General features: G+C 33.6%; 1 pseudogene; it reads left to right on the top strand.

The window, feature by feature from the left end:
* The first annotated feature begins 91,255 nt into the window (after nucleotides 1-91,255).
* LOC143402738 (U6 spliceosomal RNA) lies at nucleotides 91,256-91,355 on the top strand (annotated as a pseudogene).
* The last annotated feature ends 52,824 nt before the right edge of the window (nucleotides 91,356-144,179 follow it).

The raw sequence follows: 144,179 nt of genomic DNA, 5'->3' as shown, positions 1-144,179 counted from the left end.
ATTTTTAAAATTTTTTGCCTTTTCTTTTATTTCCCTTTTTTTGTTATTGTCTGACACAGCTATAACTCAGCAGATTCTAGTTCATAGGGGGTTAAATAAGTAATAAAATACGTGAACAATGATGAGCAAAATTCTAGAGACAGTTTTGAGGCCCAATGGACATATCTTGAGGGGTGAGAGGGGAAGGGAGGGGGCAGGGGGTTAGCAATGATGGTGGAATGTGATGGACATCATTATCCAAAGTACATGTATGAAGACATGAATTGGTGTGAACATGCTTTATATACAAACAGAGATATGAAAAATTGTGTTCTATACGTGTAATAAGAATTGTGGGGCTGGGGATGTGGCTCAAACGGTAATGCGCTCGCCTGGCATGTGCGGGGCGCTGGGTTCGATCCTCAGCACCACATAAAAATAAAATAAAAGATTTTGTGTCCACCGAAAACTGAAAAATAAATATTAAAAAATTCTTTCTTAATCTCTCTCCTCTCTCTCTCTCTCTCTCTCTCTCTCTCTTAAAAAAAAAGAATTGTGAGGCATTCTGCTGTTATGTATTTAAAAATAAAAGCAATTTTTAAAAAAGAAAGAAAGAAGAAATAGCTAGCTAAAATTTCAAGTTTCCAATTTATATAAATCAGAATGGATGGTACCATTATAAACTAAAATAAATGTACAGGAGGTCAAGTTGAGAGAGACTTTTTTTCAGTTATCTCCAACAAGCTATGGGTAAATTTTCAGTTAGCACTAAAGACTCTGCAGCTAAAGGGATCAATTGAATCTCAAGTTATGGTTTTAAAAAGTATCAGCATGTAAATAAGACAGGACATGAAGGTTGTGATCATTTAAGGGAAACATGAAATGGGAAAAAAATAAGATAGATAATTGAATCTTTAGGTGATGATAGGGAGAAGTAGCCATGCTAAAAGATTAAAATAATTCAGTATTAAAGTAGCAGGAAGAGTTTTCTAGAAGGAAAGTAAGGATAGAGTTATTAGAATATGGGTCCTCTCTATACATTAGATGGAGAGGACAAATTGAGTATTAAGAGTTTTTATGGTCACTCAAATGACACAATATGGTTATTATTTTACTTGTGTGGATCACTTTTAACTTATCTTTCTCCTGTTGTTCCACAGAAGATTAATCAGAAGGAATTCTGAAGTAAAGACAAGGAACTTAAGTATTAACATGAACAAAGGGAGAAAAAGGAATTTCAAATTTTTTTCCCTAAATTCAGAAGCCTGAAATGTTGAATAGGTTGCTACAGGCGACCTGAAATACCAGTTCAATTTCAGCAATTTTAAGATGTTATGGGGAGCCATTTCAGAAAACACTTGAAGTCAGAATTCAAATCAAAGAGAGCTTTATTTACCTAGACAGGGACTGTCACCTACCTATAAAGCCTAAAACTCTATGGGAGAACAGCCACTTCCTGGCCTGTGTCTTGGAATTTAAGGACAAAAACCACAGTTCAGGGACTTTCTTTAGCTAGGATCATGCAAGCAAGCCAATCATAGAAGCTAGGACAGCAATTAGCACAGCAACTCAAGACAATCATATCTTGGGTTTGAGCAGGTGTTAGACAACTGTATCCTGAGCTCCAGCAGGTGGTTAGCAGAGGAAAGAATCTACTTCAATGTCTTGGGTCATCAAGACCACCATATCCTGGATTGAGTATATTTTGTGGGGTACAAAGTACAGAAAAAAATATAAGAAAATAGCTTTCTTTTCGGTTTCTCAGAAACAGCACTTGTGATAGGTTTTTTTTTTTGTTGTTGTTGTTGTTGTTGTTGTTTTAATAGAAGGTAGTAAAATGGAGTCTTAGACCTGTCTATGATAGTTCTTACTTTATAATTATCTCACTTACCAAAATCTTATATCTATAATCTATATTTTTTACTAATCTATAACCTATAATTTACACTCTTATTGATTGTATTTATCAGTTCACACCACAACAAAGTAAACTCACTACCTTCATAATAGGGGTGGGGCAGTTCAATTCATTCCCTAGAATAACATCCTAATATACACCACCAAGCCAGGGAGTCTTAGCATATCTTAGATAGTACACGTTAAAAAAGAAACTTAGGAGTTAAATTTGTTATTCACTGAAAAACATATTTCAATTGCAATTTTATTTTTTTCTCTAGTCACTTGTAAATATAAAGGAATTGTCTCTATGATATTATGTATATGCAGGAACATAAACACACAAAAGGACAACTTTTACTCCTAGCTTTCAATGCTTAAAAACAAAACAAAGAAAAAGAAAAAAGAAAGAAAGAAAGAAAAAGAAAAAAAAAACTAACCTCAAAGGATTAATTTTGAAGTATGCAGAATATTCTAGACTAAGAAATCTTATAAACATGGCTAAAAGAAAATTATTATCAGGAAATTACATCCTATACAAAATGTGTCCTTCAGGTCATCTGAGAGTACCAAAGATTCTCTCCAATGAAATCACATCAAATTGGCATAATCAAGCTCACAAGCCTTGGAATCATTGTCCTAGCAAGTCCCACAATTGGGACTGGTTGTTCTGGAAAAATTGCTAGCATTACTTATTTGCTATTTTGAAATAGATTTCTTGTAAATCACCCAAATCATTACTGAATATGAAATATTTCTGATACAGTATAATGAAAGCAATAGGTATCCTTTGTAAATAATAATTTTGAAAAAAGACCCACTATTCGATAGCACATATGTGTTGATCACCCAAAGTTGTGTCCTTCATAATATAGGGTGACTGCCAAAATTGAACTTTTCTCATTTTTCCCCCTTAATTCTTATTATTACCTTTATTTTCACTACTAGGAACTTAAAAATCCACTTTGCAGCTTTGATCGTTGTTAGACAGCAAATTCTCCACAGTTAGCTTTAATACCTGCAGTTTATTTCCTCTGTATTAGAAATTGCAAAATGAAGAGATAAATGAGGAATATGGAGAGAAGTTGAGACTATAAATGTAGGCAAAGTCTTTTCTATAAGACTGAATATGTCTTCCAAAAGCCCAAAAGCATTCATTTAAAATTTTATTCTTAACAATGTCTGGAAGCATCAGATGGTTGAATGGCAGTAAGCCCTGGTAAAGTGGCTTATATACAAGTCTACAAAACAAGATATTCAAGGTAGGGAGAACTCAGTTTAAAATATCTGAAAATTTTGTGTGGAAATTTTTTTTTTTTTTTTGGCAAATCCACATCCTGAAAGTCTTTGAAAGATGTAATACGGCCAATAAATAGCTTTTCTCATAAATAAATTTCTGTGTTTATCTCAAAAATGTATGAGAATAAGTTCATGTACCAAATGAATTCCTATTTTGTATTTACTTCTGTTTAACTTTAATGTTTAACAATATTCTGAAACAAACTATTATCTTAAAGTTGTTGGTGAAATCCCTAAAAGTCATGAGAATTTATGCATAATTACTGGAATTAATCATTGAAGGAATACAAATAGGAGTTAACAATAGAAATGACAACCTCATGCTACAAGTCAAAATAATCAGCTCATCTTATTTTTAAAAGATCCCTCTTATTTTAAAATATTGATTAATCAAAAATATATCTATCATTTTATAAATAAATAATTTATGTCACTGATGAACCAAGGAAAATGCACTCAATTAGGTATATTCAGTTTGTACCCTGGATCATGTATCTATATGACCTTCAGTACACCATTTAACATACATAATATTCTGTCTTTCCTCATAAACTATCAGCAATGATGCTTTTAAATTATTACCTGGGTCTATTTATTTGAAAATATTATATTCTGTAAGTTTGGGGCTTTCAGTTTTAATTCCTCAGCTGATTATCATTTTAGTCATATTGGGTAGATCAAGAATGATGGACTTGTATAGGCAAAGGCAAGAAAAAACATTATTTCAAGCACTAATTAGAATATTATGAAGTGAGTTAGTCACTGAACTTCAGAAAGGGACATGCAAGGGTTTCTTATAAGCAAAGTGAATTTTAACATAAAAGGTGAATGTTAGAAAATCCTGAGATCTCATTTAATATTTTAGTGTTTTTCTTACTTTAAGGATATGTCCACTGTACTAAAGTTTTCTGCAAAGATGGATTTATTGCAAGCCTGACTTCCATGATATTCTGTATCATAATAGAACTATGATTGACAAATTTTCAGTTATTTCTATATTATAGAAAGAATACCTTCACTAGGGGGCTTTTATCATTTTCAGAATAGGCATATTTGCTGCATGAAAAATTACAAGTTGATAGAGTAATTTTAATTATTAATAACTTAATTATTAATCATTTTAATTCTCAGAAAATAATACAGTAAAAACTTCTTTCTCCCAGTAAATCCCTTCTTTAGAAGAAAACTCAACCTAAAAAGTTATCAGTTTTAAAAGTTTTCTCTTTCCTTTGTATTAATAAATTCCTTTGCTGTTTTTCTATTAAATAATATAAAACTTAGACTGAAGTTTAGCCATGACATCAATTTTTTATTGTATTGATTTTAGTCTTTGAAGTATTAATCCAGATTTTGTAAACTCAGAAAAATATACTAGTGTTTGAAATGTATAAGTATACTGGGAGGAATTATTTCTATACTTTGAGTGACATAAATGCTTTTTATTCTTCAAAAATTTCATATGAACAAAGGAGAAAAGTATAATGTTCAGGAATAAAACTCATGGTTTGAAACTTGGTAGTTTTAATTCTCACATAGTGGTTTTTCTTTTCTTTCTTTTTTTTAAGAGTAGATTCCATGGTATATTAGGGCAAAGGGTATACCCATGTTTTAGAGAAAAACTTGCCTAAAATGTGTATATTGTTTATATGTATTATCTAATTTTTTTCCTATGAACCTTAGGGTTTAAGGACATACTGTATTTATTAAGGCGCATACACCTTTGCTAGAACTCTGTTCTGACTTTCTTTTCTATACTCCATCTCCATACATAAAGAGAAGCTGAGACATATATATGGAACAGATTCATCTTAGTCAACACAAACTGCTGCTAGAGCAACCAGAAAAATCCAGTGACACCTGTAACTCTGAGAATTGACTACCTTAAATTAGAGAAGTTAAAAACAAACAAACATCGAAACCAAAAAGTAAAAAAGTCATTTTTTAAAAGATATGCCTCATGTTTAAGGTTATAAAAAGACCTACTATAATGTCTGAGCACCCAATGTAGGCTCAGGCTGTGATCCCATAATTACAAAACTTTTTTCAAGTACAGAGGCATTTGTTCATTTGCAATGCATTTGTCATACAGAAATCACTCTCTATTTTTTATTTCCTGGAGCTACTTCTGACTATTTATTTAAATTACTCTCCTGAGAGTCTTTTTTACCCCATGCCCCATGAGTGGCTAAAAAGAAGGTATTATAAGAACAGTGAACATTACCATATGATGGATACAGGTTGATTTGGAACAAAATTCTTTATGTTCTTGTATGCTGGAATTTCAAATTGTTCCAGACTTTCAATGACTTGGATGTGTCCCTACTGATAATATCTTCTCTGTAGTGAAAATGGATTTGAGTAAATAATGTTCAGCACTACTCCCTCAGCCTCATCAAATTATACATCTAAAGGATCCTCCTAAAATTCTAGCACTTCTCAAGTATGAAATTTATTTACCACTAAGCTACATTTCCAGCCTTTCTTTTTTTAAAATACAGGGTTTCCCTATAGTACCCAGGCTGTCTTTGAACTTAAGATCCTTCTGCCTTAGCCCCCTGATTCATTGGGATTATAGGTGGTCCTATCATGCCCAGATTTTTTTGGCCCAGATCTAATACAGTGTGAAATTGAATTACCCATGGCAGAATAGGTTTGTGATGTGCCGTGTTATATCATGGTCGTAAACACTGTAATTCCCAAGGTTGTTTTAATTACTTAGTGTGATAGGTGTGGTTATAAAAAGTATGGAACAGATAAATATGTTTGTATGTGTATTTTTATCATCTCCAACTCTGCAGAACAATAGACTTTAAAAGTCCATTATGCTCCATGAACAATTACTGAGAAAATTTGTTTATATTTAAGTGTTATGCTTCAAAAACAACAGAGAAGTTTAGAAAGGGAAGGAAAGTGTAAGTTCATTGAATAGTTAAATTTACTTTAAACTGAGAAGGGGAAACCATTTTTAAAACATTAGATTTGTTTCTAAGTATCAAATTACTTTATATATGAAATTGTTGATATTTTCTACATGGAATTTTTTCTATATGAAACCTTCAATACACATATTCTTCAAGTCTCTCCAAATGAGGATCTAATATTCTGGGCGAATCACTATTTGTTAATCAGTGACAAAACCCCCTGCTCTACCTCCACTGCACTGTGGAAGATGGAAAGGAGCGTCACATCTCATTTGGAGCTGTTCTCTAAGGGAGACACAGCCAATATGGGCTATAATCAAAGATGTTAATAGTACAAGAAATTAAGTCTTCATTTTCTGAGCATCTGTTTGGGTAAGTGAACATATTTAACTTAGAGGAGAAAGAGGAGCAAAACACTACTTTTAAATATGCTTACTGGGGAACAGATAGCTAACTTCAACATTTTACAGATGTTCTCCTGGGATAAAATGAACACCTCATCTCATTGGCCTCATTGGGCTAGAAGCAGGATAAACTTATAGACCTTGTTGTTAGACATATTTTGGCTTCACACTAAAGAACTTATTAAAGAATTTTGAAAATTCATAATAAACTGCTTGGGTAAGAACTGACATTTGCTCCTTAGCATAAATAAGTTTAAAAAATATTTTGGTTGGTATCCTATAGAGGAGGTTTGAGCATAGGAACTTGCATAAGTCTTTCAGGTCATCTGTGACCAAATACATACATACTGAATCCAAATATTGGAGTCTTTGCTATATTTGTGTAAAAAGACTAATAAAAATGATACATCAAGTGATATCTTCACATTTATTGTGAAGGTTTCATTCAGGTGAACACAGACATTTTAATCAGGTCAACCTATAAAGAAGTGTCTTGATTTTCTGGAATCAGTGGTAAATCACAATATGTTCCAGTGGAATTGTATGGAGCATTCCTTCCTCTTCCTGGGCTTGTTAATTTTCTGAGGCTGCTGTCACAAAGTACCACAAGCTTGGTGTAACAAATTACCACAAACCACAGAGATTTATCCTCACAGTTCTGGAAAATTCATGTCTAAAATCAACGTGTCACAGGGCCTTCTTCTCCATGGGCTCCAGAGAACAACCTGAGATCCTTAGCCAATTACATCACTAAAAATCTTATTTCTAAGCTAAGGTTGCAGTGAGACTACAGACGTACAGGAATTTTTGGAGGACCCCGAGTCTTGAGATTCCAGTCAAATTCTGAGAGAGGAGTGGGTCTATGGCTTCATTGTACTTCGACAATCAAGCATCCACAGCTAAACTTTTGAGAGAGTTCCAAGGCCTCACAGCCATCAAAGAACATCAAGGCAAGAAGTTGAATTAGGTCAACTGTTTGTTTGTGCACAGTGTTTTAGAATAACCTTTGATAACAAATGGTGGGAAAATTGTTTTGAGCTTCACAGATACATCATAAATCTGCCATACATAGACCTGAGAGGGCATGACCCATAATCTGATGCTATGAGGTGCTGTTTTATCTTTTGCACCACTTTAAGATCATGACAGACAGAAACAAATTTAAAAGTCAGCATGGACAGGCATCTCTAGGATGAATAGAACTTTCCAGCACTGTCACCTCAGAAATATCAATCTGAGCAACTATATGCTCATGAATAGACCTTCACAGAAACTAAGAAAACAAGGTGAGGGACTAAAATATGTGGATATAGAACAAACATAAGAAAAGATGCATTAAGGAAAGTAGGAAGAACACTTCTACATCACCTTCCTCTATTCCCAAATACAGGCAGCAGAGTATAGAGAAAGACACCCTTCCCATCTAAATTTTCACTGTGTGATGATGCAGCAAGATCAACTTTCTGAGATACCAGAACCTTGATCTTGGACTTCCAAGTCTCTTAAAAATGTGTGACAATATAGTTGTTTATTTGTAAATTTTCCAGTCTCATGTGTGCTGTTAAAGCAGCACAAAACAGACTAACACATATAATGATAAAGGGATAAATCAAGAAAATACTAATTGTAAATGCATATGCACCTTGAAATCAGAGTGCCTCAATATATAAAGCAATTATTAGCAGGTCTGAAGGGAAAGGTGGAATCTCATGAATAATAGTAAGGTGGTCCAATTCCCCACTTTCAGCAATGGAAAGATCATCTAGATAGAAAATTATTTAAAAAAAAAACAGTAGAGTTAAATTATACCTGGGATGAAATGTACCTAAGAGTTCTATAGAACATTCTATCTAGCAGCTGCAGAATATACATTCCTCTCATCAGCACATGGAACATTCTCTAGAATGGACCATATGATAGGCCTAAAATAAGTCTCAACAAATTTTTAAAATTTGAACTCATCTTGAGTGTCTTTTCTGTCAGAATACAATAAAAGTAGGAGTCAATAACAAAAATCTTTGGATATTTAAGTTAAACAACTAACTGTTGAACAAGCAATGGATCAGGAATAAAGAGTGAAATTAAAATATTTTGAAACAAATGAAAATGAGAATACAATACACCAAAACATATAGGATACAGAAAAGAAAAAAAACAGTACCAAGTGGAAAGTTCACAGAAATCAATGCCTACAGAAACAAATAAACCACAGTTGCTCACTGACTTCAACTGAATTTATCTATAGAACATCCACACTTTTTAAGAAGTGACTTTATTGACTTTCATGGGGAAAACCTGTCTTATCTTTCTCTGAACCTCCAGGTCATTCAAGAACATTCTTGATATTCCTGATTACTTAGATAGGGTTTGTACATAAATTGTTGAAGTTGCTTTGCAAAATGTTCATCTGTCTTCATTATCTTTCTCAGGTGGAGAGAAGAAAAATTCACGAAGACCCCCCCACAGAGGAATAGAATCTTATTATTAGGTGGACAAGATTTATCTAGCACCTCCCAGGGGAAAGACAATTAGTGTGTGTGTGTGTGTGTGTGTGTGCGTGCGCGCGCGCACCCGCGCGCGCATGCACGCACACCTCTATCTACCTGTCTGTCCAAAGGATGGTGGGGAATGGTACCTCATAATTTTAATGGATCTAATAATATGCACCAGACTTGAGATTTTGTCAGGGGCAAAGGCCTTAAGAAAATTTTGCTTGGTCATTTCTGCTCTACATTTTGGTGTTGGCTTCTATTTCCACAAACAATATTTATAACTTTTACTCATTTTTTACTTACTTCTTGTACCTAATAGATTCCAGAAGTATAAGATCCATGTCCACTCTTTGGGAGTTTAAAAAAAAGGGAAATGAATAATAATTATTTAAATATTCATATAAATACAAGGTTGGGGTTTTGTCTGATAAGTGATATGCTGAAAAATAGGTATTAGATAGTAGTTCTGAGAATTGGACACATTGTCTAGCTACAAATTACATACTCATTTTTATTTATTGTCTAAGGGAAATTAAGTTCAAGGTCATAAACATCATTTAGAGAATAATAACACATTATCAAATTTTTGTGCTTTTCAAATTTGATAAAACTCTCACAAACCTTTAGAAAAATTTATTTCCTCATGAAAATTGACCATAAGTGGGTTCCTTATATTCTTTTGAAATTGATTATAAAATAATATCAATAAAATGATTGTTGGGAACCTTTTTATTTTCCTCTTGGAATTCAAGTAAGGACTTGTGACTATATTTATTTGGACTATGTTTATTTTGACTATTTGACTTTGTTATTTTAAGTTGTCAGATATTTCATTAGTGGAATCATAAACATAGTAGATGGAAACAATTCTTTATCAGACAGTGATCTCTGCTGATAAAACCTAGAAAAGCAATAAAATCACAAAAATTTAGTTGCAAATCCCCATAAAAGATGTAAGCTATAAAACATCCATGCTATAATGTTACAAATGTGACATCTGGCCCATAATAAATGCTAAATGCTGAGATTGTGGATTCTTAAACTTAAGAGACACAACTGAAAAGACTATCAGCTGTACAAAGCGCTAAATTACAGAAAGTTTACGGTCTTCAGTCCAAACCTCATTTAAAATATGAACCCTAAACTGGGTGCTGTGAGGTATGGCTGTGGTCCCACTACTTAGGAGTTGGGGGCAGGAGGATCACTTTGGCCCAGGGAGTTTATCACCAGCCTGAGCAACATAGTGAGAGACTCTGTCTCAAAAAAACACGTTTGTGTGTGTGTGTGTGTGTGTTTTATATTTATAAACCCACCACCTTTCTATAAACCAGAAAAGCACACTCATTCTCAGCTAAACAGAGACCATTGCTGGTTGTCCTGTAGTGTCTGCACCCCTTACTCCAAATGACATGTTTTCCATGTCACTTCATTTCTATCATTACACAGCTCTTTGTTGGCTGTATTTTATTGGTTTGGCAACATATAAATGTAGCAGGAAATCTTTAAGGTGTGGGATGATTATAACAGAAAATGTCACAGGTTATTGTGACCAATGGCTTCTAGAGAAGATAATAAATTAGCATCGAAGCCGGATCCCCACCTGAACTCAATTTAGTTTTCTGATGGACAGATAACTTAATATAATTGTGTGATAAATTCCAGTACGAACAGGAGGTATTTGGGAACCCTGTGTGTAGTGGAGGGTCAATAAAAATTTAGAGATGCAGAAAAAGTTGGTGATGATGACTTGTCTCTCTCTACATTGTTTGTAGACTTCAGCCTGACTTCTGGGATGTAGGACTGTCAGCCAGTAAGAGGTGACAAATTCACCTGGAATCACTCAGCTGGAGCTGAAAGGAGGAGCAATCAACACAGTGCTGCCAGATAGGTGATGGGCCCTGAATGTCACTCCTCCAGGCCCACCCTTGATACAGACTTTTTAAAGAAGTACTTCCCTTCTGTAATCAGGTTGGCTTGCCACACCAATTCCCAACCTCAACCACCTATTTTCTCTCTTCCTTTCTCTAAGAAACAATAGTACTCATCTGTTTCATTTCCCAGATTTTTTTTTTACCTTGAATGTGGAGCTCAGATATTTCACATTCTGAAGTAAATTTTGTTCCTCTGATTCATGCTCAGTGTTCAGGTGGCAGAACATTAATTCATTCATATGCAAGAGAAATAGGGTATCACCAATGAGACTTTACCCGCCTAACGGAAACCACTCTTCTGGCGTGAGCAATCCATCTTTATGAAAACTCACTGAGCCATACCATATGGGATAAAATTGCATTCTAAAATCTCCAACATTAGGAAAACTTAACAGTTTAGCAGTACATCGTTAATGGGTCATCCTGTCCTAACTCTGTAATATTAAATTTGACCAAATTGTTTTTTAAAATTAAACAACAAAAAAAAAAATAATGTCTATCTGGTCTTGAGTATCTTGAATCTGAAAAGAATGGCACATTAACCAATTTTCATGTTAGCAAAACGTTGTTTCCAGGACACAATGTTTACCACCCTCTGTGTGAGGAAGCAAACCTCAAACAATTTAAGTCCTGTTATGGAAAAATACTCGAGAACTCATGTTGGTGACAGAATTGAAAACAAAGGAAAGTCATTTCCAACCTAACAACCATTAAAAAGCTAAACAACATATAAACTCATAAATTTTCTGAAGGCATTAAGAGAGTTAAAATCACAAAACTCAGAATAATTCTAGAGTAATACTACCAAGGAAGGATGAGGCACAGGAGCTGTTTTCCTTTGTCAGTGCACCAGAGAAGAGAGAGATGGCTTCAGATGAGCAGGCAAGAAGAAGCCAGCTAAAATTTTAGCAGCCATGTGCAGCTAATAAGTCAGCTGAAATAAAATGCAGGGCTAGATGCGGTGAAGCATGTCTGTAATCCCAGCAACTTGGGAGGCTGAGGCAGGAAGATTTCAAGTTCAAAGCCAACCTCAGCCAAAGTGTGGCACTAAGCAATTCAGTGAGACCCTGTCTCTAAATAAAATACAAAATAGGACTGCAGATGTGGCTCAGTGGTCAAGTGCCTCTGAATTCAATCTCCAGAGCCCACCCACCCCCCCAAAAAAAGAAAGAATAAATAAAATTTAGGATGCAGACATAAGGAGAGTAGGGCTTTCTTTTAAACACCTTCCCATGGGTCTTCATCCCAGAGCACAAGTAGTACAGGAGGCAGAAGAACTCTCAGTGACACCTGCAAGTAGGAGGTGAGTGATGCTGCTGGGGGCAGGCATAGAACCCCACCAATGCCCACCATCCTCCTCTTCCAGGAAGAAAGTACCTTAACTATGAGGAATGTGGCATCTGTTCAAGTTCAAGCCATGGGAAGAATTAAAGAAAACAAAACAGCAAACAGACAAAATCACTGAAAAAGAGTTAAGAAATTCTGCCACCCTTGGTCACTGGCAGAAAAAAAAAAAAAATCCATTGGTGTTGGTGAAATGTAGAAGCCTCAATTGCTAACTCATGAAAGATGGGTAGGAAAAGTCACCAAGATGGAATACCACATCAATTATAGGCCTGTTACAAGAGAAGAGAGGAGAGAAACTATTTCTCACTACCAATCAGCTAAACCCCTGAATTGATTTACACCAAAAGTAGTTGAGGGAGGTCCTGTGAAGGAATGATTCAAATTGTCCTGAAATGGGATCAGTTGGGATTCCAAAGAAAGAAACATCAGATGCTAGGGGGCTCAGTCTAAAGCATTTATGAGGGGAACTTTCACATAGCATGCTGCAGTGGTCCTCCAGATCAACAGCAAGAAGAGACATTCTGGTATGTCTTCAACGAGGGGATTGAGTTACAGAGTGTATCGTGTTATGGACCAGGCAATATGGGCAATGACCAAACAGACTTCATTTTACCCTGAGACTCCATATCATGTAAGAAATGCTTCTTCCGTGGGAAAGCCCCACCACTGTATACATTAATATTTACCTAGCATAACATACTTGGCAACACAAAATAGTAATTCTTATACAATTGAAAAATTGTTCTCTTGCTTTCCATTTTTCTTGGGCAATGTACCTTGTCAGAGATTGATTATCTAGATGTTAGTAACCATTCTCTAACTTGTACTGAATTAGAATCATTTTGACCCACTTCCCTTCTCCTTGCTTGCTGCTATGCCAACCTGGAAAGTTCTGTGGGAAATACCAATGTACCCAATTGAATTATCTCACTAACTGCCCAGTACAGCTTCTGTATCTGCTTGCTTACAGCTACATCAACCCAGGTGTAGTTTTTGCCTTAAATATCCTAAAATGCTCAGGCTTGGGGCTGTTTCTTGCAGACAGTTATGGGTCCTGCAGGGACCAGTCACTGGCTGGCCAGCTAAAGAAAGACTCCTCAATTTGGGCAAAATGGGACTTGGTGTGTTTTCTGAGTGACCTACCCCACAACAATAGGAAGGGTTAAGGAGCTAAACCTCAGGGCCAGGACTTTGTACTTACTTAGCAATAACACTTATCTCTCAATGTTTTAAGCAAGAATCTATACATGTGTTTTTCAGTGCCTGGGAATGTTTAAGAACCTGGCTTTGGATCAAACCTATAGGAAAAACAGACAGTTGGCTGGGTACAGTAGGGTCAAGCACTTGGTGTTTCTTGGTCAGGACAAAGAAAGAAGGAGGAAGCTGAGCATGGTGGCACACGCCTGTAATTCCAGTGGTTGGGAGGATGAGACAGGAGGATTGTGACTTCAAAGCCAGCATCAGCAAAGCAACTCAGGGCTGGGGGAGTGGCTCAGTGGTTGCCCTGAATTGAATCCCTGGGAGAAAGAAAGAAAGAAAGAAAGAAAGAAAGAAAGAAAGAAAGAGAGAGAGAGAGAGAGGGAGGGAGGGAGGGAGGGAGGGAGGGAGGGAGGGAGGGAGGGAAGGAAGGAAGGAAGGAGGGAGGAACTGGGGGACTCTACAATAGTCTAGTTACCATGGGTAATTGGGGCAGGAATGCTCAGAAATTCCAACCTCCAAAGCCCAGGGCCAGAACCTAAGAGTGAGCCAAGACCACCAGGACAAAGAACACCACTCCTTGGCTTATTATGAGCTTGGTACAGAGTAACAAGCAAATGCAGTGGACTGATGAGTGAGACAGTGGGAAGGAACTAAGCTCCTTATAAGTAGGCAGACACCATCAAGACCTGAAGAAGACAGAAGCACTGAAAACAGCCCTCCAACCCACAGCTGGACTCAAACCTCAAGGAAAGGGAAGCCAGCTGGAATTTTAACCTGGGTGTCACTGAAGATGATGACAAATGCAACCAAACAGCAATGGAGCTTAACTTCCAACTGAATTGATTCAAGGCTCACTATGGGAGACTAATAGAAATGGAGGCATGCCCATTTCCAAGTGTACATTTTACATCATGTCTATTATTTGCTAACATTTGTTTGAAAAAAAACAAAAACAGAGATACATAAAGTAGGTCACGGAATTAACTGAATCACACCCAACAATAGCGCCAAAGTTGGAACCATCATACAGGGGCTTTGCATACCAAGATTAGTATGTCAAAACGTGGTGAAAAAATGTGGACAATGTGTATGAGAAATTTCAGATGAGAAATTTCAGCAGTTTTTTATACTAACTTTGATTTTTTTTAGTAACTTCACAATTAAATAAAGTGTAAAACACACCACCAAGCCTGGTACTTCCTTTATCTTTATAATAGAAAATATTAATTAGTGGATTATCAGCCTCCCCCAACTCCTTTCCATTGATGAATACTCAATCTCTCATCCTCTGATCCTTCTGCTTTCTCTCTGATGAGCTTATTATGCAAAAAGACTAAGAGATTTGAACTTTATTTTATTTTTTTAAGTATATTCTTTTTTATTTTTACAAGGCATTTCTTTTTTTGCTATTAGACTTATTTATATAAAAGCTTCAAATAGATGTATACATGATGGATTTACATCATCTAAGAGTTTCTTTTTTTAAATTGATTTTATTTTTTAAAAATACATGACAGTGGAATGCATTACAATTCTTATTACACATATAGAGCACAATTTTTCATATCTTTGTATATAAAGTATGTTCATGCCAATTCATGGCTTTTTACATGTACTTTGTTTATTTTTCTGCATTACAACTCTTATTACACATACATACCACAATTTTTCCTATCTCTGTTTGTATATAAAGTATGTTGACACCCAATTTAAGTCTTCATACCTGTACTTTGAATAATGATGTCCATCACATTCCACCATTCTTGCTAATCTCCTGCCCCCTCCCTTTCCCTCCCACCCGTCTTCCCTATCTAGAATTCATCTATTCCTCTCATGCTCCCCCTCCCTACCCCACTAGGAGTCAGCCTCCTTATATCAGAGAAAACATTCAGCATTTGGTTTTGGGGGATTGGCTAACTTCACTTAGCATTATCTTCTCCAATGCCATCCATTTGCCTGCAAATGCCATGATTTTATTCTCTTTTATTGATAAGTAAAATTCCATTGTGAAGCCATTAAGTCATAAATTATTGATTTTCACCACTTCCATTCTAAGGTAATTTTATATTACATCAAAAATTTAGTTGTTACTTCAAGATTTAGAATATAGTTCATTAAAAACAAATATTTACAAGTAAATAAAAAAGTTAATTAACTATTATTTATAAATAGTCTACATAAATACCTAAATACCTATTTTATGGGTTTTTAAAAAATCTTTTTTATTATGGGTCTAGGGCTGGATCTCAGTGATCTAGTGCTTGCCTGGCATGTGTGGGGCACTGAATTCGATCCTCAATGCCACATGAATAGGTAAAGTAAGGGTATTGTGTACATCTACAACTAATATATATATATATATATAATATTTATATAATATAATAAAATATAAATATATAATTTATATAATATATAAATTATATGTAATTTATATAATATAATAATATAATGTATACTATAATAAAAATTTTATAATATTTATATATAAGCATTATATTATATAAATATTATATATATATATATATATATATATATATATATATATATATATATATATATATATATAAAAAATATTTTCTGTTGTGCTGGGAATCAAATCCAGGATCTTGTACATGCTAGGTAACCACTCTATCACTGAGCTGTGTCTCTAGCTTCAAAAACCTATTTTTTAGAACATTAAAAATGTAGATTAGTGAATTTGAAAAGCAGACATCTGCATGCTAGTATTTGCAAGTTCCTCTGATAGTGGATATTGTAGGTTGGTCAAGATAATGTGGACAATAATAAAGTAGAGCATAGTGGACTAGATAGGTAGCTCAGTGGGAGAACATTTGCCTAGTGTGCATGAGGCCTTGAGTTCTATGCTCAGCACTGGAAAAAAAAATTAAAGGAGAAAATAATACTGTTTGGAGAACTAGCTTCTGTTTAATTTTATTGTTAACCATGTATAATGGATACAGCTAATAAATGGGACATAAGCAGAGAATGAGTATATAGGAGAAAGTGACAGTAAAACAGGAAGAGCAATGGGTGGCAAAACATTACTTAACAGTTTGACATGGCTGTGTGACCTTTATTGAGTTTAAAGTCCCTGGGTAATGAGTTTAATGTCTCTGGCAATTTATGAAGATTTCTTTCAGTTTTACAAGTTTGGCACCATGATCTTGAGTATAATCAATATTAATACATTAATTGTTTAAATTCTGAATAGTGTAACATTATTTATAGCAAGGAACCAGCACTTAGCAAATTTACTATCATTTCTGTTTATAATTTAGTCCTCAAAGTTTAGGTGTCTATTTTTTAATCAGGTATTATACTATGATCAAAATAATCTCCATATCAAAATATTGACTCTGGTATAAAATGTAGAATTAAACACATTCCTGGGTTCAATCCCTAGTATCAAAAAAAGGCATAGATTATTTAATAAGCAATGAAACAACTACTCCCCTTATTTGATGTATAAATTGAAGATAGCTCATGAGTTTGCAAATTCATTATAATAAGATTTCAATGTATACTGATTAATAAAATTTTAAAGAAAACTTCCTTATCAAGATAAGAGTAAACCCTGAAGGATGTCTAATTCTGTAAATTTCTATCTGGTGAAACTTTCCTTTTCCAGTATTCAAAAGCTATTGCTCTATATAGGACCCAAGAAACCCCTAAGATTTTTGTTACAATGATGATACAAGAATAAAGTCAGTGGGTCGGGAGGGCTGAATATATTGAATATAATACATGTTGTGGCTATAATTAGAAACATTGTTTTTTTAAAAAAATTTTAGTACTAGGGATTGAATTCAAAATCACTTAATCACTGAACCACATCCCCAGACCTTTTTTAATTTATATTTTATTTTGAGACAGCCTTTCACTGAGTTGGTTAGGGCCTCACTGAGTTGCTCAGGCTGCCTTTGAATTCATTATCCTCCTACTTCAGCCTCCCGAGCTGCTGGGATAACAGGAGTGTATCACCATGTGCAGTTTTAATTATAACTTTTGAGTGGCTGAAATATTGCAATATAAATGAAAAAGATGAGATGCCTTAATAGCCATTAATCAAAATATTAAAAATAAGCTATTATATTCCATTGCTGATGACCATGGATCTAACATTTGATGTTTTGAACCAATTTTACATAAAATTTCTAAGGAAGAAGAGGCTTCATTAAAATAGAGGCTCTAACAGAATATTTTTAAATATCTGAAGCATGAAAATGAGAAATACACTTTTGACCAATTCTGTCTGGAAAAATATATCCAAGTAAGAATGTGCCATGATAAACCTAGCATTTGAAATTTGATTTTACAGATATTAACAATTTTCATCCTGGCAACTATTAGTATCTACATGTCATGAAAGAGATGATTGAAGCTCATGTAATTTATAGGATGGGTCAAAGTCCCCAGAAGTCATGAAAATGGAATTCCAGCCAGTAATTAAAGTGCAAATCCAATGGACCGCACTGACTTTCTATTTCTCAGTCATCTGCTGCTGACTTAACATCAAGCTGCTATGAAAGATACTGCAGCAGCCAGAGTTCCTGTTGTATATGTCTTACCAAATTATCACATCTCCTCTAAACATAATAGCTTATTCTATAGGCATGCTAGTGACTCCTGCAATCACTTAATTTTCAGGGCAACTAGAAGATCCTAAAATTACCTATATTGTGTTCCACTTGAAATACAATTGATTTTCTATTTTATTTTTAATATATCTTTTTATTTTAATACATAAAATCATACATGTTAATGTGGTGCTGTGATATGTTTTGAAACATGTATACACTGCAAAAGGTTTAAATCAGGTTAAACATTTTTATCTCAAACATTTGTCATTTCTTTATTGTGAAGGCTTTCAAAAGCCCAGCTTTTTGAAGTGTACAGTACATTAGTGTTGTCTACAGTCACCTTACTATGCAATAACACACCATATGGAATCCCTATTTTAAAATAGTATTGCTTATTATTTATAATATGTATCACCATTAGAGACTGACATTTGGGGTTCAGTTATATATTTATTCCATGTTAAGTTAGAACATTGAGAGATACAGTATGAGGAAGAATTGCTAGCCAAAGAAGGAGGCTGACCAAGCAGTATCCTCTAAGGAAAAGGACAGAATGTGGAACACAGATGTTCAGGTTTCTGAGGATAAATATCATGCACTGGAAAATCTGACCAAGAATTATATTTTATTTTGGTTCTCAGGCTAGGAAAAAATGGTACAAAAGGCAGTATTTAAAAAAATATGTAAGGATTTCACTGTTGCAACATTTTACAAATTTCATTTTCTTGGGAAATACTATTCTTTAACAGGAGGCCCCATGGATCCAGTCTGACTTAAAGTAGTAGCAGGAATCTGGTTAATTTATTAGACACATATTTTAGTGCCATATTCCTGAGCTAAAATATCACAGTTGATCATACTGAGCTAAGGGATTCAATGAACTGGTTTTATGGGTGAGGAAATTATAACACATATAATTGAAGTTATTAGTTTGGAGTTCCTAAACTGATAGATGATAAAGCCACTATTTGACCCCAAGCTTTATGTTCCAGGAGCTTTTTTTTTTTAATGACTCTATTAAGAACATCCTGTGATAAAAAGTAAAGGTCAAGGCATGAGGTTAGAAAATAATAATAACATTAACATTAAAACAGCACTAATATTAATCAATATAGCTAAAAATTGAGGTCTTTCCATTGTGTTTTCACGTTCTAACCCAGGCATATGTGGGCAAAACTGTTATTATATTTATTATATTTCACTGATAAATAAAATAAGACACAAAGTAATTAATAGATTTTCCAAAGTCTAAAAACTAAAGCTGGTACAGACTGGATTCAAACTAACAAAGTTTGACTCAGGAAGTTACACAACCAAGTCTGATCTATTAAGATTCCTAACACGTCAAAGTTCAGCAGGTATTGTGAGCAGATAACTGAGAATTTAAGATATGGCTGAGAAAAAAAGAAAACACATAAAATTGTCAAGGACCTCATTTCATGACTTATTAGGTGTTTATATCTATAGCTAGTAAAGTACTAAAAATTATAACCACCTTTCCTATAAGTCACTGCTGAAAGTATTGAGCAATATCAAAGAGAATTCTTGATGGCTATGCAAATCCATCAATATATCTCCCTCTTCCTCTTCACTCATTAAGGCTGAGTTCACTTTTATTTTATAAAATAGAAATTTGAGGTTATGAATTATGGTTATAATTTCTCAGATATAAGTCCCTTAAGCCTTTTGAAAATGCCACCTAGCTTTCATTTCAGAGTTGAAACTCAGGAGCACATTGCAGTGCTTCTTGGCTGAGGTTTTCCTAAAATTGGATTCTCTTCAAACCCTTCCCTACTGCTCTCCTCTTTGTGCCAGGTCACTTCCTTCTCTGTTATATATCCAGATGACAAAGACTTGTGTTCTCTGCCAAACTCTGCCAGGCTTCCCCTTCCATGAATCACCCTGACACTAGGGCTTCCCTCTCTTCTCTTTACTGTTTTGTTTCATTTTGCTACAATTTTCCAAGGGGAGAAATGTTCCTGTAATGTTGCTATTCAGTGAACAATTCTGTTATGTGTCCTGAATAAGAAGAATCCATCTGCAGGACAAAAATCAGTCCAAATACACAGCATAGCTCTCTTTGCAAACTGGAACTTATATGCTTAAAAAGAGAAGGAAGAGAATTACCCAAATGGGACTAGTCCCAGGACTCATGCCAGCAAGATGCTAATCAAGCTTATGTTTATGTGGATCATCTTATGTGGATCTTATGTTTATGTGGATCATCAGTTTTCTCTCACATTTACATATTTTCAAATGTAATATCTTATAAATTACTTTTACAGTAAAGACTGCATTTTAATTATTTTTGCTATAATACAGTGACTTTAAATATTATGATGTTGCTAAATGAGAATTGAACTTTTATTATGTAAGATATAACCTCAATATTAAGTGTACAAGAAATCAAAGGTGGGATTCTGAAGAAGTTATTCCTATGAGTCAATTTAGTCATCTTTACCTCCTTCATTTGCCAAAGACCTAATTGCCTTATAATGAGCCAACAAGAGAAACAACAATTCCAAGTGAACTGCTAACAAGTTGAATGTATCAATTTAATTGGCATTTTGAGAGGCACTTTCTGCATCTCTGCTAAAGGGGATGCTCAAGTATAAAATGAAATTTTTCACATTTGAGTGGGAATAAATAGCTATTATCTGAAAATGGAGAGTACATGAACTTTGGAGTTAGATAGACATACATACAGCAAGTTACTTCAACAATAAAAATAATCATTTGTAAACCAAAATCTAAAACTTAGCTTCAAGTATTGGTTTTAGTATCAGTTATAAGATATATGATTTATGCCTTACATTGATTGACACATTGTAGATAATCAACAAATGTTATTATTAAAAGTTAGAGCTAGGAAAAATGAGTTATACATAATACCAACTTTGAGTTTTTATGCATCTACACACAAATTAAAAAGGCCAAGAGAGATTTTGCTTTCTTAATATTTACTGTGCCTCTAATACTCTGTAACAGTTCACTGCAATGGTTGCAAAGTTAAGTGGTGGATAGAACCCAATAAAGTTAATAATATTAGAAATAAAACACTGACTTTAAATATTATACAACTATTTTGCATTTTATTCTCTAACTCTAAATTCTTAGCTTTATTTTGTTGGAGAATTGGATTATCTAGTTTAAATTGAATCAATACATAGTTCTTAGCCCACACAGAAACATCTGGACTTCTTATTTGTTTATAAGTCATTCTTCCTCCCAAAGATCCTTGGACTCTTACAAGAATTCAGTCATTGTATTTTCATTCACAGGTAACCAGGGGAAAAGAATATTTAAAGAATAACATTAAATGACAATATCAGTGACCTAGAAGAAACCACTGATTTTAATGAGAAATGGGCATTAAAGGTCAACAAATAGGAAATTAAAATGAGGATAACATTTGATGAGGTATCATTTGTAGTTCTTCATGGGCAAGCCATGAAGTCTAAATTATTTTGAAAAGCCAAAAAGAGAGATTTAGGTAAACAACTAAAATGAGCTCTTTTTTTTTTTTAATTACATGAAGGAGAAATGTTTTATTCTTTTATTTAATTTAAATTAAGTTTTGAAAACACCCATAAATTTCATTTATGGACATGAAAAAATCATCTTTATTTATACTGATTTATATGAAGACCTCATATGCAAACACCTAGAAAAGCAAATTAACACTTAAAAAACTGAACTATGAGAGTCAGGAAAGCTTTAAGCAACATTGAATCCTAGGTGTATCAGATTAAGTTTTCAGATATCAAGGACATTTTGCTCTTTCCACCTAAATTTTAGATACAGAAAATAATTCTTCACTCAGATTTATATACACATAAATGTATACAATATTGATATTATAATAATTAAGTAGTATTTTCATAACAATTTTATATAAAATTATATACAGAGTAATAAAAAAGGTATTTTATTACCTTCCAAGTAAAAAAAAAAAAATCCTAGGATCACATGGATTCTAGTTGATTTCTAGTAGATCTGTAAAGAAGAACAAATGCCATTGCTACTTAAAATATTCCATTAAATAAAAACGGAACAATTTCAAGTTGATTTTATGAGGCCAAAATTAGATAAAGACATACCAAGGAAAGAAAACTAAAGCCCAATATCCTTGATGAACATAGATGCAGAAATCCTTTTAAAATATTGCATATTGAGCTGAGTGGAAGAGTTCTTGCCTAGCAAGTGTGAGGCAATGGAGTTAATTCTCAGCACCATATAAAAATAAATAAGAATAAAAGTCCATCAACAACTAAAACATATTTTTAAAGATTAAAATCAACATATCACTCAAAATATGTTAAGAAAACTGTATATTATAATCAAGTTGTTTTAATTCCAGAGATGAAAGATGGTTCAATATAAACATATCTATAAAAGTAATTCATCCTATAAATGGAATTAAGGACAAAAATACATAATCATCTGAATAGATGCAGAAAAATCTTTCAACAAAATTCAGCAACCATTCATAATAAAAATCTTGAATAAACCAGAGTAGAAGGACTTACCTAAATAATATAAAGGGTATCTAAGAGAATCCAAAGCCAATATCATACTGATTAAAGAAAAAGAAAAACTGAAAGCATTTCCTCTAAATTAGGAGCAACATAATTGATCCTGTTCAATATAGTACTTAAAATTTCAGCCAGATGACTAGTTAAGCAAAAAAAAAAAATTAAACAGATACAGGAAGGAGTCAAATTATCACTGTTAACAAATGATATGATCTTGTTCTAAGAAGTTAAAAAAAAACTCACCAGAAAACTTCTAGAGCTGATAAACAAATTCAGCAAAGTATCAGGGTATGAAACCAATGTTAAAAAATAGCTTTTCTATATATGAATAATAAATCAACTGAAAAAGAGATTAGGAAAACAATTCCATTCACAATAGCCTAAATAAAATAAAATTTCTACAAGTAAAGCTAATAAAGGAGGTGAAAGACCTCTAAAATGAAAATTATAGAATGTGGAAGAGATTGAAGAGGACACTAGAAGATGGAAAGACCCCCCACACACATTCTTAGATTGCCAGAATGAACATTGTTAAAGTAGCTATATTACCAAAAGCAATCTACAAATGCTATCTTCATCAAAATACCAATGTCACTCTTCACAGAACTAGAGAAACAGTTCCAGAATTCGTTGTTAAAGTAGCTATATTACCAAAAGCAATCTACAAATGCTATCATCATCAAAATACCAATGTCACTCTTCACAGAACTAGAGAAACAGTTCCAGAATTCGTATGAAAGAATAAAAGATCCAGCCTAGCAAAAGCAATTCTAAATAAGAGCAATGCTGGAAGATTCACAATACCCAATTTCAAATAATACTCAAGAGATAAAGTAAAAAAACTGCATGGTATTAGCATAAAAACAGACAAGTAGACTAACAGAATAGAATAGAAGACCCATAGAAAAAACCACAGAGATATAGTCAGCTCATTCTTGACAGATGCACAAAACCATACAGTTTTATAACAAAAGTGCTGGGAAAACTGGATATCTATATGTAAAAGCATTAAATTTGATGTTTTTATTTTATTTTTTTACCTTTTATAAAAATTAATTCAAAGTAGATCAATAACCTAGGATGTTATCATGTGGATGGGATATGAGGTGCCCCCAAAAGCTCATATAAGAGACAGTGCAAGAATGTTAATCTACTAATTAGTAGATTGATTTACTGATAACAATTAAATGGGTGATAAATAATGTGGTAACTGTAGGCAGGTAGGGTGTGGCCAAAGGAAAAACATCAGCAGGGATGAGACTTTGGGGTTTATATTTTGTCCCTGGTCAGTGGAGATCTCCTCACTCTGAAACTGTAAGATAAAATCAACTTTTTTCTATGCTGTCCTTATCCAATTTTCTTTTCACAGTAACATAAAAGATGACTAAAACTTAAGAATTTGACCAGAAACTTTGTAACTTCTAGAAGAAAATAGAAGGTCAACATTTCTACATATAGACATAGGCAATGTCTTCCTCAATAGGACTTATAAATTTCAGGAAATAAATATCAAGAATTAATAAATGGGATGTCATTAAGTTAAAAACTTCTGCAAAGAAATAAACAGAGTGAACAGAGTTTTTCCAATGGGATAGAGTCTTTGCCAACTTCTCTTCTGATGGGATTAATATAGAGAATATATAAAGAACTCAAAAAACTTAACACTAAAAATCAAAAACCCAATTAAAAACATATGAAAATGGATTAAACAAATATTTCTCAAAAGAAGAAGGACAAGTGGCCTATGAATATACAAAAACAAATCTTCAACATCTTTAGAAATTAGGGGAATGCAAATCAAAACTACACTGAATTTACATCTCACTCCGGTTATAAGGACAGTCATCATGTAACAATAAATGCTGATGAGTGTTCAGGGAAAAGAAACATTAATACTCTGTTGGTGAGATTAGAAAGTAGTATAGCCATTATGGAAGTCAGTATGGAGTTTCCTCAAAAGACTAGAAATGTATCCAACACATGACACAGATACATCATTCTTCAATATTTATCTAAAAGAACTAAAGATAGTAATACTATGTTTATAGCAGTGCAATTCTCAATCCTCAATTTAGGGAACCAGTCCCTATGTCTGTCAACAGGTGAAAAGATGAAGAAAATGTGGTATGTATATACAGTTCACTCAGCCACAAAGAAGAATGAAATTATGTTATTGGTAAATGCATGGAATAAGAGAGCATCATGTTAAATAATGTAGCTAGATTCAGACAGCAAAGGTCAAAGATGATATTTTTTTGTCTTATGTATGAAAGGTATAGATAAAAAGGTAGAAAGGGGATATCCCAGGTAAAATAGATGGGAGACCAGTAAAGAAGAGGAAGAGGATGGTTCAGAGAGGAGGAGAGAAAAGGTATTGGGGAATGAAATTGGCCCAATTATTTTATATCTACATGTAAATTTACCACAGTGAGCACTATTATTTCATGTAAATATATTTCTCAAATTAAATTTTCAAAAAAAAATATAACATTAAATCACTCCAAGTGTTGTTTAAAATTCTTATTTTATTTTTTTCTTGACTTGTTGCCCAATTAATTTTTAAAATGAATAAGCACTACTGCTTTATACAGTGGTAATTTATCTTGACTGCTGCTGTCTTTCCCTCTTTAAAATCTGTTCTTCATTTTCTTCTAGTTCAGGTGTTATTACTGACAAATACACTTCTAATTTCTGCAATGGTTCATTTATTTGCTAGTGTAGCTACTTCTTTATCAAGAACTAAAAAATTGGGACTGGGATTGTAGCTCAGAGGTAGAGCACTCACCTAGCATGTGCGAGGCGCTGAGATTGATCCTCAGCATCACATAAAAAAATAAATTAAAAGGCATGTGTCCAACAACAACTAAAAAATATTTTTAAAAAAGAATTAAAATAATTATTTTCAGACTTCTGTTGACATTCCCTGTGGCTCCAGAGATACTTACTCCTGCCGTAGCATTATATACCAGATACTCTGTTTTTGGAATATTTCAATTAGCACTTACTGTTTCCTTCACCAGCTGAACTTGACTTAATTCATACATTTTCTGCTTATACAAAGAATTTTGTGAAAAAGAAAAGTATTCAAAATGGCTCTTGTATACACAGTATTTGCAGAACAAATGAAGAACAATATGGCATTAAACTAGAGACTGATGAAAAAAAAAGTCTCATTTTTTGAGGAAGCAATACAACAAAATGTCTAATTTGTCAAAGAAAAAACTAATTTTGTAGCTAAATTTATCTTCAAAGGAAACAAAAAAAAAAAAGAATAATGAAGGAACTGACATAGGTGTTGAGAGCCACAGCCCAAGGGGCCCCAGCAAACTTTCAGACTGCCACCCATGCGACCCAGCCAATCGGCCTCAAGAGGAAGAGGATTGTGGGAGGTGTGGAGGCTGGTGGTTGGGGAGTGTGGGTGGAGCCAAAAAGTCCCCCAATGAGCAGCTCCGTGGCCTGAAAGGGCAGGGAAACAGCCCAATGAGCTTCACCGCAGAGGAGCCAATCAGCTAGATGTTGCTGGGGCCGCTCACTCATCAGCTGGCAGTCTGAAAGTTTGCTGGGGTCTCTTCGGCTGTGGCTCTCAATAAAAACCTAAGTTTTTATTTAACAGGTGAAAACATGCAGATATTATAAAGGATATTTGAGAGTTATAAACTATAGAACAGTTTCATAAAGCAAATAAGTTTTACTCTCAATAATTATGTTCTCTATACAGAAGAAGATTTGCAATTAAGAAAGACAATACTTCATTGGACTTTGCAAAAGAATTCTATGTAAAGATTTCTTCAGCCGTTTGTGTGTGTGTGAATCTATCTTTGTGTTTCAAGGAATAGTCAGAAATGCCACGGCAGAAGTTCATGAAGATAGCAGGTAAAGAGATATCAGGGGTTTTTCCCCAGTTTCAACTACTCTGAAAGATCAAGAGGAGGATGCTGCCTCACAGGGCATAAAGATTTCACTTTAAGGATGATATGGGTTTAGTACAATAATTTTAGATTATTAAGTTTTATCTAAAACATTGTGTAATAGTCATTGTCCAAAAGATAAAAATAATTTTGTAAAAGTACCAAAGAAAGAAAATATCATACTAAACTAATATAAGAAAGGTTTCTTAGTCATTAAAGGGAAAGGTGATGTCAGGGGTTTGGCTAGGAAGATGCTTTTTAATCTGAAGGGTACTTTGAAGACCAGGAATAATGGCCCTAGCAACCAAAATAAAGATTTCCAGTTCAGAAGGTCTGGAATAGGTCTTAAAGTTTCCAAAGGCAATTTTCTACCTAAATCTCTAAAACCCTAAACATCAAGTCCAAGTGTTGGACATTTCAATGTGTTGTTTTGGATAACTAGCTTTAGCATCATCTGGAAACTTATTGGAAGTGAAAATTCTGAGGCTCTACCATACGTCTAATAAATCAGAAACTCTGGGGGGGGGGGTGCCCAACAATTTCTGTTTTAACAAGCTATCCATGGATTCTGATGCCATATGTTGAAATTTGACACCAACTCTTCCAAATGAGGAGTTATCCATTCTGGCTGAATGTTATCAACACTGGGTAAGTCTCCTAAAAATAATAAGGCTGGGCTTCACCCCACTTTGGTTAAACCAAGGTTCTGAGGATGTGTCTGATAATGAAAAGCTTCCTGTGTAATTCTAGTGTGATTCTAATGGCAGCCAGAGAAGAAAACCACAGCTGTATGCTAATCTTCTACCTATATATAACTGATATACCATCTCTCATACTGGTTCTTTTCCAGGGTAATTCCTCCATACTCCAAGTTTACACATTATCCACCCTCTATCTCCTTATGGTATTTTACTTCTTTTTAATAAGACCTTCTCATTCCATCAAAACACTTTTTCTCCTTTTCTCAAAGTCATTTTTTAATTTGTATCTCATGTCTCCTGAACTAATTTTATAAAGGAAAAAAAAAGGTGCTTAGTCTATACTGAAATACCACACATTTGTGCACACAAATATGATTTTGAGGATGTTTCCTGTTTTTCAAGAACGTGTTTCACCCCTCATCAGATTCTTAATGTCTTTGGAGCATATATTATGTATTTTTACTACTTGCAGCTTCAGTGTTTTCAGCACAGGGCCAAGGACACTGGTTCTGCAGTAAGTGCTTTTTAAATTTAAATGAAGAATGCACACTTGGTTAGTCAGTAACAGACTTTTTGTATGTTTATTTAGAGAAAAAAAAATCGTCCAGCTGGAGGATTTTTTCACCTTGAAGAGATTTAATAATTAATATTGCAGTGTTGATTAGCTTGATCAAAAACATTATGATTTCTTTACTATTTGGGGAAGCAATAATTATGCCAATTGCCACTGAGCTAATTCAAAAGTACAGATAAAATTTTCTAAGGGCTTATTATGCCAAATCAAAAACAAACACCAGGATAAGAGAAATAAATCATTCCAGAAGGTATTCCATTGAAACATCGATCAGGGCCTTACCAGGCAAGTCTGTCTCACATCAATGCTACAGGGTAGTAACAAATTTATTCTCTCTCAAAAAAATTTGCATTGTTTAATACAACTTACGATATAATAGTTGAAGGTATAAACATGTTTGTGGTAGAAGAGATTATAGCTATAAATATACTGCAGGCAAAATTACTGAGGTTTTACTTTATTTTTTCAGTTTAAAGTAGCCTTACCTCTCTCATCTTCAAAATTAAACACATTCTTATTTACATTTATTGCCTGCATAAACTCATTACATACATGTAGCTCTTTAAAAATAACCTTTGTACTCTTTTATTGCTGAGTAAAATTCCATTGTGTATATATGCCACAATTTTTTTTATCCATTCATCCACTGCAGGACATCTAGGTTGCCTCCACAGTTCAGCTATTGTGAATTGTGTTGCTATAAATATTGAAGTGGCTGTGTCCCTATCGTATGCTGTTTTTAAGTCTTTTGGGTATAGACTGAGGAGAGGGATAGCTGGGTCAAATGGTGATTCCATTCCCAGATTTCCAAGGAATCTCCATACTGCTTTCCTTATTGGCTGCACCAATTTGCAGTCCCACCAGCAATGTATGAGTTTAACTTTTTTCCCACATCCTCGCCAACACTTATTGTTGTTTGTCTTCATAATATCTGCCTTTCTGACTGGAGTGAGATGATATCTTAGAGTGGTTTTGATTTGTATTTCTCCAACTGCTAGAGATGATGAACATTTTTTCAAATATTTGTTGATTGATCATGGCATTTGCAGGTAAATGGATGGCATTGGAGAAGATAATGCTAAGTGAAGTTAGCCAATCCCCCCAAAACAAATGACAAATGTTTTCTCTGATAAAAGGAGGCTGACGCACAGTGGGGTAGGGAGGGGGAGCATGGGAGGAATAAATGAATTCTAGATAGGACAGAGGGGTGGGAGGGAAAGGGAGTGGGCAGGGGATTAGTAAGGATGATGGAATGTGACATCATTATCCAAAGTACATGTATGAAGACACGAATTGGTGTCAACATACTTTATATACAACCAGAGACATGAAAAATAGTGCTGTATATGTGTAATAAGAACTGTAATGAATTCAACTGTCATTCATTTTTTTTTAAAAAAAATTCAATTAAAAAATAACCTTTGTATTTTAGAATAACTTTAGGCTTACAGAAAAATTGTGAAGATGGTACAGAGAATTTTTATAGGCCCCATAGTTTCCCTTACTGCTGACAGTATACATGGGCATGTTTATATAACTAATGATATCATGATGATACATTATTATTACTAAACTATATTCTTAGTTTCCCCACAATGTCATTTTCTCCTTGAAGATCCCATCCAAGATACCATATTGGATTTAGTTGTCATGTCTCCTTAGGCTCCTCTTGGCTGTCCGTTTCATAGACATTGTTTCTAATGACTTTGCCTGTTTTGAATAATATTGGTCAGATATTTTTTATGTTTAAAAATGGAATTTTATGCTGTTTTCTCCATGATTAGACTGGAATTATATTCTGCTGTGAGGATTCTACATAGGTAACTTGCAATTCTTATCATGACATATCCAAAATACAGAATCAACATGAATGAACATCGTTGTTGTTGACATTGATCATGAGTCTGAGGTAGTGTTTCTCTGGTTTCTCCATTATAGAGTCACTCATTCTTCACTTTCTATATTTCTTTTTGGAAAAAAGGTACCACATATACCCCATATTGAGGAGTGAGAAATTAGCAGTGCCATCTTGGAAACAGTATCTACCTAAGTTATTTGGAATTCTACACATGAGTTTTGTCTATGCTCCCTCCTTTATGGATTTATTCAGTCATTTTTGTATAACAGTATAGACTCATAGGCATTTATTTTATTCTTAGGTATGTATTCCAAAACTACATATTTAGTTTGTTGTTCAGATTATTCCAGCTTTGGCCTTTGGGAACTCTTTCAGTTGGGCTTCAATGTTCTCTTGATATAATCCCATAGTTTATTCTCATGGCACTTTCTTATTTTCTAGCACTACCAGATGGAGTTGTATATTCATATAATACTTGCCCCAGTTCTACCACAAGAGATTTCTCCAAGGAATTCCAGCTCTTTTCTTCAAATTATGATAAGTGTCAAGAATAGCTAGAAAATGTTTTTGATCCCTCTGCTCAAAAATAATAACACAATCAGTAAAGCCAGGCAATACCTACACCATGCCAAGCTGTTTTATTAAGCAATTTAATCCTATCTGAAATTCTAACAGTAGATGTATTAATTCTCCTTATTTTATGAATGAGAAAATGAGAGCAAAGAGACTTAACCTACATACTAATATCAACTAGCAGAAAATAAATTTGAATCTGTTATTTTTATGTCAATTCTTTTGAATTAAATTTTGCCCAACTCTCAGCTTTATATCTAGTATGCTTCACCAACAAGTACCAACACTAATATTCACTGTATATCTTAATTATTCCTCAGTACTTGCATTCCTGCTAGAGTTCTTTGTTCATCTATTTTAATATTAACTCTACCAGAAATGTTTTTTCTATCTTTATTTTTCTAAGCTCTTCTTTTTTATTCTACTTTCTCTATGAAACCTTCTCTGGTCACATAGCCCTTCTTCTGAAATTTTATAAACTTACACTTCATTCTAATTACTTTGTAGATGTCATATGCTGTTTCTCCAATTAATACATATGTTCCTAAGCAGAATTTAATTATTAAATTTCTCTGCATTTTCCACTAGTAAAATAGTGCTTTGCAGTAAATATTTGCAGTTAATATACTGACAGTAATGAGAGTGATTTTAATGACTTATATAAATCTCAAATGATCAAGGCTGACAAGCCTGCCTTATATAGAATAATGAGTAAATAATGAGTAAATAGATGAAAACATGTAGAATATTTTTCTACAGGGATACTGAAAGTGGGAAAATGAGAAAAGCTTGCTTTAGATTTAATGCTAATCAGAGAATTCATTAAGCATCATTAGGAGATCTAGACTCCATAAGTAATGGCAATGGCAGGTTGGAGGGAAAATAATTCAGAAAGGGCTCAAAGGAATGTCATAAAAATGGTTAAAATTGAAAAGTATGAAATTATAAACTATTCACCTTAGAAAAAATGGAGGAAAACATAAAAAAATTAAGAAAATTTATTATAAATAAATGAAAGAAAGCACAATTAAAGGAAAAAATAGGTATATTTAATGATTAGAACTTTGTAAGATTTTTCTCTTAAAGCATCAAATATGGCAAAAATTTCTAAGAAGTTGCCTTTCAAAGACTAAAATAGAAGACTTGAAATTAAGAAATGAGCAAAAGTTGTATCCAGAAAACTTTTTTTTTCCTTACTTTAAAATATAATGGACAATGACCTATTAAAAATTGGGCTAGCTAGGCACCATGACTCACACATTTAGACCAGCTGTTTGAGAGCTGTTTGTGGGATCATTTCAGCCAGTGAGTTCAAGACCACTGTGGTAACAGGAAGACCCCATCTCAAATATGTAATTGAACAAAATAAAATAAGGGTTGTGTGGGTAGGAATGATAGTAGAATGAATAGGACATTATTATCTTATGGTTACATGACCTGTGTAACTCTACATCATGTACAACCAGAAGAATGAGAAGTTGTACTCCATTTATGTATGATGTGTCCAAATGCATTTTACTATTTTGTGTAACTAATTAGAAAAAATAAAAAATAAATTTAAAAAAATATTATGTCATATGGCATACTCCTGAGTTAAAAATTTTGCAGGGCTCCCACATGAGATGACTCAATCATTCCCTATGGAAAAAGAAAAACCATGAAATTAGTATAACCACTTTAGAAAGCAATGTGAAGATTCCTCAAAAGTGTAAGAGTGAAATGACCATATGACCCAGCTATCCCACTCCTTGGTATTTATAAAAAAAAAATCAGCATACTATAATGATACAGATATACTAATATTTATAGCAGCACAATTCATAATAGCCACATTATGGAATCAGCCTAGGTATTCATCAACAGATGAATGGACAAAATAAATGTTATATATATATATATATATATATATATATATATATATATATATATCACAATAGAGATTTTTACTCCACTCTCAAGAAGAGAAAAATTATGTCATTCGCTGGAAAAGGATGGACCAGGAGAATACTATGATAAGTGAAATAAGCCAGACTCAGAAAGTTGAGTCACATGTTTTCTTACATGCAAAATCTACAGAGAAATAAAGAATAGAAAAGGGAGAGGAACTTATCAAACTAGAAGGAAAAGTTGGGCACAGTGGAACAAACCTGTAATTAGTTCCCAAGACTGAGTCAAAAGGACCACCAAGTTCAAATCCAGCCTCAGCAATTTAGATAGGCTGTAAGCAACTTAGTGAAAACTTGTCTCAAATTTTCAAATCTATCTATGTATCTATCTAAGATAGATAGATAGATATAAAGGCTGGGGATGTGACTGAGCTGTTAAGTGTCCCTGAGTTCAATTTCCAGTACCCCAAAATAAAAAAATAAAATAAAAAGAGAAAAGGGAGAAGAATGGAATGGAGGAACAAGATTAAGAGGGAGAGGGATAGAGGAAGAGAGGAAGAAAGGAACTGTGGAATGAAATGTGACCAAATTCTATTATGTACATGTATGAATATATAAGGAAATTGACCTTTTGTATTACTATAATTCATCAATTTAATAAAGAAATTAATAAATAGAAGGAAGACAAATTGAAGGGGATCTGAGGAAGAAAGAAAGAAAAGGGAAGTACTCAGGATAGAAATGGAGCAAGTTATGTTATACACATTTATGAATACATCACAATGAACCCTACTATTTGGTATGACTAAAATGTACTAATAAACACATTAATAAAGAAATATGAAACTGTGATTACAATCTTTGACACTGCTTACTCCTAAGGTGTTCGTTAGACTCTGGTTCATCTTTGACACACTTGGCATCTCATATTGTTAGGTTCTTCCTGCAAAGGCAGAAAAGACTCCTTTAATTTAGCTCAGATGTTGAGGCAAATGACCAGAAGCTATGAGAAGGTTCATTACTTGCATAAGGGAAGTCTGTGTAATAGGAGGATCAATCTCTCAAGAAGGTAAAAAATGGCTTGACAGAGCAAAGAATGAGATAGCCAATGGGAAGGGCAACTGATTTGAGAGTTCCTGCATGTAGGTAGTGTCCCGTGTCATTTGAATCCCATTCAGGTACCAAATGAGACAGCTTCTTATCAGCTGATGCAGATGTGAGGTGTAAGGGGAAGGGTATGATTAAATGTTGTCAGCAGTCACACATCAAAAACCAGAGTTCAGCTTGTCATACATAAACCTTATACTCATGTGAAATGAAAATTAATAATTATTACCAAAAATATGGAAAGTATTATAAAAATACTTGATCCCATCTATAAAGCACCTCTATTTTTATACCATATCCCAAAGGTCTTATTATCTTCCTAGTAATTAAAATGATCCATGCTTGAAAAAAATTTATCTAAGAAATTTTATTATTGTCATGTTATATTCAGTTTACTCATCACTTAACTATTTATTGGTCTATTTTCCTATTTCTTAAAATAAACTAGACATTATGAAGTAGTAGAGAACAGAAATTAAAGTTATACAGATAGACAACACAACCTGTAATGCTGATAGGCTGATATTTTATGGTTTTTAGCACAGAAAAATATGATCTTATATACAAATTTGAAAGTTTACTATCAATATGAATAAGTATTTGAAGGGGCTAATTAAGGAAATTGAGACTAGAATATGTAGTTGAAAAATAATGAACAAAAATTATATTTGAGAGGTAAAAATATTAAAATTATGATAAGGAAAAAATATATGTCTCTGGCTTAGATTCCTCAGTTTCATCTATCAAATGTTCTTCCCAATGCTGTTTTTTCCCAGTTTTGAGGTCCTAGTGGAGGACAATCAGTTTGCCTTTTTGAGCATGTGGTTAAGTTCATATCCCAACCTCTTCCTCATTAAGCTGTCACACACTAGACCATTATGCACCAGCTCCACTCTCCCCAGGGCCAAGTACAAACAAATAATGACAGACCCTTTGCCCTAGAACTTCTAAAATTATTCAATCTAATCAAGTGACAAGGGGCCCTCAAATCATATTTAATCCCACCACCATAACCTTCTCTACAGTTCCAACTTGCTATTGCTGTGTCCCTACATATAACTCTGTGTGACCCTGTTGGGCAACATTTTTCATTTCTGACTACAAGCAATGAGAGTTCAGCCTTTTGTCTGTGAGTCATATTCTGAAATCAAAAGAATCTTAAAATCTTATAAAACAGCTATTTATCTTAACAGAACTAAAAAAGAAAAAACACTCTGAGAAAAAGAATAGCAGTTTAGTCTTGGTCATATTGGAAGTTAACTGCCTGCAGGCCATCCAGATGGAGATGTCCAACATGAAGTTATATATCCAGTTCTATATGTTAAAGAATATCTGGACTACAGAAAGAAAATTTGGAATTATTGGCCCTCTAATGGCAGTTAAAAAACACGAATGTAGGTACAATTTGTTTTGAAAAAGATTTTAAGGAAAAAAATATTTGGATAAATGATAAATAAATATTTTTATCCAAAAATATTTGGATAAATGATTTTGAAGAAGTTAGGTTTGATCCTAGATGAGAAGATGAAAAACTGGTTGCATGCTAGGTAAATGCCATGCTGACAGCAATTTATAGAAAACCAACAACAACAACAACAAACAAACAAACAAAGAAAAGCAAAAGACTGGGGATACTGCATAAGATAAACTTGTACCCTTGTGTCACAATGAAGGATTTAGAAGAGAGGAGGAAGTCTTGTGTCTCTCCTCCACATCTAGAAAGTCAACTAATATGTACATTTAACATAATGTTTTATAGATGAGGGGAAAATGTTCTCATCTTGCAAACACTTGAAGAAATCTTTTAGAAATCTTCATTGGGAAACTTACAGATTGAGCAGTGACCAGAGAGTTATGAAATAGACCTGTCACACACTAAGCCATCATATAGGAAGCTATAAGATGATTTTTCCTGAATTTAAGCAACGTAGTTATGTGACATGAGATACCAGATTATTGACTTCATCCATAATTGGACTTTTATAGCACTGATATTATGGAGAGATGAGGTAGAATGAGGCCATGAGCTATCAGAGAGTGGTTGGAAAGTGGCATTTTAGAGCCTATACTGGATAGATAAATGGGAGAAGTCATGACACTGGAGGTTATATTTGCATTTAAAGAAAAGTTGTTGTTCATATATGCTCCTGTAGGAAGGGAAATGTGATGTGGAATGAAAGCAATGGTGGAGAAAAACAGAAAAACAACAATACACTAACTTCAAGCCTTGGTGGCTGGTATTTCTTGGTGGTTGTCCATTGACCTCCAAAGAGTTGTTTCTTCAATGTAAAATAAAGTTTTAGTTAATGTACAGTAAAATATAAAATAGAAGATTTCTATAAGAAGGTTGAGAGTAAGAAAAGTTGTTGCTGAATAAATGAGATAGTATGAATGTCTAGATGGAATTTAGCATTTGGAAATAAGCTGAAGATAAGAAGTAGACACTCTTAAATCTAGTGCCGAAGTGAGAGATAATAAACAAATAGTAAAACTCACATTTTTTTAAAGTGTGGCTATGAGAACAGGGATAAATTATTTTGAAGAAGTTAGTTTCAAAATTCTAAGCAAATTTTTGTGTAAAGTTTTCCTGACTCTGAAACTATTCTAATTCTCTAGGTACTGGAGATCTGCTCTATATAATCTGCAGCTTTGTAGGGATTGGGAAAGTGGAAACTGAAGCAAGGGTCATTGGTTGATTTTCACAATCTATTAAAGTATGTGTGTTCTTAAGGTCCCTGAAATGGAACACATGACTTATAAACTTTTGTGTCATTGCTAGGATTTTCAGCTTTATAATGAAATGAACATCCAAATTAAAGCCTATTTAAGCCTTTTATAAAGAGAATGCAAGAGTTTAATGATGGTGAACTTTGTGTCATAGAAACAAACAATAAAGAGAATGATCATCAGTAAACTGATTAAGGCAAGCCTAGAACTTAGCAATACAATTTGAATAACATTAAAAAAAAGTTGGATGACAAAAATATGCCAACTAACAAATAAGTCCCCATGCTATATTTGGGACATTAATCTAAAAAAAGATAATTTAGTCTTTTAAAACATTGTTAAGTTTATTAACAATTCCTAAATAGATGAATTAGTGACTAAAAAACCTTAAATACTTAAATCATAAAGAAATGATAAGCACTATGTACTATTTATAAAATGTGAACTATTTGATTAAAAACTATCAAATTTTAGAATAACTTTTATTATGTACTTAGATCATTAAATTTAAAGCATTAACTTAAGTATACTTATAAAAATACTTGTTATAAAATATAAAAATGAAATGCTGCTATATTTACAACATAACTAAATATCTATTGCATTGATAGGATCCTATCTACTTAAAGAAATTCTCAAAAAAAAGTTTTGGGAGCTTTTGATGAGTGTCAAACATAGATTAAAATTCTTTTTTTTTTTTTTTATGTTTCATGTTTTAGTAGGAAATAACTGGATCACAGGACTCCAGAGACCTGACTTCTAATACTATGTTCTTTCCTAAAAAAATTAGATGTGTGCAATAAAAAAATCAGTTGGCCTAACAGTTCTTCAATATGTTCGTCTTTAACTTCCTCTCTCCATCAATGTTTTCATTCAACCATAATTTATTAGGCAAAAGCTACATACCAGGCATTATGCTCACTTTTTGAAGATGAGTCATGGGATTCTTGTCCTCACTCTGCTGGCAGTCTGGAAAATTGAGGACACAGATATAAACTAATCAGTGTTATGTTAGAACCAGGAAATTGATCATACAGACAGATGCCAGGGGGTAGCAGTCAACTCCACTGAAAAAAGTCTTCATAGAGAAGGTATAACTCTGAGTGGGTCTTGTTAGAGCATCTGATCAGCATAAGCAAAACAGATCAGCTGTGGTGACAGTGCGTATATTGGTGATCACAAAGAGCTTGAAGGTAAAGAGGTCTGTTAAGTTGTCTTTGTAATTATCTAAGAAAGCACTTTTTTAAAAATTCAGGGAAAACATCACATGATGAATGAGATGGAGACTGGCAAGCTGAGGAACCAGGAAGATTGCCAGCAACACCAGGAACAGATTTCCCCTGGAGTCTTGGAGAAAGTATTGCCCTGCTGAGATTTTAATTTCAGACCTCTCTACTCCAAAGACTGTGAGAGAAGACGTTTCTGTTGTTTAAGCTACCTAGTTTGTGGTACTTTGTTCCAGAAACCCCAGGTAGTTAAAACACTACCCCTTTATGATCTTTAATGATCTAGCTTTCTGTATTTCTTTCAAGCATGGATTAACATATAGAACACATACCCTGGCTCAATGAGGAAATCCATACCAAATTTGAGGCCGACTACTGTGTGTCACACCCTGGTGTCTTGATTATACTAACAGTAATGTCTTCATCAAATAAAACTCTCTGCTCATATAAGGACACTGAAAAGAAAATGAACAGAGAAGCCACCAACTAGGAGAAAATACTAGCAACATCATATCTGGAAAAAAAAAGAATTGTACTTAAAATATATAAAGAGCTTCTACAACTAAATAATATTCTCATAATTACAAGTAAAAAAAATTGAAAGACAAAACCTCTTGATACAAGCACATATACAAATGGTTAATAAGCACATTTTAAAAAGCTCAACATCACTGGTATTAGGAAAACACAAATTCAACTTCAAAGACATCACTAGATGCCGAAATAAATGGCTGAATTTTTTTCAAAAAAAGTATTTAAAGTACCAAACAGTGGAGAGGATATAAAAAATCTAGAACTTTCATATATATCAGGGTAAAATGTGACAGCTTCCTTGGTTAACTAATTTTTTTTTTAATGGTTAAGTACCAGTTTAAGTCATAATAGACAAAAACTGGAAACAATGCAGATATCCATCAACAAGAAAATTGATGAATTCTGTCATATTCACAACATGTAATACACTCAACAATTGATTATAATTAGCTACTGATACATGCAACAATATGTATTAATCTCAAGAATGGTAGGCTGAGTTTTAAAAAGCTGAACACAAAAAGAGCATATGAATTATTCTATGCAAATGAAACTGTAGAATCAGAAAGCTAATCTATGCTGATAATTTTAATATCAGCCATTACTGTTGGAGTGGGGAAATAGGTTAATGTAATGGAAAGTAGGAATGACTAGGCTTTCTAGGGTGATGAAATATCCCAATCTTAGCATGCATTTGTCAAAGCTAATAGAAAAAAATATATTTAAGATATACAAAGTATGTATGCTATAATACATGATATATAAATTGCATATAAGATTATTTATTATCAAATCAATTAAGTAATCAATAACTTAATGAAATAAAACAGGAAAAAAATCTATTAAAAACGTCCAGTTGGAGGCTGGGGCTGGGGCTCAGTGGTAGAGAGCTTGCCTTGCATGTGTGAGGCACTGGGTAAGATCCTTAGCACCACATAAAAATAAATAAACAAAATAGAGGTATTATGTCCATCTACAACTAAAAATATATATTAAAAAGTCCAGCTAAAACATAAATATAAAACATAAATTTGGGTAATTTGAGAATGATTGCTCTAAAGCATTCTTTCAGGACATGAAATTAATTCACTGTGCAAATGTGAAATTATTCTGTATTAGGCACTACTCTCTTAATTCTGGAAATATAAATGACAGATAGGTTTTGGACTTGACCAAATAGTACCTAATATTGTATAAAAAAATTGATGTTTCTTAGTCAAAGATGGATTGTTTTTATATTAGTACATCTTTTTAATTCACTAGTATGGAATGAATACTTTCATAGGTCAACTTGACTAGATTAGGGATAGCTCAATGTCTGGGTCAACAAGCATCATATCTGGATGTGTCTATTTCCACAAGACATGGCATTTGAATCAGTAAATGCGGTAAGGAAAATTCACCCTTATTCACCAGGCATTATCTACCAAGGGCTCACAGAAAGGCAGATGAAAGGAGAATCTGTTCTCCCTTTCTCTTCTGGACCTTGGGCACCCTCCTTCTCTTTCCAATGAGCACTGGAAATTCAACTTCTCTGACCTTTGGAGACTAGATCTTTTATCATTGCTTCACTGCCCCCTACCCAGGTCATCAGGCCTTTGACCTTGGACTGGTTAGACTATCAGCTTCCTTGGTTCTCAGACCTTTCCACATGGAGTGGGCCATGCTGCAGGTTCCCTGCTCCTGTAGCTTGCATATCATGGATTTCTCGGTTTCCACAATTGCATGAGCCAATTTTCCTGAAAAGTCCCATCTCATAAATCTATTCACGGATATATCCAATTGATTCTGTCTTTCTGAAAAACACTAATACTAATTAATTCTCAAATCTATATTTAGCACTTCATCAGATAAGGTCAGATAAGAAAAAGAAAAAATGTACTTTAATCCACATATTTTTCCTTTTTCTCCTTGTTAACATCCTTTCAATCATGTTAACTGCAAGTTTTTAGTGATCAAGGGAAACTTCTCACCACTGACCCTCAATCAGTGTATATATGTGTCCAGCCATGTTGATGATACTGCAACTCAAGAGGCAGTGGATGCTGGGAGATAAGGGTACACACTTCCATTACACTGACCACCAGCCTGTCGAGCCTGCTGTTTTCATGTTGTTTGTTGAAAAAGGAAGCAGCAGTGAAATGAGTATTTTCAAGGAAGTGTATAGTTTTTATTTTTTAAGTATGTAAGATAAAAGGTGCATAAAAGGGCTTAACTAGTCTTTTTATTTTGCAATTTATCTTAATATAAATAAAAACTGGTTTTGTAGGCAAGGTGTCAGTGGTGACAATGTGGGGTCTTTTTTGCCCTTTTTAATGTTTATAAACAGGAGTAAAAAATATAACCGATGTCAGTCAGTGTATAAAAATCAGATGTTTATGCTGTTAGTTTGATAAACCCTTATCAGGAATGGTAGATTTCATGGTACATAATGAAACATTGTGAGATTTCTTATTTATAACTGAACACAGGAGATTAATATGAGGATAGATTAAAAATATACATCTCAGAGAAAAAGGCTATATTTCTAAAGGAGTGGCATGAATTGAAAGTAATGGATGATGGGGTTAGGAAGCATAAAAATTCTTTGATTTTAAATCATGAAAGTATAGACAGTATAAAGATAATATATTTAATGTTGTATATTACATTTTAAATTCTATTTAATTCTTTTTTTCTGGAACTTTTCTAATTTGTTTCTAGTCTTATTTTTCTAATAATTATATAATAAGCATTCATTTGAAAGCTGATCAAGGTCACATACCATGGCGTGATAAATCTTTACAAAGATAGTTTCTAGCATTTTAAAGGCCTCTGAAGCACATACAGTATCATTTTCATTATCCAGTTGAGGAAACTAGGTTCAGAGGTGTTGAATCTTCTCTCCAAGGTCAGAGTGCAAGAATTGGTATGGTGCTGGATGTGATGCTAGAGTTGTGGGATTCTAGCCCCTGATTCTTCTACATACTGCAGATTCTGAGAGCAGGTTTTGGTTTATTCATTCATCTTCAGAGCTCTTGGCAGAAACTCTATGTAGGTGGCCAATGAACATTCATCTGACATGACTTTGCTGAGTCATTACACCTGTGTGAAACCAGGGCTAATCAGTTCTAATCTTATCAGTTCTTATCAGTTCTAATCATCAGTTACTTAGAAGAAAATATCACCATATCAATAATTTCTTCAACTTCCTCAATTATAAATATTCAGAATTTGTAAGGATTAAGAGACAGCATGTAGTGTACACTATTCTACAAGTGTTTAACAACCACTGTATACTCACATTGTTGCCACTTGAACTAGGCTCCATATAGCCAAAAGCCCTCTTAGCGACTTTCTTAAATTTTTTCTGTGTAGTGCACATTTTTATACACTCTTTTATATCTGATCACAAAATGGCACCTACAGGGAATTCTCTATAACGATCACAGGATGAAATATGAGGTTCAGATCTAATCTGTTACATAAACTACAACCTAACACATTTTTACTTACTTAATTTGTGCTTTTGTTAAATCCCATAGGCAGCAGTCTAACAATAAGTTTAAAACCATCTTCTGTTGTTGTTTTTTTCTTGTTGTTAATGCTTTCTAGTTCAAACCCAAGAGTTATTTTCTTAGGTTTATAAAAATATTAGCTTGCACAGAAATTCTGTGGGTTGATAGAAATGTGTTTTCTCTCTTTTTGACTCTATAAAAGAAGTAAGTCGCTTGTTTGTCCTGTATATCCCAGGATGCATGGAGGTGTCCAGGGTCCTACAGACATAATTTTTGGAACTGATCTATATGGTCATTCCCCTGGGGCTAGAATGAAATACAGGACTTAGAAGGGCAAAGTAACCTGGAAATTTGGATTTCAGAATGCCTGTCAAAATGTCCTCAAAAGACTGTGAATCTATTAAGGTAAACTGCGAATGTACTGAAAGAAATTTGACCATTTGTTTCTTTAAAAATAAGAAAAATCAAGCTTCCTGAAGTAATATTATAGGTAACTTTAAAATCCTGTTGAGAAAAAATGGCTAGAGGATTCAATGTTTCTTGAAAGTACCTTACTTTTACATGTTTCCATATTTTCCCTTAACTCTGTACACTTCATTCTTAACTGTGATAGCATATATATGGTTAAAATAATTTTATCTAACAAGTTAATGTTTGAGGATTAAAACTTTTGGTAATTACTGTACATGTGCTGGCAACCTCAGTGTAAAACAAAACAAATAAACAAAACCCCTAAATTTGAAAGATTATGCACATGATAATAGGAACATGGAGAATAATTTCATATTTTCTCAGCAATGACAAGTCCATGTTGTAGTTCTCTAGACCCTTGGCTTCTTGCATTTTTATACAATGTTATACTTATTTATCAAACATTTCACGGGATTGGTAGTTCTTCAGAAACTGTTTGTTTAATTATTCACGAGGTAGGTTTCCTTTGGTTACTGATTTGATAACTTGTTAAACATATTAATTTTCTTTCTTTATTTCTAAAACTTTTAGCTTCAGATCCTTATGACCATGCAGATTTTGTGTGCCTAATGCTTAGATTACTTTATTTCAATACCATAGATTTTGCTGTAGAAGAAAATATGTTAGCAAGCCAGTTAAGATAAATGCTGAACAAAAAGTGAACCACATTAACTATGATCTATTTATGCATTTGCAGCAGAGGTCAAAAAGAAAATGTGATTATGGATGTGTCATACATGAATATTTTAGGCTCTGGAATTGCAAAAAGCAGTTGTGAGACTGTTAAGTTGGAGAATGCAGGACCTGTCCAGGAGTTAAAAATATGTGTGTGAGAACCAGGCATTGTGGTGCATTCCTGTAATCCCAGTGGCTCAAGAGGCTGAAGCAAGAGGATTGCAAGTTCAAAGCCAGCCTCAGCAAAAGTGAGGCACTAAGCAACTCAGTGAGACCCTGTTTCTAAATAAAATACAAAATAGGGCTGAGGATGTGGCTCAGTGGTTGAGGGAGTCCAATCTCTGGTACCAAAAAAAAAGTGTGTGTGAGTAAAACATTTCAATAGGGGTATGGGTGGAGCTCAGTGATAGAGCTCTTGCCTAGAATGTGTAAGGCCACGGACTCAATTCAAAACAAACAACAACAACAACAACAACAACAACAAAAAAAAAAACTTTCAATAGCCAAACAAAACTCATGCATAAATATAAGTAGAGAAGCCATAAGACCACAATAAAGGGATTCCAGTTCTCTTTTGAAGGAAATGCTGACATGAGGATAATGAGTTACAATTCACCCTGGCCATAGCTTCACTTAGAACTTTAGGCAGTGGGGAAAGAATGAAGCTCAGGTCTAATTAAATAAATCATGGGGATTCCCAACAAAGAAATACAGAATTAATGGTTGGCTAAAATTGGTTTGCATAGTAACATCAATACAAGTTAACACTTTTCTGTTTCCATCGTAGGCAAGATGTGGTATGGTCCTTAGTTGACAGGACCACAAGCTCTAAAGCCATGTTGTTTGGGATGAAAGATCCTCTCAGCTCTGTGTGAGTTATGACAATACAGACTGTTTGTTACCAGAGCTCTCTGCTCTTCAGTTCACTTTTATGTAAAACACAGATAATAATTACAAATATCTCCGTGGTTGCTTGAAAGATTAAATGACTCTATACATTCAAAAGGCCACATAATAAGTATTGCATAAACGTTTTTTCTTATAAAATCATTGCCAGACAGCATATGTGAGTTCATTCTACTCTAATTATGATGAGTTTTAGTGTTCGTGTAAAATACAATAGAATTCCGATTCCTAGATCTCAATAGAGAAGAGGATAAATACAAATTTTATTGCACATAACATCATAGATCATTAGAGTCATTAGGAAACTTAGGAAATTCCTACTCCCACCTTTAATTTTATCATTGAAAGTTTTTAGGTCTAGTTAGACACAAATATATTGTTTCTAATCATAGTGCTTATAACAATAAATAAATGGCTACAGTGCATTTCTTCTCTGAACATCAAGATTGATGGTTTTCTTGAGATACTCTCTGCTGTATATATAAAACTAAACATGTACCAGCTGCAGTTGTGCATGGCTATAATCCCAGTGGTTCCGGAGGCTGAGGCAAGAGGATCAGAAGTTCAAAGCCAACCTTACCAAAGGTGAGGCACTAAGCAACTCAGTGAGACCCTGTCTCTAAATAAAATACAAAATAGGGCTGGGGATATGGCTCAGTGGCCAAGTGCCCCTGAGTTCAATACCCAACACTCAAATAAACAAAAAAATTAAACATGTTAATTTATCCCTGACATTGATAATTTGTGAGCTTGAAATGGCCCCTGTATTTTAATGGAACTAGTCCATATACAGTGACCTACCATAGGTGAGGGATACAAGAGAAATATTTTGTGTTTTGTTTAGTGCAAGACAGCAATTTTCTATACTAAACAGTTGACAAATTTTATCTGTTGTTGCAGCAGGTGCCTTTAAAAGTGGTCCTTTTAAATGCAGGGGTTTTCCATTCAGAGCAAAGGGAAATTAACAAAGGAAATACAGTAAAATAATAAGATCATGATGACAAAGCATTATACTTCCTCCAGAATGGCTATAAATTGATAATGATGATGATGATGGATTAAATCAAAATGCTGGAGAGACTGAGGAGCATTAGGAACTTTAGCACAATACTGCTAAGGTGTTGCTATTTAGATATGAGATTTGCCCACAAAGCTCCTGTGTTAATGCAAGAAGCAAAATGATTGGACTATGAGAGTTATAACATAATCAGTAGATTAATACATTTGAAGTATTAATAATTTGAATATATTGCTGGATAGTAACCATATGTGGACTCACTAGGTCCAGCAAGCAGCTGAGGAGGGTGTAGAGACAGAGTCAAAAAGAGACCTCCAGAGACCAGTTTCAGAGAAATTAATCCACTTTATTATTGCATAGGCAAGCCTTTTATGTATAGTCTGATACTGGGCAAATTTAGCTGAGAGCCATAATAATCCAATGAGCTAGCAACAATCTTATGAACAGCAACCAGTGGGCAAAAAGAGAAGGAAGGGAACACACTGTGCCCCTGAGGGTGGCCAGGTTACCATAGTGATGGGGTTTGGTGTATTCCAATCACAAATATCCTGACCTGCAGTGCAGAGCCCTAAGAGCCCCTCACAAAAGCAAGTAGGCTGCTTGCCAGCTCATGGGCCCAATAACCAGAGACAGGTGGAGGGATATGGTTGGAGGAAGTGGGTGTCTGAGAATATACATTAGGGATTATATATTTCCCCCTCCGTTCTCTTTCTACTTTCTGGTTCTAATAAGGTGAATAGCTTCATGCCTTCTGCCATGATGTTCTGCCTCATCTCAGTCAGGCCGAGAGCAACAAACTTGGTCATCCAAGGACTGAAACTCTGAAACTGTGAGCCCCAAATTAACTTTTCCTCCTTCAAATTGTTTTTGTTAGGTACTTTGGTCACAGTGACAAAAATCTGACTAACACAAAATTCATATGATATTATTCTTTCAAGAATGCTTTAAAGAGGCTGGCTGTGGATCAGCAGTAGAGCACTCACCTAGCATGTTCAAGGCTCTGGGATAGATCCTCAGCACCACATAAAAATAAATAAACAAACAAACAAATAAATAAATGGTATTGTGTCCAACTACAACTAAAAATATTTTTTTTTAAATGTTTGACAGTATCAAATTGAGAAGAACATATCTCAATGGATAGATAAAATATAGTGTATTCACACAATGAAATACTATAAAACAATGAAAGTAAACAAAATATTCTTATTAACGAAGTTGGGGCCTAATCCCACATGATGAAGTTTAGGGCCTACTTTTTCTTCTATTAGACATAGGGTCTCTGATTTTATTCCTAAATCCTTGATTCATTTTGTGTGGAGTTTTGTGCATGGTGAGAGATAGGGGTTTAATTTCATTTTGTTGCATATGGATGTCCAGCACCATTTTGTTGCATATGATGCTAGCACCATTTGTTGAAGAGGCTATCTTTTCTCCAATACATGTTTTTGGCACCTTTGTCTAAGTTAATTATAATTTTGTGGGTTAGTTCTCTCTGTGCCCTCTATTCTGTAATATTCTGGTGTGAATATTCTTGAAGCCAATAGTATGCTGTTTTTGTTAATATTTCTCTGTAGTATAGTTTAAGGTCTGGTATAGTGATGACACATGCTTCACTCTTCCTGCTAAGGATTGCTTAAGATATTCTAGGTCTCTTATTTTTCCAGATAAATTTCATGACTGATTTTTCTATTTCTATGAGGAATGTCATTGGGATTTTGATTAGAATTGCATTATAGTGCTTTAAGACTTCTTTGGCACAAGAATTAAAATCAAGAATCAATAAATAGGATGGACTCAAACTAAAAAGTTTCTTCTCAGCAAAAGGAACAATCTGTGAGGTGAATAGAGAGCCTACATCTTGGGAGCAAATCTTTATCCCTCACACATTAGATACAGCACTAATCTCTAGGATATATAAAGAACTCAAAAAGTTAAACACCAAAATTTTTTTTAAAAAAACAAATAACCCAATCGATAAGTGGACCAAGAACCTGAACAGATACTTCTCAGAAAATGGTCTACAACCAGTCAAAAAATATATGAAAAAATGTTCATTATCTCTAGCAATTAGAGAAATGCAAATCAAAACCACTCTAAGATTTCATCTCACTCCAGTCAGAAAGGCAGCTATTATGAATACAAACAACAATAAGTGTTGGCGAGGATGTGGGGAAAAGGTACAGTCATACACGGCTGGTGGGACTGCAAACTAGTGCAGCCAATATAGAAAGCCATATGGCGTTTTCTTAGAAAATTGTGAATTGAACCACCATTTGACCTAGCTATCTCTCTTCTAGGTCTATACCCAAAGGACTTAAAAGCAGCATACTACAGGGACACAGCCACATCAATGTTTATAGCAGCACAATTCACAATAGCTAAACTATGGAACCAACCTAGATTCCCTTCAATAGATGAATGAATTAAAAAATATGGCATATATACACAATAGAATATTACTCAGCAATAAAAGAGAATAAAATCGTGGCATTTGAAGGTAAATGGATGGAGTTAGAGAAGATAATGCTAAGTGAAGTTAGTCAATTCCAAAAAAACAAATACCAAACATTTTCTCTGATATAAGGAGGCTGATTCATAATGGGATAGGAAGAGGGAGCATGGGAGGAACAAATGAATAGGGCAGAGGGGTGGGAGGGGAAGAGAAGGGGAATGGGGTTAGAAATGATGGTGGAATGTGATGGGCATTATTATTCAAAGTACATGAATGAAAACACGAATTGGTGTGAATATTCTTGAAGCCCAGCTCAAGGCTAGAGGCCTTGTTTGCATTTTTCTACAAACTACTATACTGGATACTTTTGTGAAAAACTAGTAAGGGGGTGTCCAGCACCTGGAGTGCTGTTATCTTCCTGGCTAATGGCCATGTAAAACAGGGAAACACAAAAATAGGAAGTTTATCTACATTGAACTCTTTTGCAGAGACTCTATTGCTGACAGTCCCAAAATCAGCCATGGTGAAGATTTCTGTAGAAGCCAAGTTAACATATTTTGGGGGAGAAAGGGGATACCACTATAATACACTTCTCTTTTAGACGATATAAAATAAATTAAATAATAAAAATAACTTTTGTCTTTCTCTCAGATTAAGCTGGTGTTGATCTTTTTACTTGCACATATTTATAGGGCCTTTTTTTTCTGTGTGTGTTAGCACTTTATTTATTCACATATAGAAATAATGAACACATTGTTTTCATAATGCATTTTTGACTAGCAATTAGTATGTACTGAATATTTTCCATTTCGATAATTGCTCCATCATATTATTTTATATGGTAATAACCGTAGCATACTTCACATGAGGACAAACAGATATCCCCTTAGTATTTTACACTTGGATGAGCACTAACATAAAGCAAAAATAAAAACCAAAAACTTCATCTAAAAATTTAAAAGTAAGTACTCTAACAAGTTTACTTTCAGCATACACACAAAGTGCATCATTAATAACTCATTTATATTTTGGCATTTCAGCTTGGTTTGAATTTTTTAAAGAAAATATGAGGTAGTTGGCAAATTATCCATTCAACTAAGAATTTTAAATGGGCATTACTATTGTGTTTGATTTAGGCCTTATAGTAGTAAGGTTAGGGAGTTAAGTTGAGGTGTATTGGTAGAGATTACATTCCACAGTTTCCAGTAGAACTTAATCCTGGAGAAGAGACTTTCCTTCCATGTTGTCCTACTGGGAACTTCTCAAATTTAAGTTCTCTCAAGAAAGTCTTCTGGGGCTGAAGCTAGGGCTCAGTGGCAGAGTGCTTGCCTAGCATGTGTGAAGCATTTGGTTCGATTCTCAGCACCACATATAAATGAATAAAACAAAGGTCTATCGATAATTTTTAAAAAGAGAAGAAGAAGAAAGAAATTTAGGGAAAAAAAAGTCTTCTGCTGGGATTTCTGAGATTATTTGCACAAATCATAGGAATAGTTCAGATACTGTCTTACATTGTAAAGGTGAATCAGTATTAAATTAAATGGGAGGTGCATATGTGAGTTTTTTTTTTCTTTTTGCTTCAGTGAAATTTCAATTTTTTTACTCAAATAGCTAAATATATACCACTCTACTTTCCTGAGCATAGATTGGGCTTTCAGCAATAGAACATCTATCAATGCATGATTTGCCTGGAGCTATGTAACTTAATTCAACTGTCTCCTGCTACAGCATGCAGGAGTAGTTGAGCATTGAGAAAAATTGGGTCACGGTAATCTTTATTGCCCTTGAACATGAGCACTAACAGAATATCCTCTATTTGAGAAAGTTGAATTAAGGACATGGGGAATATTTCACTGCATAAATCTTTTATTTTTCCTTGCAAGCTGTAACTTTCAGGTTGCATCTTGTCAGTTCCCAGAGCTTATTTGAGTTACTAATACTCATTAATATAAATGAAAAATCCTGAATCATCACTATGCAAAGTATCAGATGATTATCAGTTTGCATTTTCCATGAATCAAATAGAACTAATTTTATGGCATTATATATATATACCACCATACTCAACCACAGACCAGCACATACAGGAAGTATCACCATCAACTCAACTCCAATTGGTAATAAATTATATAAATCATAATCCATTTATCACAGTCTGCTTTTCATGGGGTCAATAATTTTTTTTTTTTTAGAGCAGAATCAGTTTCTTTTGTCTAAAAAATAGTAATACAGAATTTTCTTTTCTTCAGTGACTCCCTCAATAGGCCCTATTTCATATTATAGTAAATCTGAAATTTAACATCAAGTTTTTAGATGCACTGAGTTGGTTATGAAGGGTTCATGGGCCCCATAAAATGTTCAGAATTGGCCCATATTGTTGCAGGCATATTTATGTAACTTTAACCTCCACAAAGTTCTCATTTCCTCCCATCACTCTGTAAAATTCACAAACACAAATGCATTCTTAGACTGTCCCCACTGTAATATGCAAAGTGTGGTATTGCAAAAAAGTTTCCAACTTTAACTCCATTTCCCTCTTCATGCACCTGTTTTACCCATCCCCATTGTTTTTTCTTACCAGCAAATGCTGAAAGAGCTCTTGTTTTGTAACAGTTGTTGGGTCCTGGATCTCATGGCTCTCTTACTAGAAATTAAGGAATCATTTTATTAATGCTTATAAAATTCACAAAAATTTATTGAATATATATGTAATATACCAGTATGCTAGGTCCCATGGGCATAGATGGCAAAGTAGAAATAGAGAGAAATAACAGTAATGTTAATTTGCAAACACCTATGTGTGATATTCAATATACCAAAACGATCTTCAACCAAAAATAATCTGCAATCACACCTAATTTTGCAAAGGAGCACTCAGGATGTGCATCTTTTTAAGAGTCAAATATTCCAATAGAGGGAACAAATGAAACCAGTAACAATTTTGTTTCAATTTATTTCATCTAAGAAGATTTCTTCAGTTTACATAGCTAACTAAGAACCAGTTTCTCTCTAAATAAATTGAGAAGGTAATAATTTATGTGAAGCATGTGATAAGAATAAGAGTGGACAAATTTGAGTAGGATAACCCATTAAGAGCAGAAAAGAGCTGATCTTGTCACTCACAAGCATAGGAAATTTCTAATTATTCAAAAATGTGATCAGAAGAGATGTATCCAGAAAAGGAAGAAAGTGAGGTTTTGACCTTCATAATTATGCAAAGCGCAAATCAGAATATGTGAGGAAGAAATTCATACTAAATAATGGGTTTTAATATCACAGAAACATCTGTGCAATAATTAAAAATATTTTTCAGAAAAGGATTAGGTTCCCAGCAAAATTGAGAGTAATGTTCAAAGATTTTTCATATGTCTCTGTTACCATACATGAATAATCTTTCACATTAACCAGTGGCATATATTCTTAAAATTGATAACCTATATTAACACATCATAATCATCCAAAGTTCATGGTTTACATAGGGATCTACTCTTGATGTTGTAAATTCTGCAGGTTTGGATAAATGCATAATGATATATGTCTATCATTATAGTATCATACAAAGCACTCTTGATGCCCTAAACATTCTCTGTGATCTACATATAAATCATTGCCTCTACCAACTTCTGGCAACTACTGATTTTTTATTATCTCCAAAGAATTTCCTTTTCAGGAATACCAAATAGTTGGAATCATACAATATGTAGTCAATTTGGGTGTTCACTTAGCAATTTGCATTCAATTGATAGCTCCATATTATGGCAATCTGAATAAAGTTGTTAATAAATGTTGTGTGTGTGTGTGTGTGTGTGTGTGTGTGTGTAACATAACTTTTTAACACTTTTAGATAAAAACCAAGGATTGCAATTGCTTGATTACATGGTGAGAGTAGGTACAGTTTGTAAGAAGCTTCCATGGTATGTCTCAAAGTGATTGTACCATTTTGTATTCCCACCACCAATGAATGAGAGTTCCTGTTTCTGCCAATTCTCCTTAGCACTTAGTTATCACTGTTCTTGATTTTGGCCATTTCGAAGGTATACAGTGATATCTCATTGCTGTTTTAACTCACATTTTACATATGATGTAGAGATTCTTTTTGTATGTTTATTTGCCTTATGTCTATTTTCTTTGGTGAAATGTATGTTAGAGTCTGTTTTTTTATATTAGGTTGTTTTTCTTTTATTGAATATCAAGAAGACTTCACATATTTTAGAAAACGTATGTAACAAATATGTCTTTAACAAGTATTTTCTCCTAATATCTGGTGTGTATTCTTATTCTCTTGACATTGTATTTTGCAGACTAACAGTTTTTAATTTTAACCAACTCCATCTAGTCAATTGTTTCTTCGATGGAACATGTCTTTAGTGTTGTAGCTAAACAGTCGCTGCCATATCCAAAGTTGCCTACGTCATCTCCTATGCTATCTTCTAGGTGTTTCATAGTTATGTATTATATATTTACATCTATGGCACATCTTGAGCTAATTTTTATAAAAGCCATAAGATCTGTGTCTAGATTTACCTTTTTGCATATTGATAATCAGTTGTTCAGCATCTTTTGTTGGCTGTCTTTGCTGCATTATATGACCTTGGTTTCTGTCAAAGATCAGTTTACTATATTTATGTAGTGTATTTCTATTGTTTTCCAATACCACCCTATCTAAAATATTGCAGCTTTATAGCAAGTTTTGAAATCAGGTAGTGTCATTTCTTCAACATTTTTCTTTGGCCTCAATATTATGTCAACTGTTCTGAGTCTTTGCCTCTCTATATAAAAGTTATAATCAGTCAATTTCCACAAAATTATGCTGGAACTTTAATTAGGATTGTATTGAATATGTAGATCAATTTGGGAAAAACTGACATCTTGACAATGTTTAAAAATCTTCTTATCTATGAACACAGAATCTCTTCATTTATTTAGTTTATGGAGTCTCTTTCCTTTTATTTTGTTCTTCATAGTTTTGTGCTTTCCCTAATATATATTTTGTTCATATTTTATTAGATTTATCCCTGTGTATTTCATTTTGGATGGTGCTGATGTAAGTGGCATTGTGTTTTTAGTTTCAAATTCTACTTGTTCATTACTCAGTAAACCATAATTTCTCATGTCCCCCAGTTTGTCTCTCCATTCTTGGGCCAATGGTTTGTCCTGTGTTCTCATCTCTTTTATAGGCACAGCATCTATTGATTTTTCAGTCTTTCGATTTTTTACTAGTAAGGATGGAGTAATGACTTACAAGCTCCTTATATACGGAAACAGAAAAGGGAAGTCTGGGCAGTAACACTACATATTTTTCTGTGGTCTTTCTGAAAAGAAAGGATGTTAGAATATCATGGAATAAAAATGAGGCTAAAATGCAGAGGTCCTTTATTCTTCTTTGATCTATTTTTACCATTGTCCTTTTTCACCGTAGCTCCTTTTAAATAACTTAGTCCATGATTTAGATAAGAAAAAGGGAGAGAACAAAAAAACATTGATAGACAGATAATGAATGGATGCATGGGGGATATAAGGATAGATGATGTACAAGTGAAAAAATATGACTAATTGTTGCAGATAAAGAAGGCACATGGTGACCAACACTTGTACTCTAAGTCTGTCTTGATTTGTTTCTACCTTTCCTCAGATAAGGATCTACAGTCTTTGATTTGAGTAGCAAAGTATCATGTAAGAGTAATTTGTGAGCACTTCCTGAGTAAGTACAATAGACAGAGAATCTAGCTTACTTTTCTGTCTTGTTTCTGATATTACTTTCCTCTCTATTCACCCTCACAAATCGAGCCATACAATTCTCTTCCAATTTCTTTTACAAAATCAACAGCTGTACTTGAGAAGAGAAAAAAAAAAATCTTAAAAGTTACTAAGTTATAATAAAAGTGATATCCCCATATTTATTTTTTTAAGGTATGGAACTAATGATAAATCAATACTGAGAAAAAAATAAGAGCAAAGCATAACTTAATGGCCAAAATTTTTCATCAATAAAACTTTTATTTTGTGCTAGAGTCTTTGAGGTATCCACTAAGCTGCAGGATGCAACAGTGAACAAAAACTAATGTTGTAGTACCTGTGCACTTGTGCTTTTCTTCACTAAAATTGCACATGGTGTCATAAACCAAGGGTAAATTTCATACCTACCCTGTGGAAGTCTGTCAACTGACCTCAATGTTAGTGAATCTTCTAGATTTTCTAGTTGTCTTAGCTGATAAGGAAATTCCTGGAATGAGAAATAAAAATAGATGTTCAGAAACCAGAGTGGTTATTTCATTCATCACCTTGTCAGGAGAGGAAAATTCACATAATTTAATTCCTTACACTCCTGTCTCTGTATTTTCTCAGCTGTCTGTCACAGGAGGGCAATGCAGATGCATATTAATGAGATTAGGCTAGGCAGCCACCCAAGGCATTTTTTTTTAACCTGGAAAAAGTGTCTCAACAATATTTACAAAAGTCTCTGAAAGGACAGTTGCATAAGCACTTGTCAACCTCAAAAGAATTTAGGAGACAAAAAAAGAGGCAAGGTTAGATCTAGAAGGTGGTACCAAAACTCATAAAAAATAGTATTTATCTTTTTTCTTGGTCTAGAGTCATATGATGTGATGTAGGCTTTTTACAAATGTCCTTGACTTAAATAGCATTTTTTTCTAACAATCTTGAGTCCTGACAATTAAAAAAAATCACATATTTATTTAGAATTAGGTGAAAAATACATTTTTGAATCACTTTCTGCCAAATTGTATGTTGTTAATAGAGACTTAATAAATGAGGTAGATTAGTTGATATGTTAGATTTCATAGTATCAAAAAGAACTTTCTTTCCACAGAAAAGATATTGCAAATTGTCTATAAACAGAAAATTTCACATTAGAATTTACTATAATGCATTGTTTTAAAATATAATTTCCTATTTTTAGAAAATGCATAAAATGTAATGATGAATGTGTTTAATAAATTACTATTTAATATGCTTTTATTCACCCCCTTTAATAATACTGTAATTTCTTGGGTAAAAATATAGAAGCAATAATTATCAAATTTTTGTGTATCTTAGGAAAGAAATGATTCAGAATGATGGTATGAACACTGTACTAAAATAGAGTTGAAATTATTTTTAAAATTGTCCTGAGGATTGAGGTGGCTGCTCAGAGTGAAAAGATCTAGAAATTTAATGTGAGAGAAAGATTTTTGCCATCTAAAGTGAACTCTAGTTTTCTCTAAGGAAGGTGTTCTAGTAAGAACAATGGATAGCATTTGCCCCAGTTATACACACATGGAACATTTAATTATGTTATGAAAGAATATTTATTCTAGAGAAAACCATTAATAGAATAATTTTGTGTCTGGAATTCACATCATATGAAGAATTGAAGATGTGGTTGATGTTCATCTTTAAAGAGAAAAAAAGCAAGAACTCTGTATCCAATGCATTTTGACATAGCTAGGAAGTTTCAACTATTCAATATAAATACAATTGCATTTTCAGAGACAGTGTGTAAGAGAAGAAGAGAAGTAACTTGGGCTTTCTAGAATAAAGAACATTAAAAAAATAGAGGAATCCAACCATGACAGATAGCACCTTGTGAGGTCTCTGCTACTACACATATCAATATGCAAGATTATTATGGTTGGGTTGTGGACAAGTTTTTCTTACTAGATCATGCTTAAATAAATAATTATTGAGAGAAATCTGCCCATGACCTCTTAATGATATATTGTTATTCCCTCCTGAAATTGTACCAGATCCTTTTTAAAAATAGAATTTGATGTAAATATCATTGAGCAGGCATAGTGTGTCTTTCAAAGCCTCTTTCCACCACTGGCCTTGGATTAACTATTTGAGTCTGCCTTAGTTTCTTCCATATATAATTTTTATTCCCTTCTCACCTTGGTTATAACCAAATCTTTGGAAAGCATCTGATAAATACAGTGAACCTAAGTTGAAAATAAGTAGTTTTTGGCTAAAGTAGGTATTTCCTATGAATATTATGTTTACAGATGGTGTCTATTCTGGAATGACCTATCTCCAGCATAAGAGAACCAGCCACATGGTGCACTGAAACCAAAAAGGGGAAGACAGATCCAGGAACACATAGTGTGCAATTTGGTAAAAACAAGTGTGATCCTCAGCAGCAACATGGCCAAGTGGGTCCTGCAATTTGGATGAGAAGATTGTGCCTTATAAAGTGATCAGATCCAAAGTGACTTCATCGAAGTCACAATGTACTTGGTTTATCTCTAGCTGACGTTGGAGTCAAGTATGTGCCTGGCACCAAAACCTGGTCATTAAGCTCCACATACCACTTTAATAGTTTTGTCCCTTTGTGATATGTTGGGGAACTATGTCAAGAAAAACAAACTGGATCAAATAGGAACAATTGGGTAAGTCATGTGTTAAGGTGGTTGCAGCCATATTAAAGTGAACCTGCAAAGTGTCTAAGTACCTAAGAATCTGATGTGTAATTTAAAATCCAGATCAACAGCAATCTTTACTTTTACATATGGAGATGCATTCCCAAAGACCCAGTAATGTTTCATAAAAGGCTGGATAACTAAGCTATCAGTGGATAAAACAAGGTTATTGGGCTTCTGGATTGAAGATGGATGGACCCTATACAAAAAACCCCCAAAATGGCATTCAACTATTGAAGGTCACCCAGGTTGCCTCCATAGCTTAGCTATTGTATATTGAGCAGCTATAAACTTCAATGTGGATGCATCAATGTAGTATGCTGATTTTAATCCTTTGAATATATACTGAGGAATGGGATAGTTGGATCAAATGGTGGTTCCATGTGGTATATATACACCATGTAGTATTACTCAGCTACTAAGAATAATGACTTTATGACATTTGTCAGTAGATGGATGGATCTGGAGACCATCATGCTAAGTGAAATAAGCCAACCCAAAAAACCAAAGGCTGAGTGTTCTTTCTGATAGGTGGAAATTAATCCACAATAAGGAGAAGGGGAGAATAGAGGTTCAGTGGATTCAACAAAGGGGAATAAAAGGAAGGGAGGAGGGATAGAAAAGAAAGACAATGGAATGAATCTGACATAATTTTCCTACATACATATATGAATACACCACAGTGAATCTCACCATTGTGTATATGTACAAGAATGGAGTTGTAATTATCATAAGAAATATTCCATGCTTCTATAATTATATCAAAATGGATTCAACTGTCATGTATAACTAAAAAGAACCAATACAAATTTAAAAAAAATAAAAAGATCACACAATATCTCCTAATATGTGAAATTACTATGTTGATTAAAAAAAAATATATTTAAAATTTTTTTAAAAAGGAAAAAGGGGAGTATCCAAAGACTCATCAATTCATTTAACAGTATTAAGTATGTCAATTTTGAATGAATAAGATTTCTGTGTTCTTGTGGCATTTTCCATAGTCTTTCTTTCAAGTTCATTATCCTGTACCTGACCTTTAGATTTTAAGCCCCTCAAACATTTCTCTAAATCTCTTTTTCATCTGGTTTAGAATCTTCTATATATTTTCTTCACTTTGCTCTTAAACACATTTTCTTCAAGATAAAATTTATGATTTTTTTCTTTCCTCAAATTTATATTTCTTTTTTCTGTATAAACACTCAAATCCAACTACTTTCTTAACATATGTTGTTACAGGTATCTTAAATACTCCTCAGCTCAGCATGTCTGAAATTAAATTCATTGTCTTTCCCTTAATGACTGAAATGGTTAGTTCATAATTGTGCAGCCAGAAGAAATCTAGCATGGATTCCCATTCCCTCCTAATTCCTCACTCTCATACTCAAGACTTTTTTCATTTATTCTGAATACTGCTTCTAAATAAATACCTGTAAAACCTGGTTAATTTACTCCACCCACAGTTTTACTAATCTTTACTTGAACCATTATAATAGTTAATGGCTTTCACCTCTGATTTCTGCCTGCCATTGATCTAATCTATAGATCTATTCTCAACATATAAACACCATGATCTTAAAAATGAAGATCTCATTAAGAGGTCAAAGTCCTTACTAAATTTAACAGGCCCTGCTTCTTCTCATTCTGTCCTCACCTCTTGACACTCCCTCTCCCCAGTTCACCTTCTGCTTGGACTCTGAATTTCTTTTCACCTTTTAGAATACTATATTCCCTCACAAAAGAAAGTCTCTGCACTTGTGCTTTCTTCCATTTTCCTGAAATATTTTGTTCAACTCTTTACGTATTAAATTACTTTTCAGCTGTCAGTTCCCAATGCACATGGTGTTTACTTAAAATAGACATGATACTTCATACTTAATTCTTTGATGGGATTTCATAAGACCTTATATTTTTAAAAAATAATGTGTTTGAGACTGTGTAAAAACTTTGTGTCATCAACTTAATGTCTGCTACCCCCTTTACCCTGTAGGTTTTAGAAGGGCTGGTCTCATGTGTGCTTTCATTATTTTATGTGTACCAAATAGTTATAGTATATATGTGCTATGCATAAATTTTAAAAAAATGCAAAGATGAAATAATATTTAAAAATTAAAAGCTATCAGAAGAAACTTCTGGAGTACTGAGGATTAATCTTACTTTGTTTTGTGCTATTGGTATTTAATTGTGTTAACCATCAGGTTAAATTGAGGAGTAATACATTTTTTGAAGGTTTATTTAAGTGAATTTACTATGAAATTAATGTTATGAAGGTTAAGTGGATACAAAAATTGAGCAAGATTTTTCTTTGAACATCCTTAAAATTTTTATTAATTTTAATTTACAATAATTGCTAAAATATGATATGAATTGGGTAAATATGAAAATATGATATGAATGTAAAAATATGATTTGAATTGGGTAAATATGCTGGAGTCTAAAGAGACATTTTTAAATGATTTTTTATTCAAAATAATTATTTATTTACACATTTGTTTTTTGTGTTTTTATACAAAAAAAGAACCTCATGCCTACTTATTGTATTTCTAAAATTTAAAGACTTACCTTCTTCTGAATCCTTCATCTATTATGTATACATAAATTTTAAATATATTTAAAATAAAATATATTTAAATTTAATAAAATATATTTAAATTTAAAACATATTTAAAATATACTTGAACATGTACAAAATTTCAATTAATTCAGGCTAAAAAGTTTTCAGTGTGAAACTTGAACCAGTTGATGTATTCTATATAGTCTTACCATAATCAAATTTTTAGTTTCTTTCTTAACTTAAAAAGAAATTTTGAAATATTATAAACTATATAATGACATGTTTAAAAGTGTATTCAGTTAATTCAGATTAATATTTATTCAAAATACTGTAAAATTTAACTATGTTATTTTGAACTTCCTTCCTGAGATATTTCTTAAAGAACTTGGTAATGATTAATCTGCACCAACTGCTCAACAGCTCAACTAAGAAGACTCAGAACAGTTTTTATACTAATGCCAAAGCTAGTGAGAAGAGATGATAGGGACTTAAATTCTGAACATGTCAACATTTGGGGTCACTGGGTGTGATGATTAATTTGATCTGTCAACTTGGAGGGTGATTGTGAATGCAATTGCCATTTAAATAGGTGAGCACTGAGTCAACAGATTGCCCTTAATAATGCAGGTGGCCTCATTCAGTCAGTTGAAGTCCTGAACAGAACAAAATGACCAGCTGCCTCAAATAAGAAGAGGCCAATAGATTGCCTTTGAACTGAACATAGACCTTCACTTGATCAGCTGTCCTGGATCTCCAGTCTGACAGCCTACACTAAAAATTTTGATCTTGTCTAAATTTTATGCATACATAACATACATACATACATACACATACAAAGAGTTTGTATATATTGTTTGCATATATAGAGTTTGTGTGTGTGTGTGTGTGTGTGTGTGTGTATATATATATATATATATATATATATATATATATATATATATATATATAGAGAGAGAGAGAGAGAGAGAGAGAGAGGTCAAGAATATTAGAATATTTCCCTAGAGAATTCAGACTATACCCTGAGCAGTAATGACCAGAACTACTTATACTTCAAAATTTATTTGAACACAAAAAGATGGGAAAAGATGCACATACAAACAGTAATCATGTTATACCATAGTGATCTTATTAATATAAGTCAGAATGTAATTGAATAAAGGAAAGTTAATGGAAAAAAAGAGAATTTTTTAATAATGAAAACAATAGTCAATTCATTGGGAGTATAAATCAATTGTAAGCATATGCATAACTAAAGACAAAGAACACAACAACTATTTGAAACAAAAATTGACAAAATTTAAGGTAGAAGGAGACAGTACAGTAAAGCTAGTTGGAAACTTTAATATTCCACAATCAATAATTGATTTAACTGCAACACAGAAAATCAATAAGGATAAGAAAGTCCTGAGCAACACTATCAACCAACAGGGTCTAACACCCTAACACCAGAAACAAATTCATTACAAGTGCACATGGAACAGTGTAGGTTAGTCCAAAGAACAGTTTCAATAAATTCATAACATCTAGAATTATATAAAGTGTATTCTTGAAATTTTAAATGGAATGTGTTGAGAAACAAAAATCAAAATAAAATTTTAAAATACACAAATGTTTGGTAACCTCATCACTAATTTTTAAATAGTTCTTTGGTCAAAAAATAAATCACAATGAATTTTGAAAACATTTTTAAATTAGTGGAAAAGAAAATAAAACATATCTAAATTTTTAATATATTTCTAAAGCCTTATTATAAGGACAGAGTTGTAAATGTCTATACTTCAAAGGAAGAAAGATAAACAATCAGCAACTTATCATGCCCATTAGGACCCTAGAAAAAAAGAGAAAACCAAGGTCAAAGCAAAGAGAGAGAGGAAGGAATAAAGATTAAGGGAAATCAGTGAATAGAAAACATACAAAGAATAGAGAAAACCAATAGACACCAAAAGCTTTATCTTTAAATAGACAAAAAAGGGTTGATGAAACTTTATCTAGACTGCCAAGAAAGAAAGAGGTGAGGCTCACATTCCTAGAAAGACAGTGACTATTGAAATTGACTGAAGAGGAAATGGAAAATCTGGGTAAAACTCAAAACAACGGGAGAAGTTGAATTAGTATTAAATTAAAAGTTAAAAAGCCCAGGTTTGGATGGATTAATTGTCAAAATCAAAGTCACTTACATAACAAATAAAACCAATACTATAAAATCTCTTTCAAATTTTATAAAAGAAGATAATTTCCAACTCATTTTATGAAGCCAGCATTATCCTAACACCAAAACATCAGATGAAGTTATCAACAGAAAAGGCCAATATTTCTCACGATTATAGACATGAAGTCTTCAACAAAATATTGGTAAAACCAATCTCAGCAACATCAAAGCATCATGAAAAATTAAAATTTAAGGGATCAAAACCATATGATCATCCCAATAAAAACAAAGAAAAAATTGACAAATCCAAGCCTACTTATCATTACAACAAAAAATAAAATTTCAACAAACTAGGAATTTAACTTGATAATAGTATTTAAAAGTGGATGGCCATAATCCACTTGAATCAAATGTATGAAATATGATATGTCAAGAGCTTTTTAATGTTTTGAACAACTAATAAAAAAATAAAAAAATTAAAAAGTGGATGGCAAGCATCATATTAATTATAAAAACCTAAATGGTTTCTTAAACCTCAAAATGGAAAGAAAAATCAATTAAAACATGAAATATGTTTGTCATTATACTCTCCAAAGATGGATGTGCTTGGGTGTGTATGCATGGATAACATACACATGAAAAGTAGCTCAACATTATTAATCTTTAAAGAAATTTGGAATAAAATCACATGATATGCTATTTCATAGACATTAGAATGACAAATAAAAAGACCAATGACTGCTATTGAAATGGGTGAGTTTCAAAAATATGTTCTAAGAGAACAAAAGTAAACAACAACAACAACAAAAAGAACAAAAGAACCCATGTATTATGTGATTAATTTATATAGGATATCCAGGAGAGGCATTTCTATGCAGAAAGCAGAGTAAAAATTGCCTGGGATCTGATCAGAGCAGAGGTTGAATACATGGGGAATATTTTAGGAGAATGGAAAAGACCTAAAACTAGATTGTGGGAATATTTTTCCAAAAATGTAAAATTCACTAAATGCTATTGAATGACATACTAAAAATGATAGACTATTATGATATGTAAGTTGAACATTTGCAAAGCCACTAAAAGGAAAACAAAATATAAAAAAGATAAGCTCAATATTTTAAGAAGAGCTGAGAAGGGTATCTAAATTTTCAACACTGAAAAATATTTATTCATAGACATCACAGTAAAAATAAGCACATATAAAATATGTGAACAATTTTATAAACTCATGTTACTATTATAATACATATTTTAAAGAATATTTTTTTCTTTTCTATGGATGCATATCTATTGCATTTTATGTTTATCTTCCCAAGATTTAGAAGTGAATTACATATAGTAAGTCCTTGTTGCTTAAGGCATTTTCTAAAATACCATTATAACAATGGCAGAACACTTTAAAAGTGAGAAAGACCTTCAAGTTTCTAAAGTATTGCTTTATAGATGAGAGAATGAACCAGAAAACTATTTTCCCCCCTAAGGAATTGGGAAAAAGGAAGTCTCCTCTAGCTTTTACAATAATAAACAGAACTGGACTCAGGTTTGGTTTCTCTTGTTCCTCTCCTGTTTTGTTTAGTTTAATTTTGCTTCCCCATATGTGTAAAATATTTATTGAAGAAGCAGAACATTCCAGATATGTTAAGAAAAAGACTTGTACAAAACTGATAAGCCAAACCTGCATCTGTGAGAGAAAAGGAAGCAAGCAAAGTGAACACCAAGTTCTCCTGCCAAATCCACTAGCAGCTGAGTGCCCCCAGAGTCCTTTCCCATTTCAAGAAGAGATAACTACTCTCATCCTCTAACTCCAAGTATTTCCAGGACCAGATGCATATGTTTTAGGACCCAGTGTGAAGTGAAGTTGTGAGTACCGTGCTTAAAAACTACTTAGAAGTTTCAAGACAATAAGGGCAGAACTTTAGATCAAGTGTTATGCTCTTCTGAGCATGGGTCCCTGTGCGCCCACACAGATCACATGTCCTGTAAGCTTGCATGGGTTCCAAACTGTCACTCCTTACTTGATAGCAGATGCTCCTTTAAGTGCTGGAATGATTAAGTCTGGCACTCATCCCAAGATCAGGCAGTTTGAAGAACCCTCTCAGGTGAACATTAGCTTCTGCATTGGATATGAATCAGCAAAAGCTATCCAATTTCTGCCAGGAAGAAAACTGCCTCTCAAATAAATAGGAACACAAATAAGCCTTTTGTTGCCCAGTTAAATACAAATAACTGAAAACACTATTTGATGTGAGACTATTTTCTAAAAGAGTGTACTTTAGATTTTTAAGAACGGAGGACAAATAAAAGTATCTGTTAAGTAACTTCTGTGCCTTCTTATTTTATGATACAGTACTTAAATGAACTCTTTAGAAAACTTTTAACTGATCCTATTTCTTATTTTCAAATTTGTCAGCTATTTGAAAGGAATGAGAAAAAAACCTAGAATTTAATAAGGAATTTAATAAACATAGGGCCTGTATTTTTGTTAAGATCATTAACTTTCAGCAAGTTCTGAGTGACACAGAAAATATACCTACTGGTACATTTTGGATAGGGTGACCTTAATTTCACAATTGAGAAATACTCATTCCCCTCTCTAGCCATTAAGGAAGCACCCATTTCTCTTGCTTAAGCCTTCTCTGTTTGCTCTTTGGAACTCCTTACAATATTATTTTTTTGCAGTTTCTCTCTCTTTTTTTGTATGAATCTATCCTTATTAATGTGTTTGTTAGGTTCTGAGATATTTCTGATGGTCATGATGTTAGAGAGATAGGTTTAGGTTTGCAAAATATCTGGTATGATTGGACTGGGAGAGTTACCATAGAGATACAAATTTTATACCCAATGTTATATCTGCCTGCTCTAATCTATTTGATGATGTTCATGGTATCAACTTTCAACTGTTTTTTAAATTGTTGTTGTTGTTGTTGTTCTTCTTCTTCTTCTTGTTAACCTGCTTTCTTCTCTAGAACATTTTTCTTTTTTCAGAAACTTACTTGAAAGGACACTATTGCCCTTTTCTAGCTCAGGACATTATTTCCTGGCTCAGGACATTACTCACTTACATGAAAGATTTCTAGAAATGTGAATTGTCTGCATTTTCTAATACCAAGATTTACTGTCTTGCTTTATGACCTGTTAAACATATCTTCCTCCTTGAAACTGACATTTTATCTTTTCCTCTATTCAATTTTAAGTAAACTTCTTATTTGAATATAACTGTAGTTCATGTGAAGTTGTGAGATATAGCATATAGAAATTCCATATGTCTTTTATACTTGTTTTCTCTAATGATTACACCTTGCACAACTATTGTACATTATCACAACCAAGACTGATATTGGTCAACTCCATTGTTGCGCATGTGTGTGTTTAGGCCTATATAATTTTATCATATATATAAGTTTGTATATCCACCACAATAGTTAAGATACAGAGTTATCTACCATGTTGGCCTTTTCTAAGACACTGACGGTCACTGATCTGTTCTTCATTACCAAAAGATAATTACAAAAATGTTATAGAAGTGGAATCTTACAGTATGTATGTAATCTTTTGGGAATGGTTTGATTCACTACAACAATTCCCTAGAAACTAATCTGGGCAATTGCATGCAATAATAATTTGTTCTTTTTTACTGCCATGGTGTGTGTGTGTGTGTGTGTGTGTGTGTGTGCGTGTGTGTGTATTTCATAATTTGTTTAACCATTCACTCTTTGAAGGACATCTGGACTTTCCAAAGATTTTCTCTAGTATATATAAAGCTTCCATAACCATTTGGGTACAAGTTGCTGTATGAACATAAAATTTTATTTCTCTAGGATGAATGCCAAAGACTGTAATTTCTAGTGTAATTTTTAATTTTATAAGAAATCATCAAATGTCTTTTCAGAGTAAATAATTTTACATTCCCACTAGCAATGTATAAGTGATTTAGTTCCTCCATATCCTTGCCAATAGTTGGTGATTTCTTTATTATTTTATCCAATCTGTTATGTATATAGTAATATTTCATTCTGAGGTTAATATGCATTTTCCTAAATATCAAACATGATATGGATCACTTATCTATCCTTTGCAGGAATGATTGCTTCCTGCCTTTGGGCCATTTTTAAATTAGACATTTATTTGTTTTTTTCTTAAATTTTTGATATACATAAAACAAATCATATAGACAGCAAGCATTGGTTCTCTGTCACATATTTTTATTTTATTTGCAAATATTCTCTACTAATCTGTAGTTAATCTTTTTTTCCTCCCTGTACCATCTTTTTCAAAGTAAAAGTTTAGCTATATTAATTTTGAAGATGTTAAATGTTCTTTTTTGTAATTTTTTTCCTTTTGATGTCAACTATAAAAAATTTTCTTTGTACTAAATACATTTATTTAAAAAAATAGTTTTGTAGTTATATTTTTACATTTAAGTCCATAATTCATTTCATTTACATATTTGTTCATTTATCGGTTGATATATAGTTAGTCCAGCATTTGTACACACCTTTTAGTCCAGCCTTTATACAACACTAATAGAAATGTAAACATTTAATCAACAGGGTATTTTGTTTTAGTTTTAACATTTTCATTGATTTATATATTTTATGCTCAAATGTATGTAATATATTCTAGCAATAAAATTGCTATCATTTCAAAGACTGTTGGATATTCATCATCCAATGTTGTATCAAACACATATCCATAATGTTCATTTTCAAAATCCTATCATTTTCCTACCTTTTCTCTATTTTCTAAGGAAAAGAAGCTTTCTAGTACATTCTTCTAAATTTTCATGTACTTTTATATCACTGTGATTTTGCTCAGGTTTCTTCTGTCTGAAAAAAAAATATTTCCACTTTCTGTGCCCCATGAATTCCTATTTCTCCTTAAGAACTAGAGATGAGGGTAAGGGGGTCATGGCTCAGTGGTAGAGCGCTTGCCTAGCATGTGTGAGGCACTGGGTTCATTCTCAACATAATGTATTAATTAATTAATTAAAAAAAAACTAGAGATAGGGGCTGGGATTGTGGCTCAGTGGCAGAGCCCTTGCCACACATGTATGAGGCACTGGGTTCGATAATCAGCACCACATAAAAATAAACTTTTTCCTTGGGTGACTGTCTAAAGTTAAAATCCTGAGTAAGGATTTCAGGAGCAGCAATAGTTTGTGTTGCTACAATGCTGAGTTAATATTTGAACATCTTATCTTTTTGATTTCTAAGTGGCAATACCCATTAGACATTTGAAATGCAGTTCCACAAATAAGTAAGATGTTTACAGGAAGAAATGTCAGTTTGAGACTATTTAAATTTTTTTGACAACTGCCAAGTTCTTTAACCTCTGGCCTAAGTGTTTTTATCTACACTTGGTGACCTTTTGTGGCTTCCACGCTCAGCTCTCCTGCTGCAGAAGCTTAGCTGACTTACTCTATCGATGCTACCTCTTAGAATCCACTATTTCGTTCACATAGAGAGTACAGTTTCCTTGGGCTACTCTTTACCTATGATTGAGCATGATGGAGTACTAGCACTAATTCTATTGCCTTGATTATGAGAATATAATCATGTGTAAGTCACAGGGGAGAAATCCTCCAAGGCCATTGGTATTCACTAGCTATTGCAAAATTGCACTGACAACCTGCAAAGGAATAATGAAAATCTGAGGTGTTAACAAGCAATCAAAAGCTCAAAGTGAAAGAGAGTAGACAATTAGATAATTTAAAAGAGGCCCTTATCTCCTGCAGGACAACAGACGTAGGTGTGGAACACACTTAGAACTTAATATTTGGAGTTGCAAAACTCCAGAAACGTTTAAATAATCATTTAAAACTAGTATACTGAAGTAAAAGGTTTTCTAAGTCCTGGGATCCTGAAATAAAGGATGACAACTTTTGGACGGATGCTCTGAGGATATTGACTTTATAGGACCTCTGAACTTTCAGAGCTGCAGAGAAAACTCATCTCTCTCTAGTTAGACTTGGTACATCCCCCACTAACCCCCAGCTCCAGAAGATACAGAAGTAGGAGCTGCCACACTTCTTGCTATCAGTCGATATCTAAGTTAAATCCAGCATAACCTAGCTGGGGATGTGAGACAGGAGGGTGGGGTGGGGGATCATATCTTAAAGCAGCTACAAGAATTTGCTAGCATGTATCAGTAGAAGCCAAAAGAGTAGAGTATCTTTGTGATTGAACTGACTGATCAAGAGGGTCAGAACAAAACGCAGAACAAAAAAGAATTCATTGTTCTGGTATTTTGCCAAGATTAGTATACACGATCAAACACCCTAGCAGGACCCCAGAGGGGGAGGCAAACAGTGATAGCAGGGCCTTAGAAGCAGGAAGAAATCAATGGGTTACTCTGAGTTAAGGGTAAATATCTGAATTTCCCTGAAAAGTGAGAGATCAAGAATGAGAAAGATGAAGGAAGTAGGGATGCTGAAATGAATATAAATATGACACTGTAAGAACCTCTAAAAATATAATCCATGCATAGCCTGTGTGTGTGTGTGTGTGTGTGTGTATGAGAGAGAGAGAGAGAGAGAGAGAGAGAGAAATATCATTTATCGAGGTATAAAGAGTACACTGCTGAGAGGAACACCAGTTTTACTAAATTCAGTGGTGGCTCACCTCTCTGCAGGTCAGAGTTGATGGTAGGAAGATGGTTCCATCCATGATTCATTAATATTCATGGAGATAATGCAGGTCTGAAGTAATAGAGGCCAGATTGTGGTTTTACACTGCCATAAACCAGGAGGACACAATTATTATAATGACCATCAAGGTCAGAAGGGCAGCCAAAAAGTCTTGGCCCACAGGGTGAGATGGAGCTGGTTAATAATGCATAGCATCAGCACCCCTAGGGGGGACGTAGACAAAAAGGCAGAGCGAATATAGCTTTATGTGCACAGACATATAAAGACAAGAGTAGAAAAGACAAGAGAGTATGAGGCTTATCACTCCTACAATAATTCATGATCCTTTGTTTCCATGCCTGATGCAATTTTTAGATTCAGAACTTGTTATATAATGTCATATAAGTAGGTGACAGTTAACTGAGAGCATGAGTACACAACATTGTGGCAGGAATTATCCCCATTCCTTCCATTAAGGAAACATATAGACACTTGCACAGGTGACTATATAGTGGGGAAAGGAAAATATTCAGACATTGAGGGCCATAAGACACAAGATCTGAGTTGATGCTGATATCCAGAGACTAATTGAAGCTATCATTACGGCTTCCCTTTTAGAGGCAGTTTGAGAGTCATGTAGTAAAAAGAGTCCTGGCTAAAACAAAATCCCCAAGAGTCCATTGGTCCAGTGGCATTTAATGTATTTCCTTTAAATTTGTCCGTTTTCCGTTTTGCCCATCATAGATATTGCCTTTAGATAACTATAAACAAAACCAAGTAGTAGCCCTGGCCACAGCAGTTGTGTTGGCAAAGATGCTGTTGTTAGAGCAGATTAATAATGTCTCAGGCACATGGATGAGACTGATCAGCTCAATGTGTTCTATTCTACTTCAATTAGAAAAGAAGATCAATAAGAAACAGTGTGAATGATATAATGTAGAATGGACAAATATCAATTTAAATTTTGCCTGAGAGCTACATTACTATTCATTGATGCAGTCATAATATAGCCTGAAGAGACCTAAACTGGACTGGGTGGAGATTCCAAAACAATAAACACCAATCAGTTACATTAATTTTATCATGTTGATTATAGAGGATGGATGGGCAAGAGATGGTTTATGTGGTAAAGGAAATACATTTCAGAGGATGAGACATAAACCCTAAGAAGTCATGAAGATGATTGGTGTCAGAGTAATTCAACATAACTTATACAAGCATTAAATTGTACCAAGAACAAAGGGCACAAATAATCTGCATAAGTAGGTAACTGAAAACCCCATGTTATTCCTCATAACGGTACCAAAAAACTTTTTCCAGCTTATTTCTATATTAGGAGGGAGAGGATCCTGTAAAACCACTGAATTTAGAAAGAAATGATCAGTTTGGTTTAACAATGGGTTTGCTAACATGTGAGATATAAGATAGTCAATGATGGCTATGTTATGATCACATTTAAATGTTATCTGGCAAAAGTATAAAAGAAAATCCTCCCATGGGAAAAGCTGTAAGCATTATAGTATACCTGACTATTTACCTTTTGTGGAAGACATAGCCTAAAAGGAGAAGATATGGGGGGAAGCAGGGAGGAAGGGAGGGAGTGGAGAGAGAGAGAGAGAAAGAGAGAGAGAGAGAGAGAGAGAGAGAGAGAGAGAGAGAGGGAAGGATGGATGCATAGATAACAGCATATGAACTGGATTTCTGGTTAGATGCCTTAAAGGAAAAAGACTATAACATCAGATACTAGAAAGTCTGGTGGAGTGCATATGAATGTATGTGTGGAAGTGTGAACATACACTGTGAAAATATTGGAATTGTACTTTAATTTAAATTGTAATTTTACAATCTTCTCACCAGAAGCATGTACCCCAAAAGGGGTAATGACCAGTCATGTAGGTAAAACAACTCCACCAGTTGAAACTAGCCAGTCTTTATTATCAGCCACTCTGGACTTGGTACAATGTGCATGTTAACAAGGTGTCCATGGTGGAAGAGGAGAGAGGTATATATGAACCCAGCAGTGTGAAGTTTTACCAAGGTTGATCTAGCTGCTGCTTTCTCTGTATGTCAGAATTATGAGATTAAAAGAGGCATCTAAAAATTCTTATAACTTATATTAAAAAAACTCTCTTCACTATACTTAACTGCCTGATCAATAATTATTTGTTATTGGGTATGATTTTAATATCATCTCTGGGTATTTGAATATTAATAGGTTTTAGTGGTCTTAGTAAAACTCAGGAAAATGTCATTTATTGATTATTTAACAGTTAACAATGACTACTTATCTGGTATCTTTTGTTTGCTTTGCACTGTTCCAAGTTCTACTTATAGTGTTTGTAATTATAACAGCAATCTTTCAAAGCAATTATTTTTTGAATGAGGAAATTCAAGTTTAGTAAGGTTATACTGTCAGTTAATTAACAAACCATTTTTATTTTCTTGATGTTACTCAAAGTTCAGTATTTTTTTGGTCATCCTAGCAAGAAAAAGTTAGAAGTAAGAAAAAAATTAATACATAAAAGGGCTAGTCAATTGAGAACTACAAAACTGTCATTTTTTTTTCATGCACAAGACAAAGTATTCATTAATACAGAGTTAATGGCAACATGACTGAGAGTGTGCATAATTAGTTGCAGTCAATCTCTATATTCAATATACAAAGATACTTGTAATATTTATTACTTCCTCAATTTTCTTCTGAAGTTCATTCTATTATATTTTTAAAAAGCAATCTCCTGCAACATATGATATGACTTGTTTTACATAGATTAAATTTACACATTTATTGCAAGCAGAAAGTTTCTAGCAGTAGCTAATTTTCTATTAACAATTTCCTTTGAAATCTCCAAATAAGCAATTTGCATAGGGGTAACCTTCTGATAAAAACAGCCTGCTGAGCTGATGATCTCTGCAGAGCAGTGTAACTCATCACTTCTTCTCCCAGATCTGCAGCACAATTTGGGGCAATCTTGTTTTTTTTTTTTTGTTTGTTTGTTTGTTTGTTTTTTGACATTCTCTCTCTCTCTTTTTTTTTATTGGTTGTTCAAAACATTACAAAGCTCATGATATATCATCTTTCATACATTTGACTCAATTGGGTTATGAACTCCCATTTTTACCCCAAATACAAATTGCAGAATCACATCGGTTACACACTCACATTTTTACATAATGGCACCTTTCTTCCCTGGTCTGCCAGGCTGAGGCAGACTTGAGGATGCTTTTAAAAGTTGCTACTCCCAAACAAAACAAGTGTCCCTTTGACTTTATTTAATGGGAAAAAAATAAACACTTGGCAACAATATAAACCTTTCATCCTTGTGTTGAAAGATTCAAAATTTTAAGCAAATGAGGACTATCTAAATTGTAACATTATAACAAAAACATTTTTTGTAGGTTTTCTTGGATATCCTGAGTTTATTCAACAAATACCAAATGTTCATAATGAGCAAAGGACTCACCTGGTGTTGTGGCAGTGACATGACCAAGGCACAGCCCCGACCTTCTCTAAATAAAATGTTGAACTCAAGTGTTAAACACTGGTTTTTATTTTGACAATTAATTTCGTGTGCTTATAGTGGAACCATTATGGTAAATTTAAAACAACAACAACAACAACAACAACAAAAAAAAACCTTTATTTGCTCTTCTTCCTGAATAAATGTCTCAATTTCTTCTCCCAAACTGTTTTGAATAATGTGGGACCTGTTATACAGTCTCCCTTTAATGCAGTGTGACTGGTAGTGGGTGTGGCACATCTGAGCTTGTTTCCTAAAATCCTTTACACTTTCTTAGACCTAGGAAAATTTTATTCTCAATCATCTCCATACAACTCAGAAGCAATTTTAAACTTTCTCTGCAAGGAAATATCATTTGACAAGAGATGACACTAGGAGAAATATTCTTGAAATATACTTTGAAAACACCATCTGCTCATCATTTTTTAATGAGAAATACAGGCCACAGATCCACATTCTATCTAAATGCTTGAGGGTCAGGTAATGATAGGAAACCTAGATAAAAACACCTCTAATCTTTGTTCATGCCTAAAATCTCATTGCATGAAAATTTTTCATAATCTTCAAATGGTGGGCAAAGTGGCCTGAGTCTTTATGTTAGGGTGCGTATATCTTACTCATAATGACATAAGTTGCCATAAACAATGGGAATTATCTGTGAAAATAGAGAAAATGGAATGACCCAATGTCTTGGATAAGAGGTAAAGACATGAGGGTCAGAGAGGTGGAAGGAAAGATCAGAAGTTAGTGGGGTTCTTCCACTGTGCTTCACAACTACACTAGAAACTCAGGTGTGACCTCCAGACTTACATGTAACTAAACAGACTCAACAGGCTTGCATAATGTTTCCATTAATTGTGGTATGAATTTTTAATCTCTGATTCCAGTTTTTTTTGTTGTTGTTGTTTTAGTTCAACACATAGCTCACAGTACTTTTTATTAGTTCCTAATTTTATTGTTGTCACTGTTATTTTCAGAATAATAGCTATACTCCTTGTGATTTTTCACCCAGATGAAGAATGTGCTCACTATTCATTCTCTTACTTGGCAGTCTAAAGGAGATTTGAAGCTGCCTATTGACAAGAAACTACAGCAAATTTCAAGCTATCAAAATAATGTCACTAAATACAAACTGAGAAGAGATGTGAAATGGCATATCATTATATAACAAATACATTATATTCATAAAAAGTCATAAAACTCTGAAAGAATATTTAACAAGAAAATGGAGAAAAATTATTGAAGAATGATGAATTTTGATTATGTATAGTGTTGGCAATATAAATTATTTAATTGCAATTTTAAAAATTTATCTTAGGGAAGTGTTGAGCAGTTGCTGTTGAGCAGTTGCAATGTTAAAGTGCTATGTATGTGCACATCTGCTGAATTTGGCAGGTCAGATTAAATAGACAACAAAGACACTCCTATTATATGAGATAGCATTTATTTTAGTAAACATACAGAAGCAAGAGTAAAAGCAAAAGTGATAGGTGAGAGAGCAATAGAAGAAAATACATTGCCAGATTGGGGAAAACACCAACACCTGAAGTAATGTAGCTGGGGGGTCTCAGAGCAGCTTTTGAGGGTCCCTACTGGGAAATCTGGGGCAGAGCATACTCTCCACATGTGAGACTCAAAAGTATTATTCCCAGTTATTCCCATTGGGGTTCCTTAAATACAAGTTAGAACAACAACAACAACAACAAAACTCCATTATAACAACTGGGTAAACTAGTAATCTCATCAAGGACACTTCACCCCCTAAAAACTGGCCAAATCCCTGAAGGAAGGAAATGATAATCCATGAGATAAGTGAATGGCTGAGTTCTCATGAGTAGCCCAAACACATGAGAAGTCAGCATTCCTTAGATGTTCCATCAAAGGTGTGTGAAGGTCACAGCAGGCACATGGACAGAGAAGATCTTTAATATTTTTCTTAGCCCTTTAGCAATCAAGCTAATTTTGTCCTAATTTAAATAACTCTTGTTTACAGTCCTAGAAAAAGCAATTATGATGTCATTATACATGAAAAGATTATTCATGAGCACATATTGACAAGGCAGAATATAGATGAAAGCAGGTACCAGAAAGCCTGCTTTCAAGTTCCAGCCAAGTTACAGGAATACAAGTAAATTCCTCATGAAATCATCTTGTATTATCAGATCATAAGATAGTGATCCAGAAAGTGCTTTGAAAATGTACACATTTCATAATTAGTGGAATGTGTAAAAAAATGAGTGGAATTTCTTTTTAATTTGTGAAGTGAAGTTATACAACTTGAATGCCTTTTAGCACAAACTTAAGAATATTATCTTTGTGGTATTAAAAGGTAGAAGAATTTGTTACTACAAACAGGTAGTATCTTTTTATTGTTAGTTCAAGTCAGAACTACACATTCTTCCTATACTTCTGAAGTTTCAACTCACTGTTAAACTTATGTATGTTCATCTGTGAGTGGTAGGTAAGTTATAGCTGAGTTAACCCACACACACACTCGATCTAAGTTGTCTCTAAGACATTCCCTTGTCAGTCCTATGTCTGTATTAAATCATTGAATGCTCACTCAAGGATCTGCATCATTTTCCTACTCATAAAACACCTTCAGAACAGTACTTCTGGAGCTGCGATCAGCAAATTACAACTTCCAATCCAGATATGGTATAATGCCTTTTCTTACAAATAAAGTTTTATTTGTACACATCCATATCCATTCACTTAGAAATTGTTCATGGATGCTTTTGTGCTAAAATGGTGAAATTAAGTAGTTACAACTGAGACTGCTTGGTCTGAAAAGCCATTTTTCCCTCTGATTCTTTACAAAACTCAGCCCTGATCTAGACAGTGTGATTCCAATACTGACTGCCACTGTTAGGATGGTGTTGGGCAAGTTTTCAAGTTTTACATCATTCCAGGAGCATTAATGGGAGTATTATTTATAATATACAACTTCAAAGATATCCAGGCCCCACTGAATTACTTTGGGACTGCCCTAAACAAAACACTGAAGGCCAGACAGTCTGGCCTCCATAGCCAACCAAAGCAGTATAATTTTTATATTTGGCTTTCATTTAAGATTTCTTTGAAAATAAAGTATGGATTACTGCTAAAAATGTATATATCCATTTAGAACACCAGAAATAACAAATAAATACCATCCAAACTAAATTTGAAAACTTGTTGGGCTGGGAAATAACTCGTTATAAGGAGACTCATAAGCCAACTTGAAAGCAATCATCGAAGCAGAAATTGTGGCTAAAAATATATTGTGACATGAGTGAAGGAGGTTAATAATTAACTTCCTCATTTAACACATTTTTCTACATTTTCTTCACATTTCTCAGATTTATCGACCACTATAGTGCATGAAATTAAATGTTAAGTTCAATGTCAGAAAATTAATGACTTATAATAGCAATAAAAATATAATTATATTTAACATTTAATTGGGATTTTGCGTGTGTGAGACTTTTACTTATTAATTCATTATAATAACATTTTGTGTCATACATAATACTTTTTTTCAGTCCAGGGACTGGTAGTTCCAGGTTTGTTTAATCTTTACTATGATAATAATCTGCTCATAGATAGGAGGATGAAAGTTAAATTGCTTAAATTCCCAGGATGCTCTTAGAAAATCCTACCCCTGAGAATAAGAAATATAGCTATTGGCTTTGGTCTAGTTCTGACTTCATTTAGAAGAAATTAGACACTAGAGATTGACACCAATAGTGTCCCTGGAAGATGGGTGGCATGAGATGAAGAATAGTCAACAAATAAGTGCTGTTTATATAAAGGAATGGATTGGAACAAAATATATTGTGTAGCATTTTCCATCTGGAAATCATACCCATTTGTTTCTTCTTATAATCCCTTTTGGAGATTTAAAAACTTATGTGTTTTTAAGTTGACCCAGGAGAGAAGTGAACAGCTATGTGGGATGCCATTTGGTCCCTTCATATTATTACAAAGGAGAAAGCTGGTTGATCCTTTACTCCTGACCAAAAAGCTGGACAGCTCTTTACTCAGATTTTCTTAAGAAAAATCTCTCTTCTGCTTAGAAAGCAGAAACACCTAATAGAACGCCCAATGGCGGGCTAACTGGGAAATCACAGAACATGTTATATATTCATTAATTAACTGTAGTCCTCATTCTTCAATTAGTCATTTAACTAACACTTCAATATATTCCCACTGTTTCTACACCCAGCCCTTGGTTTGAGTAGATCCCACATCTAAGATCATGCAGCATTTGTCTCTCTCTGTGTCTGGCTTATTTCATTTAGCCATGTTGCCTGAAATGACAGAATTTCCTTCTTTTTTTAAGGTTGAGTAGTATTCTACTGTGAATGCGTGATTCTTATATTAATAATAATGTATTCCATAGTAGAAAATTGCCAATAGAATAGATGTTAAATCTTCTCACCACATGTATACAAAAATTCTTTATGATTCGATTAATCCACTCTATCAATTTTAAAACTAACTTGCTTTCAAATCTCAAAGGAAAAATGAATTCCTTTATCGTTTAAGCAGTATCTTGCTATTTGCTGGCAAATGCATTTTAACAAATATTCTACTATTTGCTTCACCTGCCACAGAAAAGATGTTGAACATTTCTGCCGGTTGTTTTAAAATCACACGACGCTTTGTGTTATGTGTGTGTTTCCTGGCAAGGTAGACGATATTCTTATTCATTTTTTGAGGCAGAACAAGAAAATCTCAGAGCACCGAAGAAACATTATCCAGGGTGTATGACAATATGCATAACTAAATTCCACAGGCCTGAAACCTGAAATAAACAAGATTAAAATAGAAAGAAGACAGGTTTTAAGCAAGAAAAGAAAATTCTGACATGCTAACTCTAGAGCATAATTTTACAATGTTTATTGGGCAGACTGGAAAATAGTTTCCTAGCTTTATAACTAACAGTTCTCTACTCCCTTGATCATAGTTACTACTAAGATTTTCTCTAATCCTGTTTGTCACACCCTGACATCTTTTTTTTTTTTCCTACTTGAAAAGTCAACACTTAACAAGTGTAAGGAAATTCTGGCCCATGGTGAATTTAATTCACAAATATTGACCAGAAATGTTCTAACACGGAGGTAATATTTTCTAGGAGATGGATCCTTAGATAATCTCAATTCTATTACTATAATCTGAGTCACCTAAATCAGTTCAACATTAGCATTTCAGAAATTCTTTTTCTGGCTTTGATCATAATATAACTGCAACAAATAAACTTTACCAGGTGAGCAATCAAGAGTGTTGAAGAATTACTTTCCAGTTCTATTATAGCCCACAATTTAGCTCTCAGCAAGAAGAAACAATATTTTTTGAATAACTAATGAATTCTCTTCTGAAAAGACTGGAGGGTGTTGGATGCATTACTGGCTGGAAAGCAGTGCATGAAAAGGTTTTGTGATTTGTCAAATTGATGAAAACCGTAACAGTTGTCCACAGTTGCTGACCAAGGCTCTATTTGCAGTTTCAGCGGGAGCTGCTGGAAGCCAAGTTCTAGTTGTCAAGGCAGAGAAAGCTTCTTTGAAGAGCACCATTTGAAGTGACAAGTGGAATTACAGACAGCCAAGGCACTTGCCATGTTGATTTCTTCTCCTCATCTTACCTCTCCCTAATTCAAAGGTATCATCACTTAGGCTTACAGTTGTAGTTACTCAAGATCTACTTGAAATATTATTGTATTCCAAAGGCTATGTAAGCTTAGAATATAGCTCAGTGGTAGAGCACTTACTTGCCTAGCGTGTGCAAGGCCATGCATGGTTCAATCCTCAGTACCTTAAAAAAAAAAGGTCAAATAATACACTGTATCTCTTGAATACAGTTCTCAATTTTATTAGTGCATAAAAATAACTCATGGTACTTATTCAAATGGAGATTTCTGGATTCAGCCTTTTGAGATTTCATCTCAGAATTCACACAATTCAAGGTACACTTTTCAACCATCACTACTCCAACAGTCTGTTCTTTATACATATTCTGACCTTCTTTAAAAGGTATATCTGACTGATGAAAAAATTACATTTTATAGAAATATCAGTACAATTTTAAAAGGCTGTGATTGCCAACCTGGGGATATGGGTTTTAAAGATATAATACAAATTATACCAAAAGTACTAGGTAGAAAGTTACTAGATTTAACAAATAAAATTAGAGGACATATAGTTAAATTTGAATTTCTGAAACACAAGGAATTTTTGAAGTATAAGAATATGCCATGCAATATTTAGAGAACAATTATGTTAAAAATACTAATCAAAAATGTTAATCATTTTTTATCTAATTCAGATTTAACCAGGAAACTTATATTTTATCTGGTAACTCTGTCTAGGCAGGAGAACCTCACCATGGTTTAGAATAAATTTAGAGAATAGTTTAAGAATAAAGTTACATAGGTTATTAGCAGAATTCCTTAAAAATTATGACATAGGGATCTATCTTCCACTAATATTTTCTCAGTCTGAAATCAGATCTCAAGCTTACATAATCTTCAGAGAGTTAGATTTCCTAATCCATTGTTGCTAACTAAATGTTTAAATTTAAGTACTTAGAATATGTTTATCAAATATTGACAGTTTATATCCCAAGAGGTTAGTGCAAAGTTAATGTCCTTGTGGCAATTTCCTGCTTAATTTTCACCACCCTGCAACTGCATCAGTAAAAATAAGTACATCAGAATACTATAGTGATACAGCCACATCAATGTTTATAGCAGCCCAATTCACAATAGCTAAGCTATGTGCAATTCAACAGATAAGTGGATAAAGAAAATGTGGTATACATATACACAATGGAATATTACTCAGCCATAAAGAAGAATGAGATTATGGCATCTGCTGGTAAATGGATGGAACTAGAAACTACCATGCTGAGTCAAATAAGTCAATCCCAAAACACCAAAACCCAAATGTTTTCTCTATATGTGGATGCTAACACACCATGGTGGTGGGTGGGGATGTCGATAAAAGTTCATATGATTAGACAAAGGGAAACGAAGGGAAAGGGGATGGTGGGAATAGGAAAGTCAGCAAATGAATCATTCCTATGTTAATATATGAATACATAACCAGTGTAACTCCAAATTATGTACAACCACAAGAATGGGAAGTTATACTCCATGTTTATAAATGTGTCAAAATACACTCATGTGTATCTGTCATGTATATCTAAAACAAACGAATAAAAAATGTAAAAAATTAATGCAAGGTATTTTATGCATGTTTTTACTCTAACACTTTGATACTTCATTCATATTAATAGAACAATGTAATTTATTGGTGTTCAATGACACAATCAGTTTTATCCTATGTTTTAGACTCTCTCCTTTGAACTCTTGTCTAAAATGTACCTGCAGCCTGCCTTTGAATCTTATTTAGGTTGCCTTCTTTATTCTCAGTATCACAGAAGTCAGTGCTGTGCTAGGCTGTAAACTCTTGAAGGGAGGGAACAGAACAGTATCTTCTCCTTAAGCTTCTAGAGCAGTAATACTGTGAGTCCAGAACTACAGCTAGAAGAGGGGAAGAAACACAGAGAAGGCCACATCTTCAGGCCTTGAAGCATGATGCCTAAGATTTAGGACTATTAAGACTAGGGCCTATTCTCCTCTCCTGAGCTCACTATACAGCAAACGAGTATCAGTTCCTAATAAGGCAGTTCTACTTGGAGAGTTGCAATAGTATATAACTAGACCATCTCTCAGGGAAAATGCAAAGAGAAGACCTAAAGCTGAATGTGAAGCAGATGTCGAAAAAAACAACAAAAGAAAGCCATGAACAAATTAGCTCCTATTCTAAACACAACATATTGATGATACACAGTGAGTATTCACAGTGCTTAAACTCAGCCCAGTTCCTGCCCAAATTAATTCAAACACCAAACTAGTTTTAGAAGGGGAAAATAAAAGTTGTTTTCATGTTCAGAAATGACATGAGTTATATTTAACTCAATTTACTGTCTTATACGAAATATCTAAATTTCAACCAAAAAAAATTAGAGGCATCCAAAAAACAATAAGAAAAAAATCATGCCATATGGAAAGAAATCAAGAAAACCAGATTCAGACATGACTTAGATATTATAATTATAGGACAGAATTTAAAATAATTGTGAGACAATGAGATAACAAATAACCAGAAATAACAATAACTATTAAAATACACCCGTTTTATTAAAGAGATAAAAACTAGAAGAAAAGATGTATTGGCAATGCCAGATATTTTTAAAAGTTGACAGATGTGTGCCTTTAGTGAGCTCATCAATTGAGTTGACACAACAAACCCACTGCTAGGTATATCCCCAGAGAAATGTCCATGAAAGAATATGTACAATTAAATGAATGGTGTGACATGTGAATGGCATTTCAATAAGTGCTTTGTTAAAAAAAAATTACTGACTTAATAGGATGACCTAAGCAAGATGTTACTACAGGAATTCCCTTGCTTATATCCCTCCACAGCAGTAAGAGTTTGGCAGCCATCTACAGACAAACATGCTCTTGTGAGAATTTGACAAAAAGAACTGTTCTAAAAGGGCAGATATGAACCTAAGTGGCAGGCTTGCTGACCATGGTGCAGGCTACAGACCCTGAGATGTGTTTGCCCTTTTATCCCCATTTGGCTTTGGAACTACCACCAGAATCCTCCACTGAGACACTTGAGTCACACCCTCTTGTGCCTTGGATAACAGGCTTACTCATATAGTTCCCAACAGTGGACCACGAAGCAGTCATAAAACTCAGCTGTACACTTTCTCAGCTGTGGTATGACAGTAGTCATGCTTTCCCAGGGATCACCAAAGGACATGTCCATCTTCCCCAGGATGTAGTTTTGCTGATCTTAACTGCATGTGGATTCTGAAATGTTTACTAAAGTAGGCTCTGGTCCATCTCGGCTATCACCTGAGAAGAGATTTGTCTGTTCAGAGACCCAGTGGATACCAAATCTATCCATGCTTATAAAACAAATTTGCTGATCTTGGTCCTACAGCAGATCCTGAAATGGCCTCAGCCCTGGTCCAGTATGATCAAGGGTTAATCCTGCCTATTGATCAATCCAGAAGAAGTTACACTTATTCATGCCCTGTAGGTAGACCTGGTGGCCTCAATCTCAGGTGTGAACCTTGTAGCAACCTGTAATTCAGTTCCAGCCCTTCTTAGCTTTGGTCTAAAGACAGTCCTCATTGCTCAGGGCTCACTAAGTGACATAGTTGGGTCCCTACCATGGAGCTGGAGAGAACCGAATTTGTTCATACACTTGATCACAGACCTACAGTCTAATAGTGGACCCTTGTCTCATCACTGAGCCTATTGATCAAGCCGCTAGAGGTAGCTCAATTAACCTAGTCACTGAACAGAATCCATGCCTGCTCAAGAACCTTATAAAGGATCTGCCAACCATGGACTCTATTATTGAAGCAACAGCAGAATGTGACCTAGTTTTGATCTCAATCAACTGAGTTCCCAGAGGCAATATAATCAGTCTGGGATGCAGCAGTAAAAAAAAAAAATCCATAAAGAATACAAGAGCTGTTTACTCCTTCTAATGCACAGACATCAACATAAGGCTATGTAAATAGCATAAAAACAATCAAACATGACAGACACTACCAATGAAAACCAACCAGGACCTAGCAACTGGCTCAAGGTATGGAGTTCTACAAATTACCTGACAAAGAATGCAAAATAGTCATTCAAAAGAATCCCAATGATAGGCAAGAAAAAATAGATAACTAAATGGATCTAGAAAAACAATGAGCAAGAGTGAGAAGTTAAGAGGGAAAAAAAAGAACCAAACAGAAATCCTAGTGCAGAATACAAGAATATAAATCAAATATAGGATATAGAACTTAACTGCAGACACAAACAGAAGAAAGAAGTAGCAAACTGGAAAACAGGTCATTTTGATTTAGCCAATGAGAGGAATTATAACAACAACAACAACAACAACAAAGATTCACCTGGTGAACACATATACATTATGGGAACCTAAGAAGGAGAAAGAATAGAAAAAGAGACAGAAAGTTTACTTAAGTAAATAATGGCTGAAAACTTTCCAAATCTTAGGAGAGAAAGCGATATACAGATACATGAAGGTAAATGAACTTGTAGCAGTAACTGCCCAAAGAAGAAAACCCTGAGACACATGACCAAATTGGTAAAAGTCAAGGATAAAGAGACTCTCAAAAGTAGCAACAGAAAGGAGTCTCTGTCTTTTCAACATGTAAGTGATCTCAAAACTCAGCAGACTTTTTTTCTAAGTAGAATCTCTGCAGGTCAGAAGAGAGTGAGGTGGTATTTTCAAAATGCTGGGGCTGTGGGGCATGGGGTGAATTCCCAATGAAGAATTATTATACCTGGAAAAACTTTCCTTCAAAAATGAAGAAGAAATAAAAACATTTCCAGTTGAAAAAACGTTGAAGGAGTTCATCACCAATAGACAAAAGCTACAGGAAGTTCATTAATATAAAAGCGTGCTAAGTACCAACATGAAAATATATTAAACTATAAAACTCACTGGTAATTCAGAGTGCTCTCAATGATGGTGGGTCTCATGTAAAGGTTAAAGGCAAAGTATTAAACTATCTATATCCACACTAATTTATAAATGTATACACAGTACAAAAAGTTTAAAGTGTGACACCAACAACACAAAATGCCAGGAGTGAAGACAGCAAAAATGTACTTTTGAAAAAAAATTCTAGGGGGTGTGCATGTGTGTATGTGTGAGAGATGTGGTCTCCCTATGCTTCCCTGCCTCATCTTGAAATAGTGGTTCTTCTGCCTCTGCCTCAGGTAGCTAGGTTTGCAGGTGTGTATCACTGCACCCACTTAAAAGTATATTTTCTATGGAATTAAAATTAAGTTGTTATCGACTTCTAAAACACTGTTATGGCTATTCAATATTGTAAATAAGTCCTTCATCCTCCTAAAAAAACAAAAAGGAAAACACTTCTAGGAGATACATAAAACATAAATGAAAACATACTGCTATTTTAAACATCAAATCACAATAAAAAAAAGATAGCAAGGAGGAAAGAAATGAACTGAGAAACTATAAAAACAAATAGAAACAGTTAATAAAATGGCCATAGTTAAATCCTATCAGCAATTACTTAGATGCACATGGATTAAATTCTACAATCAAAATTCTCAAAGTAGCAGAATAAATAAAAAATATAGCAATTTACTGCCTACCCAAGATTTACTTTAATCTTAAAGACATGGATAAACTGAAACAAAAGGATGGAAAAGATATTCATGAAAAAGTTAATCAAAGAGAGTTTCCTATCCTTACATCAGAAATAAAAAAAAGACTTTCTGTGATAGGACACAAGCAATGTCATTATGTAATAATTAAAGAGTAAATCCATCAAGAGGCTATGATGATTATAAATACATATGCATCCTATATTGGAGCTCATGAACATATAAACAAATATCAATAAGATTGAATGAGTAATATGCAACAAAACAATAACAACCCAGGACTTTAATAACCTAATTTAAACAATACATAGATCCTCCAGACAGAAATTCATATATACAAAACATTCCAAGTCTATTTTGGTGCCAATGACTTTATACTACAAAGCTATTTTCTTGAAAAGGTAATATTAACAAATGTTTAGCTACACTAACCAAGAAAACAAGAGGACTCAAATTTCATATGATATCACAGAAATACAAATGACCATAAAAAACTAATCTCAGCAATTTTATGCTAACAAATTGGATCACCTAGAAGAAACAGATAAATTTCTAGAAACATATAATCTTTCAAGACTGAATTATGAAGAAATAAAAATCTGAAGAGACCAATAATGATCACAGAAATTGAAATAGTGATGAAAAATCCAGCATAAAGGCCCAGGATTAGGTGACTTCACTGATTAATTCTACCGAATCTTTATAGAAGATTTCTGATCATTCTCAAACTTTTCCAAACAAATTGAAGAGAAGGGAATGCTTCCAAATTTATTTTGTGAGTCTAACATTACCTTTATACCAAAGCTATCTAAGGATTAAGAAAAAGGGGGGAAAACCTATATGGCAATATCCTTGATAAACATACGTGGAAAAATAACAGCAAATTGAATCAAATACAACACTAAAAAGATCCAAATCATAATAGAGTGGGGTTAGTTCCTGGCTATAAATGTGGTTAAATATACACATATCAATCAATGTGATACACCATATTAAAATAATGAAGAATGGAAACCATCTGACCATCTCGGTAAATACAAAAACAAATTTGGCAAAGTCCAGCATAATTTCATAATAATGGCTCTCAGCAAACTGGGCGTAGAATAAAGGTCCCTTATAAAAACCACCATCTGTGATAAACCCACAGCTAACCTTACACTCCATGGCTGAAAGCTGAAAGTTAGACTGTAAATGTAGGTCACTGGAAGAACATGTGTGAAGCCCTGAGTTCAATTCCTACTACTGAAAAAAGAAAAAGCTGAAATATTTTCCTCTAAGGTAAGGGGGAAAAAAAAAGGTACCTTTCTCAGCACTTTCATTAAACATATTATAGAAAGTCCCAGCCAGGGCAGTGAGTCAAGAGAAAAAGTAAACGCCATCCAAACCGTAAATAAAGAAGGCAAATAATCTGATTGCAGATATTAGCTTAAATATAGAAATCTTATGGCCATTTATGTACATTTGCCCTCTCCATCTTAAATATATACTTAGATTTCCAATCACACAAAGCAGTGTACAAATTTTTGCTTCAGGTATCAAACTTATTTTAGAAATCTCAAGAGGCAAAGCAAAATATATTTACCTGTATTTTTGTTCCTTCCATTGCTTTGTCTTCACCCTTCATGTTCCAAGAATTTTATTTTTAGCATATCATTTAATTTTTTTTTCTTGAGGAAATTTTATTTTATTTTATTTTTTTATTGGTTGTTAAAAATACCTTTATTTTATTATTTATTTTTATGTGGTACTGAGGATCGAACCCATGGCCTTGCACGTGCTAGGTGAGCACTCTACCGCTGAGCCACAACTCCAGCCCATATCATTTAATTTTTAAAAACTTTCCCTAAGTCATTCTTTTTAAGTTAGTCTATTGGTGTCAAATGCTCAGAAGAAGCTTTAAGTCATTCTTTTTAAGATAGTCTATTGGTGTCAAATGCTCAGAAGAAGCTTTCCTTCTTTTAGAAAGTCTTGCTTTTTTCCTTTATTCTGGAAGGATATTTTAACTGAGTATAGTAGTTTAGGGTGAAAAATCCTTTTTTTATCAAAAATTGAAAAATATTGTGTCACTTTTTTCTTGAATCTCTTTTATGTATGTGGTTAAACTTAGTAAGTTTTTAACTATTATTTCTTTGAATATATTTTCAGTCCCAATCTTGTTTCAGTCCCAATCCTCTGGGACTCTGCAGTAGAACTCTTAGATCAGGGCATATGTCTTTTATATCATATAACTCTTTAGAAACTTAATAATATAAAATATATCATATACATCATTGCCGCAGTCTGGCTGGGCACAAAATCACGAGCCACTCAAGCAGGAACAAACTTTATTTTTGAAACTGCCGCCAATGCCCCGTATGCTCCTGGGCAGATTGCTGACTGACCCACGCGGCTTTCTCCCGAACCCCAACAGGAACTCCCTCCTCCGGAATTCCTTCCTACCACACTTCCCCAACCAATGGGAACTCTCCAGGAGTCCCAGCAGGCCGAGGTGGACAGCAGGAGTCCAATATCCATATGAATGCAGATCTTAACATAATTATATCATCTCAATGGCTTGCTGGCGTCACCTTTCAACCAAAAATGCCATGCATCATATTACTTGGCTGTGGCTCTTAGCACATCATAGATGGTATTTATGAAGAAACTTAAAAGCAACTGATTATCCATATAAAGAAAATAGAAATTATAATTATTATAGTTCCAATTCATGCCACATATACTATGATTAACTTTTTCATCTTTATCTATTTTTTGGTAATAAATTTCTTTCTCTTTGAGAATAAATATGCCCCAAAGTTCACACATATGAATAAATAAAATGAACTCTCATAGCAAACATTGTATTCTATGATCTGCTTTTCACACTTATTAATAATCTTTTAACTACTTTCCTAGTAAATATCTGAGTTATGTTAAACTCATTTTCTTTGTAATTCACAAGATAACAAACTGGATCCATTTGGGATGGATCCACCACATAATTGTCCTGCAACAATCCTATTTTCTGCTTGCAGACTGTTTGGAAGAATTCACTGCAGATTTCTAAACCTTGATTTTATCAAACTTTAAGCTTTGCCATAACTCCCCACGGTTAGCAGCTGACTAACAAATATTCTTCCCAAAATGCTGAATATGGCTCTTGACATCTGTTCTGCTGCTGTGTCCCTGCCAGAAGCGTAAAATGAAGGGCAAAGCTGTTTTACTTTCTTATTTTTCCCTATTGTCCTACAGCACCTAAACAGGCAATATCAATGACAAAGAGTATATTATCTCTCTTGCCAAAGAAAAATTCTATTAATTTTTTGCCATCATATCTGAAATAATTCATATCAGCTTTTGCCTGAATTGTTTTTTTTAGCTCTTAAAGTCTATGAAAAAAGGAGGAGTTTTCAGAGCAAGTTATCAATGAAACATGACTATGTCAGTTTAATTAAATAGTTTTAGGCAGTTAAGAGATGGCATTTATGTAAAATTTATATTTTAATCATGCTTACTCATGTATTTTTATGAAATCAGGTACCTCAGTACTTTCTACCTGACAGCACTTCTTAATATAAACACAAGTCTGAGCATCTGTGTTCAAATTCCTCTTCTTTTATTACTGCAAATAACACATACAACCATACACATCCTGGGACAAATTATTTGATTTATTTGAGCCTTAACTTCTTCATTTAAAAAAATAGTTTTAACTTGAATGCAATAGTCACAAACCCCAGCACACTTATTAGTTCTTTAAAATGTGTGTATCTTTAACATGGAAGCTCTTCCTAATATTTTTGATTGGTTCCAGTTATTCTACACATGCAAACTAAATAAACTATATTTGCTTAGATCTTTATCAATCAGAATCAATAATGATAAATTCATTTTTGATAGTTGTATATATTTCTCTAGTATTTCTTCCTAATAAATATTTTCCTCAACAACAACAAAAAAGCACACAAAATACCCTTATTTCCTGAGTAGATCACACACAAATTAAGTCAGAAACAAATCCAGAAGAAATCAAGGAAGAGGAAGAATGAAGAACAAACTTCACCATGTCTCTCTATATGCATTTTCTTTCACTAGGTTCTTATAAAGAAGGGGCTCATGACATGTGTTATTGTCTAAATCTTCAGGGTCCTTGCAGAGTAAAATTTTTCTATGTCTCTTGTCCCAGATATCTCAAATGCAATATTGCTTCCCTTGTAAATGCATGCATCTTAAAAACAATTTTACTTTCCCAGGGCATATCTGTAAATATTTAGAGACAATTTGCTAGTAGCTGTCTAAGAGGTTTCTACTGGCATCTAGTGGGTGGATGCTATGGATATGGCTAACATTCTGCTATGCACTAGAGAACACCCAATAATAAAGAATAATCCTGGGCTGGAAAGTAGTTCAGTGGTATCATGATTGCCTAGCATAGGTGAGGTTTTTGGTTCAAGTCTCAGCATTACAAATAGGGAAGGATGGAAGGGAGGGAGGAAGGGAGGGACAATCGGTCCACCCCAAAATGTCAATAGTGCTGAGGATGAAAAACCTTGGGCTAGAGAATCTTACAGATTTATAGTTGGTTCTGATTAGTTCTTTCTACTAAAGTCCCAATGAAAATAAACCAGTGGGAACCTCACCTCTTTTGCCAGAGTTGTCACCTCTCCATCATCCTGGCTGTTATTTCCAATAATCAATCAAGGATCAGCACTTTCTTAGCATCTTGTCTTCTGGGTTTGATTTAATTAGTCATTTGGCATGTCATGTACAATTAATTGGCCTTCTGTATTCAAAGGTTCTGTATCTATAGAATCAACCAACTACAGAACAAAAATATTTGTTAAAACAATTGCAACTGTACTAAGCATTTACAGATTTTTTCCTCATTGTTATTCCCTAAACAATGAAACAACTATTTACATATCATCTACATTATACTAGATATTATAAATAATACAGGAGGATGTGCATAGGTTATATGTAAACACAACACCATTTTAACAGTGACTGAACTTGAGCATCAGCAACCTGGTATCTATAGGAATCTGAAGACAATCCCCTGTGAATGCTAAGGGACAATTGTATTTGATTATTTTTAGAGAGAAACTGGGTAGGCTGGTACAACTTAGTCAACAGTCTCACTAATATTAAATCATAAGTACTGACCTATAAAAGTTATATTGAAGACATATTTTGTTGGTCCCTTTTACATTCTTTTTATTTCTACATGATATCATAAAGCTCCCTATAAAATATTTTTCTTTACCACAATCATAGTCTCATTTTATTATTTGTATTGCCAAATTCAATTTATTTTTTAAGTGATGCTACTGGTAATGCATAATGAATGATCCTCCTTCTACCAGTAACATTAGGAGTTTTAGAATTCTCTTCCTATTTGCAATCATCTGGCTTATGAAGGCTTTTTCCAGGTTCTTGGTCTTTGCATTATGAAGCATATTTGAGTCTTGATATGTGATATGGCCACTTGTTTGTTTGTTATGTCCTTTAATGATGAAGAAATATGTTGATAGGCTGACTTATTGACCCAAACTGACAACTTAAGGAAATAGTCCACATCAGTAAAATTCTGAGAAAAAATTGGAGTCAGGAATTTTTACAAATATAAATTTCAGGAAAGTTTTGTTGTTTTGTTTTGTTTGACTTCTGTTTTGAATCCTAAGACTCTGAAGTTAAATCAACTTTTACAACACTTGCGGCACTTTGCTAGAGTCACTGCCTCTATAATGGGCTACAGAGTGAATCTAGTCCAGGATTAATGTCTTTTCCTGTTAAAGAAAGAAATACCTTTACTTCAGATTTTCCAATTTGGTGATATAACATTCAACACTCAAAAACAATGCCCTTAATTAGCATATGTTCTGTATATAAGTCACTCAGTGATTTGAGCATTAGGTTTAAAGAAAGCCCTTAGAAGTGAAAACACTTTTATTCTTTTATTTTAAAAAAGGACTTTAAGGTAGAAAATGCTGAACATCGAATTACAAAATTATTGAATATTTTTTAAAAAACCTTTAAATTTTTAAAAAAGTTTAAAATTTAGCTATAATTTTATAAATTTTGAAAAATACTACATTTTTAGTTTTACTAAAATCTCACCATCAGAACTTAAAAACAACTTTTTTTTTTTTTTTTTTTTTTTTTTTTTGCAGTTAAATGTTGTTTAAAGCCAGATTTCTCTCATATAAAGAGGGGTTGTAAAAGTTTATACCAAATTTGTGTTAAGACATCTTCAAGTACCTTTCCTTTTAGTTTCTAGTTTATTTGACACATATGATCTTATAAAGCCCTTTGTCAATCCTTATACTAAATTATTTTATTAATATGTTATGGTTTGTATACGAGGAGTCCCCAAAAATTTCATGTGCAAGGCAATGCAGGAAGATTTAGAGGCAATATGATTAGATTATGAGAGCTTTAACCTAAATAGTGGATTAATACACTGATATGGATTAACTGAGTGATCACTGAAGGCAGGCTGGGTGTGGCTGGAGGAGGTAGGTCACTGGGAGTTATATTCCAATATATTTTATTCCTGGTATGTGGGGTTCTCTCTGCTCCCTAGTTGCCATATAGAGGGGATTCTTTCTTTTGCCTTGCCCTTTTGCCTGATCTTTTGCCTCACCTTGCACCCAGAGCTACTGTGTCAGCCAGCCATGGACTGAACCTCTGAAACTATAAGCCAAAAATAAACTTTTGCTTCTCGATGTTGTTCTTGTCAGGCCTGCTGGTCACAGCGGTACAAAGCTGACTAAAACCACATCGTTCAACACTAATTTTTAAAGATTCTTTTTCCTTAGCTTGTGTTCTGACAGTTCACCTTCCACTTCACTAAGTTTTATTTTTTTCATTTTTTACATTCTTCTTTTTCTCATTTATTGTAAGTTTTTCAAGGTTGAATCCCTAGGTCCTCCTCTCTTTCCAAAATATTCTCCCTGGGTATTCTCATCAATACCCATAATTCCAAATGCTTTCTGTATATATATATATATGACTTCCAAAATAGAAATCACTAACTTTGAGCTCCCATTTCACTCAAGATCTATGTTGATGCTTTCCCCCATAGACCTTGAAAGTAATTCTACCACCCACTCAAATAGGATCCATAATTGGTTTTTTACAAGTTCACCATTCTCTCTTTCATTATCTCAGTAAAGGGAATACCCTTCATCTAGTTTCACAAGCCTCAAAAATAGAATAGTCAAGTGATTTTTCTTGCATTTGAAACTCATCAAAACTGTCTTGTAACTCATCGTAAATGTCACTGAATGTGTTCTTTATCTCCATCACTAATTCCAAATACCAACCAACCATAATTTTTTATCCAAATAATTGAAATAACCCTAGGAAGGGAGGAATGAGTTGCAGACCTTCAACAACACTTTTTCTCCCATCATCTTATACGACAATATTTTTTGCATTACTTTCTCTCATCTCTAGCTCTTTCAAGACTACCCCCGCCCCCTCCTTAGCAGCTACAGCTATTAAAGCTCACAGTCCTTTTTTTTTTTTTTTTTTTTCTTTTCAGGCATGGGAGGGCTTGTGCATGCAAAGCAAGCCCTCTAACCAATGGAGCTATATCCCAGCCCCCCCTCACAGTCTTTATGTAAGTCCTCACACTGGTGCTTTTGCACATGCTGTTCTATTGGCCTGAAATGCTCTTTCCTCTCCATCATTACCTGATTAATTTCCACTCCTCCAAAATATCTCAGCTAATATAACACCTCCTGGAACCTTCTCTGACCTCTCTGTCTCTGTGTTAAACTCCATTATTATATTTCTTACAGAGGCAACATCATCCCTTTCAGTCTTATTATAATAATTAATTTGTATAGTTGTTTGATGGAATTTGTTTCTTTTACATTAGTAGGATTACATAGAATAAGAAGAAATAAGCTTAAAACTTTCCTGACCCACAATATGTGCTCAATAAATATTTGTTGGATGAATAAATAAAGCCATGAGCCACTATTAACATTTAATTGTCATGTTATACTATTTTTTATTTCACAAAATTTTGCTTTTAAGATATATTAACTTTATGGGGCAGGGATTGTGGCTCAGTGGTGGAGCGCTTGCCTAGCATATATGAGACAGTGGGTGTGATCCTCAGCACCCACATAAAAATAAAATAAAATAAATATATTGCATCCATCTACAACTTAAAATAGTATTTAAAAAAGATATATTAACTTTATGATATACCTTAATTGTAGTTTATAATAACTACACTTATAACAAAAAGCTATAATTTATATACTTAATCTATGAAAGTTGAAACCTATGAAACAATTGCCCAGAAATAATATCACCTATCCCTTTCAATTATTGTTAATATTTGTACTGCTTTTTTGTTTGTTTGTTTTGCAGTACTGGGAACTGAACCCAGAGCTCATGTATGCCAGCAAGTGCTCTACCACTGAGTCACAACCCCAGCCCTTTGCATTTTTTTGTTTTGTTTTGTTTTAAGATGAAGTCTTAATACATTGCTCAGGTTGGGCTCAAATCTGTAATTTTTCTACCTGAGCCTACCCTGTCATTGGGATTAGAAGCTTGTGCCACCATACCTGGCAATATATTCATTTTATACATAGTTAACAAAGGACAATGCATAACTACCCAATAGAAAACAAAATATACTGAATATATACTTTTAGATACTTCTCATTTGTTTTGGGTTATACTTGTACAATATTTCTAGAAACCTAGAAATCACCATTACATCTGATAAATATTTCTCTTCTTTTTACTTTTACTAATAAATAATTTATGGGCACATTAATAAAATTACAAATATAATGTAGTTCAATATGCCATACAACAAAAATGCTGTCTATACATGCTGTTAAATTAACATACTGTAATGACTAATTCTAATGTGTATGTTTGATTTAAAGTTGCAAAACATTATTTTTTCTTATTATTAATGTTGCAGCATTTTTAATCTTTCTATTTCCTAATGCCCATTCTATGAAGATACTTATGCCAATTATGTCAACTGTGACATATGATAAATCAATTTTCCATCTCTCCATTTTTTTTAATTCACAAAGTAAGAAATATGGTGATTTTGTATGGTCAGTCTAGCTCCTGCACTTAATTTCATAATTATTGCTATGTAAGATTGATCTGACATGGAGCAAAATAATAATAATTATTATTATTCTCTTTATTAATCCAAATTAATTTTTCCAAATGACTATTTCTGAGAGATCAGTTAAGGGAATGAAAGTTTACTGAGATTACTCATTACTGAGGATTACTGGCATGTTTCCTCTTATGGAAGAAGCACAGAACTGATTGTTAATGCAAATGTTCTGAGAAGACCTACAATAAGAGCAGTCTATTTGACTTTGCTTAAACCACTGTTTCCTAAAAGTATTTGTTCTTATGACCCCATTTTATGTACCATAACATATTATGTAATGTGATGTATTACTCAAAAACACATTTTACATAACATATCACTAGCTGGGAAATGACAGCTTGTCTTGGGACTGCAGCTCTTTGAACCTCAAACAGTTTAATTATGTAACTTTCCTTTTGCTTTTATAAACTTGGTTGTTTCAACAAGTATAACCTGTGTCTGTGGGGCCCAGTGTAAGCAGTTTCACAGCATGGCCATCTGTTCCAAATTCTTGATATAAAATTTTCCATCAATTCAACTCAGAAGCATTTTTCTTACAGCAAATTAACAGACTGGAAATTTAGAGTCAGTAAATTCAGGGTCATTTTGTTCAGCAACTCAGGTTTCTTTCCAGGGACACTGGCAGGGCTTGGGGTAGTTCTTTTGTCCTGCGGTCATCTCAATCTTAACTCCTTCAATGAGATATCTGGAGCCCAAAGACTAATATCTTTAGTACAACCAATATCTTTAGCTTGCAGTTATAAATTCTCCTGATACTGCAATAGGGATAAACAGCATTGATCTCAAAATATTGCTTCAGTGCAGGGGCTAGCACTGAATTAAAAGCTCAAGAAAAAAAAATCTATCCTTTTACATTTCATAAAAGTTATAATTTCTTAACTTTTACTGGGCATTTTCTGTTATGTGAGCCATATTTTAATAGTGCTCACTTTGGCAGCATACAGTAAAATTGGAATGATACAGAAAAGATTAGCATGATCCTTGCACAAAGACACACAAATCTGTGAAGCATTCCATATTGAATAAAAAAACTGAAATATATTACATAGCATTTTTTTAATTTAAAGTAGATTGGAATGTCTCTATATCTGCAAGTATATATTAACATGTGACTTTATAAGTGCAATGTGGAAAATAAAAGCTGCCAATCTATTCTAATGGATTTTATGTTCTAGTAATGTAATTGCAGATTTCATTTCTCAAAGGAAGAAAAAAAGAGTAGTACCAACCACCAGAATCTTGTGGCAGATACTATTTACTTTTCCTCAGTATGCTACAGTGTGCTACTTGCCCTCAGTGTGTGCAGGCATCCCTGTCAAGGACACACCCACCTTTCTATAGTCTCAATGTCTTATTTTCCTTTCTTACAAAGTCAGGTAACCTTATTTTGGGTTTTATTTAATATTCATTCACTAATCTGGCTAATAGTTGCTGGAAACATTGAGATAAGTAGACTGGCAGCAAGTTTTGCCAACATGCTCTATACAATGAAGGGTACTAGTTTTTAATGTAGGAGAGAATGTCAAAAAGAATAATGAAAATATTTGATATTTCAATAAGCTTGGAAGCCAGAATCAAAAATGTTAAGTATAATAGATTGGAAAATTTTCAAAATGACTATGAGATGCTCAAAGACCTTATTATATACCCATATTCTGTGAATGTCTGACATTTTCTAAGCATTCAATAAATGAGTGCTGATAGAATAAATGATTAATTACTAACTGTATATTATAGAAAAGCTTCATCACCCTTTAAAATTTATGAAATACTTTCAAAGTAATTGAACATAGAAATAAACCAAGAAACCCAGGACTGAGTCTTCAGAATGTCTCAAGTCTAAGCCTAAAGTCTAAGGCTTCAAGTTTAAAACTCAAAACCATTATGAAACACCAAGAAAGTACAGATAAAGAATGCAGCCCATATATTTGTAGATATCTTTTTCTTTCTGTAGAGTTCTATTTCTTATTTTGTTTGAACTTAACATTTTACCATGCAAATTTAACACATTTAAATCCCTACCTTAACCTCATCCAAAATATTTAACTTAGATTTAATTGATAATCATTATATTATATAAACAAGATTTAGTAGATTGATCCCAAATATTTAGCAATTGAAGTCCATTTAAAAGGAAGTTAAAAAGTGTGTCTTACTATTCAATATTACAGAAAAGTATATATAGAGAGTTGTACTGATGAAATGTTATAGTGACTCCAAATATTGACCAAGATTTTAATTTTATTTAACCCAAGAAGTATTGAGGTTAAATTATTGAAAATGTTCACAATAACAAAATCATGAAATTTTCTATTTCATGTTGTTAACAAAATGGATTTCCAGGGCTTAAAAAATGAGATAAGTTTTGTTTTTCTCACCAGTCTAGAAGTAAATAATCAGGAGAATAACTCAGTGTAGTTGTCAAGGACCCATGCTCCCTTCTACACTTGGGAATACTTAGCATGGTCTCTTCAGGCTCCTGACCTTCTGTTGCAGAATGACTTCTGTATCTTCCAACTAGAAAAAAAAAATACACAAAAGGCAAAACATGGTTAGAAAGACAATAGGAAGGAGTAGGACCCAAATTGGAAAACTTTCTGAGTAACTATCAACCCATATCTCATTTGCGAATGGCATGATTCTCTAGATATAAGGCCATCAGAAGGAAAGAATTCTCTAGCTGAATACATTATTATAAAATAAGGAATCTAGGAAATTCCTTGGAATGAAGTATGTGGACAGGAGATAGAAGAGGCAACTGGCAATGCATGTTAAAATTAAAAAGTAAGCTTATGCCAGGTGTGGTGTACACTCCTGTAATCCCAGTGATTCAGGAGGCTGAGGCAGGAGGAACTCAAGTTCAAGGCCAGCCTCAGCAACTTAGCAAATTTCTAAGCAACTTAATGAGACCCTGTCTCAATATAAGAAATAAAAAGGGCTGTCATGTGGTTCAGTAGTTAAACACCTCTTAGTAAAATCCCTGGTACCAAAAAAAAAAAAAAAAAAAGAAAAAAAGAAAAGTAAAGAATACAACAAGTATCACTCCAAAGACCCAAGAGACTGACTGTCTCTTAAATATTCCTGAAAGCATTCATTGTTTTCATCCACTGCTTACTTCAGAGCAGTATAATCTGAAATTGCATAATTGTTTGTATTATTACCCAGTATATAGAAAATTTTATATGACCCTATTCAGATCTCACAATTTTGGTAAGTTTTCATCAATGGTTCAAATTAAACTTCCTTTGTCTAAATGTTTAGTTTTTAGTTTAATTGTTAGAACATAGATTTTATTGCCAAACTCACCACCATTTAGACAAGCATATTCAAGTAACATCAAGGAAAAATAAAGAAGTTGTACAACTCATCTTCACCTGTCTGATATATGAAACCTAAGAAAACCCACTGGAGTACCTGGTCTATCTGGCATCTTGCCCTTACCTGCCATTGCCTTTGGCCAATATTTGTTGAACATGACTAGTCAAGTCTTACATTCCTAATGACACAACAGATACTCAGAGCACTGAGATCCAGATGGTGGCCAGGTGTGCATTAAGGTAGACCAAAGAATTAGCTGAAGATGCTGTTTCAAGTGGGAAAAAGGATGGAAAATAATCCAGCCTTGAATCACTAAGAGACCTCATCAAGATGACCCTCATTTCTTGGTTTCTGTCATAAATACATATCAACCATCTTTCTGTAGGTAGCACTATACAACAAATTATTCACTTAATAAAAATTATGTCACTCCCTGCCTACATAAATGGAAATAGTAGGCAATTTCATTTTCTAGGCTGATACTAGACAGATTGAGAGGGTTTTGTCAACTATTTTATAAGAAATCAGATTTTCTGCAATGGGAGTTGGTACTATGCTGGATGGATCTATTATTTCTGTAAAAACAAAACATTTAGGCAAATACTGTCGTACTTCTAATGCATTTTTCAAAAACTAATATTTTAGTTAATATCAACATTTATCATTTTAATTAGTTTAAATATACACATACATATATAGAGAGAGAACTTTTAGATTCTTATTGTATATTTATGTTTATTTCTGTAAAATAATGCATAGAATGGCACTGTGTTTCAATACAAATAAAATAGTCATTTATTTATAACCAGCCACTCTACAAGAATGTAGTCAGGAGAAAGTAAGAAGAAATGAGCCATTGTCCACCATCAAAAAACTTACATTGATATAAAATTTTTGTACTTTATGATTGTATCAGATGGTACTGGTGATCTGCTGCTTTAATTAAAATCTAATTACAAAACTTGTCCAAAGAAGGATTTTTTTTCTGATAAGACGAAATCCAAAAATAGAGCAGTGCTGATCAGCAGCTCCACAATACTCTCAATATCATAAGTCCCTTCCATTTTACTGATCCACCATCTTTTGCACAAAACTTACACCCATGATTCTCATGGCCACAAGATGACTGCTCAACCACTAGCTCCTGCCTGTTTCATTCAAAGCAGAAGAACATGTCAAGAAGGTTCTGATAGTCCTTTCTCAGGCAAGGAATACCAGTGCTTAAAATTTTATCTTGTTTGTAATGGATAACTAGGTTATTGGTCACAAACTGAGTGAAAGCAGATATTTTCATAAACAAAAATTAGGAGAGTGAGTATTGTGAAATCAACTAATAGAATCTCATAATTATTTTCTGTTTTCATTATATTAATGTTTCTCCACCAAAGAATGAAATTTCAGCAGTTAAGTTTAATGATCTAATTAGGTTTTATTAACAATTCATGAATGGGGCAGCATCCCATCTATCAAATAGAAAGGCATTCCAATGAATCAGGCAGAGGAGGTGGGCTTATAGAGAAAAGCCCTGAAGAAAGGAGAAACAAGGTAAAGGAAATGAATTAGTCATTTCTAAGTTACTTTGCCAACAGGGGTTAGAAAGTGGAGTCTTATAAGGTCAGTACTGGTTGACTGAATCCCTTCTAATTTGGTGTTGTGATTCTCTTGTTTTTAGAAAACTGGCCAAGTGGCACTTAGCATGCATGACTCCAATCTGATTTTCTTTGATGTGTTGGGATCCAATATAGAAGCTTACTTCAAAACAATGGTCTCTCATGAACTTTATTTAATATTGGGGGAATTAGGGCTGACTCCCTCACTGGAAGTGAAGTTGCCCCTTTTATTTTCCAGATTAAAGATTTTCCTGTATATTTGTGCTCACTTAACCTGGAATTCATTTTTGTCATCACCAAATCAAAAGTACTCTCTGGTATGGTTTGATAACTCTACTAGGACATGTGCAACAAACTCAGGTGAAACCTTTTGGGTGGAGTCTCAGATATGATCCTTACCAGTGATTATGTAGCTAACTGGATCCTTTTTCCTCCAGCATTTCTGTGTTGGATAATCTTCCCATATCCCCAGCTCACCAATGTTTTTTCTCCCTTCTTTCCCTTTAGTCAAAGCTCCCTCTCTTTCCCCTATTTTATTCCTTCTACTTTCTTTCCTCTCTGACATATTTCTCTCTCCCACCTCATACAAACTGAAAAAACAACGGGCTTAAGCTTATTTCACACAATTTGCCACAACTCTCCTCTTGGATGCTAGGGAACAACCTGAACTGTGTGGATACAAATGGTGATGGTTGACAGAGTCCTTGGGATCTGGTAGAGTCTTTGAACTGTAAAGGAGTCCACTGGTCTTTTGCCACCTTTTCCTCCTCCTCCTCCTCCTCCTCCTTGTCCTCCTCCTCCTCCTCTTCCTTTTCCTTCTCCTTCTCTTTTGTGGTGGTGATACTGGGGATTAAACCAAGGGTTCTTTACCACTGAGATACATCCCCAGCCATTTTATTCTTTATTTTGAGACAAGGTCTCATTCACTAAGTTGCTCAGACTAACCTCAAACCTCTAGTTCTACTGCCCCAGCCTTCTACATTGTTGGGATTGCAGGTATACACTAGACTATGTAGCTGTCATCTTCTTAAAGTTTTTTTTTTTTTTTTCATTTCTTTTCTTTTGTTATCAGAATCCTAGGCAAGAGGCCTGACTCTGAAATCCAACAAATCATGTTTAGCCACTTGCCCCAAAAGCATTAAAGGAACTTTAGTTAGTGTAGCTTCACTGGAAAGTAAAGGAGACCCATGTTCTTAGCCCCATCTTTGACAACTAATAATGACTTCGAGATTTTACAGAAAGGGAAGTGAGTGCAAGGATTAGAGGGCTTACATAGCCAGAAGGTTTTCACAATTGCCAAAGCAGATGATCTCCATCTGGTGTGGTCTGTCTATCATCATTTCAGGATTAGTCAGTTGGGTCTTGTCCCTGATAATATTAGGCAGATTGATTAGGCATGATTAAGTGGGTAGGAGAAAGGATGATAAAAGGCAGACATTAGGTATATACATTAGGAAAAATCCATGAGTCTTAAAACTGAAACCACTGGGGACCTTACTGGAAGAGGCAAGTATTTGGAATATAAGAGTTGGAATGTCCAACCTTCCCCAAAATGTAAATAAGTCTAATCCTTTGAGGAAGTTATTACTTAAGACCATGGAGAAACTTATAGAAGCAGTTAAGCTTCAGGAAAGTTGGACCTGGTATGCAGGAATCTCCAAAATATAGTTAATTATAATTCCTTAAGGAAATTGCCATTTCCAACTTATGTCTTGTCATCAGGTTATCAGTACCCTCCCTTATTACCCTCCCTATTACCAAAATTATGTTAAAATCACCCAACTACTCCTTGTAACCGGTACAGCAAGGTCCTTATAAAGAAAGTTTGCTGAGAGTAATCCAAAAGGCAGCAAACCAATTAAATAGTGTGAGAAATTGAGGTAAGGACAAGAGGACACAAAAATCGTTAAAATCTCCAATGTTGCCAGATGCATTTGTCCATGCCTATAATCCCAACGTCTTCAAAGGCTGAGGCAGGAGGATCACAAAGTCAAACCCAGCCTCAGGAGATGTCCTAGGTAATTTAGCAAGACCTTGTCTCAAAATTTAAAAAAAAAAAAATTAAAGATTAGGAATGTGGCTCAGTGTTTTAGTGACTCTGGGTTCAATCTTAAATATTAAAAAATTCTTTAATTTCATGAAGGACATATATGTCAACCTCCTTAAGGTGATCCATTCAGCCTCTCTTAAATATCTGTACCCTCTTTCTTTCTAATAAATTTCTCCCTACTGTTTTGAGCTACTTCTTTGAAATCCTTCTGGAATATTCATAAAAACAAACAAAATAACCAAGAACCACTCTGATTAATTTGCCTCTACAAATGATCTTGATCTGCAATGATAACAAGGTTGTTGATGGAGGCAGCTTCAACTCATTATAAAATGTTTATCAGATCAAACCTAATTCCTGGAATCCAAAGTAACTTGGAGCAAAGGCAACAGATGTAAAATTAAGGGAGATATGGCAAGTGTTTAATCCTATATTATCCACCCACTGTATATTTTCAAACAATAGCAAAGAGGGTTAGTCTTTGCTGCCATCTGTACATTACTATCTCAGGATTGGTCCGGCAGGCCTTGTCCCTGATGAGAACATTGATTTTGCCTGGGGGTAGCTTAGACTCACCAGGAGATATTTATTAGATTAAACTTTATTCCTGGAATACAAGGTGACTCTGAAACAAAGATAATGGATATGGAAGCAGAGATGTCAAGTCTTTAATCTGACATTTAGCCACTCAGTGTTGTGACCTCCATGGCCAAACCCTAGAAACTGGCGGGGAGCCATGGGGGATTAAGGAAGACACACACACATTTAAAAAGAAAATGGGACCAGGCAGGACACTGATCTCTGATAGAGAAAACATGGCTCTGCATGTTTATTATATATGGTCTCACAATCAGGAAATTAAAGACTATAGAAGCATTGTTCTTTGTGCACTAGAAAGTTACAGGACTAGAAACACCTTTGTAGTTATTCCACTATTGCAATGCTAGGAGCTTCCTGTGGCACCCAGGAAGCCATTGTCCAAAGTTTCTACTAAGTGGGTAGGCTCGGAGGTCACAGCACTGATGAAACGCTGTGGTTATCTTGCTATAAGATCAAGTATGCAATACTAGATATAACAAGGTGTAATTTAAACACTGTTTATATATATATTGTAATCCACATAAAATAATTTTTTTTCTTGGACCAGAAAAATCAGCTTTCCTATGAATGAGTATCTTAAGGTTATAAAATGTATTTCATTTTGTATTCCATTAAACTTCAGTGAAGAAAAAATAACAACCCCAATTCATCTATAGTTCAATTATAAAAATGTAGCTGCACTATGATTATTTTTTCTAACTCAATTACTTTTGGAATTACACTGGACCATCTCTTCCAATAGTAGAAGGCTGTAAAAGACTATCTCTGGACTTGTTAAAGTTTGCTTGACTTTTCTTGTTGAGTCAGATTAACTAATTTCAACATTCTTTTATTTTCATAATTAACATCTCCTTTGCTGGAATCAACATGTGAAAGGTGATTTTTTAGTGGAAAAATAGAGCAGTCAGTCTCAAAAATGAACTGTTGACTTTTTTATGCAAAACAAAGGAGATAAAATAGTCATAAGGTCCCTAGGAGAGATACATTTCCATAGACCACTTCAGTTGCAACCTTGTAAGATGACAAGATAAAAGAAAAAATAAGTGCAGAAAGATGATACTGGGAAAATCAAAGTATTACAGAGAATAGTGACCAAGAGTTTATCTACAGAGTAACTAAATGGAAAATCTTATGTATGTCTAAGATAAAATTAATAATTTATATAAATCAGTAACTTTCCAATTTTCTATTAATCCCTTTTTCTCATTTGACTATTTCCCTATTCCTTGTTTTTAGGTCTACAGGGTACAAATAGTTTGATTTTGAGTATGTGGAGGAACCTGGCCATCAATTGACAATGTGGAGTGTGCACTGTATGCATTAAAATGAGTTTTTGGACCTTATCTTCACTGAGAGGGAATGAATGCATTCATACGTAGCAGTGGCTTTTAAGGAAAGTGTATGTGTGTGTGTGTGTGTGTGTGTGTGTGTATGCACATACACACACCCACACATTTAAACTTAGAAGACCACTATCTGAACCTCACCATAATTCAGTAGAAAATATTTAAGTAAGAGAAATCTAAATTGAGCAAGAAGGAAGACCTTTTATATGAAGTAAAAGGGAAATTGCATAGCATTTAGTTGAAAAGAGGTGAAAACCACTCTAAAATAAGAATATGTTAAGTTCTAAGGAGCTGGAATTTTTGGTCCTTCCAAGAACTAAGAGAAAATAAGTAGCTCAGAAAACATAGATAGAATATTACACTTAGATATCGAAAGACCAAGAATTGTTAATTTTATCCAAAGAGAACTGGAAAGCCATGGATGTATTTAAGTAATGTTTTAGTATAGGATTTAGAATACTACAACAACGCACTGACTAAATCTAGCCTACCAAAAACTCATTTGTATAAATACCATCTTATTGAAACACACCCACACTCGTTCACTTATGTGTTGTCTATGACTGCATTTGTTTTACCAGAGTAGTGTTGAGTAGTTGTGACAGAGACCATATGGTCAGCAAAGCCCAACATATTCACAAGCTGAGTCCTTAGAGAATTTTGCTGATGCTTGGATTAATATATGTTCATTTTGAAAAAGTCCATCTGGTTGAAATATAAAAAATCATTTGCTGATGGAAGAATTTAAGTATAAGTACCAATCAGGAGACTTTGGTGGGTAAGGGATGATAGAGAACTGGATTAGGTTGGTAGAAATAGATATGGAACAATACAAAAAAATGAAATGAAATCCATTGAACCTGGTAAAGAAAAATCAAATGAAGAATAATTGAAAAAAAAAGGGGAGTAGATAATAAGTTCTAGGTTTATCTTTTGAAAAGTTTGATAGATGATAGTGATGAGATGACATCAGTTTAGAGATGTCAGTTTGGAAGAACCCATGAAATCTGCCAATAGAGATGTTGAGACAACAGTGGAATGTGTGACTCTGGGTCTCCCGTGACAGATCTAGTCCGGGAGATAAACAACCACTAAAGACATAAGAGCCATTGAAGTATCCAGGAAGTATTTAGAGTGATAAGGCAATTGACAGGATAACTCTGCCCCTCTGTATAATTATATTTATTAATCTCCATGTGTTTCAATGAAACTTACACCTATTTAGGGGGGTTCAATTTCTTCATCAGATGCTACTCTAGGAATTTGAAAGGCCTTGTTGGTAAGTTCCTTACAATCCACATTTCCTTTTCTATGCCATTGTAATACAGCACAACTATTCACTGAAATAAACTCAAATTGAACTGTAGTAAGATAATATTTCATGAAGCTGAAATATTACTCCAAAATTAGTGAAATAAATTATAGGAGTAAAGCATTGAGTCAACTGAGTCAATGCTTTACTCCTATAATTTATCTTACTAATTTTGAGAATTTTACATTCTGGTTATCATAACTAATGTTTATTTAATGCTACCCCTAATTGACATTTGTAGAGGGAAAAGTACAAAGAACTTGTCAAGGTGAAACATTTCATAAATGGTAGGTCTTGGGTATCTCACTTCTGGAGTTTTTACTCTTAACCTGTGAGGTGTGCAATCTTACTTTATTCATGTCCTCTAAACCCCGAGTTTCCTATTCAATTTCACCTGTGAATTGGGTCTTCCAGACTTTTTGGAAAAAAATATATATTTAATGTTGTGTGACAGAAATCATACAGGGTTAAGAATAAAATTCCACACAGTCTTAAACATATTTTGTACAATGATTTAATAACCCTAAATTTGGATCCTAATGCATTAGAATATATTTTAAAATATTATTTAATATCATCTTTGACCTATCTATAGTTGAGAGTAATCAAAAGGTGATGTGATTGAAACACAATTAAGTATATATGTAAAAGGAATCTGAAAATATCTACTATTGTTAAAATACTTATGGAATTTAATTATAATTTTTTGTGGATCTGTTTTTGACCCAGAATTGAGTTGTTCCAAAATAAGGATGAAACAGCTGTTCTACAATTCATTTATTTCGTCTTTCCAAAGGAAAACTTAGAGAAAAGACAGACAAGTTACTAGATTTAATCTCCTTTTAAACATACTTAAAGCAGATCTCCTGAAGAAAATTAATGATATTTTCAGGCATGAGAATGATTCTAGCAAGATGGCCCTGATCTAAAAGTGCTTAAAATAATCAAAGAAGGAAACTATGAATTTATAGTACATGTTCCTTAACAAAATTTCATGAAGTCGTGAAACTGTCTTAATATAAAATGGATATGCTTTGTAATATAGATCATGAGTGGACAAAAAAAAATATTCTGTAAAGTACCAGGTAGTAAATATCTTCGGTTTTACAGGTCATTACGTTCTGTCGCTATTACCAACTCTGCCATTGTAGTGTCAAATATATCACAGAACACAGGGAAGCAAACTACTATGGCTGTATCCAATAAAATCAATTTACAAAATAATAACAACAAAAAGAAATTTATTTATTTATTTGTTTATTATTAGTTGTTCAAAACATTACAAAGCTCTTGATATATAACAAAAAGAAATTTTTTTAAAAAAAAATTAACAGGTTTGGCCCATGAACCACAGTTAGCCTGTAAGCAATGTGAATGTTTCTGGTCACCCAAAGAACTCATTTATTTCTGGGCCAAAGAACATAAACAATGTGGAAAGAAATGACCTGGGTCACTACATTGGAAATACTGGACCACTTTCTGTATCACCTGTATTTCAGGGTTATTTAAATCATTCAATTTCTTAGTTTAAGACCAATGTAGTCTAAAAATCTCTGTCTAATTTGACAATCTAACCCTCTTTCTGTTTTGTGGTGGTGAGTAGGGTACTGGGAATTGGACGCAGGGCTTTTCTAGCACTAAGCTACATCCCCAGTCCTTTTACCTTTTAATTTTGAGAGAAGATCTTGCTAAGTTACTGAGACTGGACTCACACTTGCAATCCTCCTCCCTCAGTCTCTCAAATTGCTAGAATAACAAGTGTGTGCCACCATGTTGCCCTAATTCTTTTTCTTAATTCAGGTTTTCTCTCCACAAGGAAAAATGAAAAACTGATTAAAGGACCCAATTCAGTAAACCCATGCTGAAGAGACAGATGAATATTTTTACATCTATCTCATCATGTTATAACTAGAGCAAGGTTTTCAAATTTTTGCAGTTTAAGATGTAGACTTTGGATTGCTGCCCTAATTTAATATATACATTCTCTAATTATACAATTGAATCATACTAAATTAAATATGACATTCATTTAAAAATCTCTGATTCCAAGAAGACTCTGGGAATATTTCAGTGTTGTCTAATTAGTCTTTTAACAATGACCCTTCAGCCATCATGAGCATGTGGATGCTTTGATCTCAACGTTAGCTCTGGCCCTATCAGAACTTTTCATACTTACATGGTAGATAATAATAGTTACCAGGCACAGGGCCAACATTATATAACTCGTGAAGCTATTTTCCCAATGAGTATAATTTGAACATATTTATAATTTAATAATATAGAATTGATAAATATCTTATTTTTGAGAGTATTTTAGTATTGGTAGAAGATTTTGTTTTTTTATAAAATTTGCATTTTCAGGAGCTAGAATCAATATTATTCTCGGATTGTAGAAAATCAAATAACATTTCATAATGTTACATGACATAGGGTTAACCTATATCCATGGCATTTCTGTTTGAAGAAATGAATTAAAATATTCAGACAAAGAAACATCAAGGAAAGAAAACTTCAGACCAATATCCCTGATAAACATAGATGAAAAAATTCTCAATGAAATTCTGACAAATTGTATACAAAAACATATTGAAAAGATAGTGTGTCACGATCAAGTGGGGTTCATCCCAGGGATGCAGGGTTGGTTCCACATATAGAAATCAATAAACATAATTCATCATATTAAAATAAACTTAAAAACAAGAATCATGATAGTCTCAATAAATGCAGAAAAAGCATTTGACAAAATACATCAGACCTTCATGTTCAAAACACTAGAAAAATTACCGATAGTTGGAACATACCTCAATTTTGTAAAAGCTATATATGCTAAACACAAGGCCAGCATCATTCTAAATGGAGAAAAATTGAAAGCATTCCCTCTAAAAACTGTAATGAGACAAGGATGTCCTCTTTCACCACTTCTATTCAACATCATTCTTGAAACTTTAGCCAGAGCAATTAGGCAAAAGAAAGAAATTAAAGGGATACAAATTAAAGGGATACAAATAGGTAAATAGGTAAGAGGAATTCAAACTATCATTATTTGGTGATGACATGATATTATATCTAGAAGATCCAGACAAAATGGTGCCTCCATACATCCAAACTATGCTATTAAACTAAACTATTAAGCTGTTCTGCGATAGTTTGTGTGAGAAATTGACATCAGCTGGATGGGCTGAGGAGATGAGCTCTATTTAAAGGAGCTGGCTGCAGCAATAAATAAGAAAATGGTGAAGAAACCAGGCAACACAGGAACATGAGTTTCAAGGGTGGGACTTCTATGTGTCCCCAAGGGTCAGCTCTACACTGGGCAGTGCTGGAAAAAGTGAAAGAGCACACCCCAAACCCCCCAATTTATTGGGGAAAAGACATTTGATAGAATATTTCACCAAATAAGGCAAGGAGTAGGGTTTCTCAAAGGGTAGAGTCTTTCTTGGTGATGTGTTGTGGTCAGCAGATTGATTGACATCTTGGCAAGTCACACCCATCTCAGGTGCTATGTAGGACCATAGGCAAAGCAAGAGGAAAAGCACAATTACATCGCACAGCCCAATCATTGCACAACACCAGATCAGTCCCTTCATATGCTCAAATGTGCATAGATCTCACACACAGTCTATGGATGGCTCAGGACAAGAAAAGATTCTATTTTCCCAGTGGTAATCAGCAGAAGGGAGAATGAATACAGAGTGCTCAAGTCTGAGCATCAGCTTGATCTGCCCTCATTATAGTTTCATTGAACTTAATGATCTGTAAATGAAGAAAAGAAACTTAAAAAAAAAAAAAAAATCAAGGGAGATAAATGCATTTAGTCTAAAGAAATTATTAACTGCAGCAATTTTTGTAATAAGGAAAACATCTGGTAATGCTTTTCCCACTCAGGAGACTATCCCAGCATTGCATGTTTTAAAGGCAACATGAGCTAAGTCTATTGTTAAGACCCTTTATGAAGCAACCACATATTCTTACCCTAACTGCAGGGTTTAGATGGAAAGCAAATTTCTGTTAAAATGCTATACAATTAAATAAAGCTTCTACTTCTATTCACAGCTTAAAAAAAAACTTTATATATGAATTAGAAAATCGTAGATATTAAATGTTCCCTGCCAAAGTCCTGGTACAAGTCCCTCATTTCTCATATGCAAACACGTGCCATAAAATATGTTAAGCTTTGTTATTTTGATTCATGCACATAAATTTATCTGGAAATTGCTGAACAAATCAACACTGAGTCAATTGTCAAATTGTTGTTAATAATTATTATCCACTATGATTTAAGAATATGGTAACAGGAAATATGAAATACCACATCTGAGGAAAAAAAGTTTACTGGCAGAGTTCATAACTCCCCTCAAAATGTTCTGAATGAATTGGAGAATCCATCAGTCATTTACATTCTTGTTCAGTTAGTCTTCCAGTTGTGCAACACAAATATGAAGCTGCTCCTATTAGTAGGGGATAAATTGAGTATTTTTAGAAGACTTTAACATGTTTATTTTTTTCGAGAACACACATCTCCCATTAACTTGTAGGGGAAAATTGTCAAAGTATCTTCTCCATTTCTCAAAACTAATGCTTTAAAGAAAACTGCTAGGTGTTTAATTTAACAAAAGTTAAATTATGATTAGAATGGACAGGGTAGATGCAGAAATAGAAGAGTAGCTATGAATAACCACTTCATTTCTTTTAACCAAGTAATTTTCTGAAAGAAAAGTACTAGTAGCCAGATATTAACAATACAGTTATAATGTTTTCCTTAATGATTTCAGATGTCTGGACTGGACATTACCTCTTTTTCTGGTATATTAGCACAAGTTCAGAGGAATAAAAAATTTTGAAGGAATTTTTTAAAATATCCCTTTCTAAAAAAGAAACATTCCTTCTTGTTCAGGAAAATAGCAACTTAATGCACAGAACTCTGAGCAGAGAACTATTGTAGATGTTGTCTCCTTTCTAACCAGAGGTTGCACACTTAAGTAGCAGCATGAGCTTGGCATATCTTCAATTGCATTTAAGAGGAATGAAGGCACAAATAAAGGGCTCTGCATATAATGGTACGGAGTCTCATAAGTTAAAAAGTATTGGTTTTTACTTTTGACAGCATTTTACATTAAATTGTGTGCTTTATGCAATTTACTTTTTATTATAATTATTAAAGCACATTAATTGTACAAATTAATGGAATTCACTATGATATTCCTATAAATTCTTGCATAAATTTGCTTTATTTTTATTTTTGGTTAAGGCCTGTAGGGGTGTTGCAAACTGACAAAGGTCAATGGTTTGATACATTCATAATTTCTTTTCAGTATATTTATAACATTCAGAAATAAGAGGTATATAGATGTTCTAACTGGACATTTAACAGTGACTAGGAAAGCAAGTCACAAAGTCAATAGTGTAAAAAAGATTTTCATGTAAATTGGGGCAAAATATCTTCCTATAACCTGTTCTTCACATTCAGTAAACTACCAATAATCTGTCTTTCTAAGCACTAAGAGAATAATTCTTCATGAATGGTGGAGTAAATGCACATAGCTATGTGCCAGAATTCAGTCAAGGGACAGAATTCTATGTAAGCCAAGTCATTCCCACAGCAAACCATTCCAAACTGTACTGGCTACAAGGACCTCTAGATTTTGTCACCTTATTTACACAAAATTAAATATATGTGCGCAATATTTGAGCCAATGAAATGATTTCTCTATCCATTATGCTAACTAATAAACCCACTTGCACTAATTACAGATAAATACAGATGAAAATTTTGGTCTGAATTTTTCAACTTTGAAGGGCACTAATATTCCATCCTAGATTTTGTATTGTAAATTAGGAAACATCAAGGGTTAACTAGCCATTGATAAAGCATAAATTTAGATTGACACATTTAGATGCTTAATAATTATAGGCAAGTTAGCAAGAATACATATGAGTAAATTCTCAATATTATGAAAATTAATGCTTTGTTTCAAAAATACTTATTCAAAACCCATACTTTTGGACTAATGATTTTATTAAATAAAAAGATAAGTTCCATGTATATGACTGATAATTTATTTCCTTCCATCCTCAGAATTCCCATAATCTTAATTAAAAAAAAAATAAAGAAAAGCTGAAGAGGTGTTGTTAAATGGTTGTTGTGAACCTGATTGGAAGAGGGAAAAAAAAATCAGAGACTATAAAAAAGGACAACTTGAAAAATATATATTATCTAGCTGAAAAAGGATGTGTCATACAAAATGCATACAAATTAAGTCTGCAATCAAGCTGTTCCTAATCCAAACACTATCTTCATGTAGTTGGCATTATGAAAATTAAGGGCATAAATATGTAAGTGTCTTGAAGACAAAATGAACTGAAATGAAACACATGATAAAGTTTGGTGGAATCTAAATAATATATAGACAATGTCTCCTCAGCTTGTGTAACAGGATTTAAAAGACTATATAGTTTTAAAAGTTATTTTTTAATGGAAACCATGACTGCAACATTGATGATGAAGAAAGATGAACAACTATTTTAAACCCCTATAGTAAAAGGTGATTAATATTGTTCCAATCTAGTAAGTCATATATAATAAAGGAAAGTTGACAGGTTAAGCTTGTGTGTCTCCTAGCTCATCTGGTGAGCACATTTTAGCAATGGCTTGTTACCCTATAGTTATATTTTGTTGCACAATTATAGAATCATATGTAGGCAGAAGAAATATAAATACTTTATGCACATTCTGTAAAATAACCATTTTCCCCTCTTATATGAAGAACTCTTAATAAATTCATTAAAGTAGCTCATAGGTCCCTCCACTAAAGGTATGGCAAAACAATACTGGCCAATGATTATAAACTTCCAGTTTTGCACAATGAATTGTTTCTAGAAATCAGCTGCACAATGTCGTGCTTATAGCCAATAATACAGTATTGAACACCTTAAATTGATACATAAAATTTGTTAAGAGCATAAATCCCATGTTAAAAATTCTTACCACAATTAATAATAATAAAAGAACATGGACTAAATGAAGATCATGGCATTGGAGACTGGGATCTAGTAACTCTCAGAGTTCCTTTGTATTTGAAATGGTTAAGATCAGACTTGTGTTAAGACTGTTTCTGATAATATGAAAGATTTCAATTTTTTTAACTATAGTCTCAATAAGAGGTTCTTATAGACATTTTTATGTATCTTCACTTTCATTTTATTTTATGTCGTTTATGCTAATGTAAATAATAGTTGCTTGATTCTGTGATGATTGGTAATTTTGTTTTAATTATAATTAGATTTTAAGCCAGATAAATAGTATATTTGAAGGTGGATGGCTTTGATTTTACTCAGTGAAAGAATTTAGTGTAAAATGACTGTCCTCTCCCATTTTATTTAAAAGAACCTTCTCTCCTTCCTTCCTTCCTTCCTTTCTTTCTTTTTTTCCTGTACTGAAGATTGAACCCCGGGCCTTAGGAATTCTAGGCAAATACTCTTGTGCTGCACCATAGGCCCAGCCCACTTTCTATTTTGTTCTGAGATAGTCTAAATTGCCCAGGCTGGCCTGGAACTTGTGATCCTCCTGCCTCAGTCTCCTAAGTAGCTGAGATTACAGATGTGTGCCACCATGGCCAACTGAACCATGAGGTTTTATTTTAGAACTAAGCAGAAATTGATTTTTAAGTCAATAACATAGATGCAGAGAAATTATATATAATGTAAACATTACATTTGATAAATGTTCCTAGGGCTTTACTTATTATGACCCCAAACCTGACATTTAAGTTCTCTTAGTCAAAGCTGTTCTGTTTATAAGGTGAAAAAATGGTTAAATAAATCAATAAAAGCAACAGCTTGTCTTCCCTTTTTTGCTCCTACTTAACACCTACATTAAGCATGAACATTTCCTATGTTTATCTGTTTTATATAAAAGGAGTCCTCCAAAAATTCCCTTTATCAAACAAGTATTGCTTTTGATTCAGTACTATGTTGCTAGGTCTTGTCCCTTGATCTTATTTGAATGTTGCTACGTCATATTATTCTTGGATGATTTACCTTCTAATAAGTTATTTTAATAGTTCTTTTTACCATTCATTGATTCATTTATTTAATGCTTATTGAGCTCCAGCTATGACAGAAGTTATCTATTCTGTGTTCAGTGAGTTTTGACTCTTAAATAATTGCTTTCTCTCTTCTCTAATAGAGAGTTTAGAATTTTTTCCTCTATTTTGCAATCAGTTTCTTGGGTACTACCAGTTAGGACCACACACCACATTCTGCATGGATATGAATTTATTTTTTCCTAAAAATTTATTTTTTAGGAAATTTATTTGTATTTAATTTATTTATTTTTATTTAATTTATCCTAATTTATTTTTTCCTTTATTTTTTAGGTATAAGAAAATATTTGCAAAATATAATACAGATAATTGTCACATACTTTTAGTCTATGTTCATGTTATCTTATATAGTGATACCACAATTATCAGAATGAGGAAATTATCATGTAGAACAACACTATTAAGTAATTTGCAGACTTTGCTTGAACTTTACACAATGCTCTTTTTCTGATTTAGAACCAAATCAGGATCATACATGGCATTTGGTTGTCATGTCTTCCAGTCTATTTTATGCTGTGACAACTTACTAGCTTTTCCATATCTTTCATTACCTTGACACATCTGAAGATCATTGCTCAGTTACTTTGTAAATTGTTCTCCTATGGTAAAATTTTCTCATGGTAAAAATTGAGGTGATTTGTTGCTATTTTTATAGCAATAATAGTACATATATGATGTACTCTTCTCCATAGATTGTATCTGAGAGACAAAACATCTATATTTTATTATTGCTGATGTTAACCTCTATCACTTTATCAAAGTGGCCTCTCCAATGCAAGTTAGTATTTTTGCCTTTTTAAATAGTAAACATCTTGGGGATATACTTTAAGACTGTGTTGGTTCCTTTCAGCTTTTAGCAATTAATTTAATAGTCATTAGTTGATCTTGTCTGCAACAATTACTATTGTGGTATTTGCTTAACGGTGATCGATTTATTTTCCTCTTTTCTGTTATATTTATTAATTGAAACTCTCCTATAAAGAGAAGCTCTCTTTTCTTCTCCATTTATTAACTCCATTACTTATTTAATCAGTTTTGATTCATGGATATTTAATTTATTCTGTGAGATATAATACCATAATATCATTGCTTTGCTACTTATATAGCAATCTTCCTTGTTAGGTTCTTTTGATGTATCCCCATCGCTTTTGAATACGTCTTATATTCATTCCAGCACCATATTTGTAGGAAGTTAGCTAGACATAACTGTAAGACACCTTGATGGCACCTAAACAACATAGGTTAGTTGTATCCACATAGTTTCCAAGCATACTATTAATGTACAGAGCCATTGGAGTTGCTGGTATGTGGAGCTTCATGAACAGACCCTGTCTGTTAAGTAGATATCAGTCAGTAAATACAGTGCTTGTGAGCAAGCCTGACCTTTTAATTACTACTGAGCAATCTTCCTGTAGCTCAAGCTCGGATTTGTCTATTTTTAAGTTTTTAAAAATGTGTGTTGCTCACCAGACTTAGTTTTAGTGCCTGATTTCTTTCTGCTTTGCTCATGTAGCTTTTCCACCCCTTGGTGATTGCCAAGTTACTTCTGTCTGCAATGAAATGAGATACCACCCTCCTGCTCACTAGCAAAACTTTTGAAAAATAACTGGGAACAAAACTTGATCTCTTATGTTCTCCACCTCCCTCAACCAAGATCTTGTGAGGAAATAACTATAGAACTGAATAAGCTGCAACTCTGTGCAAAAATAGAGGTTTTAGAGAAAATCCACATTAACCCAAGAGAGTCACTGGAAGCAGGATATTCTTAGTAAGCAGAGCCATAAAGATGCTTTACATATAGATATTTTGTTAATAGGTACTGTAAGAACTCTGAAAGAGAAGTTCTAAGAGTGAGACAGGTGATCATCTGGTTGAATAAATAAGAGGATATGACCATATCGGTTCACTGATGACACTCCTTTCCTACAGAATGAGCTGAGGAATACCATCATCTCCTCTCTCAATGTTTGTTTCTTTCCTGGTCTCTTGTAACGAATTCCTTGATTCTAGGAGACAAGGAGGTCCTTTTTCCCGCAATGTAGAATTCAGAGAAAATACGCCATTTCCAGTGCCTTATGGGAGTTGGAAAGTAGGTAAGAAAATCCCAAGGAAGCTGTACATTTCACCTTCACAATTACTCTAGGCTTCTCTGGGTTTCTTGATCTCCTTATTCATTAAATGGAGGAAGAAATCTTTTAAAGTCCCCACCATAGGCTCTATTCTGTTTTTAATCATTAGCCAAACACACTGATTAATCTAAATACCAATTTTTGTACCCATCCTTGATAAATACCCTATATCATCAATTGTAATACTTTTTCTTCACATTCTAATATCTCTAATAGATGGATAAATGTGCAAATCAAAGTCAATTTTCCTTTTAAAAGATATGTAAAATAATGCTGCATGTCAAAATCAAAATCATTTTGCTATCAAATATGTACAACAGTAGCTTATTTAAATACTCACTTCAATATATCAAAGGAAATTCTGACATGCATGGCCTAAGATCAGGCTTAAAATATGATCCTTCTCATTTTCCCCTCTCCCAGTCAATAGTACCATCATTCCTCCAGCTATAAAAACCCTAAATCTTGTAATCATCCTAAAAGTCTACCCCTCCCTCTATCTCTATATACATCTGTTTTCTGTCCCCAGCAACTTTTCCTCTTCAATACCTAATGTTGACATCATTTTCACCTTGAGTCTATTTCAATCTTTGATTTTTTTCAATCATTGTCTGTTTTAATCAACTTTATTAAGGTATAATTTACATCAACACATCTGTTTTAAGTGTAGGGATCATTGAGATTTGACAAATGAATATACTCATATAATCACCACCATGATGAGAATATATATATATATATATATATATATCATGTCTATCACCACCAAAAATATTCTACTAATCTGCATTCATTTCCCTACCCCATTTCCCTGTCACATGCAACCACTGAATTTCTTTAGGTCTGTAGCTTATTTTTATCTCTTCTAGATTATCATATAAATGGAATCATATAGCATGGATTTTTTTTCGTGTGTATATAGCTTCTTAGCATAATGCCCTTGAGATTCATCACATTGTGGCATAGGCCAGCATTTTCTTCCTTTTATTACTAAGATTAATTTTATGACTATGCACTAATATTTACTTATTAATTCACCAGGCAATGGGCTTTTGTGTTATTTCCACTTTCTATTTTGTTTTGTTGGCTTTTTTTGCTACTATGAATAACACTGATACAAAAATTTGTGGAGCTCCTTTTGTAGTTATGCATGGTCTCATTTTCTTGGCTAAATGTCTAGGGATAAAATTTCTGGACCATATTCAGGTAGATGTTTAATCTTTAATAGTTGTCAAAATGCTTTGTAAAGTAGTTGTATTAAAGTAGCTAGCTGTTCATTCTCACATTTTATGTGATATTTTTTGTTATTTTTTTCATCTGTTAATCACTTAGCTCTGTAAGATTCTCACTTATCAATATCTTTTTCTATGGTTACAGTTCTCCAAAAACCTAACTGTCCACCAACTGTCCACCAACTGCCCAGAATAATGAATATGTGGTACATATGAGCCAAGGAAGACTATCTAGTCATAAAAAGAGAATGAAATCCTGTCATTCACAAAAACATGGGTGGAACTGGAGATCATTATGTCAAGTGAAATCATCCAGACACAGAAAGGAAAGTTCTACATGATCTCTCTTATTTGGATTTCCAAGTCTAAAAAGTTGATCACATAGAAGTTGAGAGTAGAAGGGTGGTTTACAGAGGCCTAGGATAATAGGAACAAAGGAATAGGGAAAGGTTGATTAATGGGTACTACATTATAGTTATACAAGAGTAAAGATTTCTGGTGTGCTATTATTGAATAGGGGAACTCTAGATATTGTTAATATACTGTAAGGGTTCTGTGTTTGGGATTGAGGTCTCTGATAGCTTCATTACTGTGGCATGCTTGGTGGCTAGGAAGTTTCTGTGCAAAGACACAGAATGCCTGGTTACTGGGAAAACTTCTGTGCAGAGACACAGGAGACCTGGCTGCTATAGCAATGTCCTTCATGAGGAGGCTCTGTTTTAGAGTCTTATCAGTCTTGATCTTGATATCAGGCATACAGCTCCTAGGAATAAAGAAACTCTCTTATTAGACAACCACAATGTTTTGCTGAGCATAAACCTGCCCACATAACAGTAACTTTATGCAATTTCTTGAAAGCTATACAAAGTTCCTAACGTTGCAAATTGCAGCTTAGTACGTAACTGCCTAATGTTCCTAAGTCTGTAACCAGCTTTGTAATACAATGAACAGTATATACTAAGGATGCCAATGACCTAAGCTAGCAGCTTGGGTGAGTAACATATGGATAAATAAAGCTAGCAGCTTGGGCGAGCAACTTTCTGCTTTTGCCTCTGCACTTTCCTCCTGACTCTTTTTATTTTCTTTACAATGTACCGTATATTTTCAAAATCCAGAATAAAGATTTTTTTTAATGTTTTCACCATAAAGACATAATGTTTGAGAAGATAGATATGCTTACCGTGATTTAATCATTATACAATGTGTACATGTGCTAAAACATCATGTTACCCCATAAATACATAAAATTTTATATATCAATTAAAAACTAAATTTAAAAAATATTTTCCAAAATCACTAACATGAATTTTATCAGAGTCTTTATTTTTATAAGATGTGGAATTTTGCCTCAAAATTAATTAATTTGTGTTATAGTATCAAATGAACAATTAGAAGCTAACCAACTAGTATTTGGACCCAAGATGTCTATTAATTGTTTGATTTTTGACCATTAACTATTCTCTACCTCTATGACCCCTCTATGCATTAACTATTCTATATTTCTATGACCCTTCCATGCATCTAGGCAAGAAAACAAAACCCTCTTTCTATAGATGCCAGAGGAAGTTACAACACCATGTAAATTCATTCTGCTTGTGGAAACTTTTAACATGGATGCCACATCTCAGCCACAATATAAAAAAAGAGTACATGCATCACCAGCTTTATTAAGACCTTTCTTCTGCACCTGCTAGGCCCAGTTTTTCTCCTCTCCCTAGAAGTGACTTGTTCGAGCTGCTAATTGTGAGAATCTGTAATGACTTCACAGGAAAGTTCACCAGAGTCTAGCAGGTAGTTAAACTCAGAAGGGGGATTGAGTAGAGACTAATATTGTGTTAGCTCATGCCTTTGAGTTCTGGCAGCATTTGCTTTCTCAGCAATTGCATAGCTTCAGTAATGACAGTCATTTGTACTTAATCCTTCTGTTTTACTAGGAGTTTTTCCATGCAAATAAGCCTTAAGGTGGATTTCCTATGAGTTGAAAGAAACAAAAAGGGATGATTTTTTTTTATAATAAAATACATTTGGATAAGTCACTAAACATATGAAAATATCAAGATAATTAAGATCAGGTCCTTTAAAATAGAAGGATTACCTAAACCAGTTCAGTTTAAGGTGTGTCAGCTGGGAGCTTTTTAGAAGTGCAAATCCTTAGGCCCCACCACTTTACCAAATCAGAATTCTGGGAATGGAGCTAAGCTTGATGATTCTTATGCCTGCTGAGGATTAAGAACTACTGCCACAGAGATATAAAAAGCAATTGATTGAACAAGAGTTGGAAATGATAAAACCTTTGTAGACTCGAGGTTTATGAACAGTCCCCAAGAACACAGACACCCTTTCAAAAGAAGATAGATTTAATAAAAGCTTCCAAAGAAAATAAACTGTGAAATGAGACATTAAAAAGAGAGATTACCCTTAGTAAAGAAAATTATGCTTATTAAAGGTCAGGAGATCTTAAAAAGGGATATTGTATGAGCATGGTTACTACTGAAGTGGAAGCTTCTAATAGGGTATTTGTCAAAATGAATAAAGTGATTAAAAAAGAAAAAGGGCTTAATCAGCATAAAATCATTTTGGGGTGAGCACTTTAAATATTTTGTCTACTTGTATATTTCTCTCTTACAACAAATTATTAAATCCTAAATTTTGTATTTTGTTTTTCATTTTTCACTAGCACCATCCTAGACTAAACCAAAATCTCTCTCAAATGATTCCTGCAACAGTGCCCTAATAGATTTTATTGATTCAACTCTTGCTGTTCTCCCATCTATTTTCAACACAACAGTCAGTGTAAATTATATCATGACAATTACTAGCTTATAACTTTCCCAAATTTTACCAATATACATAATATAAAATTAAAACTTCTTACCATAAGTTAAATAGGTCCTGGACCCTAACTCTGTCTACTTTTCTGATCTGATTTTTATCTGTATCTCTGATTCAACTTTTGTCCTTACTTATTTCATGACATCTACAGTGAACATCTATTTCTCCAACCCAACTTATTGTTTCAGAACCTAGAGCCTTGCTTTTTCCTCTTCCCATAATACTGGGCTTACAGATTGACATTTGGAGAAGCCTCCTTGTCATTCAAGTCTCATTACCTTGTTTCTAAGAGAACTTTCCTGACTACTCACTTCCTTTATTCTTTCTAATACTTATAAATAGTACAACTATTTAATTTATATCTTTATTTATTTTTTCTGTCTTATAACAATAAAACATAAAATAAATAACATCCTAGGGCCTTGCATGTCAGCAAATTACTTCCTCAGCACATAAAATAAAACCTGACACATAAAAACTATTCAATAAATCTTCGTGGAAATATGTAAAGCTTAATCTTAATACTATTCTTTTGTTATGCATATGTTTTCATTCCACTTTGGATTGATAGTTCTTTCAGTGTAAAAATTCAAAACATTTTATTTTGTGTACCCCAAACCTAGATGAAACAAGCAGGATAAGGTAAGATTATCAATAAATTGACCATTATATACAAAATTTAGCATTATACAATGAGTGTGTTTACTGGTCAATAAAGTAATTTGAAAACTATATATAAATCACTGCTATTGGACCTTTATAAAAACTCATTCATTAGGTTGTAAAAGGAGCCTAATGACAAATATCTTATATGTCAGTGTGCCCTTTGCATTTATGAGGTTCTACATTTGTTTGGTGAATGTGGATTGATACATACTCTCATAATGTACTCTTCTCTAATATAACAAACAATATGCCTTATTAAAAAGGTTGTGTTTGTTTCATATTCTACCTTGTCTGTTAAACAATGAACGCCACAAAAGAGGCACTGCATGCTGAAATGCCTACCACCTGTTTTTGCTACTTAATATTTGTGAAAAGTTTGAAGAAAGAACACATGAATTTAAGATATGCAAACATAAATAATTTTTCTATGCTATGTTACCTTAGGATAACTTTTATACAGCTTGATATTCTTGACCAGAAGAAAAACTATCTTGTTATTTTAGATGTTAAATGTTCTCCTTCAATTACTGACATGGTAATTTCATTACAAAAGTGAGCTCTGAATTCCTTACATAATACAACTACTACACATGAGACAAGGTTAAATGCTGAGAGCTGTCAGCTTAATTTTTTAAAATATGAATTCCATTTATTTAGATGAAGCATCTATTATCTCTGGTATTGAGCTACTTGTAATTATAAGACACTTGAATACAAGAATTCAGAATGGACTTATTGATGACTAACTGATTATTCTGAAAGATGATCAAAGACTGAGAATTAAATCTCTAATAGAAAAATTATCCAGTGAGGTCTATATTCTGCTGTTCAAATGTTATTATTTGAATACTCATTGTTAGAGTTAAAATATAATTAGTTGAAAGCAGAATTAAATCTTAGTCTTTCTTTTTCTACCCAGAATGACTATGATTAGTAAAGAATCTTTCAGTACCAATATTCATTTATGAAGAAAAGGTGAAGGAAATAAAAAGGTTAAATGATTCAAAAAAAGAGTCAAAGATTGAGACTTGTTGAGTGCAGGCTTGTTGAGTTTATTTTTTTTTCCTGTTATCAAAATAATGTACATATTTCAGATGTTTGCATATCGAAGTCAGCTAAGAAGCTTTCCTGTTCATATACATACTATATTAGTTATTGTTATTTATAAGAGATACTTAATAAAGATTTTATTTTTTTTAATTATATGAATACAATCTATATGGTCCATTCTGTGAACTGGTAGATACAATGTAAGAACCCGTTTTTCCTGTTTTGTTTAGCATGAGCATGTTCATGTTCTTTCTTGCTTACCAAAAATTTCTCTTCATATATAGAATTTCTGAACCAAGACTTATGTTCAAGGATAAATGAGATGTAAAGTTATTCCAGTAACTGTTATTTTAATCAGCTTTTTGAAATATTTCTTATTCCTCTAAAGGAGATTAACATGCTTGAGCTGTACATTCTACTTTTCTGAATAGGTAAGCTGAGCATTATTGCTACATCTTGAAATATCACATATCTCCAAACAACAGCAAACTTTTCTATTGTGTTATGCAAGAGATGAATCCAGAATGCAACAAATTTTAGTTACTTCCCCATCCAAGAGGAAAAAACTGGCATGAAAGAAACTTTATCTCTCAAGCCAAAGTTTAGCCTTAGGCATACAGATTTGATCAGAGGTCTGTGGGGCATGGAGGACTGTTTACTAAAACCTCAGGAGGTATAGTCATGCATTATCTCAAAGAACTCAGATCATTTCTGAAAGCAAACAGAGTGTGATCCAGAACTCAAAGGGATTTACTGCCCCCAAAGTATTTCAGATCACAGAAATGTGAAAGTAAAATGAAAAAGGATTTATTGATTTGTTCAATATCCTACATCTAGTAATTGCATTGTTCTGGGCCTAGCCTTTGATGTTAGCAGACCAAATAATCAATCCATCATTTCTTCTTTTACTATTTATGATCTTTTGAAATATTTGAGACAAAAGTTCTATGTACTTAACCATGGGATGGGTGTCAGCAAGGTAGAAGGCTCAAGAAAATATTCAAATTCTCCCACTCTGATTCCGTATTAACTTCAAAGCACTGTATTTAATCAGTTATTCCAAATTCATTTTTCTGGACACTCAGAATCTAAGTACTAAACTTTTATAAATAAGTTTGGAAATATCAACATGGTCATAGACATTAAAAATATAAACCAATTTTAATATAAAATTGACCTCTGATTCACTGGGGGAAATTATGCAGTTTAGATAAAAGCCTCTGCCTATAAACTTAACTTTATGATGACAGGCACTGAGTAAATCCATAGGAAAAAGAAAAGGAAAGTTCTGAGTAATGGTTATTTATTTGAGTGAATTGGTAATACCTGCACTGAAAACACTTTGACAGTTACTTGAAAAAAATTCCCTCCCTCCCTCCCTCCTTCTCTCCCCCCACCACCTCACTCTCTCTTCTTTTATATTGCATAGACAAATTAGAGAGTTTTTTATTTAGCCTGCTCCCCTTCAGAACCCAAATTGTTTCTGCCAGGAACAACACTGCGTCTGAGTTCTATGGGGTTTTTAAGAGGAAAAACCACATCCTCGATAATGTAGGTGCAGGCAAGCAAGCATGATACAAGAGTTGAGAAAGCAGTTAGCAGAGCAAAAACAGACAACCATATCCAGAGTTTGAGCACAATTGTGGGCATATGAAGTACAGATAAACAATTTTTTAATATCTTAGAAACAGCTTATATAACAGTTTCAAATGGGAGTCATAAAAATGGAGCTATGATGGCTATATTTACTTATATTTGCCTATAGTTATACTTAAGTAAACCTTATACTTAACTACTGTTCATTAAACTATACTTATCTGTAACTATATTAACTTGTGGGCTTATTCTTATCATCTTACACTGTTCTACATCTTATTTCTAACAACGTAAATTTTATGTCTTACAGTTAGTTACACCATTATGTTGTCCTATTATCACTTCTTAAACAAGAGCAGTTTAATATTATGTATTTTATAACACTTATATAATCCTATTATCCTGCTTATTCATTTTCATAACCTATATTCTATAATTTATAATCTATCATTTATATTGATTAAGCACAGACCATAACATACCCTGTTGAAGATGCTTCCTGCCACCTGATGAATCTGGGTTGCAGTTGTAATCAAAGAAAAGGAGAATTTGCCTGTTTGCCAAGTCCAGCACTTTCTACCTGACTGAATTTGGGGTTGAGACAAGATTGATTGAGAATAATGTTCTTCTCCTTTGATATTTTAGTGATGTTGCTTGTTTGCTTGTTATAGTTGCCTCTGAGAAAAAATCTAGTTATTTTCCTCACATCACTTTGTATGAAAGAAGCTCCCATTAAATATGAAGCCTCTGCCTCTTACTAATTTTACAATCATGGAAAAGTTACCTTCTTTACAGCTTATTGGCCTCTTCTACAAAGTATGCATGTGGCTATCTTAAAGGCAATAATGAGAAGGTGTATGAAAAAGTCACTGTGTAAATACTATGTAAAACATTAATTGTGATGAAGAGGCGGGAACAAAAGAAAACATACTTTTGTTGGCAAAGAAATATTTTCTTTAAAACATGCACTCTTTCATTTTCATTCCTTTTTAAAAATTTTCTTTTAGTTGTAGTTGGACACAATACCTTTATTTATTTTTACCTGGTGCTGAGGATTGAATCCACCATCTCGAATGTGCTAGGTGAGCGCTCTACCCCTGAGCCACAACTCCAGCCCCCATTTTCATTCCTTTTTTACCTCTCTATATTTGACTTTTTCAGAGTGACCTTCAGCTAAAACTGGAATGCTCATTCTCTCATTTAGATAAGGAACTCAATATCAACTTTATGAGTCAATTGAAGTCATGTATGTTACACAAAAATTACAGAAAAGATTCAAAAACAGATAGCAAACACATTATCTCTTCCTTAGAAAATTTACAAAATGGTTTTGTCAAGGCACTTATTTATAAATGACTACGATTTTTCAAAAGTTAACAGGGTTGCTATTGTAAGTTAATTTCTGGCCAATGGTTTTTAAATGTTCTCATATATAATAAAGTGAATTTGAACAGTAGTTAAATTGCTAAAGAAATTTGTTAACTAGGATTTTTTTCAAAGTTAATTATAGCCTGTGGAATATTTCAAAAACTCATTTGTTCTCCTCAATTGTAGTAATAGGATTTTGCTCTACTCCATAATTTAAATATCCTAGAAATGTGTTTCCAAATAGTTATAATAAAAAAGACATATTACACATTGTTATAAAGGCCCTCAGATTTTTGATGAATGAAGAAGAAAATGAGTAAATGTTTAAATATGGTAGATAAATTTTAAGATGCCTCCTAATGATCCTGACTTCTCATTAGTTATTTTTATCTGTTAATACTAATTGTCTATTTCACAATGTTTGCATAATAGTAAAATTATAATGCTTTTAAATAACATCATGTGGCATTATGAATAAATTTTATTTAAAGGAATGAGGCTATATTTAAATGTTAAAAATAGTGAAGGTTATATTATATATATGTATATATATAATAAAAAGATATATATATATATATATATATATATATATATATATATATTTGAAAGAGAAAATTCACAAATAGAAAGTTAAAATATATATTCCATTTGAAAGTTAAATGTTTTTGAATTAAGAAAAAATGCAAATTTATTTTTAATGAATGGAAAGCAAACTGACAAATTCAGAGGTTTTCAAGTCTAAATGTCTCTCAGAGGTTATTTAAATTTTCCTGAAGTTCCTCCATACCAAGTGAATCACAATTCAATTTAAATTAAATCTGATCTTAAACCAACAAACCATCTCTAATGGAATTAAAATGGAACTAGACATTCTCATGCTAAGTACAATAAGCCAGTCCCCAAAAGTAAAACGGCCAATATTGTCTCTGATATGCAGAACTAGTCCAAAATAATGTGGGGCTGGTGAGAGAAAGAGGAAGAAAAAATGGGGGGATTCCATCAAAATAAAAGATCACAAGAGTAGATGAGAGGGGTGCATGGGGACAGGATAAGGGAAGAACAGTGGAATGAATCTGAGCGAAGTTTTGTACGTACATAAACCACAGTGAATCTCAACATCAAGAATATCCACAGCACAGTAAATACGAACAAACAACCAAATAAAAGAAATCTAAGTAAATTGCAAAAAGATCAGTAGAGGGAGGGGAACAGAGTGGGGGAGTGCTGGGGACATATTCCATGTTTTTGTAATTACGTCAAAACAAATTGTAATGTTAATACATAACTAAAGAATCAATTGCAAAAAAGATCATGGTGAAAAAACCAAAATTACAGATATAGGAATTGTTTTTGTAAAGGAATTTATAAAAAAAATACCCTGTGCTAATGACTGTGAATACACTCATCTCATATATATGCCATATATTAAAAAAAGTATTCAGAATTACAACTTCAAAGGTATCCTTTGTTAAACTATACTTAGGTTGTCATTAGTGAATGGGTTATCTGAATGATAAAATAATTTTCAGTCACATTCTCAATTGAGGTTATGACAGGAATGTCATAAAAAAAGAAATGTGATTTCAAATTTGCTGAATAACAGCATAGGAGACCTTCCACAGGAATAACAGCATAGGAGACCTTTCACAGGAGACCATGTGATGTAGTGGATCTCAGCTATTAGTTTCTTTATGATGTGCCCTTAACTGGAAGCTATTTCAGATTGACCTAAGGGCACTTCATCAATCTCAGCCATGTAAATATATCAATTAAGCTCAAGTTTAAAAAAGAAAAAAGGCAATGTGACGTTTAATGGACGTTTTATTTCATTCTTCATTCTTCGACTTTTAAAAAAGATATGGAGACTTGCAACTTGAAGATTTTTTAATAATGAAAAATATTTATTTATAAATTAGTTGATGCCCATTGATAAACTGAAGCCCTTGAAAGATAGAAAAGCTGAATTAAACCCCAGAACATAATCAATAAAGACTGAGAAATGTTATGAGTGATAAAAATTCATTAAGACTCAGTTTTGTGACAAAGCTTAAGGCTATAAACTATTCACTTAAGAGTTAGTATGGCTTATCACAGACTGTGAGAGAGAAATACATGACAGAGAAGAGGAAATAAATCAAGGAAATTAGGAAATCTCTATAGGACAGTGTTTCAAATATGGGTAATGACAGTGGAATTATCTGGAAGGAATTGGTCAGAAGTTGAATGAATGCTTGAGAATTTTACTGTTAGAGATACTATGTGCATGTACTAAAAGGTTTTTTTTAAAGCTTATAATAGGAGCCTGAAAAAAAATACTTTCACACCTGCAAGCATGTTTCAAATTAACATGAGGAATACATAGGTTGTAAAAGTTTCAGATCCTGCTAGAAGGACCTCTACTCCATCAGAGATTGGAATGATACCTTGAACACGGATCAAACTCAATATTGACATGAGGAGTGGATAGGTATTTTCAAATATAATTTGTGCAGTGCAAAACCATAAAGAAGTACCTCCAGATCTGAGGGGGAGATGTACACATTTATTAGGATTTTGGTTCTCAATCTGATGCACTAACTACATGGAACTTCAGAGGATATTTCCTTTTTCTTCTTCTTCTTCTTCTTCTTCTTATTCTTCTTCTTCTTCTTATTATTATTATTATTATTATTTTAGTTTTGATGGACAGTACCTTTATTTATTTATTTACTTTCACTTGGTGCTGATGAATGAACCCAGTGCCTCATAAGTGTGAGGCAAGTGCTCTGTCACTGAGCCATAATCCCAGACCCAGAGGATATTTCTTAAAAAGAAAGTTTTACGTCTGGGAGAAGATGAAATAATCAAAAGGCAGGGTTAAAGCAGAGGTAGTTGATCACAAAATAATTTCCATTTTCTTCTAGGTCATAGTGCTGGACCAGTTCTCCCAGACTACTTTATTAGAGTGGGGTGAGTTGTGGCTGCTGGGGTTTTAGTTATGTCATTTCCACATTTGACTTATGCAAGGTTCCACATATTCCTCTATGGTCTCTCTTTCCTGACCTTCTGTAGGATTTTAATTAAGATGCCTGAAACTCCACATAAGTTTGTGTCCCTAAAAGATTATATGGAGTAGAACTTCGTCCACCCTCCACCTTGACCACAAATTGGATTTTTTGATTTTTTGTAGGTTCCTCTTTTTTTTTTTCCTTATTGGAAGCTATCTTTATCTGAATTTAATAACAAAACAGCTAATCTGTGAGGTCATTTGTGAATAATATGCAGCAAATGCTTTATCTCTAATTATATATATATAATCAGAGATTATATATATATATTTGGAGAGAGAAAGAGAGAGAGAGAAAAAAAATGTTTTTAAGTGCTGGGGATCAAACTCAGAGCCTTGTGAATGATAGGCAGGCAATCTAAAATTAAATTATAGTATAACCCTGGCCCAGGAATAGCTCTTAATTTTGACATAGTTAAATTTGTAAATCTTTTCCTGGGTAGCTAATGTTCTCTATATCATATTTAAGAAATACTTTCTTAACCTAAAATCATGCTTATTATTTTTTTATAGTATTTTCTGAAAAACTTTCACATGCTATCTTCTAGTCTACTTGTAATTTATTTTTGTATAGGGTGTTAGATAAGGGGTAGAAAGTACAAATCTCCCATATAGGTAAAAAATTCAATCTAAACCAGGCGTAGTGGTACATGCCTGTAATCCTAGAGGCTGAGGCAAGAGGATTGCAAGCTCAAAGCCAGGCTTGCTGAAGCCCTGAACAACTTAGTCAGACCCTGTCTCAAAATAAAAGTAAAAACGGGCTGGGAATGTGGCTCAGTGATTCAGTGTCTCTGGTTCAATCTCTGGCCCACCCCGACACTAGGAAAACAAATAATAATAATTCAATCTGTGCTATTCAAAGTCCATTCTTTCCCTACACTTATTTGCATTGAATCAATTGTCTATCCAATCATGTTTTAATTTTCTGGATTTTCACTTCTCTTAGATTTAACTTTTATTTCAAAGCCCATAGTGCAATTATGACATCCTAAAAATGGCTTTGACCTGTGATCTGGTATATCCTCCCCCTCTTCTATAAGAACTCTTTCTGACACTTTGCAATTTCATATATGCTTTATAATTAACTATTTAGTGCCCCTAATAGCTTCATGCTATTGGGATCATGAAGAACATAAAAATAAAGATTTGGACATTTTTGCTGAATTCATTTATTGAACTAATTATAAAACTTAAATATTCTATGTCTTTAAAAAATCTCTGAACAATTTTATAACTTTCTGGGCTGAGGATGTGGCTCAAGCAGTAACGCGCTCGCCTGGCATGCATGGGGCACTGGGTTCGATCCTCAGCACCACATAAAAATAAAATAACGATGTTGTGTCCACCAAAAACTGAAAAATAAATATTTTAAAAAACTCTCTCTCTCTCTCTCTCTCTCTCTCTCTCTCTCTCTCACTTAAAAAAAAATTATAGCTTTCTTACATGACTTTTTATAAAATGTAAGCCTAAACACAAAACATATTTTACTATTTATACCAGTATAACTTTTATAGGTTTCTTTTTGGGTAAATGGGTATTTGAGTTTTGATTCTGAATTAGTTATTATTCTACACTTGAATATGAATTTTAGTAACTAGTCTTTATGTTGCAGAGGTGTTCTAAATACATACTTTTAGTATTTGGGTACTTTGCCCTTTCCAGTCTTCATGCCTTTTATTCCTTTTTCTTCCCACTGACACAGGCAGTCAATATAATGTTAAATAGAAGTGTTCAAAGTAAGTCATACATGACCTGTTTTTAATCCCAAAAGTATTACTATTAAAGTTTCATCCATTAAGTACAATGTGTGCTATTGATTTTTCTAACCATCCCATATTTAATTTAGAAGCCTCTCCATTTTTATAATCCTTAACTTTCTAAAGTCAGGAGTAGTAGTAAATTTAGTAAATTATTTTTCTATATCACATGACTATGTAATGATCATATTTTTCCTCATTTTATTAATAAAATGGTGCCAATGATTAGTATCTTTAAAGATGTATAATGTTGAATGTCCTTGTATTTGAATTTCTAGGAAGAACATTCTTTCTTGTTATCTTCCTCCATTCAGCACTGAGTTTCCTTATTCAAATGGATGTTAGTAATGTGCTTACAAATTTTGCGTCTAGTTCATAAGATTGATAATCTTATATTTCCACGTATTTCATATGAGTTAGGTATTTCCTTTTATATATTCTCTGAAAGTATTTTTGAAAGTATTTTTGTAAGAATAGGATGATTCTTTGTTGGATTATAGTTGAAGTCAGTGATGAAGCTATCTAGATTTGAATTATGAGTATGTGAAGAGAAGAAATTTGGGGTTACTTGTTCAATTTATTAAGCACCAATATGAATTCCTAAGATTTCCTTTTCTTTTTAAACCAAGTTTGAGAATTTATATTTTACTATAAATTTGATTATTTTATCTAAATTTTCAAAATTCTTGACATATAACAATTTATATTATTCTCATATGCATGTTGATATAATTATGCAGCATGAAATACATCTTATTCTAATTATTTTTTTTATAAAGACTTGATTATATGTCCAGGCTTGGAACTTGGCATCCTTTCTAAACAACATACCTGGTTGGGGTGGAGTGAGGACTTGGAGATTACAATAGTTACATTCTAGTGAATTATATACTACAATAGATTTTGAGAATATAAAGTTGAGGTCATGAGGAATTACTGATGTTATAATAGATAAGTTTTATAATACATAATACAATGGAGGCTATGTTTTTGAAGTTTGTTTTAACCAAGTGATTAACAGTGTCAAAGAAATTAGCTATACTCACCTGAAATCCAATAAAATTATGTTATGTACTCTTATAGCTACAAATTTTTACATCAACAGGCCCATTTAATGTTTTCATTCCATACCATTAGATAACATAATTTGTATTTGCTCATGTATTATTGAATTAACTGAGCCACTCCCTGGGTATGCAAAAAAAAAATACAAGAAAACAGATGCAGATACAGATACAGTAATAAAAATAGATATAAAACTCAGAGATTCATTTCTCTTTACTTACCTATAATTCCTAGTGTCACCTATATGAGCTAAATTTAAAAATTAAGCCACTGAGTTACTTTCTTCATTAATAATCATTTGCTCAATAGTTTCCTTTTAAGAGTTGAGGCTGAGTCATGGGGTCTTGAAGAGGTCTAAGAATGTAAGACAGTGTATGGGAGTCACATAGAATTGTCATTCTTTCTGAGGCTCAGATGATTATCACAGTGCCAGAAGGGTAAGAAAATAAATGAACCTAGAAAAAAATATGCTTTCTCACCACTGCACTGTCACTATTTTTTGCAAGGTCAAAGTCATCCAACCGGATTTCAATTATATACAATAGGTAATAAGTTCCCTGACTGGGTTGTTAAGACTAAAATGAGAATATGTATTCAAGTCATTTGTAAATAGTAAATATATAAAAGAAACTAAGATAAATAATATTTTAAGTTTGGGAATGTAGCTTAGCCGTAGAGTGCTTGCCTATGCCCTAACAAGTGCTAGACTCTGAGTTGGACCCCTGGAAGGTAGGAGTGGATTTAAACAGTGACAATGAGAAAAAAATAAAAATAAAAATTTAAAATATTTTCATCTGTGACACTGTTCCTTTTGGGACAAGATAGATAAAATAGGATTGAAAATTTAACAAAGTGGCTGGGTTTGGTAACCCAGGCCGGTAAAAGGAAAGTTAGCGTAAGAGGTGGCATGTGTAATCCCAGCTACTGTGGAGGGAGGCTTAGTTCAGGAGGATTGCAAGTTTAAGGCCAGCCTTACCAATTTAGTGAGAACCTGTCTCAAATTTTTAAAAATAAAAAGGATTGGGGACATAGCCCATTGGTAAAGCACCCCTGGGTTTAATCTCCTATACCAAAAGAACAGAAAAAAATTTAACAAGATAGCAGATACTGAAGATGTTTCCTTCTATATTATCTGACCAACTACCAAACATTTTATTTATATCTTGAAGCTATTTTCTATTACAATGTTTCTATCTGAATAACTTTCACAATAGGAAAAACACTCCTTTAATTTTTCCCTTGAAAATTTTGTAATAGCCCGGCACCGTGGCACAAGCCTATAATTCCTGCAGCTCAGGAGGCTGAGGCAGGAGGATTTCGAGTTCAAAGCCTGCGAGAAGCGCCAAACAACTCAGTGAGACATTGTCTCTACATAAAATACACAAATGGGCTGGGGATATGTCTGAGTGGTTAAGTACTCCTGGGTTCAATCCCTGGTACCAAAAAAAAAAAAAAAGATTTGTTATAATCTGGTTTATCCAGTCTTACATTATTCTATTTGAAAAAGAAAAAAAAAAAAAGGATTCAATGTTCTTAGCCTGGGAGCAATATTGCAATATGTTAACACAGAGTCAAACACAGGATTCAGTTATTGCCTTAAATTTTTAACCCAAACCATGCCCTTAGAGTGTTAAAGTATTTGAGCGACTTTAATGAATAATTTTTACAGCAATGTCATCACACTATTCCATAGCTCAGGGCCCAGAGAGTGAATATGGGTAAAGTTTAGACACATGCCAAGCTTCCTGAATGGGGCATGTGTACATCCTATGACTCTTCCCTTATGATATAGGAAACCTTATATTTCAGTACAATTCAATTAATATAAACAGTTACAGCTAGATGTTAAATACAAACAATGTGAATATTTATGGCCCAAAATAATTTTATTGCCATGCAAAATAAAGAATTTTGCTCAGAACTTCTAAATTTTCATAGTGATGTATGTGATAGCCACTATAGTATATCTTTTAACAAAACCTGTTTTCAAGAAAGCAAAGGAAATAATTTATGTATGCCAGCCTTTTAAATGTTTTTATTGAACTCTAAGAGTGAATAAAACATTCCATTGCACTGATGTTAAATACAAAGCATAAACAAAGTAGACGATTATGGGCAAATATAATTTTGTTGCCAAACAAAGAAATGTTTTTGATTCACCTTTTCTAGGTTATCTACTATGCTGCTGGCTTTGTGATTACTTTCAAAGCGTGCTTATTTCCAAATTACTGATTCTATTATCTCTTCTGTTAGTCAATTTTCTGTTGCTGTGACCAGAATATCTAACATAAACAGTTGAGATCAGGGAAAGTGTATTTTGGCTTAAAGTTCCAGTTTGGTATATGGTCAGTCAATTCCATTGCTCTGGGCCCAAGGTGAGGCAGAATATCATGGTGGAGGAGCACTGTTCCACTCATGGCAGGAAGGAAACAGAAAGTAGGGGATAAGCAGCCACAGGGTAGATGACTCCTTACAGGGCAAGGTCCTAGTGCCTTACCTCCTACAACCACACCCACCTGCCTACAGTTACCACCCAGTGCATTCAAACTAGGAAGGACTGATTAGATTACAACTCTCACAATCCAATTATTTTACCTCTGAATATTCCTGCACTAATACAGGAGCTTTTAAGGGACTCTCATATATAAACCGTTAACACTTCCTTATTTTCATAATCTGCATCTCTGGAGACTGCAGTATCAGGGATTCATGAAATTCCAGCTTCTATCCTATTCTCTCAGCAGGATCACTAAGTGCTATTCCAGTAGCTGAGATATTAAAGGAAAAGAAAAGAAACAGAAAGACAACCATGGAACATACATGCCAACAGCCTAATCTCAACAAAGCCAAGCTATTTCACATTTCAAAAGTTTTCTAGAGATATGGATTTTAGAATCCTCTTTATGGATAAACCTCTGATAGGTGCAATTTTATTCTCCAAATCTCTACTGTATGATCTTGGGTGAGATATTTTGAGAATAACATTCACAAAAACAACAACAAAAAAAAATAATTGCAGAAAATTTTCTATCAAATATTCAGAATAAATGTTGGTTCAGAATAAGACTGTGTGTGACTTTAATCACAAAAACAAAAGGCTTATCAAGATTTTATAAGATAATACATAGATGTTGTACATCCTCTCTGTTTACAGAAAAATAAAACAAATATTGACAGAGATTTAAAACTATACCCCAAAATCTAAAATTTGTTTAGAGACTGAAGCATTTTTTTTTTAATCTTTAAAGATACTAGAACCTGAACAGGAATTATCTGGTTTAATTTTCAGATTCTGAAATATTTGGTAAAAATTCTTTCAAAGTCTACACATATTACATCTTTTAAGTAATTCAGACTCACCAAACCTGCTATACTAGAAAGATCAAGCCCAAGATGTTGAATTTGAAATTTCTGGATACAAACCAAAAGTCCCTGAAACAGAGGTTCCGTTTCCTCATGTTCCTCATGTGTAAAATGGATGTAATAATCCTTTCTCTGGCATCCTTCTGAGGCATAAGTAAGATAGTATATGAAAAATCCTGAACAATGCCTGACTTATTATAAGAAATAAATTATATTTTCCTATTCTTAGGTTAATTAGTATAGGATACAGATTTCTGTCAGCATATTCTTATTAGAAAGTATTACACTATTGAAGGTTATAAGAAAAAATACATATGATCATAAGTGCCCAGAAAACTTTGAAGAAAAATTAAATAGATGAAGTTCAACAAAGGGCATTTTTTTCCAGAAACTGAAATGAGTATTGGGGAAATTGCTGAGCTATGTGTGCTGTCTCCTGATGTAAACACTCAAACATCTCTGACCCCAGCATCTTTATGCATGAAGCAGTGATAGGAATATTTACCAAGGAGTGCCACCATTAAACTAAAAGAATACAGCATTTCTTAGATAATTCTATATGTATATGTTAATTTCGCCCATTTTAGAAAATTGCATAGCAATTTGAACTTAGTAAATCTCATATATGTAGATTTCATAAAATTTTCTTCACTTTTATTTTTTTCAGATTTTTTGAAACTTTAAGAGTGAAATATTAATACATTTTAGGAAACCATATTATATAGTATAGTATTACCATAGCACTTACTATACAAATAGGTATAGGAATAAATATGTAAGTTTGTTAGCTTGTGTACCTTATTTAATCTATCTCACACTCTTAGAATATGTACCAGATAAAATTTTCCAAAAAGGCTAAAATAACTTCTGTTCCACATTTTCCTGTACAATATAGCTTCAACATGATCCATTAGGAGGGATAGTGTGATGACATCCCTTTGAATCTGAACAGGCTTATAATGCTGTAAGTAGGTGGAAAGGACACCAAATGATTTCTGAGTCTAGTCATAAGGAAAGTTTCCTCTTTTCTGGCCAGAACATTCATCTTGGAACTCTGATCCCCATAGGCTACCCTGAAACCACCATCCTATGAGGAAGTCATGCCACATAGAGATCACATGCAGGAGCTCTGGTCAGCCAGACAAGCCCTTAAGTAATCTTCACCCAGGTGCCAGACATGTGAAGAAGGCTTTACGCATTCCCATCCCCCAGTTTCCAATTAACTCCCACATTGAAATCTTTCACTGGAGGTCCCAGATACTGTGGGACTGAAATGAGCAATTCTTGGTTTGCTCTGAGTCACTCTTGTCTCGAAATCTGTGAATCTAATAAAAATGACTGCTTTAGGCTCCTAAATTTAAGTTACTAATATTACTCAGCAAGAGTAACTAGAACAAGACCCTTGAGTACCTTAATTTTCTCTTAACCAATCCGATTCCAATGTACTAGTAAAGTTATACATAAAGCAGGAATGTATTTTATATCAGCAAAGACTAGGATAGACATAAATGATCTTTCTGACTAGGTTAGAGTTATTAAAACAAATTAGGAAAACTGGTTCTGAAAAAAAGTAAATAAATAAACCAAATAAGTCAAATTAGAAGAATCAGACTTAAGTGCCCTCTCTAAATAGAATCAATGAATATTTTACTAATAAGAGGATAATTGATGTTAACCATAAAAGAAATCCCTTCCAAGTCTGTGTCTCTTTTCCTTTACAGGAGTATACTGATGAAGCTGTGGTATTCACCAGTAATGAGATTTAACATTGAGCTTTATTGGATGTATTAAGACTAGAAGAACTGTAAAATGTCCAAAGAGGTATCATTTAGCTCTTATTGAGGCTGCTGGGTAATGTATACAAGGGATTTCCTTAGGTAAATGTTTCTTTCTGTTTTAGTCAGTTTTTTCACTGCTATGACTAAAGGATCTGACCAGGTCAACTGTAGGGGAGAAATTTATTTAGAGGTCTTAGTCAAAAGAAGGCCACTCCAATCCTCTGGGCTCAAGGTGAGGCTGAACATCATGGCAGGAGAGTGGGGCAGTGGAAAGCAGAGAGAGAGCGACATTACCTCCAGAATCAAAATATATACCCTATAGCCACACACTTCCTCCAGACACACCCCACCTGACTCTAGTTACCAGTTAATCCTATCAGAGATTAATTCAGTAATTGGGTTAAGACTTTCAGAATACAGCCACTTTTCCTCTGAAACTTTTTGCATTGTCTCACAGGTGAGCTTTTGGGGGACACCTCATATCCAAACCATAACAATTCCTATATAGGCGAACCAAGCCATGATTCGAACAATGCAAATCATAGTTAAAGCACCCCACAAACTTCACATGGATTGTTAGTTCAATTTGATTTTGAAAACTAATAAAACTGATATTTCTCATCTACAACACAGAAGAAAAATGCTTTGGATGATTGTGTGTGCATTTCTTTTTAGTTGTAGATGAACAAATACCTTTATTTTGCTTATTTATTTTTATGTGGTGCTGAGGATTGAACTCAATGCCTCACACATGTGAGGCAAGCACTCAATCGCTGAGTCACAACACTAGCCCCTGTTTTCATTCTTTCATTCCATCTTTATCGTTATTGTTACTTTCTTCTGATATACATTTAAAATTGTTTCTTATACTAAGCCTTTACATTGTTTCTTTGTCATATTATAAAGCACACAGTAAATAATAATAATAATAATAACAACAACAACATTATCTGAAACTGCTACTTATGTAACTATAAGGAGGGTAATACTGGGTAGAGGTTTGACCTCTATTTTTTCTCCACCAATTTAAATACTAGTTACAAGATAGTAGCAAATAAAATTTTATTTCCATTTAGAGTCCAAAAACTTCAAAGCTGTTGGAAGTGGACAGATTTTCTTGCACTTTGTGGAAGTTGGTTACTACTTCATAGGCTAGGTTTTAAGAGGTTTGTGATTCCCAAATGTCTGAGATTGAATTCCTAAATTGCTGCAATACAACCCGCCCCAAAAATGTGATTATTCTCCCTCTACTCCAATGCATGATTATATAGTCCAGCTCCAACTATAATACTAATTTCTATATTTTGAATCATGAGTCACTGTAAAATCTTTAAGACTCCTCAATTCTAATAGCATGTTTGAAGATTTGAAGACTTTAGACTTAAGTGAGTTTCAAATTAGATGAAAGAGAAGAATTTGTATAAAATATACAGTGAGAAACTAAACCAAATAAAATTCCATTTCTTTATTTAAATATAATATTTAGTGTAAAGTTAATGATGTTCATTGAAATTATCTGTAAAGAAAAAAATGGATTCCTTTGATAATAAAAAATAAACATGCTAACAACAACAACAGCAACAATTATTTTCTTACCATCTGTAGATCATTCTTGTAATCACACAGTATGGCATCTCATGGAGGCCTCTGGCATAAGTATTATTATTACGAATGTTTCCTGTATAAGGATACCAAAACACAGAGAAGGCAGTCTGTACAAAGTCACAAAGTAAATGGTGTGGCCTGATTTGCCTCAGGAAGCTGGATTTGAAAGCTCAAACACTATGTGGTACTGCCTCATGAAGAAAATGGGATCTGGACAGTTAGCATAGGAAAATTACCAAGGGACCAACAATTTCTCATTTAGAATTGGTATTCTTTGAGACAATTAAAACCTAAATCCCTAAGGCATTCCTTTATGTAGTGAACTAACTGCTGTCCCATGCATTTAGAATGATTCTAATTGTGTATCATCTTTGGAATAAATTGAGAATACAGTCATTCACACACTTCCTGCATATTGTAACTCAGTCTTCTTTGAGAAAGATTGCAGGATTTTTTGAATCAATTTATAGTTTCAATTCATCTTCTTCATTGATGAATCTCAGGAATCTCTTAACCGCAAATGACAAAAACCCAAATGAAAATCAACACATGTAGCTGGAATGGCACATGCCTGTACTCCCAGCTGGTAGGAGGGTCACTTGAGAACAGAAGTTAAGGACCAGCCTGGGTAACACAGCAAGACCCTGTTTCAAAACAAAACAACAAAAAAGAAGAAGAGGAGGTGGGGTTAAATAGAACTGGTAATTATTCAGTTCAGATAACAGGGATAAATATAGTAACTGATCACATAATTAAACTAGAAAACACAGACTTTAGAGTCTGAAATAAGAGACAAATACCAAGAAGTTAATTCTCCACCCCAAACCTCACCATTTCCCATTCTTATTTACCTCTGATGTTCTTACATATTTTGGTAGTTTCTTCATTAAATTTCCATTATAGCCTGTGAGTAGAACATATCTTTACAGCCAAATTTCATGTTTTTGTAACGAATACCAGTGTTCACCTTAATATTTATTTCTACAATAAAAATATTATGTCATTGTGAAAAAAAAAATCTAGGCATAAAAAGAAGATGGAAGAAGTTCTTCGGGTACTTTTTATTTGCCATGAAATCAAGTCACCTTTATGAGGCCAGCACTGTTCCAAGAAATACTAACATTTCTATATAACTTCAGTATATTCTGGCTAATAGGTTTCAAGGAATAACATTACATCTACTGATAAAGTTTCTTAATGAAATTCACTGTGAAAATACACAGTCTCCTACAGGCCTATAAAAACATTTGACATTAATAAGTTTGTTCTAAAGTTTATATTGGAGACTGTGGGAAGTAGTAGTTGGCTTAACTTTTTTAAAAACATAATTATTTTATTCACTTATTCTTAAGGAGCTAATTTTATTAGAATATAAATATGTATTGGAATGAATGTAAGAATAAGTAGACAGAAAAAAAGTTAATGTTGTCAAGCCATCTATTTTTGACCCTAGAGAGGCTATGAATGAGCAAGAATAACAAATAATAATAAATTACAATAGATAAAAGTCTTGAATGTCATGTTTTTAATTATGTGATCAATTACTATATTTATCCCTGTTTATGAATGAATTAATTACCAGTTTTGGCTTATTTTACTTAAGGTTTTTTTTTTTTCACTTGCAAGTAAAAGTTCCTGACATTCATCAATCATGAAGATAAACTGAAATAGAATAGTGGATAAAAAAAGTTGTTTTATACCATCCAGTCCATAGCTTTACTAACATTTAGACTTATCTTTAAAAATGCCTATAATTGGCTTGGTATTAATCCTGTACATTTATTCTTTTTAATTTATATTGATAGCATCTATAAGGAACAATTTAGCATCTTACATGTTTATAAATGCGTAAATGAACGCAACATAAAATCTAAGAGAAAGTGTGAGCTCTTGAAAAATTCCACGGCTGTTAGAAATTAAAAGAAATTAATAACAAAGAACTTTCATCACAAATTCCTTTAATAATGGTCTTCTGGCACTATCTACCTAAAGCAACATCATAGTTTTTAGAGCATCTGGATTAGGTTGTCTTGAAGGGTATTGCAAATTTTTTGCAAGTAATCATCTCTTCAGTTCACTACTGGAGCAGATTTTGGAAAAGTGTTCTTCTTCTGAGTTGGCATTATCTATAAGAACAGAAGAACTTTAGTTTAAGATGCCACAATCCAAAAGCAATTTGCTTTGCCATATATTCCTTCCCCATAATTTAGTCTCATTAAACATTATATTTGGAGTCCACTAACATTCTATCACTATTTCAAACCTATGGCAGAGAGTCTTAGACTAAATTTCCACCAAAAGGGCTGGCCTAGCTAGCTTTGAAGGCATCAAAACAGAAAAGGCAATTCAAATATCAAAATTTATGATACAACCCTCATATGGAAGAATTTTTTTTTAGGAGCAAGCAGAGGCAAGATAATGAAACTTGCAATGGTTCTTACAGCTGGACAACTAGATAATTTTTCCAAACTCTCAGGCCCAAAGTGAAGGTATGCCCCAAAGAGAGTGAGAGACTTAAAATTGCAATCTGAGAATAACAGATAAAACCGAGAATGTTCTCCATAAACAAAAATACGTGGTGTATGAGATGTCTTACTTTGAGGAGAAACTTCTTAAAATTAACTCAAGTTCTATAATCATAATAGGTATAATAGTAGCTATAGGGGGTAAAGAATAGAAACTAATAGGCTATAAAAATGGAGATATGGGAGATTGAGAGGAAGCAAGTTTCTAAAAATATAAGGCAGGAGTATTGAGATACATACTGGAAACATGTTGATGAATTTAAATGTTACCCTTGAACTGCAAAGTTATGAAAACTGTCCTGGTGCATTTCCTACCCCTACACAAGCACCACCTTTTAAAAGTATAAGAACACTCATATCATTTAAGTGCTAGAAAAGTAAGAATTATTCCTATCCATATATGTTATAGAAAAAAAACAAAAAAAGAATAACATCTTCCTTTCCCATAAGAATGTCTTGTTAATGAAAGGTTAAGTTAGCATAGCCATATTGTAAAATAATATGGAATTTCCCCCAAAAAGTGGAAATACAAATGTCATATGATCCAACAATACCACTTCTGGGTATATATCCAAAGAAACTGAAATTGATATGATGAAGAGATATCTGTAATCCTATGTGCATTTCATCATTATCAACAATAGCCAAGCAAACTGTTCATGTGGAATCCATGAATGGTTTAAAAATTGTGCCATATATATATAATGGGATAAAGTGAAGAAAACTCTGCATTTGTGACATTTTAGATGGAACTGGAAGACATCATAATAAGTGAAATAAGCCTGGAACATAAACACACAAAAAAAACCTATGATAATACTTATATGTGGACTCTAAATATGTCAGTCTCAAAGAAACAGAGAGCAGAAAAAGTAATCACGAGAGGCATGGAGTGGGGGACAGGATGAATGGAGAAAGGAAAAATGTCAAAGTTTCTGTTAGTCTGGAGAATAAAGTTCTGAGATCTGTTTTACCTCATGGTGACCATAGCCAATAGCAATAATATTATATATTTCAAAATTGCTAAAATAGGCTTTTAACATTCTCATCATACAACAGTGATAAATTGTCAAGGTGACATATGCATCAATTAGTTTGATTATATTCTTTCTACAATGTATACATAGATCAAAATATCACCTTATACTATATCACGGCCAGTTTAAAATTTAAAAATTCTTTATAAAGGAACATCATAATGTGAAGAGCCTACTCACAAAAAGAAAGAAATTAGAGAAAAACTGTTATTTAACTTCATGAAATAAGCTAAGGAAATTACAAAAATAATAGAATAAATCTAAAATAAATGAGTTCAGAAATAAGATGTCTAGACAACTAGAAGGTATAAAAATGAGCTCATACACCTCAAGGGAAAATTAGAAATATAATAAAACTCTTACATAAATGAAAATTAAAGTAGAATGATAGTAAATCGATAGGCTTATGCATATAAAAACATAAGATAGAAATAAAAACAAAAAAATAAACATAAATGATAGGGAACATAGAAAAGATTCATAGAAAGTGAAAGCTAAAATTATCTAATATCCATGTTATGGTTCATAAGTGAGATGTTTCTCCAAAGTTCCTGTGTTAATGCAGACATGATCAGAGGTAAAATGATTGTGAGAGCTGTAACCTACCTAGTCTGAATCTACTACCTGGGTATAAATCTCGGGGGTCATGGCAGGAGACAGTGGGTCACTGGAGGCATGTCCTGCAAGGGTTCACCTTCTCTGCAGTTCCTTGCCCCCAACTCTTTGCTTCCTAGACACCATGAGCACAGCAGTTTTCATTTGCCTTGCCCTTCCACCAACATGTACTGCCTCAGCCTTGGGTCCAGAGCAATGGATTTGATTGACCAAGGTCTAAATCTCTGAAACTGTGAATATTTTTTCTTCCTTTAAGTTGTTCATGTGTGGTATTGTGATCAGGGCCATGCAAGCTAGCAGAAATTGGGGTCTAACAAGAAGAGGGGTCATCTTTGAGACTCACCTGACTATGTGGTTCAGAAACCATTGGAACTAGTATGTATAAGGTGTTGGAAAACTATTGAGATACAAGAAGGAGATGTTTTAGTAAGTTATTGAGTTTATTTGTTGATTCTGGTGGGATCTCAGAAGACCAGAACAACAATAGGAATATATATAATAAGCACTGTGCTACTGAGGATTCAGAGGGGAATGCCAATTTTCTATTGGAAATCAGATTAGAGGCCATTCATATTATATTCTGTCAAAGAACTTGTCTGCATTTTGTCCATGTCTTGGGACTTTGTGTAAGGATAAATTTAAAGATGATGAACTAATTCATCTGATGTTAGAAATTCCAAGGCAGCACAGCACTCAGGTAGTGGCATGAATTTCGCTCAAGCTTTTAGCGAGGTTTACTCTGAGAATCAGGAGCAGAAAGCACAGAAGCAGAGATTAGGATTTTTTAAAATTGCAATTCGACCAGAAAAGGCCAAGGAAGTTGTGCCGGTGAAAGAGATCGCAGAAACTAAAGAGATGCTAAATATTTTATTATACAGAGAAATTAGAAAAGATGGCTTGAGTGCATTTCAGGAATTTAAACTTTACATTTACCATTGTAAACTTAAAGGTGTAGAAGTGAAAAGACCTTTATTAAATCATGAAGGCACCCTGTTCACATAAGAATGCCCCAGGATGTGTTTTACTATTCCTATTTATTTACTATTACTCAGGCACCCAGAGGCCACTACAGCCATGGTCAAAGAAGGCTAGGCATCACACATCTTGTGCTGTTTCTTCTGAAATGCAGAATGTTTAATGTCCTGATGAACCTCAGACCTTGAAAAAAATAATTTGAGATCCTGGCAAGTAAAAGAAGATGTGAGACACAGTTGGGATCGTCCACATGTTTTATTCAGAGGCAGCAATAGCCACCAAAGGCCTTTTTTTTTTAGGTGCAGGCCAAACAAAGAAGGCACAGTGCCAACAGATTGCATATGTGAGCATGTGCTCACTAACAGATATTTATCACCTTTAGTATCTATGCTGAATCAGGGTATTTACAATCTTTACTACATACTAAACATAGCTGGCCAGAAATCTTAGTGAGGGAGCCTAACTATAGCCAACTTGTGACTGCTCCACTTTGGAGTTAAGGGTTCATGGAGGTATCCATTGAGATTTTAAAGGAAAGCCCTGTAGGCCAGGCAAAGTGTAACAGGAATCACTGTGGACTATGCCTGAGAGGGTGACTCATGAAGCTGTGAAGGTGAATCCAAAGCTAGAATGGAGATCCCAGTATTGAGATGACAGTAACATAAACTGTCCACTGAGGAAATCTACTGTCTGCATAGAGTGCTGAGCTATGTTGGCTGCAACCTGAAAGGCCAAAAGGACAGTCAGTATTGTCCAAATCCTTTATAGAGTACATCTCAACCTCATGTGTCCTATATGTTATGGACTGTTTGCTCAACTGTGTTTCTTTTCTTTCTATATCCCTATTCTTCCTTTTTGAAATTTCAATGTTTATTCTGTGCCATTGTGTATTGGAGACACACACACACACACACACACACACACACACACACACATTTGGTCTTTACAGGGGCTTACAGCCAAGAGTCTGCCTTGAGTCTCAAATGAGACTTTGGAATTGGACTTTTGGGTAATACTGAAACTGTTAAGACCATGCATATTCTTGGAGATAAACTAAATGCATTTTGCATTGTGAGATGAACATGAGTTTGGGGGATCTAGGGGCAGAATATTATAGTTTAAATACAATATGTCCCTTAAAATTTCCTGTGTTAATGCAGGAATGTTCAGAGGTTAAAATGATCATATTCTAAGAACTGTAACCTAATCAGCCCATCCTAGTTTGAATGGACTAAATGTGTGATAACTACTGGAGAAGAAGGATCAATGGTGGTGTGCCCTGGAAAGAGTTACCTTTCCTGCAGACCCTTCCTCTTATTGTCTTTGCTCTCTGGCTACCAGAAGTGGAGCAACTTTCATCCATCACATCCTTCTACCATAATGTTCTGTCTCACCTGGGGCAAAGCAAATTAGTTGGTTAATTACAAACTAAATCTCTGAAACTGTGAGCTCAAAATAAAGGTTTTCTCTTCTAGGTTGTTCTTGTCAGGGATTTTGCTCACAGAAACTTAAAGCTGCACTAAATGTCTGCATTAAAATAGTCTGCATAAAATGAGTACCTGAAAAAAGAAAAATGATGCAGCAATGGAACAAAATACTAAAATCTTTAACTGATATGAGCAAGGTGGTTAGATAGGAGGTCACTTGCTCCTATCTCCTCCACAATGATAAGAATTCTGCACTGGGGTCTGGGGGATATAGTTTATTGGTAGAGTGTATGCTTAGTCTGCACAAGGGCCAGGATATTGTCTTTAGCACAACACACACACACACACACACACACACACACACACACACACAATTCTGCACCTACCGATAGACCAAAGGCTCTTTGTGGGAGCCAAAATCCATGGTAGATGCTGAGAGGAGCTGATCCCAGCTGTGGTCCCTCTTGCAGTCGGCAAACTATTCCACCTTGGCAGGGGACCTCCGGGTGACACTTGCCTATCTGGGTGAAAAGGATGGGCTTGTCTTATTCTATACCATAGTAGATCCCAAAGAGGTCCATTCTGGACCCCAGCGCCTCTTTTTACATCTAGGGAACTTCCTTTTCCTGTTCAGAGAACTGTTGAAAACACATGCCCTTCCCACTAGGGCAGAGTTATGGGGCCTTCTTGGTGCATTGTTGCATGGCAGAAAGCAGAAGAGTAAGAGAGCAAACTCACTCCAGCAAGCCCTTTGAATAATGGCACTAATCTACACATGAGGATAGAGCATTTGTGACCTAAATAACTTCTATTAGGTCCCACCTCCTATAACTATGGAATTGGGGATTAAGTTTTTAACACAAAAATTCTTCAGGACATGTTCAAAGCAGGGATTCTTGAATGCTTCGGATAGCAATATCAATAGTAGAGCTATTATGGAAAAACAGTCTAGATCTTCCTCAAAAACTTAAAATAGAACTAAATTTGACTTAACAATCGCACTACTGTGTGTGTATAATATATATATATATATGTGTGTGTGTATATATATATATATAAAATATATATAAAATTAAATCAGCATGTTGAAAAGATGTGTGCACTTCCACATTATTGCATCATTATTCACAATAGGAAAGATTTGGAACTAACCTAAGTGTCAAGTAATGGATAAATGAATAAAGAAAATGTTGTGCATACTGATGTTACAGAAATATAAAGTATTATAAGGAAATACTGTGACCAATTTATATTTACAAATTAGGCAAACTAGATATACTGAAAACTTCCTAGAAAAATTCAAACTACAAAAAATTATCTGGAGAATAGAAAACCTATAGCATTTTGAGTTAATAATTTAAACATTCATACAAAGAAAAGTTAGGGTCCAATTGCCTTTATGTCAAATGCTACTAAATGCTTAGTGAAAAATTAATATCCACACTTCCTAAAAATTTCCAAAGAAACAGGATATACTTTTTAATTCATTTCATGAAGCCAATATTACCCTGATATCCAATCAAGCAAAGACATAACAAGAATAGAAAAATCACAAACCAACATGCCTTATGAATATAGATGAAAAATTCTGAAGAAAACACTTTCAAAGCAGATCTGGCTACATATAAAAAGGATTATAAACCATAGCTAAGTGGAATTTATGCCAAAAATGAGAGATCAACTTGACATTCAAAAGTCAACCAATACATCATGTTAGTAGAATAAAAACAAACATCACATATTCATCTCAAAGATGCCCCCCACCAAAAAAAGGGCATTTAAATGCTCTTCCTCAGTAAACATACTCAACAAGTGAGAGACAGAAGGTAATTCCTTCATCCTGATAAAGAACATTTAGAAAAATACATATCCAATATCAGACTAAACAGTAAAAGACTAAAAGCTTTTCCCCCAAGAATCAGAAACCTGACAAACATGCCAGCTCTCAACTCTTAAATTCTAACTAGAAATTTCTAAAATACAATTCTTGAACTTCTAGACAGGAAAATAGGCAAGAAAAAGGAACTTGACTGCATCCAGATTAGAAAGGAATAAAAACATTTCTATTCACAGATTATTGGATCTTTTATAAAAAAGCCCCCAAGGAATATGTACACAGAGACATGTACATGGACAATTAGAGTTATCAAATGAACTCATCAAAGCTATAAAACATAATAGTAATATACAAAAATAAATTGTATTTATATATACTAGTAATGAGCAATATAAAATTGAAATTAATGGTTGGAGATGTAACCATGGTATAGCAAGGCCCTAGATTTGATCCACAAAACCAAAAAATAAATTAACTAATTAATTAATTAATTAAACAATTTTATTTAAAATCAAATAAAATATAATAAATTTTCTATAAATAAACAAAGTATCATTCTTGTACTGAACTGAAAACTACAAAATGTGATTGAAAGAAAGGAAAGAATATCTAAATAAATGCAAAGAGATCCATATTTATGGACTGGAAGACTTGGTATTATAACAATAATCCCTTAATTGATTTATAGACTTGGTGCAATTCCCATAAAAATCTCAGATAACTTTTTTCTTTTGTGTGTGTATGTTTGTAAATGAAGGAGTTAATCCTAAAATTGATGTGGAAATGCAACGAACCCAGAATAGTCAGGCAATCTTGAAAAAGAACAATGAAGTTGAAGAGTTTACACTTTGAGAAACTACAAAGTAATCAAGGAAATATGGGACAGGCATAAGACAGATATAGATCTATGATATAGAATTGAGAATCCAGAAATAAAGCCTTATGTTTGTGATCAGATTATTATTGACAGGGGTTCTAAAACAATAATATTTTTTTTTACAAATGATCTTGGATCACTGGATATTGTGTGTGATAACAATAAAGTTAGACCTCCTACCTCATATTATATATGACAATCAACTCAAAATGGGTCACAGACCTATAGGTAAGAGTTAAAACTGTGAATCTCTGAGACAACAACAAAGGAGTATATATCTTCATGACTTTTGATTAGGCAAAATTTTCTTAGATATGACACTGTCAGAAGTATAAGTGTTAAAAAATATTTAGATGAACTGGACTTCAACATGAAAAAAAGGTTTGTATTTAAAGCTTTCTATTTTTAAAAAAAACAATACATAGAGTAAATATTGCAAATCATACATCTGATCAGGCTCTAGAATCTAAAAAATTTCTTACAACTTAACAATAAAAAGACACATAACCCAATTCAGTAATAGTCAAATGACATGAATAGGTATCTCTCCATGGAAGATAGACAAATAGAAAATAAGCACATGAAAAGGTACTTAAAACCTTTAGTCATTCCAGAAATACACATCAAAATTACAATGAGATGTCACTTCATAACCAAGGGAAACTAAAATTTTTAAAAAAACAGATCAGAAAACTTGTTGAGGAGGATGTGTAAAAATAGGGACTTATAAAATAGGGAATATCAAATGGTGCAGCCATATTAAATAATATTTTTGTAGTTTCTCAAAATGCTAAACATAAAGTTACCATTAATTCTACCATTCCATTCCACTCAGTGATTCTGTTATATAGCAAGAAAAAATAAAAACATGTTTATATTGGAAGTTGTATTATTGTAGAATTATTTATAATACCCCCCAATTAGAAACAACTTAAGCATACATCAACTGAAGAATAGACAAATGGAATGTGACATACAAAACAATGGAATATAAATTGAAAACAAAGAATCACTAATATATGCTACACTATGGATGAATCTTGAAAGCATTATATTATGTGAAATAAGTCAGTCACAAAAGACAATACATAATGACTTCATTTAAATGAAATGCCCACAATAGACAAAGTGATAGAGACAGAAAATTGATTGGTGGTTGCCAAGGTGCTGAGGTGAGAGAAAAATTGGAAGTGAAAGTGAGTACAAATGGGTAAAATTTTTATTTAGGGATTGATGAAATTTTGTCATAGTTACCTATGATGGTTTTGTAATTGTAAGAATATACTAAAAAACACAAGCTATGTACATTAAAAAAATTTTAGTTATACATGGACACAATATCTTTATTTTTTTTTTTATTTTTATGTGGTGCTGAGGATCAAACCCAGTGCCTCACATGTACTAGGCAAGCGCTCTGCCACTGAGCCACAACCCCAGTCTGACAAGCTGTATACTTTAAAAGATGAAGTTATTGTAAAAACTTGCATGCTAAAATCACAAGTCAAAAGTTATAATTTGGCTAATTCAGTCAACACTTACCACTGTAGAAAAACCTCATTTCAAAAACAATGCAAGTCCTAATCCTCATCATTTTATATGCTTCGGTACAATTTGTATACGCTTATTCAGCCATGACATTTGACCATCATATTTTTACATTTTTAGCCAAAATCGAGAATGCAAATACAAACTGCAAAAATGTAAGCTCATTATATTGGATTATATTTTCTTCAAATAATTGGGATTTCAGGGGGAAAATGCATTATTTGAACCTAGATTACTAAGGGATTTGTTTTCTTTAAGTGTCATCCTGTTCTGTTCTAGTAAAGTGATAAAGTCTGATTCCAATCATCTAATTTTTCCCCTTATGCACTCCTGGAAATCTTCAGGCAGTGTGATTAGAGAACAGAATTTGTGTTGCTCTACTTCTCCCATTTAATTCCCCAAAATGACTAGGATCATTACTGTTTAATCACTTCAGAGAAAACAGTATTCATATTACACCTATACAGAGGAAAGACTATTTTAAAAAACTGAAATATCAAATATATCAAATGTATAACTCTAATTTGATCATACCTCAACAAGGCAAAAAACAACAACAAAAAAACAACAACCAAAAACAAAACACAAACAAACAAAAAAACAAGCAAAAGAGGACAAGAATAACATTAAAAAGTGATATGCCTTTACATCCAAGCTCCAACACAAATTTGCTCACCTTTTGGATTTGTCAGTCCAGGAGTCCATTACCTTCCTTTCTAACAAAGTATTCTGATCTGCTTTTTCAGGAATTATATGGGGGAGTTTAAGACATCTCTTTCAAGGGCTTGGGTATAGCTCAGTTGTAGAGCACTATGCAAAGCCTTATGTTTGATTCCCCAGCACTGAAAAAAAAATCTGTTCATTACTTTGTAGTACTACCACATCTCTGTTTAGAGTTAGAATCAAGATCAAGGAAGAGAAATGTTGTTAAGGCAATTTTTAAAAGGAATGATATGGGGCTGAGGATGTGGCTCAAGTGGTAATGCACTTGCCCGGCATGCGCAGGGCTCTGGGTTCGATCCTCAGCACCACATAAGAATAAAATAAAGATGTTGTGTCCACCGAAAACTGAAAAATAAATATTAAAAAACTCTCTCTCTCTCTCTCTCTCTCTCTCTCTCTCTCTCTCTTTAAAAAAAATAAGAGGAATGTATGTTGTATAATCTTAAGGCATCATCAGTGTT

The sequence above is a fragment of the Callospermophilus lateralis genome, chromosome 6 (genome assembly GCF_048772815.1).
Source record: "Callospermophilus lateralis isolate mCalLat2 chromosome 6, mCalLat2.hap1, whole genome shotgun sequence".
NCBI lineage: Eukaryota > Metazoa > Chordata > Mammalia > Rodentia > Sciuridae > Callospermophilus > Callospermophilus lateralis.
The sequence above is the reverse complement of the archived record's forward strand: the minus strand, read 5'-3'. Positions and strand labels throughout refer to the sequence as shown.